Raw genomic sequence first — 116,772 nt, 5'->3', positions numbered from 1 at the left:
CTCCTAACACGGCGTGTGCTGTGGGATCAAGTAGCATTAGCATTCCCTGCAGCCACAGGTTTGAGAACTCAAAGTGTGAGGCGCTCACATGCACTGGGGAGCGTGCTTGTCCACGCTTCTGCCATAGGTTATTAGAGACCGGCGACCGGGAGACACTCTTACAGAGAGGAACTCGCTCGAGAGCCGCGTTTGTCAATGCGCAAGCACACGCGAACACGCACTTATCTCTATCACCTCTCCCTCCCGCTGGAATTTTCCTGTCCCAAGTCATTTAGATTTTCATTTATCATTGTAAGGTAAGACTGTGGCAGCTGTTATTAAAATAGATTGCCTCTGCTAAAACGCCATAATGCGGGTTGCGTTGAGAGACGCATGTATGGCTGCCTGAATGTGGATACTGTAAATATGGACACATGTGCTATAAACATATGGAGCATCAGTATTCCCCGAAAGGAATTAAACGGAGAAAAATATGACAGCCGGTTAGGTGTGTTTTCTCCAGTCATAGACAGAGCCAGAAATGAAGACGACATTGTAAATTATACTGCCAGTGTGGCAGACACTACTAAGCTTGGCCTGTTTTTTTTGGTTGTGTTTTTATCTCCACTTCAGTTTCTCAGGAGACTTGCATTCAGAATTCCTTCTCTTGTTTCCATAGTGACACTTTTTCCTCCTTTGTATAAGCATGTGCACTATGCGTCGCCGCGGATAGACGTTTCGCAGCGAGGAGCGTTCGCTGGTGTTAATTACCGTGTGTACAATTAAACGCAGTTCATTAACAGGCTGTTACTATTATTTTTCATCTTGGGGCATAATTAAATCACCCTGAAAAATCTGCATGATTACAATCTGACTGAAAAAAGCCACATCAAAAAAAAGAGGGAAATACACACTTTTAAACGCCATCCACCAAACAATTTAAATGTGTAGAGCATTACAGCATGAAATACTGTAGTATAAAGAAACAAAGCACAGAGTAACTTCAACTTCCTCTCTCAGTGGAAACTGCAAACCTATTATCTGCTTCCCAGACCAGTGGGTGGTAGATGGAGGTGCTCGATCACCTCAGTCAAACAAGGAGGTCTAATGATGAGCTCTTAAATTGTTCTCACAAAAAGATCAGCTGAAAAGTGTAAAGCCTGGGGGTAAAACTCAATTCATTATTAATGTGCTGTGCTATAAAGATCTGAGCGGGGATATGCTAAACAACTTAAAAGTAAAAAAAATAAGTAAAAACCTGGGCTCATGTTACATCTGACATCCAATTAAAATGAAACGGTAGTCTGTGTTGGCTGTTACTATTTTTCACCTTAAACACCACTGACTATATCTAGAAAGCAGAATGGCCGATGACCATTGTAATGCCAACATACTGTATATAATTCAATGATGGCAAAGGAGATGTCCACAAAAATGCTAAACATTTAAAATATATCATTTTGTTTAAAGCAGCACGCTGTTTTGCACAAGTCTACCTCTTGCACAGACATAAACCTTTCCTTTTTTAAATTGGTGAATGCAGTTTGAAGTTGTGAGTCATGTCTGATGCTGCATTTAAAGGGTTAGTTCACCCAAAAATGAAAATTAGCCCATGATTTACTCCCCCTCAAGTCATCCTAGGTGTATATGACATTCTTCTTTCAGACGAATACAATCGGAGTAATATTAAAAAACAAATGTCCTGGCTCTTCCAAGCTTTATAATGGCAGTGAATGGCCGTCTCTGTTTTGAAGTCCATAAAAGTGCATCTATCCATCATAAAATAATAATTACTGTAGTTATGAAGCCATTGTCGAGTCCTGCAGTTCAAGTCCAAGTCAAGTCTCGAGTCATTGGTACCAAAGTCTTTTTCTTTATTTAGTCAATCAAGTCACAAGTCCTTTAATTCGCAACTCAAGTCGTAACCTGAGTCCCCCACCTCTGCAATCAATGCAGATCTCAGCAGAAAATGCGAACCTATTACAAACCCAAAAGTGTCTGCTATCCCGACTAGTGGGTGGTAGATGGAAGTACTCGATCACTGCAAGACAAACAAGAAGGTCTAAGGGTGTCAGGGATAAAAACACTGGGGTTTTGATGGAGACTGTATGAATGGATTTGTTCTTTCATGCCAAGCCACTAAATCAGCTCAAATGGGTTTGTTTCATGCCAATTACACGCTAAATCCAGCGAGTGACAGGTCTGGGATGATTATAAATGGCCACAAGTGATGAGTATAGTGTATCTTCTGGTGTCATTAAATGATTTGTAACAACATCTTTAGTTCAGAGTTAAATAAGGAACTCTCTAAAGCTGGGTATATTTACTTGCTGAACACTGCACAGCACATACTGTAGACATAGTATGTACTATTAATAGTATGTGAAACAGAACACATTAGGTACTGTATCATTAAATGTAACAAAAAAAAGTATTGTACAATATTGCAAGATGACTTTGTACATTGCTTAATTCAACAAGTGGTGTCCAGTTTGATCTATTTGGTGAACAAATCATCCAACAATTTCCCATTACGTGCACAGTATGCATACTACTTACCACAGAAATAAGGGCAGAATAACAGTATTCGGTTTCAAACATAGCTAGTACAGGCCGGTGGGTGATATGGACATACGAGTAATTTTATTTCCCGTATGTTTGCATTGATGACTATATATCACAATAGTTTGTTTTGCTTTAAATAATGTTTTTATATCAACATTTTTTATACCATTTCATAATTACCAATTTCAATATCACAAAAAGAAAAAGAAAAAAAAAAGTACTAGCCTACACTCTAAAATCCACTGGGTTGAAAATAAAGTAACTGCTGGGTCATATGGACAAACCTAGGGTGGGTTATTTTGACCTAGCATGCTGGGTTGTTTATTTAACCCAGCATAATGGGTTGATTAATGCTAGTGAATTTTTAAAGGAATACTAGCTTATTATTTACCTCATACTAGTAGAGCTGCATGATTCTGGATAAATTGATAATCACGTTTTTGTTTTTTGTTTTTAATAGAGATCACGATTTTGAATAGACAACTAAACAAAATAAGGTAATTTATTTGAGGTTCTGACAAAATGTTAATTGCTGCAGTCTATTTTAAAAAGCCAGTCTGAATGAATGATTCAGTGACTCATAAAGACTTCCCTTTTTTCACTACTTGAATTACAAATCTTTTGAATTAATGATTCAATGACAAATACATTTAACAGTCACTTGTCACCACCTTGTGGAGTAACGAGGAAATCGATACAATCATTATTTGAGGCGTCAAATTACTTTATCAGTGTTTTCATCTGAACTATAAAGTTTTATTCCCAGTACTTCTGTGATCATTTGAATTACTGTAACAGAAATAATGATACATATAGTTGAAATGACAAGCTGTTTCAGCAGCAGGACGAACGCATATTTGAATGTTCACGGTGACTGTACTTGTCAAAGGTTAAATAGACAGCCGAATCGTTTTCATTTAGGAATAAATGAAATGGGGTGTTTGAATTGAAATTCTCTTTTCACCAAAATGGTGCTGGTTCTCATGCTGGTGTGTTGCTGAAATCTGGTCATAGTCTTAAAGGGTTAGTTCACCCAAAAATGAAAATTCTGTCAGTAATTACTCACCCTCATGTTGTTCCAACCGCGCAAGAACTTCGGAACATAAATTAAGATATTTTTGATGAAATCTGAGTGCTGGATCACTTGTCCATAGGCTGCTAGGTGACCGAAACTTGCTGGCCCAGAAAAGTTATTAAAGAGATCGTTAATATAGTCCAAGTGACTACATCAGTGGCTCAATCTTAAGTATATCAAGCGACGAGAATACTTTTTGTGCGCACAAACAAACAAAAATAACGACTTTATTCCACTATTCATTTCCTTCTCTCTGGGCCTCGTAGTGTTTTTGCGCAGCGCGTCTGTGTTACACGTCATCACGCATCACACACATGACCAGCGTCGGCCAATAGTGAGCCTACGTGGTGACGTGTAACACAGACGCGCAGCGCAAAAACACTATGTGAACCAACTAGAGGCCCAGAGAGAAGGAAATGAATAGTGGAATAAAGTCGTTATTTTTGTTTGTTTTTGCGCACAAAAAGTATTTTCGTCGCTTGATATACTTAAGATTGAGCCACTGTAGTCACTTGGACTATATTAACGATCTCTTTAATAACTTTTCTGGGCCAGCAAGTTTCGGTCACCTAGCAGCCTATGGAGGAGTGATCAGCACTCAGATTTCATCAAAAATATCTTAATTTGTGTTCCGAAGATGAACGAAGGTCTTACGCGGTTGGAACAACATGAGGGTGAGTAATTACTGACAGAATTTTCATTTTTGGGTGAACTAACCCTTTAATTTATTAAAGTTACAAAAGTTATTGAGTCAAGAGCCTGTGATTTTCTCTTTGTCTTTTGTTGTTTAACAATGACAGACTGCAGCAGGATTATTAGGACGCTGTCGAATGCACAGATCTAATATACTGTTACACGTGTTTTCTTTCTCAACTGTTTACGTCCACTTAAGACATAAATGACTGTGTATGAGGATACTCACAGACAGGCATTTTGGCACATAAGTGTGTGTATTTCACTGTTCAAGCCCAATAAGACGCCAAAAAGAACTGTTCAGTACTCGCGGTCATTCAGTACTATGAGCAGCAGCTTTATGTGCGCGTTTCCGTAGTGTGTGCGATAGAGCCGAATAATCCAAAATCTCAAACAGTTAACAAATTTCTACTAGTTTATCATCTTTGCCAGTATATCACCCTCCCCTGGCAAGTTTAAAATGATAAAGGTTTGTATACTACAATGTTGTTACATGTCCAATCACTAAATGTAATGTTTAATTCAGTGAATAAAGTCATCTTGGTTTTGCATTTTTTATTTTGTGTAAAAATGTCTTTTAAGATGAAATAAGTAAGCTGTCATAAAGGTCAAATTAAGAGCTTTTCATTGTGAAATGCAGTACTCCACAAAATATACTCTGGCAAATGTAGCAGTAGGTGATACAGTATTAACATACTAATCATACTACACACTATTTGCTATCAGACATAGTTACACTATGGCTTATTGCCATCTGTAACGCCTGTGGATTCATTGCATTAAAGGTTCTGGAAATTAGCCATAGTGAAGTCCTTCAACTGATCATCATATCAGCTATCTGAAATGCAGATACGCCCTAAATTCCCAAACAAATTAGGACTTTTGTAGAGCACTTGATTTTCCTTAGCTGTGTGTGTCCTTGAATCAATGTCGGCATTCCTTTCTTCCCTTTCTATTCTGTCTTCAATCAATCCTTTAGGCGTAACGGTACCTATTTCTCTGTGTATAATTGGACTGGATGACAGCCATATTTGAAGCCAACAGATGAAAGCATCTTTTGACAATGTGTCTAGCCTGTGACATGACTTGAATGAGGAAGAGATTGCTGTGCACATACACGGGAACGAACACACAAAATCCCTACACACGTGAAATAAAATAAATTGCCCATAGTACAGTTGTTGAGGGAAGTCTGTGGGAATACACTTGAGAAATAAAATCCATTACCATTCCCTGCATTAAGAATGAGGCTGCACTGCATACCAAAAGACATGTGCTGTAATTTGAAGTTGGTTGGTTTGATACATTGGTATGGCTAAAAAAAAAAGATAAAATCCTCCATTTTTAAGGCATACAAAATGAGAATACAATCCCAAACACTAGGACTGTCAAATTGACAAAAAATTTAATAAATAATTGAATTACATCTGCTGAATAATCTGTCAAAGTAGTCACAAATAATTCAAATATTAGCCTAAAGGTGCATATAATATTGACAGCTAGTGGTTGAAATGGGTACTGCGGTCCAAATTCTACATATTGGAGTTGTTTCCCCCGCCACTTCATCCTCAGACTCGACTAAGATTGAGAATAAAGTTATAATTACAAGAATAAAAGAAAGTGAAAAAAGAAACACTGTCCAACACTGACCGCCCCAAAGAGATTTCAGTGCTTCCCATTCATTAACTAGACTGTGGCGGCCTGAAAATATATTTAAACTTCTCATAATAACATAAAGCTCTTTAATGTCATGTTTTGCACTATTGCTGTCAAACAAACTAAAATCGAAAGCGCGATAAGGCTTTGTGTCCTTCTCAAAAGACTGTCTGTTTGCGCTGCAAAGAGAAGTGCGCACTTCTCTCACGCCATCAGCACATGATCAGCTCCGCGTCTCAGTTCACAGTGAATAAATGCAGTGAACTCCATCTGTGCATGTGCTGAGTTTAGTGTGCATTTGGAAACGCAGTTACGCATTATTTTCACATTTGCATAGTTGGCGATTACAGCATTTCACTAGATTTGTAATGAGATGCGTTTGTAAACTTGTTTTCCACCAAAATAAAAGCTTGACTGCATTTTTCGTCAAAATAAAAGTAAACTTTTGACAAATAAATTAAACTTTCATAATTCGTTATTAGACCCTTATGTACAGAAATAACAAATTATGAAAGTTTAATTTATTTTTCAGTGGATTTGTTTTACAATACATGGCTATTATGGTCATATGAATTAATAATATTATATTAGTAGTAGTAGTTACGGAAGAGGATTAGGGCCAAGCAATAATAAAAAAATAAAACCATCTTGAGATTAAAGTCATTATAATGCGAGATTAAACTCGTTAAATTTCGAGAAAAAAAGTCGAAATACAATCTTGAGAATAAACTCATTAAATATTGAGAATAAAGTTGTTGTTTCGAGAAAAAAACTCGTTAAATTTCGAGAAAAAAAACTCGAAATACAATCTTGAGAATAAACTCATTAAATTTCGAGAATAAAGTCGTTGTGTTTCGAGAAAAAAACTCAGGATACCATAAGACGCATTATTAAACTTTTTGATCCTCAAGGTGTGGAATTTCGACGGAGGAGATGCTTGAGAAGACGCCAGTAGCCTACACTTGCGCTGGCCCAAATGCACTCTGGCATATGGACAGCTATGATAAATTAAAACCGTACGGCATTGCCATTAATGGCTATATAGATGGTTACAGTCGTTACATTCTGTGGATGGAGGCGTACACAACCAACAACGATTAATAATGCGTCTTATGGTATCCTGGGAAACCACAAAACCTCGATGAGGTTGATATCAGTAGGCAATGAACACTGATCGAATGCGTTATTCTCTACATTTCATTTCGACTTTTTTTCTCGAAACACAACGCAAATTTAATGTTTATTCTCAAGATTGTATTTCGAGGTTTTTCTAGAAATTTAACGAGTTTTTTCTAGAAATTTAACGAGTTTTTTCTCGAAACACAACGACTTTATTCTCGAAATTTAATGAGTTTATTGTCAAGATTGTATTTAGATTTTTTTCTCGAAATTTAACGACTTTAATCTTGCATTATAATGACTTTAATCTCGAGATGGTTTTATTATTGCTTGGCCCTAATCCTCTTCCGTAAGTAGTAGTAGTAGTAGGTAGTTTAATGTAGGCTGAGACACTATATCACAACTAAAAAGATGTTTGAGTCCCCATTAAAGTTCAGGTACAAGTCAATGCACTGGCTTTGTTCAAGTTGCACACTGAATATGGGTTGGAGATTCCCCAAGAGGGACAGAGGACCACCCACCACAGTTTAACAAAAATCCTGTGGGAAACACTGTATTCTATGCTAGATTGACGTTTTGCATTTTTTCAAGCATCTTGCATAATGGGCACAGCAGCATTAAGACGCGTGTCTTTATAAAACAGTCCAACTGTTAAAACCGATCTTGTGTGTACAGCTCTACTCATTATGTGATGCCTGATCTCGGTATGTGTGCTTTGGTGAGTCGAACTACCTGTAATAGTGTACAGGTCATGGTTAAATGTGTTCATTTAGCCTGCTTTTTAAATAGAAAATTAATTGCACTAAATGAACACTAAATTGATAGCTCTTCCAAAAACAACCTTTTAGACCACAGTTGAGCAATATTCTATACGTGTGTTTGCAGTCAGTGTTGTCGCTAAGGTAACCACCAGTACCCACAAATACACTCTCCTCTCGCTGTCACTTGTTTTAAAAGCATATTTTTTCCTCATGAGGGAACATTGGCGGATACACACTCTGGCTCTGCCCCCACTAGCCTTTCAGTTGAGTAAACATGATGCAGCTACTAATTTATACATTCAGTCTAGTGCGCTGCTACACAGTGGTCTCCATGGATAGATCCCCTTATGAACAATTAGTGGCAAAACTGTGGCAGAATCCATCCTTTTATAGGAGCTTATGAATTACAAATTCAGAAGCTAATGATTGAAACTTTAGGTCCCGTGATTTGTATCCTCACTTTACCTCTTTAATTTGTGTTCACTTGAGTTAATCAGTTGAGAGCAATAGAAACGAATGTGAATTTTAAGTAGCCTGTTGGCATTTTACAGGACAACAAACAAAATGGCGAAACAAAAACAAAATCAGCTTACTTGCTGAATTTTTTTCTGAAATGAATGCCTGCAGTGAGCTTTATCTGGTGAGATTGGCTCAATGTTCAAATCCAGACTTGTTTTCAAAGTCATTGATACATTGTTGGTGACAATTTTATCTGGATTTATGCAGTAGTCAGCAGCACCATCCACAATTTACACATTAAAATAAATGTTTATATTTCCAATAACCTTTTTTGAGGCTGAACCTTTAGTGGGAACTCATTACCATATCCTGCATTGGGAAAAAAAAATTGCATTGCAATAACGTAACATTGTGGCTATGCAATTTATGATAATGTGCATATTGTTTTGAGAAAACCAGAACTTCTTAAAAAAGAAAAGTATGTTGGATTCTCTAACACAGAACATGTTTTATAGAAACAATATTTGCATTATTCCAGTCACTTAGCTCAGGTCACAAGAATGTCACAAGATGATGGAAATGTTTGTGAAGAACTAATTTGTCTCAAGGATTTGGTGTCCTTCAGGTATTTACCTCAGTAACTGCAGCTGATTCATCTCATTAGCTCTTGTCTTACCAAATGCATAATTAGGTGCATCAGTGGTTTCAGAAACTGGCTGATGAAAATATATCTGAAATCATGAATTACAGTATTTGTTAGGGGTGTAAGAAAATATCGATGCACGTAAATATCGATTCTCAAAAACACTGTATCGATATTTATTTATTTGTTGACATCCAAGATTCATGCCAGTGGCTTTGTCTTCGGTTTAAACCTGACTGCTAGATGGCAGTGTTACCTCAGAACCTAAACTGTGACGTGGAGAAGCACAAGGGTGCATCTTTAGCATTAGCATGAGCAAACCCAGCTCACAAGCAGAGCCGGATTATCCATAAGGGCACTTGGGCCAGTGCCCAGGGCCACCAACCATTCACAACCACTAGGGGGGCACCACATGACACAAGCTTTAAAAATATTTTTTGTAAATTGTTGAACACTAATTTAACAATAATAATAATAATAATTTATAAATAAATAAAGATTACATGACCACTATCACTCCCCCCCTCCCTCCCCAATCTGTCAGAGTTGAGTTGGTCCACAGCACAAATGTGTCATTTTTTTTAACGGCTACAGAAAATGAATCTAAATCCAAAATGGACAGATGTCAATTGAGTGGTTTTGCAGTTGTTATATTTGTGTTAAAGGTTTTATTTTGGATGTGTTTATTGTGATTATATTGGCTGAGTTTATAAAAGTTTATAAAATTGAAAGTATCTTTGGCTGGTGCATTTGGAATCAAATCTTGTCTATTTCTAAATGTAATCGCGTGCATCGCTGATGATTATACTGTCCGTGTGTTGAAAAAAACTTCGATTAAACACACTCGCAACCAAAGCGGAGACGTTACAGCGTTGCCAGTGGCACTGAGCGGAGTTTTGCCGCACACTAATGTTACACTAACGTTACTGCTAATGTTAGCCTACTAGGCGTCGGCGATGACCGCCAGGCGAATTAGGATATTCTTCTTGGGGGAGACAGGAGCGAGGAAGACTCGGGTGAGGAAGAGGACATTAATGAAGGTTTTTTGGGCAAACGTGAATTGACGCTGTCAATTAATTGATGTACATTTTGAATTGAGACATTTGAATATAGTGCTCACTGCTCATATGCCTACATGTATGTAGTTGGACAAGTTAGTAAATTACATTTGAGAAATCACCTTGATTATGTCTGATTGGGGGGCATAGGGGGAGCTTTGAGGTATAGTGCCCAGGGGCACCACACTGTCTTAATACGGCCCTGCTCACAAGACAATAGAATTATGCTGGTGGGGTGACAAATCAGGTTCTCACTCGAAATTGGGTCTCTGTTAGGACTCAAAGCTATCCCATTGGCTCAAATTACTTTTAATAGGTACTCTTTTTACAACAAACTCTTTAATGTCTGTATTAGTTAGCTTATGTACTACAGATACCCAATTAGTCTGACAGCTCAGTTTATACATGCATTTGCACTGACCCTACATCTATTCACAATCATCTTTAATGTAATTACGTGTTAATTTAAGTCAAGTCAAGTCACCATTTATATAGCGCTTTTAACAATACAGATTGTTTCAAAGCAGCTTTACAGTGATAATAGGTTATTAAAGTAACTGAGATTGTTTTGGCTTTACAGCAGCTCTAGAATAAAGTTATTGTCCAGCTAAAGTTATTTTTGATTGATTGATTTACTTCCGTTGCAAAGATCATTAGGTATTAACTTAGGGCCGCTACACGCCACCATTCTAACGGAAAACACTCAACGCGCTCCGGCCCGCTCATCCGCACAAAACAGTTCCTGGTGGCACGAGAACGCAAACCCTGAAATAGATTCCAAGGTGCAAGCCTTGAAAAATGTTGAAAAAAAGGTTATCTCTGCGCAAACCTCAAAAAACTCAAACCCGCGAAAACGCATGCGCATCACGTGTTTAGTCTATAGGTATGCGCGTTTGAATATATATGTGCGCAGGCGTGTAGTCCTTAAGAAACCAAACTTTAAGTGTTAAAGTTAGGGTTTGTTTTACTGGTTTTTGTCATACTGCTGAAATTAATCGATGATCGATTAATTGAGGGTAATAATTGAATCGATAAAACTTTTCAAGGTCATGCGCATGCGTGCTGCTCAACCGCGAAACACGTAAAGCAGACGAGCAAAAATGAAGCGATATGTTATGTTTGGGACCATTTTACGTTAAAAGGCTAGAGTTAGCCTATGTAAGCTCGCGCTCGATCGGCCCAAAACCGGCATCCGACCAGCGCGGAAGGTCTTTACGTGTTACTGTCCTTTTCTCGAGGCAAAGTATTTTCTGATTAAATGCAATACATTTGAATATGTATTCTCTCGTTATTTCATCTGACTCCATAAATGAAAAGGTTTTAATGATATCTCTGCATCATTAAATGTGAGCGAATGTTAAAAGAAATTTGCATTCAGAGGTTGCACCTTTTGGGGGTGTGTGACCATTTGCCAGGAGATCACCTTTCTTTGTATGTCAGTTATCTTTAAACTTTTAAAACCTTATTACCTTTTGTTTTACTTATTTGGAAATGAGACATTTGTACCAGTCGCACTGTGACATTTTAAATGATACCAAACATGAAAAATACTCTGTGATAATCATTCACCTTAAACTATACATTTTCTTGGGTGTTTTACATGTGGTCTCAGCATGAGAGAGGGGGAGTGGGGAAGAGGGGGAGAGATGTAGATTAGGATGTTTCGGAGGTGAGGCTTTGCCTCACAGATGGTGAGTTTAAATGCTAATTTCCAGAGAGGTCCTTTGTTCTCTCAGGGTCTGGTCGCTCATCAACCAGACTGTCCGGCATTTCCTAATTTCTCAATTCTTACACCTACATCTTCATGACTATAAGTTTGCGTGTGCATTCGTAGAATTTTGTTTTGTGCAAATTTAAGTTGTAATATGGTGTTTGTTTTTTGTAGGCCTATATATCTCAGATAGGATGCATTTGGTTAAGAATTAACACTGTATAAAGCATGCCGGCGATCATCTTCAGCGCACGCACCTCAAACAGCAATGCACAACTAATAATAATAATGATTGGGACTGTCATATTACATAACATTATAAAGAGAACTGTATTGTAATAAAACGTTGTTAAATCTTTGGGTTTAAGCGTGTTGCTCCAGGAAGAGAGCGTCCACTAGACATTCTGACTAGCAGATAACTAGTTCAAGTTCACTTGTGCAGTCGCCTCATTTTGTGTAGATATAATTTGTATATATCTGATTAATCTTATATAGGATGCTTTCCAGTGAGTTAAGTAACGTACTAGCAAAGGGCTTCAGTTTACCGTGGTGTTCATTCAGTGCGCTGCTCATACAGCATGATTGATATATACAGACTATGATTGGGACTGTCATATTACATAACATTATAAAGAGAACACTATAGTAATAAATTGTTGTGAATAGATTTTGGTTTAGTTGCCAGGTTTTAGCACGTTGCTGCACGTCCAGGAGTCACGCATCTGAGGCGGCACTGGTGACACGTTGTATTAGTCGTTATATTTGATTATTAAATAATTAATTTCATTAAATGATCAATCACATTGACTCAGTTTACAATCCTACTAGCCCTTTATTTAGACTAAAAACCCTTTTCATTCATTTGGTGAGGAACATGCGTTTTGAGCAGCATTTACACACCGTCGTGCTGTTGTCTATATGCCACTGCAGTGGACACATATTGCAGTATTAAGGCTAATGATTAATCAATTAATTGATTGTTCATTTAAACGATGATCTATCATGGGAATTTGTGTTAATTGACATCCCGATTGAAACTCTTCACATTCTGATAGCAATCAATATTAGAAGTGGTCTAAATATTAAAACATAATAAAATCATAATTGGACCCCTTTAAATAGCACACCCATCTGTCTAAGCACGACAGTGCAAGATGCAGTAATGCTAATGCTTTTGTTTGAAGCGCCTATAAATATAAAGCACTCTCATGTTTAGGTATACCTAAAGAATCCTGCAAGCACCATATTCCCTTTACTTGGATTGCACAAAATAGTGATAAGTGATTTAAATGCAAATGCAGATCCCATATGCATATGGTGGTGCATTTGACAGTTTTTCTAAAATTAGATTCTCTTCCTAAAGAAAAAGCAATATATCGCCTTTCTTACAGTATCACAATGTATAGTATCATAACCCCTGTATTGTGATACGTATCAGGGTTTTTCCTGGCTCAAAACAAGGCGGAGGTGGTAAAACTGCGATAAGAGTGTTTTCCAACAGTGATGTAATGAAACAGTGACAACTTAAGTTTGAAGGGAGTAAAGTCTCTGTTTAGGCTATTAAGGATATGTAATTTTGCCAAAAGAACCTTTATTTTAAATAAATTTTCATTTTAAAGCAGCTTACCATATCATCATGCTCAACACTGAGAATTTGAATAATTGTAATGTGATGATCAGGTGCAGATATCTAAATCAGAGAATATCATGTTTGAGCGGTTGGCATGCGACGCCCTGGTGAGGAGTACCAAGAAAACTGTGTCTTGCCTACAGTCGAGCATGGTGGTGGTAGCATCAAGGTCTGGGGCTGCATGAGTGCTGCTGATACTGGGGAGCTGCGCTTCATTCAGGGAAACATGGATTCCAGCATGTACTGTGACATTCTGAAGCAGAACATGATGCCCTCTCTTCAGAAAATGGGCCGAACAGCATGACGACCCCAAACACACCACCAAGATGACAACTGCCTTGCTGAGGAAGCTGAAGATGAAGGTGATGGAGTGGCCAAGTACGTCTCCAGACCTGAACCCTATTGAGCACCTGTGGTGATCCTCAAGCAGAAGGTGGAGAACCGCCATGTGTCTAACATCCAGCAGCTCCGTGATGTCATTATGGAGGAGTGGAAGAGGATCCCAGCAACAACCTGTGCATCTCTGGTGAACTCCATGCCTAGGAGGATTAAGGCAGTGCTAGATAACAATGGTGCTCACACAGAATATTGACACTTTGGACACAGTTTTGACATGTTCACTTAGGGTGTACTCACTTTTGTTGCCAGCTATTTTGACACTAATGGCTGTATGTTGAGTTATTTTCAGAGGACAGTAACTATATACTGCTATACAAGCAGCACATTGACTACTCTAAAATATATCCAAGTTTCATTTCTATAGTATTGTCCCTTGAGTAGATATACTAAATGTTTGCTGAAATGTGAGGGGTGTACTCACTTTTGTGAGATACTGTAGTTCGATTTTTAATTTTGGAAGACTATCATATATTGTCTTTCCCACATTATTTGCGTTGGTGGACCATGATACCTCTAGGGGGGTGGGGGTGGTCATGCCCCCCTAGAAGAAAATTTTGTACATTTTAAAGATAAATTAATTCATCTAGAGCACTTTGAGAGTTCAAAATTAAAAGCTTCAACCCATGTTCAGTGCGCAAATTGAACAAAGGAAGTCTGTTTATTGACTTGTACCTGAACTTTAATGGGTAATTTTAATTTAATTTAAAATTTAATTTTACCTTTAACTTTAATTTAATTCTGAACTTGTGCGCTAGAGATGTGCAGATCAGATGTAACTTCACCTGAATCCACTGTTAAAAATGTATCATCCACACACCAACCGCTCAAACATGATATTCTCTGATTTAGATATCTGCTTCTGATCATCACATTACAATTATTCAAATTCTCAGTGTTAAGCATGATGATATGGTAACACATCACACTGAAGTAGGCTGCTTTAAAATAAAAATGTATTTAAAATAAAGCTTCTTTTGGCAAAATTGCATATCCTTAATAGCCTAAACAGAGGCTTTACTCCCTTCAAACTTAAATTGTCACTGTTTCATTACATCACTGTTGGAAAACACTCTTATCGGATTTTTTTTTTTTTTTTTTTTTACCTTTATAAAGGGCATTTCCCCCCTAATTTTATTAAATGTATGCTTCATCTTTCATTTCAAATTCTTAAATCTGAAATTCAATTAGAATAATAAGGCACTATATGGCTGTAACCAATCAAATTAAATCATATACACTGAAAAAATAAACAGTATTAAATGAGATTATGAGATTGTTTGGAAAATAATAATAATATACAAATAAGAATTTTTGGAAAGAATGATACTTTTCATGTAGGCCTACATGATACATACTGATGAGGCGGTTGTTTAGGAATAGGCAATTGAATCTTTGACTCAACCGATTCATTCAAAACGCTGAATCATGAAGTAATGAAAACGCGGTTAGTGTTCCTGTGAGATGTTTGGAACTATTTTCGCTGCTGAAACAGAACAAAAACAGTCAATATTGCGTCAAAAATGTAAGTGTATTAATATTAACTATTTGTTTACTGAACGGTAACTTTGTTACCGTCAGTACATTAGGTAGGCCTAGGCTATATTATTATGATCAACCATCAATCGCTACTTACATTAATTGAAATGATAGATAGATAGATAGATAAACTATTTCAGAGGCTCCTGGGGCATATGGCATCCGCAGCTGCAGTCACGCCACTCGGGTTGCTTCATATGAGACCACTTCAGCTTTGGCTTCACGATCGAGTCCCGAGGTGGGCATGGCATCACGGCACGCTCCGAGTCCCAGTGACTCCGACCTGCCGTCAGACCTTCACCCCGTGGTCGAACCTCAGTTTTCTTCGGGCCGGAGTGCCCTTGGAACGAATGTCCAGGCATGTTGTTGTGTCAACAGATGCCTCCACCACGGGCTGGGGCGCCATGTGCAATGGACATGCTGCCGCGGGATCCTGGACAGGACCCCAGCGCCTTTGGCATGTCAATTGCCTCGAGTTGTTGGCTGTACGTCTTGCCCTGCACCGCTTCCGGGCGTTGCTCAGGGGTCAACACGTACTAGTCCGGTCAGACAATACCGCGACTGTAGCGTACATCAACCGTCAAGGTGGTCTGCGCTCTCGCCGTATGTCACAACTCGCCCGCCACCTCCTTATATGGAGTCAGAAGCATCTGAGGTCGCTTCGAGCCATTTATATCCCGGGAGACCTGAACCAGGCGGCCGACGAGCTGTCTCGGCTTCGGCCTCTCGCTGGAGATTGGCGACTCCATCCCCAGACGGTTCAGCTGATTTGGGATCAGTTCGGGGACGCACAGGTAGACCTGTTTGCCTCCCACGACTCGTCCCACTGCGGCCTGTTTTATTCCCTGACCGAGGGCACGCTCGGCACGGATGCACTGGCGCACAGCTGGCCGCGGGGCCTCCGCAAGTATGCGTTTCCCCCAGTGAGCCTTCTTGCGCAGACTTTGCGCAAGATCAGGGAGGACGAGGAGCAGGTAGTTTTGGTTGCCCCGTATTGGCCCAACCGCACCTGGTTCTCAGAACTAGTACTCCTCGCGACAGCACCTCCCTGGCCAATTCCTCTGAGGAAGGACCTGCTTTCTCAGGGACGGGGCACCTTATGGCACCCTCGTCCCGATCTTTGGAACCTCCACGTGTGGCTCCTGGACGGGACGAGGCAGGTTTGAGTACCCTACCACCAGCGGTGGTGGCTACCATCACTTCCGCTAGAGCATCGTCCACGAGACATGCCTATGCGTTGAAGTGGAACCTCTTCGTCAACTGGTGTTCTTCTAAAAATCTAGAACCCACGAAATGCCCCATCAGTGTCGTGCTTTCCTTCCTGCAAGAAGGGTTGGAGCGAAGGCTGTCTCCCTCCACCCTGAAAGTGTATGTTGCCGCCATTGCCGCACATCACGACGCAGTTGATGGTAAGTCCTTGGGAAAGCACGACCTGATCGTCAGGTTCCTGAGGGGAGCCAGGAGACTGAATCCTCCTCGTCCTCCCCTCGTACCCTCTTGGGACCTCTCAGTGGTTCTAACTGCCCTGCAGAGTGCTCCCTTTGAGCCTCTGCAATCAGTGGAGCTTAAGTTCCTGTCAATGAAGACAGCGCTCCTGGTTGCATTGGCCTCCATCAAGAGGGTAGGGGACCTGCAGGCATTTTCGGTTGACGAAGCGTGCCTGGAATTCGGACCGGCTAACTCTCACGTGATCCTGAGACCCCGGCCTGGATATGTGCCCAAGGTTCCCACCACTCCCTTTCGGGATCAGGTGGTGAACCTGCAAGCGCTGCCCTTGGAGGAGGCAGAACCAGCCTTGGCACTGCTCTGTCCAGTACGCGCCCTCCGTGCTTACGTAGACAGAACGCAGTGTTTCAGGACCTCAGACCAGCACTTTGTCTGTCATGGTGGGAAGCTGAAGGGAAAGGCTCTCTCCAAGCAAAGGTTGTCTCACTGGATAGTGGACGCCATTGCTTTGGCATACCAGCAGCAAGGTCGACCATGCCCCCTTGGTGTGACGGCCCACTCCACTCGGAGTGTGGCATCCTCTTGGGCTCTAGCGCATGGCGCCTCGCTAACAGACATCTGCAGAGCTGCAGGCTGGGCGACACCTAACACGTTCGCGAGATTTTACAATCTCCGAGTAGAGCCAGTTTCTTCTCATGTACTCGCTTCAACTAGCCGGTAAGAGATTCTGCTCAGGTGTCATCGCTTGCTCGCCATTCCTCTCCACGGACGGGATACGTGCGATATTCTCCTCAGGTGAGCCTAATAAGCCCTGAGTCTCCTCCAGCACTGACGACGTCAATGCCAGAGTTATGCCACCGGCAGCTTTCGCGCTTGGCTAGGTGCCTCCATGTGCATGGTTCCCCCTCTGGGTGACCCCCACATGTGTATTCCACTGTAAGCCTCTCTGAGCATGTGTCTTTCCCTTGGCAAGCCACCTTGCCACCCCTGGGGTTGAAATATTCCACCTGCGGCTGGACACCCCAGTGATACTCCATATGCAGCCCCCCGGGGTCATATGTGTATTTCAAGTCCCCCCCTTCGGGCTGGGCATTATTGCATATTTCCACTGAGATATGCTTCCCAGTGTACCTTGGTATCCCTGTGTTAAGTAGGACTCCTTCGTCCGTGCTAGTCTCACGACAGGGAGCTCAGACTTACGCAGGGCACTGGAAGACAGTCGAGAGGTGGCGTGATTACACTGGGAACCCCATTCGTCGTCATCCGACGTAACTCGGAGTGACTACGAAAGGGAACGTCTCAGTTACGTATGTAACCCTCGTTCCCTGAGTAGGGAACGGAGACGTTACGTCTCCCTGCCACTTCCACTGTACCGCTGGAACGCCTGAGTTCAGTCTCGGCTCCTCAGCGAAGACATATCTGCATGTTGCCAGCGCACTTCCTTATATACCCCCACGGGGGGGCGGAGATACGCTATGCAAATTCCGCAGACCCATGGCATTTCTTTGCCATTGGCTCGTTTTATATACTCGAAGATGATAGGCTTTCTAAGCGAAACCCCATTCGTCGTCATCCGACGTAACGTCTCCGTTCCCTACTCAGGGAACGAGGGTTACATACGTAACCGAGACGTTTTTTCCAATATCATGCAGCCCATGCATCACAATATGGAAGTAAAATGGTGTTTTTTTAAAAAAAACAACAACTGCATATAGCATTCAAGTTTCAGATCAGTTTTATTTGTTTTATTAAAGTTTTTAAAAGCAACATCATTACTCCAATCTTCAGTGTCACATGATCCTTCAGAAATCATTCTAATATGATGATTTGCTGCTCAACAAAACATTTCTTATTATTATCAATATGTTTGTGAAATTTATTTTATTTCAATATTCTAGGATGAATAGAATGTTCCAAAGAACAGTATTTATTTGAAATAGAAATCTTTTGCTACATTATAAATATCTTTACTGTCACTTTTGATAAATATAAAGTATTCTTTCTAGGGGAGTGGCGAGACACTTAGCTCACAAGACGAGTCATGAGATTGGGTTCATGAGAACGAGACAAGATTTTTGCACAGTATTTTTAAGAAATCCTCAATGACAAAATTCATGACTGGAAAAATAGTCAGGTGCATTTTGAAATGTTTTAACTAATCATCTTGTAATGAATGTCATTTCAGTTCTACTTTCATATTCAAAGTGCAAACAGAGACCAGAGCTAAGAGGTGGTTACAACTACACAGCGCAGCCTAAGATAGGATTGATATTGGGAGGCTATTTGTATGTAGCCTAATTTGCGCGCATCAGGGAGAGCGCGTTTTACTCTCGAATTCGCGATTGCACGTTCTATAAGTTAAGACATTTATCAGAAACCTAGGCTATGTTGCGCAACGACATGGTCTTGTCAGTCATCTCACTTAACCCGTCACGTGATCAGTGAGCTGTGGTTCCTGCTGCACTGTGTGTGACTCTGCAGCTAGTGCTGGATGAGCAGAGCAGACAGTTACAATAGTTAATAAAACGTTATCCAACTGAAATAAATTGTTTTTATTTCTATTAAAAAAAAGCAAAACGACAGTGGATGTAAACGTAGCGGTGGCATATTCTATGCTAATTTCACCCTCAGTCATGGCGATATCGCGAGATAGCTTTTCACCTCGACGACAAATCTCGTCACATTTTAATATCGCGATTACTTTCTTTAATAAAAAACACCTTCCTAAACTTCTAAACGGTGGTGTGCAAAATGACTCAAGTTTGCAATATTTGGCAACAGTGATACTTCTAAAACTAAACCAAAAGATAACAAATTGACGTGGGAGGAAATAGGGACATTGAAAACAAGAGAGCAAGAAACAGGCAGCATCTTCACACTCAAATCTCGAGGGACCTCATCCCTGACGCAGTCTTGAGACTGACTGGTCTCTGCCTCCATGTTTGTGTGCATCTAAGGCAGCATAAATTTCCCATTCATCGCAGAAAGAGGCGACGAGGGACTGAGGACGAACAGCCACCGGTCAGAGTCGCCGGTCTTTGGATTGATGAACTGATGGTGACGGATGAGGGTAATAAAGAGCTGGATGTCCCTCCTGTTACCAGCCAGGAACCAGTATGAATCACCCATCTGAGGCTGTACGGAGCAAGAGAAAGATGCAGAGGCCAGCCCTGCCCCCCTCGGGCACACAAATACAATGAAACGCACACACAAACTTGTCATGACTTCCACAAAGCAGCAGAGCAGAACTGTCATACAAAGCAATGAGGTTTAAAAGAGAAGACACCAACAACCAGACAATCATCATTCTGGTCTGAGTGAAATGATGGTGATGGGACTTCTAGATATGTTGGTGCTGTTTTGAAGTGTTTTGACATTAGTCATGATTGACTACTCTAAACAGACGGCAAACATGGGGGAAAGCAGTGCTGTATTTTTAAGGCAATATCTGTAGGGGAGACTGGAATTGGCTGGCACAATTTTCATTCTTCTCTGGTGGAGCAAACATTACGACAACCCAACAAAGTGCAAATGAACGCATAAAGAAATGGTTCATGTCATCGTTTATTCACCCTCACAGTTTTCCAAGCAAGTGTGATTTTCTTCTTTCTTCTAAAAGGAAATGTTTGCTAGAGTGCGAACAGTGTACTTTTCCATACAATTAAAGGTAATGGTGGGTGACTAGGGCTAACTATACAAATTCTATCAAAAAAGCACAATAAAAGTGGTCCATATGACTAATATATTCACACAAAGTGTGAACAACACGACCAAAATTTAATTTCACTGTAACTCTCAAATCTGATTTGCAGGATTTAAATACACTTATATACAAATTTCAAGTGCTTACTACAGATTCATTTGATCCAATGATGTTTGACATCGCTGCCGTCAAGCCTGCTGTGACGCATCTCGACGTGTTATGTTTAAATATACATCAATGAGATACGAGTGCTGTGGCAGAGTATTAAAAAGGAATAATTGAAAATTATTCTGTTTCTCACACAAAGCTATTATCTGACTAGTGTTGCAATTGTTAAATAAAATTAAATCTATCAAAATAATTCTGTTGATTGATATAAAGCTGACATAATGAAATGAAATTTAAGTATGAGATTAAAAACTTTGGTAACACTTTACAATAAGCATTTGTTAAAATTAGATAATATACTAATTAACATAAACTAACTGTCATGAACTGCACCGGGAAACAGACAGGTGATCCAAATGCAGGCTTTTATTTGAAGGATAATCCAAAGAGCACAAACGGGGAAACAGGCAGTAATCAGAGTCCAGATAAGCAATCCAAATCAGCAGCAGTACAAACAGGGAACAGGCAGTCGGATAATCAAGACAGGCAGGCAAGAGGTCAGAAACACGGAGACTAAAATACTGGATAACTTAGAAACTAGAAACAAGGCTAGATAATGCAGTGTGACACGTACAATCCTGAGCACTGAACAAAGGAAACATACAGGTTTAAATAAGGATACTAACAAGCATAATCATCACACAGGTGCATGACATAAAGCATAATGAGTCCAGGGTAACAATACAAAATAAAAGTATAAACTAGGAAAGGACGCCCTCCAGTGGCTCACACGGGCACTCTAGGCGCTGAATGCCACATAACCCCCCCTCTAAGGAGCGGCTTCCAGACGCTCCTAAGAGCTCTGGAGGGAGGACAACGGGGGATGGGATGGAGGGCCAGGCCCGTGGAGAGGCAGTAGGCCAGGTGCATGGAGAGACCTAGGGCCTGGAGACCAGAGCAGAACATGAGTCCACAGGAAAGCACGCTCCGCAGGCAGCCAGGGCAGAGCATGCTTGGCACAAGACCAGGGCAGAGTACATTTAGCAAAGCTGGAAGGGACCAGTAACATGGGAAGCTCAGGCATAATCAACAGTGGGATAAAGGTCCATGTAGGAGCCATCTCCATGGCCCTCTCAGGTCTAGGAGATTGTGTCAATGTCCATGTAGCTGCCACCTCCATGACCCCCTCAGGAGTAGGCAGTGGTATAGTGGTCCATGTCGCCCTCGCCTCCATGGCCCTTTTCGGACCCCTACTGCCCCCCCCCAAAAAGTACTTGGGAAATTTTAAGGTTCCAGCCTCCGGGCTGGAAACAAGCTCTAAAACAACCTCACGGAGCTTAAGAGGCGGAGCTGGCAGCGCGAGGAGAAGAGGCGGGGCCGGCAGCGCGAGGAGAAGAGGCGGGGCCGGCAGCGCGAGGAGAAGAGGCGGGGCCGGCAGCGCGAGGAGAAGAGGCGGGGCCGGCAGCGCGAGGAGAAGAGGCGGGGCCGGCAGCGCGAGGAGCCTGAGAACGCCCTCTGGAGTCCGGCGAGCCGTGCGAGTCCTCCTCTTTCTCCTGCGTCGGCGAGGGGTCGCTGCAGGGCATGGTGGCTCTGGGTCAGTAGAGTTGAATACAGTCAGCTTGGCTTGGCTTGATCCAAACGATTCACTTATCTCAGGACTTGACTCACTCACGGGACTTGATTCACTACAGACGAGAAGTGACTCAATTGACTCACTCGGTTCGATGGCAGACTCGGCAGACTCACTTGACTCAGTAGACTCACTTGACTCCTTAGATTCGGCCGTGGGACTTGACTCCTTAGATTCGCTTGACTTGGCAGAACTCGACTCACTTGACTTGGCGGGACTCGACTCACTTGACTCGGCAGGACTCGACTCACTTGACTCAATGCTTTCTAGAAGCGCCGGCTCGGCGGAGCTGACTAGATGGGCGGTTACATCCTCGCCCACTGTGAGAGGGCCACACAACAGTAGGACGAAGTCAATGTATTGCGCCAGGGTCCAGCCGGGACCTCCCTCCGGCATCAACTCGGCAATGTCGTCGTCCAGCCCGCCCCAGAAACACTCAATCATCTGAGTATCATCCCAAGGAACCAGGTGGCGAAGAGCCAAAAACTCCTCCACGTAGATCTCTATGGGTCGGCCTTTCTGGAAGGTGGAACAGAGAAGAGCTATAACTTCTTGATCCAATAGTGGTTTTGGGTCAGCAAAGCTGAATTCAGTCAACTTGACAAAGTTGGATTCACTCAAACTGGCAGGGCTAGATTCACTCGACTCGGCACTTAACTCACTTGACTCGGCACTTGACTCACTTGACTCACTTGACTCGGCAAAACATGACTCACTTGACTCGGTACTTGACTCACTTGACTCGGTACTTGACTCGGCAGGACCCACGTGGATAGTAGATACAACAGGACCAGTGCGTAGAACGGGCTCGACTGGGCAGGAGCGATGAACGAATTCGGCTGTGCGGATGTGACGAGCGGGCTTCTTCGATGCTCTGTTAGGAATCCTCTTCTGTGATCTGGGCTTGAGATTACTTGATACGGTCTTGGCGGAATGTACTGATTTGGGACCACAGCCGATTTCTTCGGTGACACCCACAGTGAGTGACGAACCACACACCCACAACGCTCGGTCCAGAAACTGCACAAAAGAGAATTGCTCCGCATCTGACAGAAGCATCGCGCCGAGCGTGTCATCCATCCCACTCCAGAAATAATATTTGAGTGTGTCCTCACCCAAGTTCGACTCGTGATAAAGCTCCAAGTAAGCCTCCACGTACTCTTCAAGCGACCGTCCATTCTGGTAAAATCCGTCCTCCATACTAATACATTTTACTTCTTGGTCGATTGTTCCGGGTCCTTCTCAGCCGCTGGATCAGGAGTGGCTCAGGATTCTGTCATGAACTGCACCGGGAAACAGACAGGTGATCCAAATGCAGGCTTTTATTTGAAGGATAATCCAAAGAGCACAAACGGGGAAACAGGCAGTAATCAGAGTCCAGATAAGCAATCCAAATCAGCAGCAGTACAAACAGGGAACAGGCAGTCGGATAATCAAGACAGGCAGGCAAGAGGTCAGAAACACGGAGACTAAAATACTGGATAACTTAGAAACTAGAAACAAGGCTAGATAATGCAGTGTGACACGTACAATCCTGAGCACTGAACAAAGGAAACATACAGGTTTAAATAAGGATACTAACAAGCATAATCATCACACAGGTGCATGACATAAAGCATAATGAGTCCAGGGTAACAATACAAAATAAAAGTATAAACTAGGAAAGGACGCCCTCCAGTGGCTCACACGGGCACTCTAGGCGCTGAATGCCACACTAACCATGGGCAATACATGTGTTACTGTATTTGTTCATCTTTGTTAACAGCTGTTCATTGTTTGTTCATGTTAGTTCATAGTGCATTAACTAATGTTAACAAATACATCATTTGATTTGAATAATGTATTAGTAAGAAGTGTAAGAAGTGCAGTTCATTAGTAGTTCATGTTAACTAAAGTAGTAATGAAACCTTATTGTAAAGTGTTACCAAAACTTTAACGTAAAAATGTGACAATTAGAAATATTGCTTGGTAACTAACTGAAATTAAACATAAGTTGAAGCTGAAGTATCAAAATTAATAAAACTGAAATAAAAAAGGATTAAAGCAAAAAAGAAATATTTACACACAAAAAAACGAATAAAAATGATAAAAGAAACAAAAAACAACAATGTTACTAAAACTAAAATTCAAATGAAAACTGATAGATAAATAAATAAATAAAATGATTAATAAAAACCAAAATATAAATAATACTAAAATAAATGCATATGACTTCAGGAGACTTTTTGTCATTTCTGAAACATGACAGCCCTTGCCACCGTTCAGTTTCATTGTATGGAAAAGTTCAGCAATACTTTTCCTTTTTTCCCCACAGAAAATCATACAGAGGTTTCATACACATCACAGGTTAGGAACTTCTTGAGGATGAGTGAATAATTGTATTTAATAATTTTCATAACTATTTAATTTAAGTGAACTATTACTTTAAAACAGACATATTGAAATATAGCAAAAGCAATATATGTTAGGTAGCATAGCAAGTCATGTGCAACTGTCTAGTTGAATGACCCTTAAAACAAGGATGGATGTCACAGTTGCAGTGTTAAAATGGTTTATTATAGGAAAGCACATGGAAAAAGATTAAATGTTTAATAAATTACAGTAAAAACATTCTATAAATATATATTTTTAAAATACAATGCTAATGAATATGTATAATGTTTTAGCACTTTTTCCCATTAAATAGCCAATAGGGACACTTCAGATATTGTTTGCTCCTCCAGTTGAATTTCTCACCACATTATCCACATTATGGACCAAAAATAATATTTAAAAAAAGTGAATATTGTGCTAATGTGAATAGTCTTATATTATACATAATTTATAAATTATGTAAGACACACACTTATCACTGGTACCTATCTCCATAATTTCACACATTATCTAAGATTTTTAGCCGAGGGGGGTTCATTTTTGTTTTGACATTGCAAATTTGAAAAGTTGTCTTGAGCTTGACAGGTTTTAATCTTCTAATATCATGATAGAATCAGTAAGTGTTGATCAAGAGGGCAAAAATTCATATTTTTGTGACAGCATCCAATTATGAACATGAAATGAACCCTGTTCCAAACCAACTCCAGTCTCCCCGACTGTTCTTATATTCAATCCACACATGCACTGGTAAAGGTTATTAAATGTGTACATATTAAATATGTACATTCAATTTTTGGCTAGACAGTCGCCCCTTTCAGCTTTTGCCCAATTTGTCAATTTTATCAGATTTGCTTGCCCGGTGTCTGGTTTATTTGCTATAGGCATGTCTCAAAGCATTCAAAGCATGTCTCTTTGAAGTTCATTTTAACTTTTGTAGCAATTAGAAAAGAACATGACAAAGTGATATTGTGAATGTGATATCAACTGCAGTTACAAAAATGAATCAACATTTTTGAATGTGAATCAGTCAGAATCAAGACTTCAACGCCACAGTTTTTGCAATATTGATAATTCAGCAAATAAGTGAAAGGACTTTGAAAAGCTGAAATGTATTAATGTAGGAAGCAAAACCATAGCAATACTCAAACAATGCTGGTGATCTCTCTGCCCTCTCTCAATTAGCTAAAGCCTTGTAGAAATAGAACAAAAAAAAAAAACCAAAAAAACAATGCTTATTTGCAATCTTTTTCACAAGAGTTTTATATATGTCGAGACAAACAACAAGAGAGTTGCATAATGTGAGGATGATAAAGTCCTACCTTACCACAGGTTTTGAGATGCAGGTGTTCCAGAGCTATGAATCTTCTTTTCTCTATGTGAAGCATCGTCAGGCTTAGTTGGGTGGCTCGACATCAATAAAACATCCGTGAACTGAATAACTTCTTCTCAAAATGGATGGGGTTACCATAAAACCCGACCTGCATTCATAAGACAGAGGCTGCTCATGTCAGGATCTTACCAGGCAATAACATTAACAGAAATACTGATTATATCACACTCTCAGTACCGATTTCTCTTATATCAATGTCATTTTTATTTCTACTACATGCATTCTCTTCTTCAGAATGAAAGGCAACAACAACTTAGCTATATAGCCTACTCTCTTTTATGACCCACAACAAAATCAGCGTATTAAATTATAAACATACCATCTATAAATAATGAACAACGTAAAATGCAGCACATTTATCGAATTAAAAGTTCAAAACAGTTTATTAGCGGTTTACACCTTAGTTTGTGTTTGCGTTTCAACTTACCAAAACTAGATTATTATTTTTTTTCTCTGTCAAACTACTTTTCACGAACTTATTCGCCGTAATATACATTATTAAACCAGTTATGAACACAAAGGCACTAACAGTGCTTGTGTGTGTGTCATTTTCTCTGGCGGCTGCCTCGTGCGTTGCGTGAATGGTGATTGGCGGGAAGCGGGCGGAAATATTTTAATGCTAAAAATGTATGACAGTTTAGTTTGTATGCATTTGTTCAGGATACTGTAGGTATAGATAGAATAACGATAAAGCTTGACACAAACGCACTACTCATTTTTAGCTGTTTTATGAGGAGATGGTGCACCATTTCCGAACTACATTTCTGAATCATTCCAATCAGTCTCATTCCCCGAAATATAAAATACACAGAAATGGCATAATTATATAACAAAAGACTTTGCCTCAGTAATGATACATTAGTGCTAAAAACAACTCTGGAAATGAAAAAGAAAAATATTTAAAAAATTCAATTGAACAGGATTTTGCTCTTAAAGTGCACTTATACTAAAGACTATCATGCCTGATTTGGATGATCATTGGATTGATATTCAGCATGTTGATAATCACCATAATGCAGGTGGTTTACAGGTGGTAAAACCACATGATGGATCCAAGATCATCACAAGTAGCCTTTCTAAGCAGAGACAAATACTAATAGGCCTAAGGTGTCACACAAATTCAAAGCTTATATTTGTAGCATGCGCAGATCTATTGTATATTCTTTGTAACCGTGTTTATTGTGGCAGGGCCTGTCATCTGAGGGTACACAGAAACATTTTTGCAAAAACAATATCAAATTCAGTCCAGACTAAAAAAGTATATAGCAAATTTTAAACAAATATATATTTTATAAACTGCTTGGTGCAGAAAGTGCAAGGTGAACGTGAATTAAAAGCTAGACAAGCACGAGCAGATGTTTCAGCACAATTCAATTAACAAGAGCTCCAAGAGAGTATGGCAGACATGCATGGCACAGAACATTACAAATATACAAATGCAGCAAATAATATAATACTGGGATGGACTGGGTGCTTTCCCCTGCCTCTGGCCTAAGAAACATGGGATAGGCTATAGGGATGTGCCCAAAGCCGAAGACCAATTCGTACAAATTCGTACGAGCGATTAAAAGGTGGCTGATTCGTACGAATTTGTACGACCTCAATCTTACAAGTTCGTATGATTTGTCTAAACCCACATGATGGGTAGGTTTAGGGGCGGGGTCAGGGGTAGGTCATATACGTACAAATTCATACGAATTGGGCAACTCGTAAAATATGTACGATTTAGCAAAAATCGTACTAATTCGTACGAGTGAGGTCGTATGAATTCGTACGAATTAGCCACCTCATAAAATTTGTACGAACTGCTGTGAGATCGGTACCTTTTTCATAAAGGCACAGATAATGGCTTCAAAACGAATAACATATAATTTTGCCAAATAATAGAAAATAAATTCGGCTGACACAGCCGTGTGTCGTGTTTTCTGGTGAGCCTTTATGAATAAAACTTTATGAATAAACTGAGCTCAGATCAAATAGCCGTTGCTGTGCTGTTGCCTTTCCGTCAGTCTCTCAGAAATCAGAGCTTGTCAAGAGTAAATCATCATACACATGTTCTATACTATTTGATATATCTATTTAAATAATTTAAACATTGTACAATATGATACACGAATGAATGGAATAAGCACAGCACGATCGCAAATCAGTGGTGCAGGTCTGATGTAATTTTGAAGGCCAAAACGCAGAACCGAGTTATCATTTTAGCTCTTCCGGTTCTATCGTCCCAAAGTCAATGGGTTTTTGGTTAAATGGCTGAAATAAGGTCTCCGGTGAACACAATCTCAATATACTTTCACTTTTTATTCTACGACATAAAATACACCAAGATAAAAACTTAGAGAATTTTCATAAGCTTAATGTCTTCATTAAGCCATTGAAGTCGTGGGATCATGGTGTAGTTTGTTTAAAGCCTTTAGCTTTTTGCTTGCATTTAGGCTTCAAAATTCATGAAAGTTGCGTTTATCTGTGAAAATGATCTTGAAGGACAAAACGTGTAAGTATCATACATTTTGGTTGTTGATCACAGAGCTTATTTTTTTGTGATAATCCAAAAGCCTATGGAAAAATCCTATTGGGTTTTTGTCGAGGGAACCTGCACCCTCTAGTATGTTTTAAACTTTGAAAAGAGCTTTGTAACTTTTAAACAAGTATTTACATAAGTTCAAGGTAGTCATATGCTAGCATGTTGGATGAAGCATCACTGACTGGTTTAATCCACCATGATGGCACAGTGTGTATTCATACAACAAAACAACAATAATAAAACAATGCGTTGACATAAAAAAGGAAATTTACTCTTAATACTTAAGTACTTTTAAAAGCAAGTACTTACTTTTACTTAAGTAAAAATATTTCTTTACAACTTTCACTGAGTAATATTAGTCCCTGCTGAAAAATCCAGCATAAACCAGCACGAATTCCATGCTGGTCTGGGCTGGTTTACTGTGTGTTGGTCAGTGCTGGTCCAACATATTCATGCTGTTCTCAAGCAAAACGGAGCTGGTGAAACGTTTCAAAGGATCAAAAGATTTCTATCATGTTTCAAATGATATATACTCTAATCAGAGCTTGTGTACATTGCAAAACAAAAACATTTAGAGACATGAAAACAAAGAAAACTGCCAAATAACAGTATAATCATTAGCAGTTTGATCAATAACAGGAGCTGTGAGAAGGGCTTGTGCTAAGAAATAACTATTGATTATGAAAGCTCAAAATTAAAAGTTGCTGTTTTTAAAGACTTTAATAGTTATTTCGGAACTCCCATGTCAAAATCCAGCTGTCGGTCACTGATCACAAAAAGTGTACATAAAAAGGTATGTCATTGCAGTCAAGAGAATATTGCAGTCAATAGTAATAGCATGCACTTTCGACAATTGCTGAAAGAAAATTAATTCAACCAGAGTAAAAGGGCCAAGTGCTCAACTAAAAGTCACGCAGTGAAACACTAATCACCATAATGGTGACTTCAAACAGACTTCAACAACTGTTAACACATACACACATTTTGTTGTGGTCTTGCTGGAATCATATCAGTGCCCAAAAGACAACATATGCTGGTCCACCAGCAACCAGCAGTAATGCTGGATTCATATGAATCAGCAGGGATATCTATACATTCTCTCAAGTAATGGAGTTGTGTAATTTGTCCACCTCTGGTGTTTTTGCTGTGGATCCTGTTCTGATGACTGCCCTGTCCTGCTGCTTTATGCTCTATGATAAAATGTATGCTCTCCCTTATCCACAACTCTGCTCCTCTACTCTTCTAGTTGTTTAACAGCTAAACTAGTATATTTTTGTTCTACCTTCCATACGTCCCCTCGAGAACACCCAAAACATTGCAGTTGTTAATACTTTTTTGCCTCTGGAAATATTATCACTATACATTAAACTCAGAGACCTGTACAGACTTCAATGATGGGAACTGAATTAAAAGCCACCGATGCCAAAGAACTGGCTTTGCACTGACTATATATACTTATGCTCACTAATAATAGGCCAAAAAAAATTATGCACCTATTGATGGAAATACATGTTGTGATGATATTTCAGATATTTCAGTTGTGATAGAATGCAAGAGTCCAGCACTCTGTAAAGTCTCCTCCAGCACAACCCAAAGACGTTTAATGAATTTAAGGTCTGGACCTCCCAACCATTCTTTCACAGTTTGAGCTTGATGAATCTTGACATTGCCATGCTGGAATATGGCCATGATGTGTCTTCCTACATGGTTGTTTAAGATATGAAAAGCTACACACTCCATCAATTAGGGTTAGAAGAACTGTTGCCAAACATAACATGCTAGAAACATAAGAAAAAAATATGTCTTTAAAAAAATACTAGGTATATATATATGTGTGTGTGTGTGTGTGACAAACATAGTAGGCTAATAGCAGTCATTTTTGACCTTGTGGAGACATTTCCCCATTAAGAAAATAGCTTATGCATTTTGCAGATTGGTATTTTTTGGACATGCAAAAATGCAGAAAGTTTTCTGTAATGGGTAGGTTTAGGGTTAGGGGACAGAATATACAGTTTGTACAGTATAAAAATCATTACGTCTATATGGAAAGTCCCCATAAGACATGGAAACCCAACATGTCTGTGTGTGTTTGATTTTGCATTATTTTCGGTCCTTACTATTCTTACTATCTCCTTACTGGACTCATTACTGTCTACTCAACAATGCAAGAAGGTAACGACTTCTGAAGAGACTGTTCAAAATTCACTTTGTATCCAGGAACATTTCGCAACGTTAACAGATATCTTTGTCCCAGTTTGGGGGCGGGGTGGTTACAGATATGTGTTAGGGAGTTATGAATCTGTCAGCTTTTGAACATCCACCATTTCACTGTCCTCTCAGCCCAACAGAGGTAGTGAGAATGAGGATCGCTCAGTTTCAGCAGTTTTATCAGACACACAGGCCCCTCATTGTTGGCCAGAGATTACAGTTGTGGAGGAGGTTTGACTGACAGAAACTGGCCTAAGGTGCACCCAGGAGGAGGAATCAAGAGGAGGATTTACAGTGACTGCTTCAGCGAGTATTTTCCTCTCCATTCTCTCCTGTCAGGGCTCAAGTCTATGATGCAGTGTAGAAATAGCCGTTTCTGCATAATTTAATGGAGTCTCCCATTTTCTCTTACTATTTGTGCTCTTTGCTAGAGTGGTGGTGCCATCGTTGTTCCTATATTAAAGGTTAACAAGATGTATTCTTTCCTTAACAAACCTAAATTGGGTTTCGGAGAGAGTTTGGAACTGAATGAAAACAAAGTGGTCCTTGGTTCAAAACCGTCTCTGAGACGCTGAGAGCCAGAAGACAGTGATTGAGTATTAAGGTGACCTGTTTGTCCACTGCAAGACAAGGATGTAAAATGAACAACTGTGGTCACAGACACATTTTTCACGAGTTAGGACACGATTAGTTCAGAGTTGAAGGGGAGGGACGATCAACATTAAGCTGTGGACTGAATTATATACTTGGGCTCTGCCATTTTGGCCCCAAAACATTTGGACAAACACTAATACACTCCAAAGCCAATATAATTTGTAGCACTTTTCACTAAAAGTTTTGCTCTAAAGTTGTGAAAATTTCTATAAAGAAAAAAAGATTTCATCAGCTGTGAGTGCTTGTGTTGTCAGTCGGCAGGATGGCATCATTCCATCCATCAATGGCCTTTGTTCACAAATATTTCGAAGCCCATTTCTGCCACATAAGAAAAACATGATTATGAGATAGCAAGTCATACTTATGAGATAATGATTACAAAAGCAAGGACACACTAAGTCATAATTATAAGATTAAAAGTCAAAATTATGACAAAAGCAATTTGACATGAATCATAATTATGAGATTAAAAGTCCAAATGATGACAAAATCAATGACAAACTAAGTCATAATTATGAGATTAAAAGTCAAAATGATTACAAAAGCAATGACAAACTAAGTCATAATTATGAGATAGTCAAAATGATGACAAAATCAATGACATACTAAATCATAATTATGAGATTAAAAGTCAAAATTATGACATAATCAATGACATACTAAATCATAATTATGAGATTGAAAGTCAAAATGATGACAAAATCAATGACATACTAAATCATAATTATGAGATAAAAAGTCAAAATTATTACAAAAGAAATGACATAAGTAGTCAGTTAAAATTATGATATAAAAAGTCAGAATTATGACATTAAGTCAGAACTGAGGTAAAAGTCACAATTTCATAATGTCACAATGTCATAAAAAGTGATTACAATTTTGACCTCATAATTTAAACTTTTTATGTTGATAACTGTCTCATTTTATATTTTATATATTCAATTTTATACTCAATTTATAGCTATAACTATAACTTTGTTTTTTTCTTATATGGCAGAAATGGAATTCCATACTAATAAGTAAAATCATTAAAATATCTGAATTCAAAATAATAGTACCTGACATGCAAATGGAATCTTCCCAGAAATACCAAAAAATTCAGTAACACTTTACAATAAAGTCTCATTTACAATAAAGTCCTAAACTTTAGCTAATGCATTAGCTAACATGAACTGACAGTGAGCCATATATATTTCTAAAGCATTTATTAATATTTGTTAACATCAGAAAAAATATAATTGTTTATTGTTTGTTCATGTACAAATATACAACTTTGGATTTTAAAATGACCATTGATTTAAGATGAATAAAATGCTGTAAAAATATGTGTATTATTAGTTCAATATAATATACTAATACAGTTAACAAATGAAACCTAATAGTAAAGCGTTGCCAAAAATAATTATTTATTAATATGAAAATGAAAAAATGAATGAAAAAAAAGGTTATATAAAAACTTCATTGGTCAACCTTGACTTCAAGTGCAGTGACAGGATTAACAGGGTCAAAATAACATTTTAAAAAACAAAATTAATTTAGGGTCCATCTATGCACAGTTTTATTGAGATTTCTAAAGGTTTTCTGCACATTCATGTATAATTTGGTATTCCTTGTAAAACTGTGCCCAAGACACCAGAGATGACATCCGAACACTGCAATCACATTTAAAAATTGCATTATTAATGGCTTATCCTATGAAACGTGTCCTTTTCGCCTGCAGCTAAACTAATATGGAACAACCTATTCATCTTGGCACTAGAGACAAAGGTAGGTTTCAAATCCACAGCAAGCTCGATATTTAATTTCACGTGGTGAATGTAATTACGCCGAAGGAATGATATTGTGCCCTGGATTAAATCAGGGAGTTATTGAGAGTGCCTGTAATTTTAATTCTGTTAGGATGACATTACAGAAGAACCTTCTGTGAAACTATTATATCGTATAGCATGAGAGAATACTGCCACTTTGTGGCACAGAGGAGACATGCACACACTCAAGTTATATGAGCGAACCTCATGATGAATGCTTCAAAAAGATATATACACTACTGTTCAAAGGTTTAGCATCAGTAACATTTTTGAAAGATATGAATACTTTTACTCATCAAGCATGCAATAAATTGGTCAAAGGTGACAAAGACATCTACAATGTTAGAAAAGGTTTCGGTTTCATATAAATTATTTTCTTTTAACTTTCGATTCATCAAAGAATCCTGGGAAAACATCAAGCAGCACAATTTTTTTACGCATTAATAATAATAATAATAATAATAATAAATGTTCCTTGAGCAGCAAAGCATCATATTAGAATGATTTCTGAAGGATCATGTGACACTGAAGACTGGAGGAATGATGCTGAAAATTCAGCTTTGATCACAGGAATTAAAACGTTCAAATATTCAGAAATAAAATATTAAAATAGAAAGCGTTATTTTAAATCGTAAAAATATTTCACAATATTACTATTTTTACTGTATTTTTTTTTTTTTTTAATAAAATAAATGCCGGTTTGGAGAGCATAAGAGGCTTATTTAAAATAATAATAATAATTAAAATAATAATTAAAATAATAATAATAAAAATATTTTTTTCTGTACTGAGAATTTGGGTGGGGAAAAAAAAGTTAATTGACAAGAAAATGTTATAATGCAGAAAAAAAAATTACGGTAAGACTTTAAGGTTTACATGTACTTACTAGTAATAAAGAGTAAATTATGCATTATTACAAGTAACTAACACTAAACCAAACCCTGACCGTAACTCTATATAGTAAGTACTCAAGTTACATTGTATTTACTAAAATAGGCTTAAGTACTGTCACCTCAAGATAAAGTGTAACCAAAATTGCTAAACAAAATTTAATTTTGTGGTGAAATATTATTTGGACATGTTTAAATGAGGTTTAATGAGATTTTTTTCCCACAAAAAGAAAAAAGTTAAACAGCCAAATTAACTTTTAAATCCATTTCAGACTATTAGCATAACAGTATTCTGTATCATTTTACAAAGCATTAATTATTAACCAAAAAAACAACAAAAAAAAAAACACAGAGACTCTCTTGTGGGTTTGATGTACTTCTTTTAATTACACATTAAATAAGACTGGTAAGATTAATGGGGGAAAACAATATTGGGTTTGTATTTATAAAACTGTGCTGATCTGAGAACAGCTTTTTCCTTCCTAATAATCACATTCACTGAAACAGGAGAGCCAGAAGATGACCTTAGACCTGCACTTTCTCAACCGTTAGCACGTGACCCTTAATTACAATTAAGCGTCATTCAATTCATTAAACCGAAAAATAAGCACACTTTACAAAATATTCATCTTTATCACAACCGTACAAAGGCTGTTAAAACAAGGTCCATACAGTATATACATGAACCATTTTATCAACATTTGCAATTGGCACAGAAACAGACAGAGAACATTTCAGAAATGACTCAAAAAATATCTAATGACTTTGCTACTTGCGTTACAGACTGCTATTAAAATGAATGACTTAAAGGGAACAGAAATCACTTAAAATCCTTTGAACTTTGCATAAAAGCAGACATCCTGATTTACTGAGCATTTTGATTTCTCGGTATTAGTCATACAGTCAAATTATCAGAAAAGCAAAACTAGTGATGGTTAAGGACGCATGGTAAAAGGTTTCAAAGCAAGATTCTGCTTGTGTATTGTAAATCTCCTATAAATGACATCACAAGTATTGCCACAGAAAAGAAGTCTTTATATCACTCTCTTTGGTTTGAGTGATGGCTGAAAATATGCCCTCCTAGCTAGAACCACATTTTACCATGGTATACTGGACCACGACTGCCTCTTTGAAATGGAAAGCTTTAAATCAATTATAACTGGGCTTGTAGAACCAACAGAGTAATGATGGTTGATGGCAGCAGAAACCAACAAGGCATTTGTTTGAATCATTTTTCCACATACATTTGCATCAGAATAACTAATACGGAGTGATGTTCGCCAATCTCAAATTAGGGTACGTTTACACGACAACGCACTACAAACTGAGAAACGTTTTTCCTTACAGGCAAGAAAAGTCATCAAAACGATCCCCGTTCACAAGGATCCGCGAATTCGACTAAAAACGCTGTATTAATCATGCCAGGCCAGTAGATGGCGATGAAGAAAAAACACGCGCTTATAGACTGAACACGTAATACGCATGCGAACGACGTCACCGATTTTACAAATTTGCGTTTTCGTAGATTACACGGAGACTATAACGGTATCGTTTTCAAAAACTTGTTCCCAAAACGCCACTGTCGTTGCCCGAAACGCATAAAAAGTGTGTCGTGTAAACGGCCCCCTTAGCAAAAAAACATTTCAATGTAATGATTCATACTTCTAAGGCGCAGTTTGGCTGGGCACAAGAGGGGAAATATTCATACGTAATAAAAATCCTCCTCTGAATGCAGAAGTGAGGCTTTCACTAGTGTAGATCTTTACAGAAAATAAAGGTTCGAATCATTATTACACACTCTCTGGAATACTTGATTCTGATTGGTCAACTGCAGCTTTGCATTTCTGTAGTGATTGATAAAAAGTATAATTAACAATTTCATGTCTTATTTTGCTGCAATTTCTTTCTTCTTACATATTTTGGCATCTAGAGCCTAAATCACCATTTTTTTTTGTTACTTTACATCATCCCTTAACACAATCCTGCGCACCAAAATGAGAAATTATTGTAGATTTTAGATTGATTTGCTATCGCCACATGGTCTCTAAACCAACTGAGGTCATTTTATTTAAAGAAGATTTTAAGAATGGAAAATATCAGTAAAATTAATAATGGCCAGTTTGGACCAGCTGAGAGAATCCTCTCTACACAACAGTGGTTATTATACAGTATTCAACGCATTACCGTTCCCTGGAAGTTTAAAGAACAGAACACAGCATGCAAACAGGGAAATAAGGTTAACGTGGTTAAGATTTCACCATATATACACATTACCATGGCTTTAGAGAGAGGGCGTTAATCCGACTACAATGGAAGTTCACATGCAGGTGGTTTTTTTTTGTGGAAGTTTGGGACATCCAAAGGCAGGGTCATACACAGTGATAATGTATCAAAACACCACCCAGGAAGTGTTGGTCCTCAAAAATAATTCCTCAAAGTTTCAGTTCCTGTAAAATCAAGCGACTCACATGCAAAGTTCCTGTCTAAACCGCTACATGGCTAGTTCTTGTACAGCACACCAAAAAGAGTGCTTTGAAATCCACACCTTTATAAAACTACTCTAGAAAAACCAACTGCAAAATAAAAACCAGTTCTGACAGCCCACCCGATAAAATAAGCCATTCAAGGTGTCAAGGGACCAACACTTTGGGGCAACTGGCACCGAACGAGAAGTAAAGCTTATTTCATTTAAGAAAGCAAGTAGAATATGGATCCATTCTGTATTCAGAAGAGGCTAATAATTTAGTGTAATGTACAAAATGCAGTTGTGGAACTTGTTTTGTTTTCTTTCTTTTTGAGTCTATAATGACAGGAAAGGCTGGTTTCACATTAATACACATTTTGTTTTGGATTTCTTCTTTTTCTTCTTGCCCTCTTTGCTCATCTTCTCCTTGTGTTTCCGGATTTCTCGGACTAAAGTATAAAACGCATCGTCCACGCCCTTCAAAACAAAAGGGAAAACAAGAACGTCAGGTGATTATGTAAAGAATTACAGCAAATATATTTCACAGATCTATGCCCAACTTTTTGCAGCCATATTCCACACATTAGATACAATAACAATATTAAAACTGGTCTCATATCAGTGTTAATAAGACCATGTTCACCAAACCCTTCCTGAAAGAATAGTGAAAAAAGTAAAAGAAATTAAGTGATGGTTTTAAATAAGAGTGTGAATCTCAAAGAAACTGTCATATTTCATCCCAAATATCAAACAAAAATAATACATTATATTTTGATTAAAAAAAAAAATGTTTAGAGGATTTTCTTTTTTTTTTGCATTGTGACATTTATTATAAGCCGCGTTTCCATTACAGATTTGCGCAAATGTTTTCCGCTATTATCTAAATATCGATAAAAAACTATTGCGAAATGACGGCGTTTCCATTAACCGATGTTATGCGACTAAAACGTCCTTTTTTCTCTCGCGATAAGTCATTCCAAAAATCACGCAACGGACGTTGGTTATAATATCACAGCCACCGCATTAGACATTATTATTATTATTATTTTTATTATTATTAATGGAAGGAGACGTGGCGTGTTATCCAAGCATTAATGGCAGGGAAAGACCCCCGAACGACACATATAAGAGTTTCTGGGTGTTTCGCCCTCATTTCTGCTCCGAGGATTTGATTGTGGCATTTCTTTGAGATTTAGAATCCAGTATTCCTATAGGCTAATTATTGTTTCTTTTATGAATTTAATAAAGAATTCTGTCTCGTATTCTGTCCAAACGATCCATGTAGGCTACTTTTGTGTCCATTTGTTTTTCCTTTTTTAACCCCTAATTGAAAAATGAAAAATGAACGGTTGTCTTTTTAAAACGCAAAGTTGAACACCAAAATTTTAATTTGAACTGGCTACAGCAACTGCTGCGCAAAAAAAGTAAATATCGACGAATTTTCAGATTTTTGTTTATGACTTTTTGCCCCTTTATTAAACATTTCCAACATGCTGATTTTACTGGTTTAAGGCCAAATTAGAAACTGGAATTGATGTCTTTCCCGCAGTGCTGAATGAGAAGAGCCATTAATATTATTAATAAACTATTGTCGGCTAAAATCACATCTCCATTTCCGCTGTTAAGCAGATGCGCTTTTAGAGAGAAATGCACCTTTCATACGGATTACATAATCAGAAGGTATTAGCTTTCAATTCGAATTTGTTCGTTTTAAAGAGGACATTTCAAGCTTTAGCCTACATAGGCTATATTTTGTTTCAGTTATCGCGCTCCAGTTTACGAAGATCATGAAAGTGCGTCTGATTGTTTCTTTTATTTTACAAAAGCACAACGTTTTCTTGTTATTGTGAGTTTACACAAATAAAAGTAATTTCTGTATGACCAGAAATGATAGAGTATTTTAAGTTGTTTCCACTGTTGATTGGAAAATGCAAGTGTTCGCGCCCACGCCTCCGTGCCATGCAGTGCGCGCTCCACGCTCAGCTTTGTTCCTTTTTTGCATAAAAGCGTCTTCTAAATATAGCCTATTAAATGTTATAATAAAATAATATAAATGTATTATTATTTGCGTAGCTATACATGGACTTCAAACACACCGCGTCTTCTAAGTCAGGTGACTGTAAATGTGCAAAAACTGTTTCCATTGCAGTTTTGCGAAATATTCCTTTTTCGAATTGCCTGAAAAACCACCTCATGAGAGCGTAAAAACTTTTTTGTGATAAATGGGAGTTTTTGCGAAATTGACGTGTTTCCATTAAGCGTATTTTCAATTCGCAATTTCAATTTGCGCAATTTGAAGGGTAATGGAAACGCGGCTAGTGTCAGTAAAATTGCCTTTTTTCCCCTAATGAAATGGCATAATTTTGGGGTAAAATATGACCCGGCTATTTCTTTGACCGTTTTCGTGAGATTCACCCAAGAACAAGTGAAAAGTGTACAGCAGATGTCGAACCCAACACCTGGACTGCAGATGGGCAGCGCTTCAAACTTACCCCTCTCACATCAAAACACATTTTTTAAGCTTGATGCATTGTGTCGTCTTTTCTTCTTTACAGAGTTTTCTTAGCCGGTATTGCCTGATCTCCCGTACCAGAGTATAAAAGGCATCTTCCACTCTCTGCAGTGCAAAACACAACTCCCTTCAGTGTTAAGGAACGCACAGCCATCATTACTGAGACGGGACAACGGTCGCAACTGGATTTCAGGAATCCACTGCAACTATAAAAAGTTTTCCCACATAGTGCTGGCATAATTGATAGTGGTGTTTTTTTACCCCCATATTTCTGGAAATTTAAAGGGAATAGTGTTGTCAAAAGACCCGGTACTTCGGTACCAAGTCGGTACTAAAAAAAAAAAGTAAACGTCACGGTACCAAGTTTTCTTAAGTACCGGTGGTACCGAGGACCCGTTCAAACCCGGTTCCTTGATGCGCATGCATGCACTGAGCGCGTGCAGTTGCGCGTCCTCTTTATTAAAGCGCTGAGACATGGCGACCGGCGGTGCTGCTGATGTGGTGGCTGTAAATCCACTTGTTGATAAGAAAGGAGGAAAGAGACACTTATGGAAATATTTTGGATTAGGCTAATGTCACGTTGCCATAAGTGGCCGTTCACATAGCGCGTTTTTTGCAGATTCGTTATTCCAAATCTCTCATATTAGGAGCGACGCGGCGCGCTCGTTTTTCCCGTTTATATACTGTCTATGGTTTTTCCAGGAGCGCCTATGTTCATGTTTGCATAGCAACGACAGACGCCACGGGAGAGAAAGCGCTTGTGGAAAGGAGAAACTTGTCGATCTCCGAATGCAACGTTACGTTACTGTACACGAGGAGAGATGGAAAGCTTGTAAAGATTAGTTCCATATAAATTCACGGATAATTTGTTGTTTTGTCGTTAGTGAAAATCAATATTGACCTTGTATTTGAAAAAGGATCCTCATATAAAAACAATAGGCCTACTAAAATTCAGAGTAAGTTCGTTCGCATTCAGAGATCGACTATTTTTGAAACGGTGCGAGCTGCGCTCTCCATGATGACGAGGAAGTATCAGCAAAGAATTTATCGATTTCTAGCACTTTGGTACCGAAATTGGTACCGAGAACCGTGGATTTTCACTGGTATCGGTACCGAATACTGAAATTTTGGTACCGTGACAACACTAAAAGGGAATCTGGCATAGTTACGTTTTTAGATCAACTTGCCACAAAAAAAGCCAAGGTCCTTCGATGGCATGCAGCATCGTCGCACTATTGTAGAAGAGTTTAGAGGACGTTTACACGACAGTTTTCAACTAAGACCAGAACACAATGCGTTTTTCTGTTCAGTTATGAAAATAGCATTTTGGGGGCCTGAAAAAGCAATCTTTTGAAAACGGGTTTCAAAGCGCAAGTTTTTAAAAACAAAACCTGTATCGTCTCCATTTAAACTACAAAAATGCAAATTTGTGAAAACCGTGACATGCGTATTACATGTTCAGTCTATAGGCAGGTAGTGTTTCTTTACAAAGTGACATCGCCATCTACTGGCCTGATGTGAATAATAACGTTTAGTCGTTCTCGCGGATCCGTGTGAACTGGGATCGTTTTGACAACGTTATCGTCTGTACATAAAATTTCATGAATGCAAAAAAAAACACACAAAAAAACACTTTACGTAGTACGTTTTAAGTTCATTGTTGTCGTGTAAACGTACCCTTAGTTGTGTCCCTGAACACCACTGGATTTAAAATAAAGGAAGAATTATGCAGTATGGTACCAGTGGGTAGCATGTGTGGCTCGAAACAGAGAGAAAAATGAATTCAGAAGCCTTTATTATTCCCCAGCACCACCAGGAGTTGTGATTTGAGCACTGCAGAGGGAGGAACAGAGCGTCTGCCCTGATTTATAAACATGACAGACAGTGCAGTTTAATATCCCCAGTTGATTTATAGTGATTGAACCCTTGATCAAATCAATCCAATCTGCATTCTTAGTCATTAAAGGATTAATTTATCTTAAGGTGAAATCAAACACAGACAAATGATAATAAATGCACGAGAGAGACCAGGCACAAACCCAGAGCCAGATCAGTTGTGTTCTGTGATGTGCACCTGATCATTAATTATTCATAAAGCTAGTCAGAAACTCATGCATGAAGCCAGCGTAAAACAACAGCACGCACTCGACAACTTTCCTACAATTCTACACATTCAAACTGCAAATCTGATGTGTGAATGTAACAAAAAGTCCAGGTAATAGTTACCTCAAAAAAAAAAAAAAAAGTAGTAGTAGTACAAGTAATGCTACAATGATGTACAGTATAGGCCTACATCTACATGTTTTTGAATTAAAGTACATTAAATGTGCTAAAAATCAATAAATCTAATTTCTTCCCTTTCATTGCGGGTGAAATGGGACCCAGACATGTTCTTGAAAGGGAGACTCATTCTATATGATTTTTGTCGACTGATTATAAATGAGGTTTCAAAATCACATTTGACACCACAATATATTTGCATTGTATTAAAGACAACATGAAATAGCTTTCAAAACTCATTTAACTTCCATAATGATGCATTTATGAGCAAAATAATAATAGATGTAGGGTTGGTAATTTGATTGAATAGCATGTTGTACTGTCAAATTATAGGTTCATTTTAATTGTGGCCTTCTTGGTTGCATCAGCATAAAAGTTGTAGTAGAGGTGGAGAAAGATTTTTTTTTTAATAATGATGAATGGAGCACAATATAAATCACGGACATTTGTTGATTTTGATTACATGTTGTCTTTAAAACAGCTTTAAATCAGTCAAAAATAAAAAAAAGTCTTGCAATGGCCAGGTTTACATGCACCCTCGTAATGCGATTATGAGATTTAGGCAATATTGCGATTTAACTTTACCTCATGTAAACAATATTTCAAATCACACTAGAGCTGCACGATTATCGTTAAAAGATCATGATCTCCTAAAAGTCAACGATTCACCGGTGTCTATTAAACCTTTGACAAATCACACCAGAGCATTGTTAGCCGTGTTGCCGCTGTCGTTTACCCAGAGAGCAGTTCTCATGTGCAGGGATGAAACTGCTTCACAAACAGTCTAACCACACAGTATCATTATTTATATTACAAATATTCATATAAAAAAACAAAAAAACAGAAGTTCTGGGATAGAAGTTTATAGTCCGATAAACACTGATGTGTTTATTGAAGTGATCAAAATAGAGTAAATCATCTTTTTTAAAGTAACTTGGCGCTTCTTAAAAAAATAATAATAATGATTTTAATCAATTACATTGTGGCAACAAGTCATGTCATTAAATCACTCATTCAAGTGATTCGTTTAAAAACACAGATTCATCCAGTAACGATACAAGTGAAGTATTCAATGCGAGTCATTGAATCATTCAAACCTTTTTTCTTTTTTTTCATTCAGATTAATTAAACATTTTAAATAGTCTGCAATTAACATTTTGTCAGAACCTCTAGTAAAGTACATGTTATTTTGTTTAGTTGCCTGATCAGAATCGTGGGAGAATCGTGATCCATATGAATATTTTTTTTTGTGATTTTCATTTTATCCAGAATCGTGCAGCTCTAAATCAAACTGATGCGATCAAGCTCATAATCGTAGTAAACTGTGGCATATGCAGATTTTAAAATCGTAATAAACATGCATTGAAAACACTTTAATCGGTGATGACTTTGTCATGCGCAGCTTCGTAAACATAGCGGTAAAGCGAGCATTACATTTATGGGGTGCTGAAAAAACCCCAAAAAACTAGCAAATTGACAAGTTGCGTGACGTGAATATAATGTATATTAATGTATCAATTAGTATATTAATTGTCGAAAAAGTTGACATGAAGACATTTTTAGGTGGGTCACCCCGAAAAAATAACAAAAATAAATCCAATATGTCCATAGAAATGCATTTTGTGGCTAGTAACACCTACTGTATGCAATTTCATTATGTGTGCTGTGCACTGGCGGATGTGAATAATGGTGCTAAAAACAAAAACAAATTCTTAGCGCATATTCATAACATTGAAAAATGCATTATTTGAAATAATACATTATGTAAACAAAGTCACTGTCAAAACTTCAGTTTCATTGATTTGTCCAACACGCTTGTATTCAATACACGTCCGTCCATGTTTTCCATACCTGTCTCGTTTTTGCTGAGGTCTCTATGAATGGAATGCCGTAGCTACGTGCTAAATCCTGAGCCTGCTTGGTGTCCACACTGCGGGAAGGAAGATCACACTTATTCCCCACCAGGACCATCGGGACGTCCTCAGAGTCCTTTACTCGCTTTATCTGCTCTCTGCAAAAGCAAGTCAAGTCATGTCAAGTCATCATTTATATAGCGCTTTTAACAATGTAGATTGTTTCAAAGCAGCTTTACAGAGATAAATGTATAATTTAAGGTAAGATTGTTTCAGCTTTATAGCGGTTCTTTAATAAAGTTATTTTCCAGCTAAAGTTAGTTTTGATTGATTCGCTTCTGTCGCAACGATCATTTGTTATTAAATTAGGGTCCGCTAAGACGACACCATTCTCTCTACAGACTTTAAACGTGAACCTGTGAGAAACGCTGATGGCGTTCACATGCGCATTAAGAATTGGTTCTATAGTTATGTGCGCTTGAATATATGTGCGCAGGTTTGGAATTCCCTACAGACCAAGCCTAAACAAAGTACTGGTGTTTCCTTATGAATTTTGATACCGAATTTTATTGTCACTTTGGGGTAGGTACGCAAAACGAATTTTCCCGACTACGGTTTATCTGTAGAGGGGTAAAGGAATCCTCCATAGGGAGACTAGTTGGCACACCGAGAATATTACACATCTACAACTTTGTGAGGTGTTTTAGTGCTTTACAGACCTGAATCTGCACAGTTTTCAGTTTCTAGCTCACCTGTAGTGGTGAATGTCCTCGAAGGACTTGGTGTTATTGATGGCAAAGACACAAAGAAATCCCTCCCCTGTCCTCATGTACTGGTCCCTCATGGCACTGTACTCCTCCTGACCTGCAGTGTCCAAGATGTCCAGAAGACACGTCTCCCCGTCAATCACCACCTGCTTCCTGTAGGAGTCCTGCACAAGTGACGTGACATTGAGCATGTTGAGCAGTTTAACAGGGCCAAACTCTAATGGTCCTGTAATGTCAATTTATCACCGTATGACAATACTCTAGTCTCAGCCTCAGGCATCAAGCCCACGACCTTGAGCTGAACGTCTGATGCGTATGACACATACAATTGGAAAAATCTGAATTCTACAGGATTTCAGGTGAAATTGTGTCGCGTTCTTTAACCTGGTAAAAAAAGTCATCGTGATGCCAAACCCCCTCATGGAAGAAGAATGCTGTCGTGTTTCCAACTGCAACAAGGAGCGCTTATTAGATCAACTAAATGCTGGATTATCAAAAGTATGTGAAGTTCACAGCATAGACTGTTTAAAAAGTTTTACACACTGGTCTGTTACTGCAGGGACATTGTTACATCTTTACGCCCCTAAACATGACGCGGAACAAAACAAACTATGATTGGCCAAGGACCGCCAGGAGTCCGTCTGACAAACGCTGTATTAATTACGCCTGGCCAGTAGATGACGATGTCACTGTGTGAAGAAAAACTATGCACCTATAGACTGAACACACAATACGCATGATATCACTTCAAAAACATGCAATTTGAACTCGTTGTGATGTAATCGAACAGCCAAAAGGCTTACAGTTTTCCGTTTTTTGTTGAAAACGGTCTTGTGTAAACGGCCCCTTAAAAAGTGTTCATTAATTCTAGCAAAATGTGTGTATAGGTGAACGAAATGCATGCACCTGGTCTTATTTTGGCCAATTCATTCATTATTCCAAAGGACATGTCTCTACAAAACAAATGATCCAAAATTACAACTAAAAATAACATCTACAAACCACACAAACTACACTTTTCGAGGTTTAAAATTGACGCTATGCCAGAAAACTAAAAAGGAAGAAACACAAAGGCGTAATCCACCTGGTAACCACCTTCTTCAAAACCAGAATAACCGGATAGCACTCTTGAACATTTAACAGTACTTTTTTTTTGTGGATGCAAATTTACATAAGGGTGAGTTTCACAGCTTTGCAGTAGAAAGTGAGCGTCCTGACAGCGGTACCCATGGCTCACCTCAATGGTTGGGTCGTATTCATCCACAAAGTGGTTCTGGATGAGTTGGATGGTGAGAGCGCTCTTGCCCACGCCTCCAGCACCCACCACCACAAGCTTATATTCTGTCATTCTTCACCTGCAGCAGAAAAACAACATGGTGAAAATCAATGAGCAGTTCATTTTGCCAAAATGTCTTTCTTGGTATAGCTTGCACATATAATAACCCTGTGTTAGTCTAACAATCTTGCGCAAGGGCACAACAGTGATAGTTCGTTAATAAAGCCATTTAGGATTTGAACCTACAACCTTTCTGTTTAACCTTAAACTACAACATCATACAATTAGGCGAGACTAAAGGTTTACATCTCATTTACACTTAAAATGCCAGGTCTACTGAACTGACCCAACATAACGAGAGAATTTTAACACTATTATTAAAGCATTAGCTATACACTCCTCTTTCGGCTTTATGATGAAAAAAATAAAATAAAACTTGCCTTATCATATTAATAACTATGGGTACGTTTACACGACAACAATGTAACAGACGACAATATTGTCAAAGCAATCCCCATTCACACAGATATGCGAAAATGACTCAAAAAGGCTGTATTATGCATGCCAGGCCAGTAGTTGGCAGTGTCACTTTTACAAGAAACACCCCACGAACACATAATACGCATGTGCGATCATGTCCTGTCACCAATTTCACAAATTCACCTTTATGGCCCTGTCCCAAATGGCACACTTCATATGCACTTTCGATCTTGTGGACTTACAATGGGTGCCTCGTGTCCATTTAGTTCAGGGATGGGCAACTTCAGTCCTGGAGGGCCACTGTCCTGCAGAGTTTAGCTCCAACCCTAATTAAACACACCTGAACAAGCTAATCAATGTTTTCAGGATTACTAGAAAATAGTTTTTGCCAGGGTTGGAGCTAAACTCTGCAGGACAGTGGCCCTCCAGGACCGAAGTTGCCCATCCCTGATTTAGTTCACTAGACCGTAGGGTGTCCCACTTGTCATTTTAGGTTTCAGAAGGGTGCTAGCGAGCACCCCCTTTGTGGCCGATATGCTCCCTCGATGCGCACTTTTGCCGAGCCCGCATCCGCAGCAGACTCCTTCCCGACAGTCAAAGCGGCATTACGTCAAGAAAGTGCAGACTCGTAGGAAGACCACGAGTATTTACTTTAGGGTGCCATTTGGGACAGGGCCTATGCTGTTCACATGGAGAAGAAATCGTTTGAAACCCGTTTTTAAAGGTTTGCGTTGTCAGGCCCCCAAAACAGAGTTGTCGTGCAAATGGACGGCCCAAATGCATAGAAAATCTTCCGTTTCCAGTTGAAAGCGGTGTCGTGTAAACAACCCTAAAGCTAAAAATATAACTAAAACAGATTAATCAATAATATGTAACTGAATCAACAGATCCACAACAGAAAACCACAATTCACTACAGTTTGCAATAAATAAATAAATAAATAAATAAATAAATAAGAAGTATATATATATAATTTTTGTTAACACCTATAGAAGTTACATACATATTATTACTGGGTCTCATCTTTAATGTTACCTCATGCTGTATTATTTTTTACTATATATATATATATATATATATATATATATATATATATATATATATATATATATTTTAATCACTTTGTTAATACAACTAAAAGAAACCAATTAAATAGACTAATTCAACTAATTATAGAACACAGTTTTGAATTACTTTTCGTTACTTTAACTCATAACCGATTAATCTACAGTAAACAGAATCACTTCAACAGACATTACACTATAGCAGAGTCCACAAATGTAACAATTTGAAGTTATTTATCTATATGCTAGTACCATCTAAAATGTTACAAAGCTTTTTACATCAACTTTTTTTGTTGTCGCATTTATAAGTCATAAATTACTCTGTAACTTAAACCGATTACCTGAAACTGACTAGAATACCACTATATGGCATCATTCGAGATTGTAGCAATATCTGTAAGTTATAGCGAATAGGGGATTAGTAAATGCACAATATATTTTAACAATACACGGTCCACAAAAACAAAACTTAACGAAATATTTGTAAAAAATCGTGTTCGTTTAATTTAAGACGATTCAAAAGCAGGCTAACTTACCACAACTTAAATCCGTTAAACATTAAACGCAACATTTCAAGTTAAAAGGACTTAACGTACGCCAACAAAACAAAGTGATTTACGTTAGATTTTAAATCAAGTTAAGACAAGTTCAGTGTTAAGTATAGTTAAGCGCCATAATATCGCAGGGCCCGAATTTCACTTGGGCGTGATATGACAATAATACAATGGAATAAATAAATATACACAAAGCTCACATTAAACCAATTCGCTCACGTACTTTTGTATAATTAATCGCCACGGTAAACATAGCTACATGTTAACAGCTTCTCTATTATGTTTTACCTCTGGGTTTGCAGCAAGTTCCGCGTCTGAAAAGCCTCTATTGACTCAAGCGTTTATCATGACCTTGCAATAATGCTATTATCCATTTAAAAAACGTGTATAAAGCCTCATATGTCCATTGACAATCCCGTCAAAGTGTTTGAAGGATTGAAACCCAACAATACCACACGTAAAAACAGATAAATTATGCTTTTTCTGGGCGACATGGCCTGCGCTCGGAGGCTGTTATACACAAATATGGGCGGACACACTGTTGCTAAATCATCACTTACCACAAAATATCAACGATTTTCAGCTGTTTACGGTTATTTTCAGTAGGTGGAGGCGGTTAAAAGGACAAATATTAAGCAGTCGAGCAGCCTTTTCCGAGCACCAGCATGCATCTTGCATTATAGTAGACGAAACATCTGTAGATACAAATAATCCAGATCGGTGTCCTTTCAGTGAGATGTTGTGTAGGGCTTGATCAATAACTAGCCGATAATCAACACGGGGGAGTCCAGTCTAAATATGGTTATACGACGGATAATAAATGCACTTTAATTTTAGTGTAATAGCACACGAGAATGTGCTACCACATATTCGATACTAGGCAATGACCGGCTTTTGACAACAAGCTCTAGGGCAGTATTGGAATGGACTGGCTTGGTGCTTATATAGGCCCTAAATATAACCGGAACGTGTACGTGCGTACGTCAGCGCGTATCTGCATTCTTATTGGATGTATCACTTGTCAGTCACAATTAGGTCATTTGCATACGGTGTGCAAGAGCCAATCGTCTATGATTATCGAATAATACAAATTACCCGCCTATTTATTGTTTGACTCGATACTTCACTCTATGCATTTCTTCTTCTTCAATAACTTTAATGAAAATATAGTCCACTGATAGACAAAATTGGAAAACAAAACTCAAAGTAAGGAATATGGGGGAAAATCTAACAACAAAACACGTATTGTATTTATATAATGATTCACTTATTTTATAATGAAAAGAAAAAAGCGAAGAGCAAAATATTGGTGTATTTACAGCTTACAAAGAAATGTTTTAGTTTTAGTTTTAGGAATTTTTATTTTAGGTGGAACAATTAAAACACAAAAGACACAAGGGGTCAGTATATCTATGGGGTTGTTGGTATAAAGTTGTTTTAGCTGTATCCAAACGTTTAAATAGTTTGTGTTTCATTATTCTGTTGTAAATTATTACTACAATTATTTATTTGTTTATTTAATGAATTATTTAAATGCCAGTCACATTACAAACAATGAACATGACAATTTGAAATATTGAACAAATTCAGACAAGTAGAAAAAGAGAATATGCAGTATGATATTTAAAATAAATAATGAAAGTAAAAAAATAAATAAAAGGAATAATAATAATAATAACAACAGAAACAATTATTTCAAGCTCTATTGTTCTGTGTAATTGCGCAAGTAAAAAGGCAATTAGTGCTTATAGCATTGTAAGCAGGTATGATGTATAAAGTAGCACCCTTTTTCTTTTGTTTATAATCTTGTACTTGTCCTCTGGCACTGTTTTATTTTACTTTAGCTACTTTGTATTTTTACTTTGAATGATTATGTATCATTGTATTGTTCTGTTTCATGGCATTAATATATATATTTCTATTAAAGATAAAAAAAGAGTAAAAAAAAAAAAAGCAACTCGTTGACGTCATTGTCACGTGTTGCAAAATACTTTTCTCAACACTGCAGAATGGCCCAATCACCGCGTGATATTAAGGAATTCTTTTAAATAGAGGTTCCGTGGGTTGATTTCTATTTCTATTTCCGTTTGGAATCCTAGGAATTTAAATTATGTAAATTAGTATGCAAATAAATACAATTAAACAAAAAAACTTTAAACTTTAAATCAGATCGTCGGACGTCAGACGCCCTCTTGAGGTATTCACCAGTATTCACACAAGTCCCACCTCCTGCGACAGGATGAGCCAATAGGAGCCCCTCAACTGCTGCCTCTGATTGGACAGATAATGGGACATTCGCAAGACGCACCAATCATAGCAAACAATGATCAAATTTAGGGCGGGACTTGAGAGAATACGGCGAGTGAGATCAGATGGTCGTGTTTTCCACATACTAGCACGGATGGAGCTGAAGCACAGCGAGGAAACTTTTTCCTGTGGGGCGGCGATCCCAACGGATGAAATCCGCTCTTTTTCTCAGACTTTTGCGCTGTGAACAAAGACAAAATACAAGAGCATTTAATTTATATTTACAGACTTTATAGTAAGACTTAACACAGGACAAAAACCTGAACATTAGTGTCCTTTAAATTATTGCACAAACTTTGGTCAATGTAACATCGTCTCGGACAAAAAGTGGATAAATATTTTTCTACATTTAGGCAAAAAAAGGTAAGAAGATTTCGCATGCGGAACAATTTAATATTAATAAATGTTAATGAAAATATAGTAGTTATAGCCTAGTTTGTGGTCTGTCCATCATGCGCATTCAGCATCACAACCTTAAATATTTACAGTGTACAGCTTGAAGTCTTAACGGATTATGGCTTGTGTCGTAAATTCGTTGTTATTTAACTAAAAACAGTATTAAAATAGCACGTCTTTAGTATTCTGGATACAAAAGCATCATATCCATTAACATCAACACAAAACGCGAGTTTACATTATGAGCTCAGGTTTTAATACTGCAAGACATCCTATTTAGTACTTTTTAAGTCATTTTATATGTGGATTCAGTGGCTTGTTAACCAGTATACCTTACATGTGGCTATATTATTTATCTACTTTTGTTGTTTTCAGCTTTTTGCCACATAAATATGTCTGATTATTAATATTTGAAGAATCATTCTGCTTCAGAACATCAATATTTGTAGGACTTTTTCATCTTGTTTAGTTGACAATATTATTTCTGGACCAAATCAGCCTGTAATCTAGCTAATTAAACATGTAATATCCTTTAAATTTGTGAAAATTAATTAGTATATTGAAAGTTTAATGGTTCATTCATCATTTGGTTATTTGTCTTTTATATTGACCGCAAAATACTCATTCAGTTTCTTTAGTGCACTTTTTATGTTTCCCTCAAGTATGCAAATGCTTCACAGCATGTAACTGCTTTATTGAAAGTGGTACGATGAGAGATTATTAATAAACCACTTAGTCACGTTGACACTTCATCTAGTACCCCGTAACTCAGTTTTTGGCTGGTCCTTCAAAGCTAGCCTGCTGATCACAAGCATGGCAAAAGAACAAAGGCAGTATTATATCCAGCTAAACGTGCCATCCAGATGTTAGCGATTCTCAACGTCCTAGCTGTGGGTGCGGAGGGGGGGTCGATGGATATTCTCAAGTTTATTAAAGCACAGTCTCAGCTGAGACTCAACAAACTCTTGCTGGTTTGTAGTTAAATACCACACTAGGTGGGCTTCTCTTGCCATCTAACGTCCTTAGAGAAGCACTTTGTTTAAAACCTGGCATGGTTTATTCCCTTCGAAAGCTTTGTTTTCCTGTTACCTTCCATGAAAGCACCTCATTGTTTTTACTCTTACAGGCTAAATGTGCCAAACTACATGAAGGAATCGAGCATAGCGAAGTATACTTTACGAAACCCAAGGGATTTAGGAGTAAGATTTGGAGATTTCACTGTGAATTCTCTCACTTTCTTCTAAACCTTCAGGTTATTGTTTTACTGGGGTGGGGAAAAAAGGTTTGTTTTTCTTCCTCCGTTGTCCCAGATGGGAGATTCGGTGAAAGGACACAGTTCTCCTCTGTGTTTGGCAGATGGGAGGTCTTTCAAGGTCCAGTTTGATTGTGTTGTTTCTCTACTTTGCGTTTGTTTTGCACCTTCATTTTCCCTCGGGAAGCAACAAGATTCAAAACACGAGGTTTAAATATGTACCCATACTCTGTTGTAGCTCATATAAGAGAATACCAGAAAAAAAAAAAAACTATACCTTTAGTATCAAAATGTCTTAGCCATATAATTTATGTAAGATGAACATAACTTCATGCGTGTATTAGAGAGAGCGAGAGGGAAATAGAAACGTCTTACCTCCTTCAGTGGCCAGCTGTGTGGAATGTGTAACCTCACTCTTATCAGTTTCCATGGTGTCAAATCAAGGCCCAAGTCTTCGGATAACCACCTGCATGCCTTCAGTGCTCCACAATGGCTTAGTCACTTGCTAATCTTTGTAGTAACTTCACTATACAGTATTAGACGCTTAAAGGGATAGTTCACCCACAAATAGAAAACTCTGTCATTATTTACTCACCTCATGTCATTCCAACCCTCTATGACTTTCATTTGTCTCTGGACATAATGGAAGATATTTTGAAGAATGTTTCAGCGGTTTATGTACATATTATGAAAGTCAATTGGACCCAGAAACCTCCAAGCTTCAATAATGGCTCAAAGGTAGAAGGAAGGTAATCCGAAGGACTCGGCTGAGATATTCTTAGTTGAAAGCAGCATGATCACTTTCTATGAAGAACAGATCAAAATGTAAGGCTTAAATCACTCACACATCAAATCAAAACATTGATCAACCTCATACCTAAATGTCTTCTTTGGTCACGTACGTTGAGGTTTGACATTCAATTTTGATCTGTTCAATCATATTAAGTTATTGTGTAACTTCAGAACAATTAGAGGATCAAGTCTGGATTAATTTCATGCTACTTTTATGTCCTTTTTGGACCTTGAAAGTTTCTATCTATCTATCTATCTATCTATCTATCTATCTATCTATCTATCTATCTATCTATCTATCTATCCCTTTCCCATGCCATCCATCCATACTTTTCTCATGCATCCATCCATCCATTCCTTTCTCGTGCCATCCATTTTTCCATCCATTCAGCCATCCCTTTCTCATGCCATCCATCCATCCTTTTCTCATGCCATCCATCCTTCTCTTTCTCCATCCATCTATCCATCCATTCATCCATCCTTTTCTCATGCCATCCATTCATTCCTTTCTCATGCCATTCTTCTCTTTCTCCATCCATTCATCCATCCATCCCTTTCCCATGCCATCCATCCATCTCTTTCTCCATCCATCCAGCCATCCCTTTCCCATGCCATCCATCCAGCCATCCCTTTTTCATGCCATCCATCCTTCTCTTTCTCCATCCAGCCATCCCTTTCCCATGCCATCCATCCAGCCATCCCTTTTTCATGCCATCCATCCTTCTCTTTCTCCATCCAGCCATCCCTGTCGATATTTCTCCGAGTGTTTTCACTCTTTGAATGGTTTCAGCCGGGGCCTGCAACTAATTATGGGAGAGTGCATAAATTGCTAGTAATTACATGTAGCATGGTAGCTAATGCAAGCACAAGCAGAATAAAAGGTTAATCCAAAATAGCTCAGCAATAGTAGCGACACACTATCATTCCTCGAGAATTTAGCTCATTCTCTCTGGTTTTGGATAGACACTAATCCTGATGCTTGAATCTTGTGTCATTTGTTATTAATTTGATCCTTTCCTCAGACTTTAGGGTTTAGCTCAATTGATTCTTAACAACCAAAAGTAAGGTTTAATAACACGTATGTAAAATTAACTTTCCATATGAAGGACTATTTGGAGGGTACATTTCTATATTAGCCTTTATGCAGTTGAAGAAGAAAATTTGAGCTCCCGTACAAAATCTAATCCTAAATTTAAATTTGGATTACAAGTTTGTTCAAATCACTAACACATATGAGCTATAATAAATTCTGTGTTTATTAGCAAGCACCTCAAATTATTCTCTAAATCTTGCCCAAAATGCTTGCCAAATGCTTTTAATAAGCAGGTTGAAATGAAGTGTGTTGTTTATATTTACACACAAAACTGGACAAGGATTATAGTTAAATTGGCAGGAAAACATTGGGTATCTTACTTCAGTGATTCCCCTAGGGAAAATGTGAATGCCTGAATCATATGAACATTCCTGAAAGTATGAGCAATGATAAGAGGATATTACTCAGTTGAGTTAATTTGAGATGTGCAGTTCAATAGTTAGCCTTAGAGACCATACAAAATCACTGCCAGTAGAGTTAATTTATTTATTAACCTGTTTTCTGTCTACAAACAACAGCTTTTCCTTCAGCGTTTCCTTCACTCCATACTAATGGTCTGAAAGCAACTACAGTATAGATAAAAGAAATAGACATAAGTAGTTTATTAATGTGATATCCTGAGATGTTCACAATTCTTTGTCCTATTGAACACTATAAATATATGCTGTTTTGGCACCGTTTAGTCTTCATGTGGGATGATGTAATCATGATGAAGTCAGAGTTGGATCCAGCAGTGCAGTCACCAAATGGACAGTCGTTTACTCAAGTGCTTCATTATGACGTTCACAAATGGTGCTTGATTGACTTCTGCAGGGCTCGTTTTAGACCGACTAAGTGATCACTTGTGCTCAGCTTGATGTGCAGATGTTTGAATGGAGTGCTTGTGGTGGGGCGGCAATCAAATTTAACACAGTCTCTTCCTGATTAAGATCGGTGACCTGAACAAATCAGTTCAAAATGCCCAGTGTTGCTCCAGTACTTATCAATTTCCACACTTGATGTAGACATATGCTTGTGTTTTCATGACATCTCCTAGAATTTAGGGCAGAGGTTGTGTTATAATTTATCATAATTTGTCACTTTTAACAGACAAACTTTGTCTGTTCAGACATCTGCTTCAATGGACGACTGTGGCTCTTAGCCTTACCAAGCTCTGTGTTTCAGGTTCTTGGCTTTTTCTTTTTATTCTGATCTTGTATTGTGAAAAAGACAACAAATACTATGGTCTTGGTCTCATTTATTGTTACAGAGGTCAATTTTTAAATGACACACATTTTGATGTCACATCTTGTACTGACAACCTCGGTTCCCTTGTGATTCTGTAGTCAAACATATATGCAGCAGACGTGAAGTCATCCGTTAACTGGGCTTCCTTGCCTCAGTGATCGCTCCTGGAAAAATGTCAAAATACAGCGGGCTGCAGGCCACTTTTGCATTAGCAGGAAAAGAACACAAAATGGCCCCACAATGCATCTGACTATTGGCTGCAGGACTCCATCTGTTGTCGTGGACGCTAAAGGGTAGTAAAAATGAAGGACAAAGTACTTATCTGCTCACCGAAGGGCAAAATGGAAGGAAAGTGATATGCAGCATGCAGCAAATGTCGCATCTTTGACATTTGTTGAGTATCTCGCTCCTAAATAGTGATGAAGAAATGGCAAATGATACATGACAATTCCAAGTGGGACATTTTTGTATAAATTTATGGCCCAATTTAAAATGTGATTTGAATGTCCTCGCATTTGGCAGCCTGGATTCGGAACTATTCCAAGCCCTGTATAAATCAAAAATTAGAAATTTGGCAAGAACCCCATGGCTCCAGTTGTAATAAAACATATTTTTTCCATTTTGGCTCAGACAGAAGAGCTCTTATGGGGGTTCCACCGCACCATATGTCTCTTCACTAAACCAGAGACATTCAATGCACTGCCTCTTTTACTTGAGAAGGCACTTTGTTGTCTGTTGGGTAGTGCATGTATTTGTGCATATATAATATTGGCTTGATTATTTTAATGCAAAGTAACACAGCATGGCGATAGCAAGGTCATAGGTTTGATTCCTAGGAAACACGTAGTGATAAAATGTGTACTGATGATAAAAACTGTAAGCTGCTTTGGATAAAAGCAGTTTTGTTTTTTAATCTCAAGCTAAATTAACTATTTTTAAGATGAATTATGAATTACATGTTCAAGTTATACAAACCTTTTAAAAATAGTCTGTCATTGTCAGGTTTGGTCATAGTCAAAGCAAGACAATAGAGATTCAGAGAAACAAACAGTTCCTTGATCATAAATCCAATTGATAACACGTAGGAGAAACTCAGGAGATGCATAACAAAACTATGTTCAATATAGAAGTGACTGAACACTGAACAAAGATAACTAAGGGCTGAAATACACAAAGAAACAAGGATTGGGAACACAGGGAAACAGGAACAGAACTAAACCAAAACACAATGGCCCCATTTATCAGTTTAAATGTGCAGAAATCACCTTACGGCAAGGTTCACGTGTGATTCATGAAACATTCGTATGCTGCCAATCCCATTGATCGTATGATCGTATGTTAATAAATGTCATTTTAGGTTATGAAGCATCACCCCTAGCGTTTACGACATGGAGAATCATAACCCGGCCAAGAAGAGGAAGTAATCTCATGAAAAAGAAATGTATCTTACTCCAAAAACACCTGTTAACCTCATAATTGCAAACCATTAATTCATTTTATTTTATTATATTAACTATATTTTAATCCTTTAAAAAAAAAAAAAATCTCTTTCTCTCCATGAATATAGCTGGGGTAGCTGGCATGGCGTTAAACTATAAACAAACACAAACAAACAATTTAGATTTTTCAATTACAAAGAATCTTCAACTGAAGACTTAAGTTTGTGTGCAAAAAATAATTTTGTGTGCTTGCAGATTTTATTAGTGCAGGACGGGTGTAGTATTTCATTCAGAGAGTTGCTCTGTCTTGAAACTGTGGTTTTTGGCTACTGCAGTGCTTTACTTTCCAGTGCAGTGCCCCATAGAGCCTGTAAATCGTCCCTGTCCCTCTGGAGCCAAACTCAAAGCTCTATAAACATAATGAACAAATGAAAAAAAAACAAAAACAAACAGATTTGTATTGATTTTAGAACTTCTTCAAATAAATAGGGAGAGCGAAAGACACAATTGTTTGAAAGTAGACTGTGTAATCTTGTCATTTTGGCATGTTAACAAAAAAATTGCTTGATGTATAACAGATTTTTAAAAATATTAATAAGGGGAGTTAAAAAACAAAGCAGCAGCTTTTCAAACAAATAGACTAAATGCAAAAAAAGTATTTCTGCACCTAGTGGCACCCAATGAAACAGCTGGTGAATTTTATTAGATTTTTATATTTTTCCAATTCTAATAGCCTATATAAATCTGGTGCTGTCAATTTAACATTAATTTGATGTGTTACAGTGTTAATATATATATTTTTTAGATAAATATTTAATAATATAATAATAAATACTACTGTTTCTGTAAGTGACCTTGGGTTATAGCAAGTAGTGGTGTAGTAGTTCTTTATAGTAGTGGTGGCGATATGAAGTTCTTCAGACTGGATAAAAGATTAAAGTGGACTGAACAGAGGGCAGTGGAAGTGTTTGTGTAACACAAGAGGGAAAACCTTAATTTGTGTTTAAAAACGATATTTGTTCCACTGTCATCGGGCTGAATCGATTCCTCTTTTTTTAATATGATCTCTCCAGCTTTGACACCATGAAATAACACAGTAATTAGGCTAATGACATGACAGAGAATTCAACCTACAAACACACACCTTAGAGAACAATTAAAAAACTCCCAAACGGGTGAACACCTTCTCTTTCTAGCCATGTCTACTATAGTAACTACTGACAACCCTCGAGTTCGAGAGGGGGTTTGACACATCTTATAGTCGAAGCGTCCCAGCAAAAGTGAACCCCTTCTCAAACCACTGCACTGAAATGAGGCATCGAACGTCACCGGTGATGTTCTCAACAAAAGCTTTGAGGCTTCGGTAGGCGTAACAGCACCACTGTATTGTCTTTGATTAAATGAAGCTATGTTCATTCTTGCCTTCTTGACTGCATTTTTTGGGTTTTGTAAATCTCTTTGATTTTGATCCTCTGCTCCTCTTCCCTAGCCTGGAAATCCAGACCTAAATCTATCTAAAAGATTAATGGTCTGGCGTCGACTAATGAAAATCGGCCAGCTCGAGGGGCGGCACCAAGCATGCTTTTGAAAATCTCACTGCACGCAACTGGATAACACTACGACCAATCACAACAATAAACCCCATACGCTTAGCTACCAGCGGAGCTAACTGGTAGATTAGACTCTTACCGTATCCGGTCGACAAAACAGCAAAAACGCCTAAGTCTAACTCGTTCATTGTAGCGACCAAAGCCGTTTCAAACAACTGGTATTCGTCCATAGCCATCTTGCAATGTTTACTAATGACTTCGACGTCACAGCGCTGTCGTCATCTGTTTAGCTCGCCTCTGGCCTCTCGCCTATATCAGATAACCCGATGTGATTGGTGCAGCTCAGATCGAGGGGCATATTTAATGAGCTCCATTACTCGACACCAGAGTAACTCGCTGAGCAAATTCAACTTGTGCTCTCGCGAGAACTCTGGATTACCAGGGTACCTCTTCCCTTGCCTGCACTGAGATTGTGTGTCTCAATTTATTTTTCATTTGGAGACAAAATTGGGCTAATGTATGATATTAGCACTAAACTATATATTCTAGTTGTGTTATTGCACTATTGGTGTGTCCTCTCAATTCATTCTTTTGATTCCACTCGTCGTGTGCCTTTCTGATTTGTGAAGCTTGATTTACGTTGAACGACTTTGGATATTCCTCTAACTGTTTGCCTTGTCTCATTAACAGCACTGCTTCAATAAATCTCCAAATGGATCTTACGCCAGTCCCAGATGTGAAACGTTTTCTTTGCTAAAAAAATAAACTGAATTTTCTCTGCAAAGCTGAAGATCTGCTCAGGCGTGCATGTTTGCCAATCCATCGTCCTAAAATTGTACCTGTTCGCAGAAGTAGGAGGAACATAATGTCAGGTCCAGCTGGTCTCACTGTATCCAGCGGGACGTCCACACTGCGGCCAACTGTTTTTCATGCTATCCTCCTCCTTCTTTTCGCACCCTCGGCACACCTCCACAAAAAGCGTGGATTCATGGCCAATTCATTTCTTGGAAAATATGCTATTTTAGGAACGTGTGAGTTGTTGTTTCAAAAAGACTGAATCATTTTGTAGACAGCAGTCTCTTGTTGTTTTTTTTAAAAAAAACAAGAGCTGATGAAAACTAGTACAAAATCTGAGGAAGGAAATGTGTCCATCTGGAAGCACAGAGGTCTCCTGCTAACAGCACAGTCGTTTCCTTTTACAAAGGTTTCCTGATTAGGAAAGGCTCTCTTTATAAAACTCATCTTTGTTCCTAGCCAGATGCTTTTCAGATTTGTAAAGTTATTGGATATTATACATTTTAGTAAACAAAGAAGGTTAGAAAATTGTGAAAGTTCTTTTAATGGCTTTCTAACCACAAATGCCACTTTGATACTTCATTAAAAGTAAACATTCAGTTGAGAACAGAGAGTACTGAACTCTTGTTGGGAATCAATCGTAAAAGAAAATAAATCAGCAAAAGAATAGCGTTAAAGTGGTAGCTCACCCAAAAATTATTTTGGTGTCATCATTTACTTACCCTCATGTTGCTCCAAACCCATTTGACTTTCTTTTGCTGTTATGTTAAAAGAAATTACACTATATAAGTATATGTGTTGTGTTTTTCAAGTACTCTGGTGCCTTACAAAAGATTTCTGTGATGAACAGACTTGCTAATGAAATACCAGTCAACATGGTGTCTTTGACTTGAAGAGGCCATATTGTGCCCATTTACAAAGTCTTGATTTTGGGTTCTACTAGAATAGGTTTTCATGCTTGAATGTTAAAAAAAAACATAATTTTCCACACATTTTACATTGTTGCAGTTCCTCTCTTCCCAGTCTGTCAGTAACGCTTTGTTTAGTTCTTGTCTCTATGAAGCCCCTTCTCCCGAAAAGCACAATGCGCTCTTATTGGTCGGCTGGATCAGTGTGTTGTGATTGGCCAAGTGTTTTGAGTGTGTTTGGGAAATGTTACCCCATAACCACAAGTTTCAACACACCACTAACGCAACTCAACCAAACCTCACCTCTATTTTTGTGTATGCCTTGGGCGGGAATTATTTATGAGGAATAGGACTATTTTGATGCGTTCGTTCCCAGAAGACAACTCAAGATTACAATGGAGGCGTTTCAGGGAGTTCAGAAACAGCGCGCACTGATATAGAAAATAACTCCCTTTGGAGTGGCTTTGTAACTTTTCAGATCTTTTTGCAGACAACAACATTACACACTAAAGAAAGTTGAAAATGTAAAAAAAGCATATTAGATCCTGTTTAAAAATGAACAAATTTCATATTCACAAAGCCAGAACCATTCTCTGCAATCCCAATTTTAGAATGTCCTCCTCTGATATAAAGTCCCTTTTTACTTTCTTTAAGAAAATATCAAAACCTTTGAACTCGAAGGCTTCGAAAACATATCACATCCTTGAGTCTGTTGTAAGGAACTTTTAACTTTTTCATGACAAAATGTTATATTGTGTTGATTTGTGTAATTCTGTATACTTTCATTTGCAAAAAAGAAAAAAAAAAGCCTATAGACTAAACACGTAATAGACATGTTTTCATCGTTTTCACAGATTCACATTTTTGTAGTTTACACGATGATAAGGGTGTCATTTTCAAAAACTTGTACTTTGAAACCCATTTTCAAAGTTTTGTGTTTTCAGGCCACCAAAACGCATTAAAAAGTCTTCCGTTTTTAGTTGAAAACGGTGTCGTGTAAACGGCCCCTAAGGCAGTGAGATATGTACATATCTTACCAGGTGTTTCCTAACCCTTGTTGTACATTTGCAGAGTTGCCGTGAGGGGCTGACAACTGTAGCGCTGGACCCTTGGAGCAGAACGGAATGACCTCACAGACCAGCAGCCCCAGACCCTGCAGAGTTTGACCCGGGATGGAGCTGAAGGTGTGGGTCGATGGAGTTCAGCGCGTGGTCTGTGGGGTCACAGAGACCACAACGTGCCAGGAAGTGGTCATTGCTCTGGCTCAAGCCATTGGTAAGGAGCCTCAATTGCTCCTTTAATATAGTCTTTCATGTTTTAAGAAGTTGTATGGAACATTAAAATCATCACCTATATATATATATATATATATATATATATAGCACTTTTTACTATACAGATTGTTTCTAATTAGCTTTTACAGTGATAAACAGGAAAATTAGCATCAACGATGCAAACAAAATTCAAATCTGCTCTAATCTCAAAAAAAAAAAAAAGACAATATACAATCATTGATTGAAAACTTTCATGATTTATTCAGCCTCATTGTCGTTCCAAACTTGTATGGCTTAACAAACTGGACGTTATCAAACTTGAACACTTAAAGTTACATGAAACAAATAATAAAACTGATTTAACCTAATTGATATTCATGATTGGAAACATAAGCCTGTTTTCATTACAGATTTGCACAAAACGATTTTTTTTTTCTAAATGTCGATAAAAAACTATTGACTGAAATGACGGCATTTCCATTAACCGATGTTATGCGATTCTTTTTCTCCTCGCGATAAGTCATTCCAAAAATCATGGCACTGCACTAGCCATAATTTTTAATCGATGGAGACGTAGACGTGTTATCCAAGCATTAATGGCAAGGAAAGCCTCTTATACTTGGGAGCGGCCACGTATAAGAGTGTTTCTGGGTGTTTCTCCCTCTTATCTGCTTCAAGGTCTTGATAAATTGTGGCATTTCTTTGTTGTTTAGAATCCAATATTCCCGTAATTCTTTTTTTTTTTAATGAGTTTAATAAAGAACTCTGTCTCGTCTTCTGTCCAAACATACTGCGTCATCTTTAAAGAATGATCGACTTTTACGTATGCCAGATGACCTGTAAATGCGGAAAAACTGTTTCCATTGTAGTTCTGCGAAACATTCCTTTTTCAAATTGCTTGAAAAACCACTTCATGCGAGCATAAAAACTTTGCGTGTTTCCACTGGACGTATTTTCAATTTGCGCAATTTCAATATGCGCAATTTGAAGGGTAATGGAAATGCAGCCATAGTTATAAGTAGCAGTATTTAACTAAATATTTATTTTGCAACAAATAAGTACACTTGAAAGTCTGCACACTTCTGCTAAGCAGACGTCTACCTAACAGTCAAAAGCGGCCTTACATCACTGAAGTGTGGACTAAAGTGAGGGCTTAGAGTGCCAATTGGGACAAGCCTTCAAACGAATAGTTCAATGAAATGAATCATCTGAAAAAACTGATTCACCAAAATTAATAAGGCTTCCCAAAACACAAGAAGTAGCACAATATGACATTAAAAGAGTGATAAAGAATTCTGTCATGCTACTGCTATTTGTTGAAAAAATAGGTCGTTACTGGAAAAGAGCTTTTACTACCAAAAAAACGACTCCCCAACAGTGGAATGGAAGACTATATTGCTGACACAGATGCCATAAATTCTCAGTGATGCTGAAACCATCTGGCATCCAGGTTGATCATCATCCATTTTATAATTGAAAAGAAGATTAAGTATAGGAGAGTTTGTATTGGCTTGAGACTAGTTGAACAGCTTGTCTAAAGACATCAGACATATTTTAAGGAGTTTAAGGAGAGGCACAAATGTTGATTTCAGTTAATTACATCACCAGTGGGACCCAAAGCAATTTGTTTTTGATTTAAACCTGTCTTGTCGACGTCACCGTTACCGTTTGATTCTATTTTCAGCTGCACTCAGACTGGTGTAATCTAAGGGCCCCCTCTTGTATTAGTGTGAAACGCGCTGGCGCAACCAAAGTGCCCGCTGACATGGAAAATCTGACTCATTCTACTGAAAGAAAAAACTCTTAAGAACACCTCGACCCTCTTTCACAGTTTTGGGAATAATGCCTATGTTTTTACAGAGGGTAAATAGTACAAAAATTCATTGCTCACTATTTCAAACACAATATATCTTCAAATAAAGTGCTCTAACCATATTACGATAAATTATTTGGTTGTTTTGCCAAATAGCAAATTATATGGTAGTGGACCAGAGACGTGCAGAGAGTTCAGGGGCTCAAATATAAAAAGGGGGAATCTATCAGTATAATTATATATTTATTCCACGTCACCATTTTGTGTGTTCTTGACCTAACGGCCTACATTTCACATAATAGGCCTGTAGATGGCACTTAGATTTAATATAACCAACTAGGATAGTTTCATCAAATAGTAAATCAATATTCAGCACATAAATAAGAGTTAATGAACACTGGTTAAAATAAATGTGACTTCTAGTTCTGCGAGGTTTTGCAAAGTGCTTTGTAGTCAATTTAAATCCGATTTTTAAGCGACGCAATTCAATTATAAACCGCATATCCAGATTGCTCCACAAATGCAAATTGTTCCTTTCTTGTCTTTTTTTTCTTTTCTTTTAGCTATTTCACCTTTGTTTAAAGGTGACATATTATGCTCCTTTTCACAAGATGTAATATAAATCTATGGTGTCCCCAGAATGTGTCTGTGAAATTTCAGCTCAAAATACCCCCCAAATAATTTATTATAGCTTGTCAAAGTTGCCCCTTTTTAGGTGTGAGCAAAAACGCGCCGTTTTTGTGTGTGTCCCTTTAAATGCAAATGAGCTGCTGCTCCCCGCCCCTGTTCAGGAGACGGGCGATCCTTTACACAAGCTTCGGATACTCCGGCAATAACAAAACACACAAATTTCAAAAATAACAGTAGCGGAGTGCAGCCTTACAGAGAGACGTTTCTGAATGGTTAGTGGATATATTTATGTAGTTGTGGAGTTACATTGATTCATCTCATCGAGTCATCGACTTGCATGTCCCGTCATATAATATTATAGGTAATATTATAATAAGATCCCCTTCCTACGTCAGAATGGGAGCAAAATCTGATCGGCTTATTTTTTTACATGCTTGCAGAGAAAAGCTTACCAAAACAAAGTTACTGGGTAGTCACGTTTCACGTTTTCTGGGTTGGTAGATGCACCAGGGACCCGATTATAGCACTTAAACACAGAAAAAGTCAGATTTTCATGATATGTCCCCTTTAAAAAAAAAAACTGAAAAAAGACCATGTCTATGTAGTTTTTAACCGATCTATGAATAAGACCAAGAAATGACTCCCCTTCATATTGTCCAATTAAATTTTAGCTTGTTTTTCCACATCACGATTGGTTGGTGTATTATACATGACAAATGGGCATCAGTGAATTATGTAATATTTGTAAATATGTAAAATGTGGATTTTTAATTGAATCGACACACTAGCAAACCCTGAGAGAGCCATAAATGGTTGCACGGTTCTTGATCGCTTTTGTAAACAGACTGTGTGGTCACAGTTTTGAACATGCAACTACTGACATAAACTCCTTGTAGCCTATTTTTCTTTTACAGTGAGCCGATTAATTACAACAACAACAACAAAAAAAGAGTGAATTGTGGTTAGCAAACAAGCGTTGTCAGAATGCCCATCTGTCAGTCAAGCCTGAAGCAAGATGCAAATCTGTAGCAACGCATTATGGCAACAAAGTCTCAGTATGTCCGACAGCAGATAGATTAAAATAAAGAGGAATTTTCCGACTTTTGAGCTATACGTTACTGTTTTGTACAATTGACACCACTAGATAATAAAATAAGTCATTAGTCAGCGCAACAAATTACTGAGTGCAACTTTCACATCTATGGTTCCAATCTTAATCTTACTCAGCAATGCAAACTTTATTCTTTTTTTATAGGTCGCACAGGACGCTACACACTGATTGAAAAATGGAGGGACACCGAGCGGCATCTTGTTCCTCACGAGAGTCCCGTGGCCTCTCTGAACACGTGGGGGCAGTATGCCGGTGACGTGCAGTTTATCCTACACCGCACGGGCCCCTCTCTCAACGAGTACCCCACAACTGAAGGTCTGACTCCTCGGGGCCCAGAGCGAGGCTTGCATCGGCAGAGCCTTCCACTGATGGCCAAGCTCCGAGCTCCAGGTGACCGCTCCCTCCGTCGGCGCGAGCCACGGCGCAAATCTCTGACCTTCACCGGCGTGCCCCGCAGTCTGAGGGACATCCTAAGTGGAGGCAGGCTCGGCGACAGTAGTGCCAAACAACGAGAGGTTTTAGTGAGAAGTGCCCACAATTCGCCGTCAATGTCCCCTCGCTTATCAGGCAACCGGATGGAGGATCTTTCCCAACTGGTGAGGCTGCAAAGGGAGACTCTTTCCGTTCTAGACAGCAGGATGGATGCATACGAGGGAGAGTTTCGGATGTTGACTGAGAAAAGAGTTGGACTACAGGATGGTGAACTGTATGTGAAGATGACAGAGGAGGTTTCAAGGTTGGAAAAGCAGGTGCGAAAGAACAAGGTAGAGATCGAGGAAGAGGAATTCTGGGCAACTGAGCTCCAGATTGAGCGGGAGAGCGAGAGGCAGCTGCAGGAACGAATCCAGGAGTTGAGCAGTCGGCTGCGCAGTTGTGAGTTGGATCTGGATCAGCGGCTGGTGTCTCTGCAGGGTGTACAGGCAGGGATAGAGGCTCAAAGGCAGCGTAAGGAGACCAGAGAGACCCAGCAGGCCAGTGAAGGGGAAGTGAAGGCTAGACTTCAGAGAGTGAAAGCAGAACTCAAGGCTCAGGCTCAACACACGGCCCAGCTTGAAAACAGCTCAAGAGCTGTGGACCGCTCACTGGCTGAGTCGTGCAAGAGAATGCAGGTACGTCAAGGTTGACTCAAAAAATGTAGTAATCCATATGAAATTTTAAATATAAAGTTGAAGAGCGCAATGGTAATCAATGGTCTTGTGCTTCTGATTTCTGCTATAAAGACAAGCATTGCTTTTCATTAGTGTATGTTGCATTCTGACTGCAAGGAAGTCTACAATACCCGGATTAAACTATTTTCGATTTCCGTTCGGGTTAGTGGCAGTTGTTCAGCTGGGGCAGGATCCCCCAGAAGTACGCAATTTTAATTCAGCCATCTTTGCTCATGGGCACAAAAGCTGGAATTCACTACACAACTTTTGCCCAGAGTTTTACCTCAATTTGACCATCCAATCGGAGGATATCAAACATGTTTTTAGCCAATTTTAGAACACTTTTTGGTTGCACTTTATTTTAAGGTGTCATTGTTACAGTGTAATTATATATTTAAGTACTGAGTAATATTAATTAACTGCATGTACTTACTATAGGATTAGGGTAGGATTAGTGTTTAGTTAAGGGTTAGTTGCATGTAATTATGCATTATTTACTGTTATTACTATGGTAAGTACATGTAACATATGTAACAAGGACACTTTAAAATAAAGTGTTACCCACTTTTTTTTTTTCATTTATCATGCATATGAAGCATAGCAATTTAGTGCATTTTCTGTGTGAGTTTGTTGTGTTCGGAATGACCCGAAAGTCTGGTAGTGTGTGAATCTCATCTTGTTTAGTGTATTAGAGAGTAAGTTATTAGTGTAGTTTTTCTCTGTAACCATTTACAAAGTCAGCAAGTGTATGATGCCTTGTATTTTAAAATCTCGATTTTAAAAGTCAGGTGATGTATTGTAGCCTTAAAGGGTTAGTTCAGTGAAAATTTTTAATTCGGTCATAATTTACTCACCCTCATGTTGTTCAAACCCGTAAGACTTTCATTCATCTTCGAAACACAAATGAAGATATTTTTATGAAATCTGAGTTATTTCTGTCCCTCCATTGACAGCTACGCAACTACCACTTTGATTGCTCAAAAAGTTAATAAAGAGTTTGTAAAACTAATCCATATGAATTGAACTGCTTAGTCCAAATTTTCTGAAGAGAAACGATCGCTTTATATGATGAACAGATTAAATTGAGGCTTTTATTCCCATAAACATTCAACAACTCACACATCAGTTGTAGTAAACGGAAGCTGTGAGAACTAGTGAGGTTCATTCTCGTGTTACACAGCACGTTTGAGCTTCAGCAAGAACCAATGAGGTTCATTCTCGTTACGCAGCACGTTTGAGCTTCAGCAAGAACCAATGAGGTTCATTCTCGTTACGCAGCATGTTTGAGCTTCAGCAAGAATCAATGAGGTTCATTCTCGTTACGCAGCACGTTTGAGCTTCAGCAAGAACCAATGAGGTTCATTCTCGTTACGCAGCACATTTGAGCTTCTGCGAGATGTTTGTTCTCGCGCGTCAAGCACGTTTATATGTGAATAAAAGCCTAAAATTAATCTGTTCATCTTATAAGCGATCGGATCTCTGCTGAAAAGTTTGACTAAATCGCTCAACTCATATATATTATTTCTACGATCTTTTTATGAACTTTTTAAAGAGTCAAAGTGGTAAGTTGCGTAGCTGTCAATGGAGGGACAGAAATCGCTTAGATTTCATAAAGAATATCTTCATTTGTGTTCAGAAGATGAACGAAAGTCTTACGGGTTTGGAACGACATGAGAATAAGTAAATGATGACAGAATGTTCAATTTTGGGTGAAATAACCCTTTAAACGTGTTAACAATGGTGTTTCATAGCATTATCTGAAGGCTCCACAAGAACGTGCAAACAAAGTCTTTCATTAGCGACTAGCCTGAGCTGTGATGTCAAAGGCAGCAGGGAACATTTCTACTTAACACCTTTAAGAGCCATCCAAAAAAAAAAATAATCTGCATCTACAGTACCAGCAGGGACTAACTGGACCAGGCTAACCAGCCAAACCTTGACTTATTAGTGTCCCCCATCAGGCTTCTCAAGTAATTAAACCAGCTAAATATTCATGCCGGTTGACTGGCTTCAATAAATGGTGAACTAGACTAACACCAACCTGGCACTAACTAGCATAGAAATGCATGCTGGTCTTAGCTGCTCTTATCAGCAGGGTTCTGTCTAAAACTGTGATTGCTGTAAATACAAAAATGACGCATGTGTTTGGATTCTTGAGATAATTTTGTGGAAGTGCATTGGAGAATTGTTACTAGCCAGTTGTTATTGCATTGCTGCAGGCTGAATGCCAGTTGCAACACTACACAGACATTTCATTAGTACCCTCTCCTCCCTCTTTCCACCAGGAGAGTCACTATGAGCTGGAGCAGCTGACTAAAGAGTTGAGGCAGGTAAACCTACAGCAGTTTATTCAACAAACAGGCACCAAAGTCACGGTTCTGCCCGTGGAGCCTGGCGATGAGGACTCTAGCAACACAAGAGAAGATAAAGGTATCTGTTTTACTGACAACATATCCAAAGCCCCATATCAGAACAAAACAGTCTGTGGTTCAGAATTGCTCCATACAGAATGGATACTGTTAGATTTCAGCATGAATGACGACAATACCTCAACCATAATGAGTAATGAGTGCGTTTTACAAGTGTCATTAATAGCAAGACCACATCTGGTTTCAATTTGGTGCAGTGGCAAAACTGCAGCCCTTGTGATATCTGCTTTTTAAAAAGCAAAAAAAAAAAAAGGGTTTTGTGGGTAGGACAGCTAAATGTTGTTTTTTTCCCCTGTAAACCGTATAAGGCTGAGGGCGATTCAAAAGCACTGCTGAGAGTTGTGCCGTGACAGATTATAGTTGCAATGATTGACTCAACAGTCCTACCTCTGTTATTTACTCTGTCTAGTACAAAAAAACTGTTATTTCTTTTTAACTTTAATGACGTCAATCCTGGACGGAGGGAAAAAACATTAAAGTTGCAAGCTTTCTGTTTGTAGATGTCAGTAAGTTCAAAGTGATTCCTTTTTGTTTTGTTTATATTACTAATCCAGTGCCCCCTTGTGGTTGGAGATTGTATTGTAAGTGTTATTCCTGCAGTCATGGCCAAACAGTTTACACCAATGGTGCCCAATCCTGTTCCTGTAGAGTTACCTTTCTGCAAAGTTCAGCTCTAACACAACTGAACCAGCAAATTAAGATCTCCAGGAGCACTTGATAAATACAGTTGGATCTGAACTCTGCAGATAGGTAGATCTCCAGGAACAGGATTGGACACCATTGGTTTACACTATCCAAAGGCTTGGCTACATAGGAATGAAATATTAGCCTGAATACTACTTTTTGCTATCTGATCAAATGATGAGTCATTTGTCACAATGGAAATGCATCAAGTACATTGCATTGTGGGGTACTGTATTTCACTCAGTGTGCCCTGTTGTATTTGCATATTTCATGTACTCAGAAAAGTGGCATTCTATGCATTGTATATACTGCAGAAATAGTAGTATGATATTCATAACAAGCAACTGTTATTGTAATAAAGAAAATATGTATGCAAATGTTTTTTGTTTTTGTTTTCAGTTAGTCCATTCTTCAAATTTCCCATTTGACCTTGATTATACTTAATATTCTTAAGATCCCTGTTAGTGAAATGAGATATTAAGACAACGTTCTTTAATAATATGTAATTTATTTCATTTCCCAGACTTCGCTGCATTAACTGGCTCGCTGAAACGACCGGGTTTATCTTATCCTGTGGTTGGCAGCATCCGTGGACTACATAGTCCAATCTCCTCAGGTTTGAATCCTGAAGGCATCTACGTTTGAGCACCATAAATCACTTCAGATTTTTAAAAATGTTTTCGGCTGAATTATTTTTATTCGTAGCTACAGCAGATATTCTCAGCATAAAGGAGAACCAGTGGTAAAACCCCTTTCAAGTAGTTTTTCAATACTTGATCACAAAGAACTGTATACAAACAAAATGATTCTGATCACTGCAGTGTCTACTATTTGAAAGAGGTACATGTAGCCTTGTCACACAGAAACGATCAGATGAAGGATGAATTACTTTGGAAGCTTAAATATATTTTTGTATTATTATTTTAGCCTCTGAAAATGTTTGTATGAATGTGCAACTTTCACAATTGTGTTTACTGTTAAGTAGTAGAGATCAATCTATGATTTCAAACCTGTGATATTTACGTTTATCGTTTTGTTTTTATACATTTCATACTGTGGTTGATTTTTATGTTTATCAATCTGTAAGTGTTTTACTATGTTGAGCCAAAGAACAATCACCTATTTTAGTTGCAATATGTTACTGCAAAATTTCATACTCCTTGCTTTACTTTAACCAATGTCATTATCGTCAATATGTGCATAAAATGTTACTGATATTGAGAAATACACAAGTATTATTGCTTGAAATGTACTTTTACTCTTAAAGGGATAGTTCGCCCAAAATGAAAATGTTCACCCTAGTGTCGTTCCAAAATTGTATGACTTTCTGTCGAACACAAAAGGAGACATTTAGAAATATATGTAACAGTGTTTTGAGACTTCATTTTGAGTCAACTATATCCCTTTAATATTATTACATATGTTTTACATAATTAGTTTCAGCCAAAAAATGAAATCACAGCTATTTAGCTGACAGTAGTGCCTTACTGAAATTCAACCGAAGCCATGTTAGGATCAAGTTTAATGATGGTGCAAGCATGTTAACTCTGTGAATTAGATTTTGATATTTTCAGTGTGTGTGTGTGTGTGTGTGTATATATATATATATATATAAAAATCTGTTATGATGTTTAATGCTCAAATTTTGCTTACATGTTGTCTTGTACTTATGGCTGCATTTGATTTCAGTAGAGTTTGGGGGTATCTAAACTTGTTTTAAATTGTTTCCTACGGTATGTGGAGTTTGCTAATTGTCAACCATTTACTATATATATATTTTTTGTAAACAGTTGATATAAACCCCTGAACATCTATATATAGCGATGTGAATCACTATTAAAGCCAAATCACCTCGTATGAATGCTCCTTATTTTACAACATAATCCTTTTGAGTAATAAATACAAAGTCAAGTGTAACAGCAAGAGAACAGAATTGGCACCTGATAAAAATAAAAAGGAAAGCCACACTTGTGTGTTCAGCCTAGTGCTACTGACTCAGGAATGGGAGGAAAAGTCCCACATGTTGTGAAGCCCACCGTCCAACAGTATGTGAGGTTTAACTACAGCTAAAATGGGGCTGCAAGGAGCTCCAGCAAGACAAAACGCCTCGTCCGCATCCAGACCCCATTCACGAAGAGTTTTTAGGGCAGTGGCACAGATGTTTCGAGAGCCCCACACGGTTAAGACACAGGTGCGGAGAGGGCTGTTCTCATGCCCGAACCTCCTCCTCATATGACCAATCAGAACGGCAAACTCCTCCATACAGATCTGATAACATAAGACTAGGTTAATAAGACTAATGGTCCTTAATTTAAAGAAACAACAACATAGTATTAGAGCAAAAAATATGACATATTAAGTTGTAGAAATACAAATATTACACAATTTACCTTTGCTGCTTTGAAGGTCTCTATTTGGGTTTCACTTAATCCAAAATCTGAAAGACTATCAAGTGTATCCTCAGAGAAACCGATAACATCACCTGAGAAAATGACTTTCAGCTTATTGAGGATGAGATGATCAGCCTGATCATACAGCAAAGCAGCTGGGATTCCTAAACTCAACACAATGTGCAAACATTAATGTTAAAAATCCTGCAATAACTTTAAAAATAATGTGTTAAATGTTCATGCATCACGAGGTGATCTACCAGTATGCAGAGCATTATAGACATCATCCCTGTCAGTAGAGACGAACAGCTTTACTTTGTTTGATTGAAGGGTATTTATGAGTTCTTCCTTTTTGCAAAAGTAAAATTTGCATATTTCTAGACCTGGTGATAGAAAAAAAGCAAAGCAATATTAGCATATAGTGTAAGAAATAAGCATATATTTGAACAAAAATTGCGTAAGAATAGGGTGTAAAAATATACATTTTTAAAGTATTAACAGCACAAATCCCATGTTTTTATTATTATTATTATTATTATTATTATTATTATGAGACATCTTAGATATGCCGATAAATTACACAACATAAAAATAGCATGAAAATGTGATCATTTTAAAAATTAAATGTATATCACTTGCCGTGAAAAAGTGATTCTGGCCCGAATTACTTTTAAATGTTTCACATGTTACAAAAATATTAGACAATATCTATAAAATAACAATTAATAAAAAACTGTATAAAAATAAAACAAAATCTGTAACAGGTTTGCAAATATACGGAGCCCCTAAGGTGACAATCTTTGCGTTTGCAAGGAAAACCTTTGCGTTCCCTCACATAAAGTTGCATTCGCTCACATAACTTTTGTGTTCTTTGCAAGAGACCGCAGTTTCTCAAAGGGGAAGAACGCAAACATCTTGTGAGCGAACGCAAAGTTTCGATGGGGGAACGCAAACATTTTGCGAGCAAACGCAAAGTTTCTCGGGGGAACGGAAACATGTTGCAAGCGAATGGAAAGTGTCTCTGGAGAACGCAAACATTTTGCGAGCGAACAGTTTCTCAATTCTCAGGGGAACGCACAACATTTGCGAAAACGCAAAAGCATTGACAAATATTTTTTTTCTCCCATCTCATATTTCTTTCTTCCCAATGTCCCTTTAGGGGCTCCGTACAAATAGCAAGGCTGAGTAATATTACATATTACGCATTTTTAGTTCCACCTAAAATTAGGAAACAGGGAAAATAGATTAATTTTATATGTAAGTGCCATATTAAAATTGCATTGCCAAAGTGAACTTACCATAATGCTTTACACTCTCAACTATCTTAATTTTGAATTCTTCTGAACACTCCTTTGCAATGAGAATCACTTCAAAAAGCAAAGATTCAGTCTCGTTCTGGTCCACAAGTCTCTCATTCACTGTTTGCACAGCCTATTTACAGCAAACATTTCAAAATCATGATAAATCTCATCTGAATATGTCCATGTACAGTCTCCAATGACTGTATTATAATTAAATACCTTAATAAACGTGAATGCTCCGCCTTTGGGTAGTGCATCTGTGTTTGTGGACGTTGAGAGTTTGTTCAAGTCAAATAGGTCATTATATTGCAGCGCAATGATAAGAGGACCTGTGCAAATCTGTAGAAACAGCGTAGATTAAGCCATGAATGAGTGTAAATCAAGCGCATTGTGAAGTAACGTCGATTACTGCAGCTCTCACTAGCAGACAGTGTAGTAACTTCTGACTTTACCTTGTTATCCTCCATTCCCTTCAAAACATCCGTCCTTCGCCTACGTTAACAGATGCGGAAGTGAAGACAATCTTACGACCGTAACGTCAACAAAAACAAAACAAACCTGCACGTAATTTAGCATTACATGGACACTTATAAAAGATGTTTGAAATTACGTAATTAAAAAGTGAAATGTGAGTGTATGTGCTTCCCGCCAGCAGCACACAGCTGCATTGTTCTGTTACTGGTGGTGTTTCAACATTCAGTGTGTTACTGTCACCCGCCGCCGCCTCGCGCTGCGGAGCGGCACAACATCAGGCGGATCAGCTTTTGCTTTATTAAATAATTAAAAAGCTGCATCTTTCCACGCTGTCATATAAACAGACATGATACCGATTTTGCAAGAGCAGAAACTTGCTTTATTTCGAAAGTAGGATATATATAACTAGCCTTTCAGTAAGTGAGTCAGATGTTGATTCAGTAACCACACCTATGGATGATGCATCGGCTTACATCCTCCTGGGACCCAGGAATAGACTTTTAGACTTTTCTAGTGAATTTCTCTGACATCATACATGTCACATGTCCCAAGTTCCAAGGTTTCACCATGAAAACAACTTCTCCTTGGTCTTTAAAAATGTCTGACATTAATTTAGTGATCAAATGTAGGAAATATGATAATATATTGTAATTATAATTTAAATCGGACTACTTTTCAAATTGTATTTCATAAACCAACATCTCAGGAAAATGTTATGGGGTTTCAAATAAAAAAATAAAAAATACTTTCTGTTACAGAACAGGGCATTGATTTCATACATGTCCACTGTAGAGGACACCAGGACTTAAATCATGTTTATCAGGCATTTTGGGAGACACAACAAGAGAATATGGAAATAATACATCAATATTCCTATGAAATTTTAGATATTATTATTAAAATGTTGCCAATTATTACACTTCTTTTTTCATTAAATGTTGCTCCAAGAACACATTCATGTGTGCAAATTAGATACAGTGTATTGCATTGAATGGGAATATTAATTTATGGCCATTTTACCCACATATTGCATAAAGTAAAATGGTGTATCAATTCATTCCGTTATATCTTTAATAACATAGTTGAGAATCATCTTTATACAAATTTTGGTTAAAAAAAAATCCTGAAACCCTAAAGTTTATTGGTGATTGAAAAAAAAAAAAAAAAAAAAAAAAAAATCCCATTGTTTTTGCCTATACATATAATTTCATGTCATTTTATTTTTTAAACAACTTAGTCCTGGTGTCCACTACAGAGGACATAGCATAACGTATGAATAAAACATTATTTTTCCCAAAAGTTTTTTTTTTTTTTTTTTTTTTTTCATTTGTTTCTTATGCTCTAAACAATGTGATGACATGAAAAAAAAACTAAATTCAAAAAACTTGTTTTTCTGGGTCTCAGGAGGATATGGAAGCGGGTTTCCGCGCCACGGATTAATAAAAAAAAATTATAAGATAATTTCGACTTTAATTTCTCGCAATTCTGACTTTACAACTCGCAATTGCGACTTTATATCACGCATTGCGAATTTATCATGCAATTCTGACTTTACCTCACGCAATAATTCTGACTTTACATCACGCAATTCTGACTTTACATCACGCAATAATTATGACTTTACATCACGCAATTCTGACTTTAGGCTACATCATGCAATCCTGACTTTATATCACGCAATAATTCTGACTTTACATCACGCAATAATTCTGACTTTACATCACGCAATAATTCTGACTTTACATCACGCAATTCTGACTTTATAACACGTAATTCTGACTTTATATCACGCAATTCTGACTTTACATCACGCAATTCTGACTTTATATCACGTAATTCTGACTTTATATCACGCAATTCTGACTTTACATCACGCAATTCTGACTTTACATCACGCAATTCTGACTTTATATCACGTAATTCTGACTTTATATCACGCAATTCTGACTTTACATCACGCAATTCTGACTTTATATCACGCAATTCTGACTTTACATCACGTAATTCTGACTTTACATCACGCAATTCTGACTTTACATCACGCAATTCTGACTTTACCTCACGCAATTCTGACTTTATATCACGTAATTCTGACTTTACATCACGCAATTCTGACTTTACATCACGCAATAATTCTGACTTTACATCACGCAATTCTGACTTTACATCACGCAATAATTCTGACTTTACATCACGCAATTCTGACTTTACATCACGCAATAATTCTGACTTTACATCACGCAATCTTGTTTTTTTATCACGCAATAATTCTGACTTTACATCACGCAATTCTGACTTTAGGCTACATCACGCAATTCTGACTTTATATCACGTAATTCTGACTTTATATCACGCAATTCTGACTTTACATCGCGCAATTCTGACTTTACCTCACGCAATTCTGACTTTACATCACGCAATAATTTTGACTTTACATCACGCAATTCTGACTTTACATCACGCAATAATTCTGACTTTACATCACGCAATTCTGACTTTATATCACATAATTCTGACTTTATATCACGCAATTCTGACTTTATATCACGCAATTCTGACTTTACATCACATAATTCTGACTTTATATCACGCAATTCTGACTTTACATCACGCAATTCTGACTTTACCTCACGCAATTCTGACTTTACATCACGCAATTCTGACTTTATATCACATAATTCTGACTTTATATCACGCAATTCTGACTTTATATCACGCAATTCTGACTTTATATCACGCAATTCTGACTTTATATCACATAATTCTGACTTTATATCACGCAATTCTGACTTTACATCACGCAATTCTGACTTTACCTCACGCAATTCTGACTTTACATCACGCAATTCTGACTTTATATCACGCAATTCTGACTTTACATCACGCAATAATTCTGACTTTAGGCTACATCACGCAATTCTGACTTTATAACTCACAATTGCTTTATAGGCTATATCATGCAATTCTGACTTTAACTCGCAATTGCTTCTTTATATCACGCAATTCTGACTTTATATCACTAAATTCTAACTTTACAACTCACAATTGCGACTTTATATCACTCAATTCTGACTTTATAACTCGCAATTGCTTCTTTATATCAGCAATTCTGACTTTAACTCACAATTGCGACTTTATATCACACAATTCTGAATTTATAACATGCAATTGCGACTTTATATAATACAATTCTGAGTTTATAACTCACAATTGCGAGTTTATATCTTGCAATTCAGACTTTTTTCCTCAGAATTGCGTGATATAAATTCGCAATTCTTACTTTCTTTCTCATAATTGCATGATCTCGAAATCATGAAATCTTCAAAAAAAAAATCTCGCAATTCTGACTTTATAACACGCAATTGTGACTTTATCACATAATTATAATGACAACAAGTTATAAAATCAGAATTGTGATATAGCCTAAACTTATCTTACAATTCTGAGAAAAGAAGTCAGAATTGCAAGATCTAAACTCTCAATTGTGAGATAAAAAGTTGCAATTATCTTTTTAATTTTTGATTCCGTGGCGTAGCTACTAAACAAGTTCCCATAATGCAGCGTTTTTATTCTTTGAAAAATTCCTCAGAATGATTCAAACTGGTCGTGAGTTCGTAGGCATTTTAAACGGTTCATTAAAAAAAAAAAAACATTTCAGAAGAGTCGGTTATTCGAGAATCGAACTACACTTTGCTGTGTAGCCTACTGTTTGTTTTGATTCACACACACACGCACGCACGCACGCACGCACGCACGCACGCACGCACGCACACACACACACACACACACACACACACACACACACACACACACACACACACACACACACACTTTCTTTTCTCACCCTTATGCCATTCCAGAAGTATGACTTTCTTCATATAAACAAAGATTTTTAGAAAAATAGCCTAATAATAATTTGAATTATTTAACAATGTTAATTAAAGTTGGCATGAAATGAAATGTGGGCTATTCTTTTGGTCCAAACCCACCAAAAAACAGGTAGGCCTATAGTTGGAATATATCAAATGTTGTACATTACCGAAACAAAGATTTCAACAAATAAATGAAGTTTAAAATGATAAATAAATACACTTTCCAAAGTGTCAGGTTACCATAATATTTAAACAGCAGCGTGGCAGGACTGGTTTCAGTTGAAATTTCCAGTCATATCTGTATGTTTTCTAGCATACAGTGTATTTCAAGAGCAAGAAGGAAGCTGTTTAGCACTTAAACAACTGATATTTTGATCTTCCTTGAGATTGTATTTGAATATTTTATATTTGACTTTATGTATATTTGACTTCCTCCACCAGTCTTCATAAGGTGTGCAGCTTGTTGTGTTAGGGCATATGCAGAAACAGTTTTGTGTATTATTGAGGTGTGGCGCAGGTGCCTAACATTTCTCTCCGTACTGAAGGAACACTTCGAGGAGAGCTGTCTAAGTGGCCTGGCCTCGGTTTCCAACTATTTTTGCATTCCAGCACAAGACAATGACTTAATTGTTTAATACCACAGAACTGGAGAATTGGAACTGAGAGTCGAGGGTGAAAAAGGCAAGTTCAGTTATTGTGTATTTCATATTTTCTTGATAAGTTTCAGCTGGGTCTAAGAAGTTCTAGTTAAATGTTGAGTATAGGCCTGGGTTCAGAAGTATTAGAATATATCGGTATATTTTAGTTGTCACGTTAAGTCAGACTGAAGTCTGTAAATAAAAGAACAAATGTATTTCTTATAACACTGGATGACATTTAGCAATTCGGACAAAACTTTATGACAAAGGTAAAATGTGAATGGGAGCATATGTGATACATGCTCACCAAAAAGAGGGGACTTATAATAATATAATGTAATATAATATAATATAATATAATATAATATAATATAATATAATATAATATAATATAATATAGTTTGATAAGTTTGACTCCTGCTTTCTCCCTGTGTTGGTGTGGGTTTCCTCTATAGGTGATCTGGTGAATTGGAGACACCAAATTGTCAGTGAGTGTGAATATTTGACCCTTACAGAAAAACCACATGAATTGCACGTGTTTCACATGTGATCTCATGGGTTTCACATGGGAATTTACATGGGATTCACACAAAAATGTTCCAAAAGCACACAATTACTGGGAATTCAAGGATTCTGTGTTGGACGTCCAGGGTGTTTCCCTGGCTATGGCCTGAGACGGAATAGGCAATATATTGGTTTGGAAACTGAATCTTTCGCTAAGTCAATAGCCAAACTGATCTAATAGTGCAAAAGTGTCACTATTTTTACAATAATGTTCAATTTTATGTCGTAAATTAATGCTCTTAATGCTCACTTTGTAGCTATTGTGTGCCAATTATAGTTCCATATAGTTTTCAGACATAATAGTGAATTTTGTTATTGTTCTGCACAATTTATCCCTGTACGGGACAAGCGGTTTGGATGGATGATACAATATAATACAGCTGCACTTCTTTCCCCTTGCCTTTTTGTGAAATTTAATTTTGTACTGACTTTACCCCTATATTTTCTCCTTCTTCATCTTTTCCCCCTCCATATTTTGTAGTGTCTCTCTCTTGTTCATATTTTAATCACTGTCATAAAAAGATTAAAAATGTCATAAAAGGCATTATAGGCAGCTGCTCTTCAAAGAAAAAAGGCCCAATCAAGTTGGATATTGAATATGCTGAATCGTATGAATAGCAGAAGACTGAACTGAGATAAACAACAGGCTTTAGTTTGACCACATGATTAAAGCCTCAATAGTTGTTTCTTTTGATCAGTAAAAGTGCTCATTCTAATGGCTCTTTCCTGAGCTGGGCAGTGGGCAGTGACTTCCTTCCCCTCTCCGTGGCTGGACCGCTCATTCACACGGTTTAGGAATGTGCTCATACCATTCAGAATATTAATCTTTACGTTTTATATGACAACCGAGGAGTCAAGATCCGAACTGAACTCAGTCTGAGTGTCACTGTAAGGCTCTTTTTTTATATTGTGGTGCACGGTTTCTTTATGCTCAGTTTGTAGTAATTGTGTGCCACTATAATTATACCTGTAGATTAGTTTTGTTCATGTCATTTTCAGATGTATTTTGTTGCATCAGTATTTACTCATATTTCTTTGAGGATAAGAATCTCGAAACTGGGACTCGTAGCCTACTGCTTTATTACTTTGCTGTGGTATTGCAACAGTCTTGATTGTGAAAATGTTGAAATGTTTTGATTGTATTCTCAATGCAGTATTGTTTCATTTTTATTACTGTTTCACTGAAAAAGAATGTTATCTGTACACTTTATGTACACCCAGTTTTAATGGGCGGCTGTCAACTGGTTGTTTAACTTTGGTGGTGGCGAAATGCTCTTTTTGTCAGGCAACTGAGAGTTGAATGAGTTACTATATATATGTATATATGCACACACACACACACACACACACACACACACACACACACACACACACACACACACACACACACACACACACACACACACACGTTTACTTAGCTATTTAAATGGGGACATTCCATTGATGTTATTCCATTCCAATGGTTTTTATACTGTAGAAACTGAATATTCTATTTACAATTCTACTTAACCCTATACATAACCATCACACGAAACTTGTAATTTTTAAAATTTAATTACTTTATTACACACACACACACACACACACACACACACACACGTATACTAAAACCTTGGATATTTTCCCTCTTGTTTCAAGTTGTCTCTATTTTATTTTAAAGGAATAGTTCACTCCAAATATAAAATTCTGTCATTATTTACTCATCCTCATATTGATTCAAACCTTTAGATTTTCTTTTTCTTTTTTTGGTGGAACACAACAGGAGAATACGACAAAAGACTTACATTTTCATTTCCGATTATGCCTAATTTTATATTTCCTATGGGTTTGGAATGATATACTGACAGAATTTCTATTTCTGGGTGAACTATCCCTTTCATTTTAAGTCAACTATTCGTGAGCTTAGAATTATAAGGTTCTATCTCCACTTTTGGTCGAAATTGAGTTTTTGACATAATCTGATCCATTAGGTGTTTATTAATGCATGTGTGGTGTTATTTTTGTAGAAAAATATTTTGTTAGTCGTTATTAATAAAATAAAAAGGTTCCATCTCTCCATTGCCAGCTGGGATGTAAAAACTTTGATGCTCAATATCTCAGAACTACCCTAAACGGAGATAGAACCTTATATTTCTAAGCTCACGTATTCTTTTCAGGATGACTAAAATGTTGCAATACCATTTTAACCAGTAGGGAGCGTCACAAAACAAAGTTACTAAGGCAAGGCAAGGCAAGTTTATTTATATAGCACATTTCATACACTATGGCAATTCAAAATGCTTTACATAAAAAGGAATAAAAAATAATCACAAAATAAAAGCAAGGAAAATTAAAACAGTTATTCAAAGTGTTTTGGAAAGGAATTAAAATAATCATACTATGGCAATTCAAAGTGCTTTGCATAGAAAATAAACAAAATAAAAGCAATGGTAATTAAAACAGTTATATAAGGAATTAAAATAGATAAATGATACAGTTATAAAATGAATTAAAGTAAAATGAACTAAAGTTAAAAGATTATACATAGAATAAACTTCTCATCTGGTGTATCTTACTTTGCATATAGTTTTACTCTGACACTGTGTCTGTGGTATTTATTTGGTGCGCCTAAGAATTCCATTGGACGTCTCCGATGGACCTGATTTTTCCCTATAATTGGACAGGAGGAGCTCTAGGACTGACCTCGGGTTCACTGCCCCATCAGTCCACCCCCCCCCCCCAAAAAAACCCAACAACATTTGTTCGGAAGCTCTGGGAATGGAGTCGATCCAGTCCGCACCCCACAAAACCTCGAGTTTAATTGACACACCAAACTCAATACTCCACCACAGACCCAGGTCATCAGCATGGTTTCATCTCTCAATTTCTCCAATTTAGTGATTTATGTTTCTCTATTACCCAATTCTCAGTGCCATTTGAGTTTAGAATCAAAAGGATGCAGAAATAAAATACAGTGTAATCGGACGCACAGTGGCACAGTACTCATTCAGTAAATGCACAGCTAAACAGATGTGTTTTGAGTCTGGTTTTGAATGTGACTATTGTAGGAGCACATCTGATCTCTTCTGGAAGCTGGTTCTAGTTGGTTTAGAAACCCTTGGTTTCTAGTTGATGTGATCCTAATGATCTGAGTGATCTGTTAGGTTTATATTCAGTGAGCATATCTGCAATGTATTGAGGTCCTAGGCCATTGAGTGATTTATATACCAGTAATAATACTTTAAAATCAATCCTAAATGTAACTGGGAGCCAATTTAAAGACCCGAGGACTGGTGTGATGTGTTCATATGTTCTGGTTCTGCTCAGCGTTCTGTATGAGCTGCAACTGTCTTATGGTCTTTTTGGGAAGGCCAGTGAGGAGTCCATTACAATAATCCACCCTGCTGGTGATGAAAGCATGCACAAGTTTCTCTAAGTCTTGTCTGGAAACAAAGCATCTAATTCTTGCAATATTTTTCAGATGATAGTATGCTGATTTAGTTATTGCTTTGACATGACTACTGAAACTAAGGTCTGACTCTAGTGTCACACCAAGATTCCTGACTTGATGTTTAGTTGTTTGACCCCTAGAGTGAAGGCATGCGTTCACCTTGAGAACTTCATCTTTGTTTCCAAACGCAATGACTTCAGTTTTGTCTTTGTTTAACTGAAGAAAGTTTTGGCACATCCAGCAGTTGACTTCATCAATGCATTGGCACAGGGAGTCAATGGGGCTATTTAGCCGAATATCATTTATTATCTTTATGAGCGCTGTCTCTGTGCTGTGATGTGGTCGGATACCAGATTGAAAATTGTCAAAGTATCCATTTGAGATTAGGAAGTTGTTCAGCTGATTGAAGACAACTTTTTCAATGATCTTGCCTAGGAAAGGAAGACTTGAGATTGGTCTGTAATTGTTCAATATGTTGCTATCCAGATTGCTCTTTTTCAGGAGGGGCTTGACAACTGCAGTTTTAAGAGACTTTGGAAAAGTCCCAGAGAGAAGTGAGGAGTTTACCAAAATTTCTTCCAAAATTTTACCATTCATTTTTTGATCTGATCTGTCTTACCTCAGTGCCACACAAGGATATGCTGATCGCCTTTCTGATATTATTGATTTTCTAAGAGAAGAAGGAAACAAACTCACAGCATTTGCTGTCTGAGAGCATTTAACTGTGAATCTGGCTTGGGGGGTTTGTTAGACTCTCTACAGTAGCAAAAAGAGTGTGTGTGTTATTTATGTTTCTGTTTATAATATTTGAGAAGAAAGTCTGTCTAGCTTTGCCTAATTCCACATTGAAAGCATGAAGGCTGTCTTTATAGATGTTATAATGGACTACAAGTTTTGTCTTCCACCACATGTGCATATTTTGCACTGCTGTTGAGTTTCTCCAAGGTGCTTTTTGTCTTCCTGACTTTAACAGGAGCAATATCATCAATTACACTCTGTACTTTTGAGTTAAAGGACTCAAGGAGAGAATCAACAGAGTCCGCATATATGCTTGGGGTTAAAGATATGGCCTTCATAAATAGCACACTAGTGTTCTCATTTAAGCATCTCTTCTTGACAGACACAGATCTAGCTTCAATGGCAGGAGTGATCAATATATCAAAGAAAATACAGAAATTATCAGACAGTGCTACGTCCTTAATAACAGTCGATGAAATGTTTAGACCCTTATTGTGTGTGGGTCCGTGTATTATGATTTAAAATCAGATCAAAAGTATTATGATTTATTTTGCCAAATTGGTTTCTGCATTATCTATGTGAATATTAAAATCCCCAGCAATAGCAAAACAGTCAAAATCTGAAGAAATCGTTGATAACAGTTGTGTAAAATCCTCAGCAAAGGGTGGAGAGTATTTTGGAGGCCTGTAAATAATGATAAGTGAAATGCGTGGAGCACCTTTTAACACAATGCCCAGATATTCGAAAGACGGGTAATTCCCAAATGATACTTGCTTACATTGATAGACCCCCCACCTCTTTGACCCCCCACCTCTCCTACCCACTCTGCAGACACTCATAAAATTAAAGTTAGGAGGGGTTGTTTCATTGAGGATTGTTGCACTGCAGCTGTCTTCTAGCCAAGTTTCATTTAGAAACATAAAATCCAGGTTGTTTGTGGTTATTAAGTCGTTGACTAGAAGTGATTTATTTTTAAGTGATCGGATGTTTAAAAGTGCTAACTTGACAGTATTATTTTCCCCCCCACAGCAATCTTAGTTTGACATGTAACAGGCAGTAGATTAGATGGGTTTGCCGTACAGCTTGAGAAGACCTTAGACTTTCTATCATGTAATATAAGAGAAATAGAGAAAGATACAGGCACACTGGGTTCCCGCTTGTTCTGTAAACATTTAAGAAAGTTACTGTTATCATAGCGGGGACCCGACACATATCACTGAGAGCTGGTATCAGTTGTTTCTGGTTCACCTCAAGCTGATGGAGGAGGGTGCGGGCCCTGGCGTTGTGGCAGAGGCCGAAGAGCTCTCACAGGGGGAGGGCAAGCTGGGCTTTGGTGGTCGCCCCTTTTTGGTTGATATCTGGGGGCTTGCAGCAAAGGAGTGGGATAGTTTGGTTCCAGTATACACCAGTTCTTCCATTTTCTCTGAGAAGCACAGAAGTAGATGCTGCAGAGAGGAAAAACATGTCTGGTGAGAGGGGCTGTTGCTCTGGTGTTTCCGGCTGTGATATGTTGTCCTGGTTTTCCTGGCTGTTTTCCAGGAAGTCATCCTTGGGTGCTGAATCTTGGAGCAGGTCTAATCCGTCACAGTCTGTCTGTGGTGAGCTCTGTGGGCAGGGCTCAACTGAGATTGTGTACTAACTCAAACCATAACTTTTTTAAAAACTCTTGCCAGCAACCCACTTTCTTTTCTATGTGCATTTCCAGTGATCCACCGGTCTCATCCATTTCACCATGACATCAAGACCACCATTAAAACCAACTAAAACACTTCATGCCAACACCACAACAGCTGCTCCGGGGTTCCTGCCCTCTTTACTGGACAGGATTCCTTGTGAGTATATCATATGAATCCTCTTTTTAGCACCTGCTCCACAGGCCCCTATCTAATTCCACACCTTGTGCACATTTCTTGCTTCTCAATTTTCACTTGCTACAAGTTTAACTTGCCCTGAGTCTCCTGGCTGTGGTCTCGCCTCATCCTTCAGATGTGTTTCATGGCACTATACTGGACCACTGCTTTGCTACCGTGATGAAAGATGGAATATTGTTGTTTTTGTCACAACAGTGCCAAGATGGGCCATCTATGCTATATTTGCCGCCATCCTCCTGCTCATTCTTATCTGCATGATATGCTGCTGTGTAAAATGCTGCTGCAAAGGGAAAAAGAAGAGGAAGAAGAAGCTGGACCAGAAGATCAGTATGAAAGGGATCTCAGGAACTACAACCGCAGCACTGGTGAGAGATGGATTGTCCATGCTTGTGGATGCTGGATAATTTTTTCTTCTAGTCAGCAATAAATTTAAATGAAGAGTGAGCAAAAGTAATCTTAGAGAAGAGATATCAACAAAGTCACCATGTCACAAAGTTTTTCTAAGAAACCAAAGTTGTTTAAAGTCAAAGATAACTTAAATAGTTCTCCTCAAATACTTCCATGCTTTTAACATAATTATTTTGCTCTATAATCTCACAGTATGTCAATGTATCATTTGTGTCTGTTTTTATTTCTCCTGAGAGATTTTAAAAGGTGAGGTGTGTAATTTCTGTGGTAAGATGGCAAAGAAAACACAATTGTTGTTAAACAGGTTTCCTCAAACACTTCCATCATCTGCTATTGGTTGAAACTCCAATCTCGCGCCATTGGCTGTCACTTTTGCTATGTGAGGTTAATCAAAAGGTCAATAATAATGCAGCATAATACATTGGAACACTATCTGTTAGCATTCCCATTCATGCCAAAGGGATTACTTCACCTTTAAGTGGAAAACCAGAGACAAAGTTGATACTTAACTCTTTCCCCGCCAGTTTTTTTTTTTTTTTTTAAGTTGCCAGCCACCGCCAGCATTTTTGATAATTTTTAGAAAACTTTCTTGGCCCCCAGATTGAATATTTTGTTGTATGAATATCTGAACATGCAATATATATATAAAAAAGAAGAAGAAAGAAAAGAGCCTCTGCTTTTAAACAACAACGCTTGTTGTTGCTTTCTTTGTACTCTTTCAAAAGATGTGTAATAGCGCCCCCTACTACATAACAGTCAAAACATGGATTGCTTGAAATTTCAGTCAATGGCGGGAAAGAGTTGTGTCATAAATGACTGACAAATACCATCAATGGCGGGAAAAGAGTTAACATATCTGAGAGCTCCTTTAAGTTTGTGAAAATCAACCTCTGAGCAATAAAATATTCCTCTGGGTGGCATTCACTAAGGGGATTCTGGATGTACTGACAGGTCCAACTTGAGACAGAGGATGTGGAGTATGGATCAGACCAACAGAGGGGAAAACTGCAGTACTCACTGGAGTTCAATGCATCCATTTCAGAGGTAAATGCATCACTTTCACTGATTTTACAGTGTTGCCCTCAACTGGCAGGAAGTATGAAATAATTAACTTTCATTCACCTAGTTCAGGGGTGTCCAAACCTGTTCCTCGGGGGCCACTGTCCCGCAGAGTTTAGCTCCAAGTACCTAAACACACTTGCCTGGAAGTTTCTAGTATAACACACCTGCCTGGAAGTTTCTAGTATGTATAGTTAGACTTTGATTAGCTGGTTCAGGTGTGTTTAATTGGGGTTGGAGCTAAACTCTGCAGGACAGTGGCCCTCTGGGAGCAGGATTGGACACCCTGACCTAAGGCTCAATCCGAATTTGCCCCCTAAACCCTCAATCACTATTCCCTACATTAGTCCACTAATACAGTTTGAAGGAGTGAATGAAAACGAGTGAGCGAATTCGGACAGCTGTTGAGCGCACATCAGTTGTACACTCGTTATTGCAGTGCAATGTGGGATTGAATGAGTGCCAAAATGCAAATATCTTTTGAGGAAATAATCAGAAGTATGCACAATGCACAAACAGAAATAGCTATGTCTTGAATATTATAAAGCAGTAGTAGAAAGTATGATATTTACTTTGATATTCTGTCATAATAACCCGAACGACACTTAAATCTTCACTGAATCTATGAAAGTGAATATGTAGTGACCAAAGGTGTTAAACCAAATCAAAACTACCTTATGTTTTATATTCTTCTAAGTCACCATTATTTGTCTTAATTTTTATTGCTCTGCTTGCTCAAGACACTCTATCAATTAACCTAATGATACTTTTCCAGTCCAACTCTTAATTTAAAACTTGTTTAGAAAAGAAGACCATACATAGACAGTATATACAGTAGGCCTTGAACCGGAGGTTGCGACCAACTTTACTTCAGTATTGTGACGTATTTCTGAGTGAAACAGAAAATAGTGAATTATGAAAAATAAAGGGTGGGGCTACAGGAACACCATTCCAGTGAGGAAGAAATTCACAGATTTTGACTAAATATTACAAGACAAACATTTATTTGTGTGCGTAAATAGGGTTTTGAATTCATGTGGACTTTAAGAATAAGCATTTAGATAAAACTGTATTTAAGATCATAAACCTATATGTACTGTACCATATTTCTCATCAGCTGACCGTAGGAATAAAAGAAGCTGCCGCTTTGAAAGCGATGGATTCAGGAGGGACATCTGACCCTTATGTGAAAATCTACATCCTTCCCAACAAGTCCAAAACATTTGAGACGAAAGTCTTCAGGAAAACCCTTAACCCTGTGTTCAATGAAAATTTCAAATATCAGGTAAACCATGAAGCATATAAAATCGTTCACTATCATAAGGTCATATATTCATGTAGTGGAAAACTGTTATCAGAATTCTGTCATCAGCTCGAACAATGACCTGATGCTTGGTCAAGCTCATTAAAATGTAGTTGTTGACTCTTTCACCACCAGTTTTTTTGGAAAAACTTGCCAGGCACTTTTTGCTTGAATATCTGAATATGCAATATATCAAAAGAAAGAACAGAGCCTCTGCCTTTAAACAAAAAGCCTGTTTATTCTAGCATTCATGCTTTTTTTATATCAACATTTGAATGTGGGTAAGTTTCATGAAAAAAAAAGCAACACTTTGAGCAAAAAGCTGATAAAAATGAGTTTTATCAGTGACTTCATCCAGATCAGATTCAGAATGATGATCAAAACATAGATGGATTAGATCAAGTCCATCAACATCTCCAAAGCTTCACAGTCGTAAACTTTTCCAGGGTCGACATTTCATTCAGTAACATTAGGCAGTTTTGATTTATATGCTGTTAAATGGTGATGATCGCGTTACTTTACATATGCCATGGCTTGTTTCTGCTTCTTCTTCACCTGTGTTTTGATCAGGAGATTCTGTACTCTTTCAGAAGAAATGTCATAGCGCCCCCTACAGTATAACAGTGAAAACACCGAAAGCTGGAAATGTCCATCAATGGCGGGGAAAGAGTTACATTTACAGCCTAGTTAGAGTAACTAAACACTGATATGTTGTTTTCACCACTTTTATTTTAGATCCCTCAGAAGGAGCTGATTGAGTCGATATTGGTGATGCAAGTCTATGACTTCAACAAATTCTCCAAACATGACATCATCGGTGAGATCAGACTGAATCTGTCCACAGTGGACTGGAATCATGTGATCGAGGAGTGGCGTGATCTGAGCAAAGCTTCCAAACATGAGGTTCAGTTCAGTACTTCAATCCTCATATGTTGTCAAGTTCAGTGTAATTTTTCATGTGGCTAGTTCACATCCATTATATTCATATGAAGTGCAAAGTGTCATCCTCTACTAAAGGGAAATAAGTTGGGGGTCCCAGAGAGTTGTTTTGATCCCCTTCTCTTTCTATTGCTTTGGTATGGCTTACACTGAATATTGAAAGAACCAAATCTTTTGACAATGACTACAGCAGGTGGGTTTTGTTTCCATCATGTCACCATAGAACATCATGCAAAATTACAGCGAGTCCCCCTAGAGCAACCTTATGTTAAGTGTCCTACTCAACGGCACAATGGTGATAGCTTATGCGTCAACCCTTGTCCAGACCAGATGATTGGTTAGATCAGGACACCCCGGAAATCTACGATTTGAAATTTGTCTATGAAGTCTACGATTTGACCCCATGCACGTCAATAGGTTTAGAGCTAACAGCATTCTCTATGCATAACGTGTCTGCTAACTGCATCTTTCATCTTGTGCCCATATAATAGCAAGAGCATCTGGGAGAGATCTGCTTTTCTCTTCGTTATGTCCCGACTAGTAGTAAACTCACTGTGATCATACTGGAAGCCAAGAACCTGAAGAAGATGGACCAGGGAGGCTCTTCAGGTGAGACACTCACATACTAAAATGTCCTACATCCTCAAACGTCTTGTCTGCAATCACTCCTGACTGCATCTCAACACTATAAAACATAGACTCTTTGGAAAGCCATGCCTCTACCTACATATTTGCGTGGCTCCTCGTATGAAACTATGTTATGACCTCAAAACACTTTTACCATAGTGCATGATTTGTAAACTAATACATTTTCAGGTCTGCATCACATAATCAGCTCTACATGTATGGGTTTCTAATTTAGTAAACTTGTTTGGTAGCTCACCTGGTACAGCATTGCACTTGCATGTCACAATAAAGGAGCTCAAAGTCTTGTAGAATCAAACTAAATGTGTAAATGTAAAATTAGGCCTAGAACTTCTTTTAACGTTCTTATTTCCTTTTTATTCCATTAAATCCCCTTTAAACCATTTTTTCAAGATATGGTTAAAGCCTTGCTTTCAAGCTGCTATAGAGTAGGTTTAGCATAGAAATTGATTAATAGTTCTGTTTTTTTGTTCTGTAGACCCTTATGTGAAAGTTCAACTGGTTCTGGATAAGAAGAAGTGGAAGAAGAGGAAAACATCAGTGAAAAAGCGAACATTGAATCCATACTTTAATGAATCTTTCACTTTCGAAGTATCGTTTGAACAGATTCAGGTGAGTAATACCTAGAGACTGCTTGCTTAGATGAAAAAAGGGTCCAAAATCTGGATCCATTGTACAGATCTTCAGGACTCATTGTACGGACCCCTAAAGGGACATACAAATGGGGGGGGGGGGGGGGTGGCGTAAGTACATTACGCATTTAATTTCAATGCGTTTGCATTCGCTGGCAAACTTTTGAGTTCCACAGAGGAACTTTGTGTTTGCTCGCAAAACTTTTTCAGAGGAAGGCAAAATGTTTGCAAAAATGTTTTTTGAAAAGTTTTGAAAGTGAACGCAAAAGCATTGAAATTTTTCACATTTTTTTTTTTCACATATATTTTCCATTTTCATGTCCTTTTAGGAGCTTTGTACCATTGTGATGTTAGTCCTCAATTTTTTGGCGAGTTTCCTACTGAGATGGAAAACCCCCCAGTTTTTATTGCTTTGGTTTGATTAATTTCGGTGAATAAAAAATAAAGTCACAATATCATCCCTAAATTGTGATTTCAACCACGTCAAGCAATTTCACTTCATTTAAAGCCAATTTTACTGGCACTGGAGTAATTTTTTTCACTCATTATTCCTCATACAGAAAGTCCAGCTGGTCATCTCAGTGTGGGATCATGACAAAATGAGCAGAAATGATGCAATTGGCAAGATCTATCTGGGCTGTGATGCTACAGGAAACCAGCTGCGTCACTGGGCGGATATGCTGTCCAACCCACGCAAACCTGTGGCTCAATGGCACACATTACTCTCTGCTGAACAGGTGGACACAACGCTGGCCTTGAAGCACACGTTAAAGATCCCATTTACAAACAAAAACTTTTGAGAAACCTCTACTAACATGACACAATGTTCACAACCAGAAGTTGTTCCCATTCCTTTATGCTTTGTATGCCCAGACTAAGGACCAATAAGAAAATAATATTTTCAATTATTTATGACAGTTCATAATGTTTAAGTGGAACATTTCCACTTCATTTTCAGAATTTTGGAAGTACCAGAATAGCATGGGAAGTAACTAAAAGTAGTGATGTTATATTTTAAAATAGCAAGCTGCTAATGACAAAAAGCTGTTTTTTTTGTTGTTTTTTTTGGTTGAGTAATGTAATAATTACGCACACAGCTTTACAGTTACAGTAGCGAGCCAAGAGAATAATCACATTCTCATACATTGTCTTCTCCAACATATGTAGTTGTTTGGAAGTCCAAAACATTTAAGTCAATCTTTCATATGGATGGTTCATGTAAATCAAGCGGTTTAAAGAATGATTTGCCGATTAATTTGTGTCCCTGCACATAATTTCCTGCTATCTATGTTATATCTCCTTTTTTGTAGTTATATTGCTGCTGTATTTCAAGTCAGTCTTAACAAAAATGTATTTGTATAAATAAAACCCTAATTGAGATCAAAGCCCTGCAAAGCCCTTCTCATGTATTAAAGCTTGGGATATATATATATATTTTTTTTACAAACAATCAAGAGCATAAGTTTGATTTTGACATTGGTGATTTTATGTTCTCAACAATTTCATGATCTCAAAGCCTTTATTTGTAGATTTTGTTGCCAACCCACTCATATATCATAACAACATTTTGATTATGTAAACCAACACAATGACATTACAATTTAGCTTTCTGTACTTTACGCTGGAATATCTAAACAAGCACGCATTCATAACTAAGAGACAAACGTTATTCAGGGACTGCAATAAAAGTTTTTAGTCTACATTGACTTCAATTAATCAATTCTGTAATGTTATATAGCTGTGTATGTAGAGCACTTACAGGCTGGGTGTTTTTTCAGGTGGTTAGAGTCATTAAATCTGTCATGAAACTGAAGTTGAGAGTCTTTTCTTCCCTATTGGGACTTATATCAGAATGAAACGTCTTCTCAACAAAACAAAATGTAGGGCAGGACTTGAATTCATCAACTGGGAATTTATTAATTGGTTGGATGGTTGTGGTTTGCTATTGGTGGATCTCATGTGAGTGACAGGTTGTTCCTCCCTCACGACAGTAAACATGTCATGAGAGAAGAGATGTCACTGCAAGAAGGAGGGGAAGTCATTTTGATTAAAGATTATGAATAAAAAAAATATGATGTGCACAGATAAATTATTTCTTATTAAACACTGCATTATTCCATAAAAAATGTATATATATAGCCTATATATAATACTTTATCATTCAACTGAACTGTGCACGTATGTTTTGAACACTTATCTTATGTTCTTACTCCATCCATGCATTAAATGCACATTAGAGAGCAGTTTTTAAACATATTTACTTTGACTTCTCAGGTAATGTCAATGGAAAGACCCACAACAGTGGTTACATATAAATATATTTTAATTGTTTGATCAAACTTACTGCTAGAGACGATTCAGTAGTCGCTGGATATTGGTAGGGAAAGTCCCTAGTGTCCCTGTTAATTTCTACACCCTTGCATTCAGTGCTGAGGTTTAGAAAACCGACGCGAGACAGTTGTATCAGATTTGCCGTGTTCACACACACACACACACGCACACGCATGCTGATTTCTCTTGTGAATACAGTAAGCACAAGATAAGGGTGTGAGTATCAGGCTGTCAGCACACTTGTGGGCCAATTACAGCATTTTAATGAGGTTTCTTCCTTTGAGCAACTTTACAGAATGCTAAAGGCTGGAGAATTCATTAGTTGCTTTTGCACAGTCACGTTTTAAACACTCAGGTACATTTTGAAATGCATAATTCAGAATTCTTTGTTTTTTATCTCATCAACAAGTACACTGGAAATGGTAGGGAACATTTTTTTTTACCTTTTTCCACGTCCAAAATGTGTTGTATTTTGAAATCTCTATCTGAAAGAAACGAACAAAAAAATAAAATAAATAATAATAATACAAAAATACAAAAATCCAATATTACATGAATAAAAATTTATAAATGAATAAAACAATTCTGAAGAAAATGTGAGCCCATTATGTGTTGTTGTGCAGTTGCTGCTAAATGTATATATATATATATTCTGGTCCCTGGGTATTATATTATAAATATAAAAACTAGTTATTTTAAAATAAAAGGTTTACTGTAAATAGTTATCTATAGTATCTATAGTGACTCTGGAGACTGGGGTAATGATGCTGAAAATTCAGCTTCAGCATTCAATTAAAATATACTCAAATAGAAAACAGCTATTTTAATATACCTTTTATGCTCCCCTCCCATTATCCAGACTATTTCCGTTAACCATCACAAAGGAAACCACACAGCAGGTTTATGATCGGCAGAGATGGTAAACACTGTTGACATGACCTTTGGAGTCTTTACTTCTAGAGATCATAGTGCAGCTTTGATCTCCGATCAAAGGAATATTCCTACTACAGTTTGCCATGCTGTGCAGAATATGGCACCTGCAAATCCAGCAATTGCCATAGGATTAAAGGAATTGGGATAATGATAGAAATGTAATCAGATTATTTTTTCAAGTAATGAGTAAAGTAACGTATTACTTTTAAATCTACAACAAAATATCTGAGTTACTTTTTCAAATAAATAAAGCAAGTTACTTTGCTTTCCCATTTATTGCCTGACACCTTTCCTATAGATGAAATAAACATTTAATCTTTACAACCAGAGGTGGGCACAAATACATCAAAAACTATTTTGTTACAAACTACAAATACTGGCTCATGAAATGTAACAAAATAAAATACAAAATACTGATGTAAAAAATGTATTTAAATAAAATACAAGTAATTAGTATTTTGAAAATACAAAAATACTCCCACAATAATCTTAAAGGGTTAGTTCACCCAAAAATGAAAATTCTGTCAGTAATTACTCACCCTCATGTTGTTCCAACCCCGTAAGACCTTCGTTCATCTTCGGAACACAAATTAAGATATTTTTGATGAAATCTGAGAGCTGGATCACTCCTCCATAGGCATAAGGCATTATAACTTGCTGGCCCAGAAAATGTATTAAAGCTGCATTATGCTCTCGCTTTTTGCTTGCGGGTTTCTCTATAGAGCTCCCCCTACAGCTTCGGAATAGATATTTGACAACGCTGTCGTCAAAACTCGTTGGCTCGTCCCATCTTCTCCCGCTGGTCATGTGCATTTGTTTTCAAAGAACCCGGCGAACGCACGGAGCCATGTTCACTGAGGTATGTATAATACACAGAAGGCTAGCATATAAATGTTTAGATAGAATATGTGTGCAGTGCCGTAAAGCAGTTTGTTACATCGCGAGACCTGATATCACGCGATACTTCCTGATGCTGCGGCCGGCGTCCCGCCGGCCCAAAGTTGCAAGGGTGGTTTTTCGTCTCACAGGCGCTCGAGGGGTGCGAGAAGACCACCATTCAACCCGAAAACAGTCATATAACCATTCCAATGACTCCGAAGCTGTTCGGTTAAGATAAAAAAGTTACTTAGTTCACCTTTAAAGACATCGTTAATATAGTCCAAGTGACTACAGTGGCTCAATCTTAAGTTTATAAAGCGACGAGAATACTTTTTGTGCGCAAAAAAAAAAAGACTTTATTCCACTATTCATTTCCTTCTCTCTGGGCCTCGAGTTAGTTCACGTAGTGTTTTAGCGCAGCGCATCTGTGTTGCACGTCACACGCATCACACACATGACCAGCGTCGGCCAATAGTGAGCCTACGTGTGACGTGCAACACAGACGCGCTGCGCAGTTATACTACGTGAAAAAACTCGAGGCCCAGAGAGAAGGAAATGAAAAGTGGAATAAAGTCGTTATTTTTGTTGTTTTTTTGCGCACAAAAAGTATTCTCGTCGCTTTATAAACTTAAGATTGAGCCACTGTAGTCACTTGGACTATATTAACGATGTCTTTAATACATTTTTTGGGCCAGCAAGTTATAATGTCTTAGAAGCCTATGGAGGAGTGATCCAGCTCTCAGATTTAATCAAAAATATCTTAATTTGTGTTCCGAAGATGAGCGAAGGTCTTACGGGGTTGGAACAACATGAGGGTGAGTAATTACTGACAGAATTTTCATTTTTGGGTGAACTAACCCTTTAATGCCGTTTTTAAGAGGAGCAGCGCCACTTCTTCTCCTGTGTTCAAAACTCATTCACTTCTTGGAGGGAGCCCGGGCTACAGGGTGTCACGTGATTTTCGTGCATCTAACCTGGACATTGCCATTGCCAACATCAGACCGAAAATATGGCAAAATCGTTTACTATGGTGATAAGCATATGGTGATTTTTCTTAAGTATTTAAGTATTTGAAATACTCTAAATACACTCCCTCAAAATATTTTGTTACAAACTACATTTTATTTTTTCCACACCTGCAAAATACAAATTACAAAATACACTAAAGTAATTAAATACGTATTTAAAATACATTTAATTGAAATACTGCCCATGTCTGTTTACAACGGACCTGAATCAACACTGAACTGACTGTAAAGCTGCTTTGAAACAATCTGTATTGTATAAAGAGCTATACTGTATAAATAAATGTGACTTGACTTGACTGTCCCCATGTTAAGAGAAGTCGGGAGTGAGTGCAAAGGCGTTGTGTGTGAACATGATGTTATTGTAGTTATAGACTACATGTGAGCAGGCATTTACTCACCTCACTTGCACAAAAACAGATTCAATATTCCTCAAAATGAATAAAAAGAGTGAAATGCAAATTGCAGAAAATGCAAAATATTACCCAAACTTGCTGCAATAATTAATATTTTAAAGAATACAAATATATTTAATCTCACTTTATTAAGCAATGCACACCCATTTTGTTCACTGTATGATTTTGTTCACTGTATGATGTCACCTGTTGTTGTAAAAATTCAAAATAAAAATTCTAATAAAAAAAAGTTGGAAAAAAAATATCAGCTGATAACGAAAATGCCATGCATCTTTATAAAAATTATTTAATCAACTGTAAATGTTAAAAAATATGTTATTTGTGAGTAATCACTACTCATAAAACCTAGTTCTATAAAGAATTTTCATTTAAAGTTATACAATAAAGTTTTATGGTCAAGATCCCCTTAATCCAAAAAAAAAAAAAAAAAAGCAATGCACACCTCACACCGCAAGCTGTGGAGCTTCCGGGTGAGATTGCTGGTCCTTCTCATGGGGGACCAAGCGTTTCATTCGGGGCTCCGCCAGAGGATCAGATGTTGATCGCTGCATCGGAGGGCAAGCTAGAGTACTCCGGGGATGAAGACTCGGCTGCGTTGCCCACTTCGAGGAGAGTTGACGGCTATGCTTTCCCAGGCCACCAAAAGCGTCGGGCTCAAGTGGACCCCTCCTCCGTGTCCCAAATGCTTGAGGTTGGATGATTGGTATCTCATTGCGGCCCACGCTGAGAACCCGCTCCAGTGCCATTCTTCCCGGAGTGCATGAAGAGGTCTCTAGACCATGGGCGGCACCTTTTCCTGCCCAGAACGGTCTGGGGCCACTTCCCCTCTCACTGCCCTCGATGGCAGGGCGGCCATGTGGTACGTGGAGATCCCCTCGGTGGAGCATGTGGTTGCGATGTAATTGTGTCCAAAGAGCGCTGCCGCCTGGCGGGGTAATCCGCATCTCCCATCCAAGGCCTGTAAGTTCTCGTCCGATCTTACGGCCAAGGCTTACAGAGCCACTGGACAGGCCGCCTCCGCCCTGCATGCCATGGCTCTCCTGCAAGTGTACCAGGCCAAGGAGTTGCAGGGGGTAGTTCTGATCCAGGGGCTTTCGCCACATGTAGGGCGAGGTTCATCGCTGTGCTCCATGGGTCAGATGATGTCCCCGTTGTACTCTCTTGAGTATGTACTTATTTTGAGTAAGGAATTTATTAATGACCAGTGTGTAGTATAAATGTAATCTGGACGTACTACAAATGCCATGTTTCATTATCATGTGACCTACCAGTGTCAGTTACATCGCTTCACTGTCATTTACAAATCCTCTCCCATGTCCTCTTGGGATAGTAAAGTGTCCTTTGTATGCACACTTCAGAATCTCGCCGGAAGTAGTAGGTCATCTGGGTACTTTTGGCCTATTCACTTTGACCTTAAATTGGGACATACTTCTTTTGTCTCATACTGTTTTTTGTCTACTATATAGTAGGGAGGTATGCCATTTCAGATGTAGCCATGAGGGCACCGAATGCCTTTAATTGAACTTTCTTCTCCTGCCTCCTATTCTTCTGCAGTCTAGAATGGCAGCACAGCTGAAAGGTTTATTTGAGCTGCGCCCTCTACTGTACAGGTGTGAATTTGCATTTCCTTCAGTAAGTAACGCAATTTGTTACTTTTTTAGGGAGTGACGAAATATTGTAATGCATTACTTTTAAAAGTAACTTTCCCCTACACTGATATTTACTATATTATCAAAAATACAGTAAAACAGTAATATTGTGAAATATTATTATAAATTGAATTTTCAGCATCATTCATAACTTCAGTCTTCAGTGTGACATGATTCTTCAGAAAACATTTTAATATGCTGATTTGGTGCTCAAGAAACATGTCTTATAATTATCAATACTGTTGTGCTGCTTAATATTTTTGTAGATACTGTAATCATTTTTCACTGTCACTTTTTAACACTTTTTTGGTTTAGGCTGAAAAAAAATATATAACTGAGATAAATCCAGTTTTGCTTCAGACTCTTTTAAAGTTAAAATTGCAAAATCCATTTGTGTAGGTTTTTAAATGAAACAGTAATTAAATAATTAAAACGTTCTTAACAACGCTTTTATTTTCAATCTAATTTTATGAAATTTAATGCAATTTAATTAATTGCTCAGGATTGTTTATGTGTGCGCTTTTGATCATTACCAGATTGGGTTATGCAACAACCAACAACTGACACTGCATACTGTCCAGTGTCCACTTTAGCTACAACGCAGCCATACATGGTAATGCAAACGTCTGGACTCCAGATATGAATGATTCAAGTGTCTTTATAAAACACATCTTCTCATTTACATGTCTTACGTCTCTAATTGAAATCTTGTCTTTTGTGCTCAGGAGACCACACCTCTGAAACAGGTGAGAATAATACAGTGAGTGTTTGTGCAAGACCGGACTTGAGCAGATGAGAGAATCAGGTCATAAGTAATTCAGATCTTGTATGCAACTGAATGGAGGAGGAACACAGACCGACCTTTTGTTATGCAGATAAAGTGTTATACCACATTTGATCCTGCATTTATGAGGGTCCGTTACCAAGCTGTCTCATTGCTACGTTTGTTGAAGATTGAAAATCCATTTAGGCAGCATAGTCAATGCACTTTTTATTGACTTTGTTGACATCTATCTCTCAAATTACAAAAGGCTACTAGATCATTTCTGTTTTAAACGATGATTTGTAGTTGGAATGGACTGAACCTTGAAGGAGGTGTGAGTTACATCATGCTTTGGAGGGGTTTCCTGGATACTTGCAGCAACCTGAGCTGTTCAGTTAAACTGTGAGGCCAGAGAAAGCGTCTCACAAGTGATCGCGCTCTCTGATGATCCTGAGCACAGATAACAAGCTGTTTCTGCCTTCTCACACGAGCATCTGCTGTAGCAGCAAAACGAGGTGAGAGATTTGATTTAATGTATATTTGAATTGAAACAGATTCAAGAGATTCTGTTTCTTTTGTACAGTGCTTTGCAAATGTAATTGGACAATGAGTCAATAACAGAAAAAAACATCTTGGTACTACATGGTACTGTGGTTATAGCCTACTATTGCAAGGCCATGTTCAGACTGCCCTTCAAAAATCTTTTTTTTTCTTTTTTTTTTTGCATATACAGATTTTATCCATGTGGGTTTTTGAAAGGCGCTGGACAGCAAAAACAAAAAAACGAAATTGTTCATATCCGATTGGAATCCAATTATATTTAGAATGTCAAAAAATAACATGAAATGCATTTTTTTTTTATAAATCTGTTTTGAGCTACATTCATATGTGGTTTCAGTCTGACCACTCTAATCGGATTTCGCATGGTTTATGTACTTTCTCACATCACGTAATACGTGTCAGACATGTCAGATGTTAGGAAACATGCTGAAAGTCTCGGTAGAAATAAGGTTTTGTGGTTGCAAGTGACGGCCGAGCAGAAAATTACAATAGCATAATGAAGGCATGTTTTGTACCAACGCAACGTTATTGCCATAGAAACCAATGTAGATATTCCAGAAAACCAAAGAGCGACATGGGATACACAAATCGGAACTGAACAGTTTTGATACATGCACGGCCCTATGATCAGCAGTAAATGCTGCTACATCTGAAAGCATTGAGTTTGAGTCGCTTAGAACGTGCATTTTAAAAAGCAATAGGCATCAAACATATTTCCAAACAAGAGAAGTATTTATAAACCTCTTGTCCAACAAAATACAACATTTAACATGTTTTTTTGATACTTGATGGTATCGAGGCAATTCGGTCGGTGAAAAAGTATCGAAATCGATACCCAGCCCTACTCTCCTCCACAGTCATACGCCCCCTAATGCTGATATGGTTGTGTCGGTCCGAACAACTTTCAAATAGCAAGTTGCATGTCGGAGTAGCATCAAAATCACTATTTTTAAAACACTAAGAAGGCTCGACACAACATGAAACTTTGCTCGAAGTATCACCAGGGGCTCTACACATGAACTCCAGCATTGAGAACATTGTTTGTGTACACAGAGTTTACTAAAAAGAAAGGTTTTGAACAACTCACTGTAGCTGTGTCTGCCGGCATTTTGACAGTCAAAATTAGTCGATCTCCGAATGCAACGTAACGGAGGAGAGTAAAGCTCCTAAAGCTTAGTTCCATATAAATTCACGGATAATTTGTTGTTTTGTCGTTAGTGAAAATCAATATTGACCTTGTATTTGAAAAAGGATGCTCATATAAGAAGCAATACTAAAATTCAGAGTCAGTTCATTCACATTTGGAGATCGACTATTTTTGACTGTCAAAATGCCGGCGGACGGAAACAACAACAGTTACAGTGAGTTGTTCAAAACCTTTCTTTTTAGTAAACTCTGTGTACACAAACAATGTTCTCAATGCTCGCGTTCATGTGTAGAGCCCCTGGTGATACTTCGAGCAAAGTTTCATGTTGTGTCGAGCCTTCTTAGTGTTTTAAAAATAGCAATTTTTGATGCTATCACCACTCAAAAGGCAATTTGACCGAAAACGAAAATACGGTCAAACTTAAAAGTGGCGTTTCCATTCTAATTATGCTTTTAAACGAAAGTTTGCCTCGGGTAGATTAACAAAAAGACCCTTGGTTGCATTTTGGCGAGAGTTACGCTTTAATCTACCATCATTATGTAGTTGACTTGTAATTGATTGAGAGGCTAAAATTGAATATTGTCATGTGTCACTAGTTTCTTTTCTGGATTTTTATGTTTAATTTGATTCAGTTTCCTGCTTCTAGTTTTGTAGTTCTTTTGGTTCCCCTTGTCATGAGTTTTGAGTTGGATGTCAGTGAGAAATATGGCGGAATACCACAATACTTCATAAATTCTTCATAAATTAATTAAAAACATAATTAAACCTTGCGTTATTTTTGTGTAATTCATTAAGAGAAGGAAAACTGCCATCTTGCTCCAATGAAAGTGAATTGCACGTACCTGACGTTGAAAACATGACTTTCCAACTCATAAATACGAACTTCCCAGGAGGACTTGAATGCACCATAAGCCCTAGTGTTAGTTTGTTGTTTGTTCCCTTATCGATACTGTTTACTCGCATTGTGTGCGGGGTATGGGGTAAACTCCTTTCCTCTGAGAACACTGAAGCCTGATTGAATCACGCATGTGCCACTGCACAAACCTATGGCGCTTCAGCCTGCCAAAAAGTGCCACCACTCTGCCACTCCTATTTCCAGATCCCAGTTCAACCAACACAAGTACACAAGCGCTTAGTGAAAACAAAAAAGTAGATTAGTTTTTATTTCAGTTGGCATGAATTAAATATTTTATGTTTGTTTCTCAAAATTCTCAAAAAGGGGGTTTAGAAATAACTTTCCTTGAAAAGATAAGAAAACCAAAATAAAATGCAATATACTTCCCTAACTCCCTTACTGTCCAATAAACAGGAGAAAACAAGTATACTCACAAACAAAATTGGCATCCACCTCCCTGCCAAAGATAAACTCCATGAAAAGATATATAAAACAGGTTTCAGACTTTGAGAACACTTAATGTGAGCCTCACTTCCACTATACATTTAAAAAAACAATAAGAGTGATCAACAACTCCTCAATAACTCTCTCTGGGATCTGCAGACAGGAGATCTCTGTGTGGAGGAAATATCCTCAGTCTCTCTACAAGTGAAGATACTGCGGGTCTTTTAAACTCCAGGATCCTCAACAGAGCCAATCAGAGCAGCCACCACTGAAGAGCAGCGAATTGACTCCGGGTGGTACAAACCGGTTGAGTGATAGGAGGAGTGGCAACAAGAAATAGAGCACATAAGGAAGAAATACCTACACATACAACATGTCAACATACCAACACAAATAAACAATACGTCCTGGGACGTAACAACAGGCCTGGGGAAAGCCAATGCAGAAGCCGCACTCACCAAGACGAGCTGCTCTCACTACGATTTGCGGATTGCTTTCTTTTCAGAAAGCGGTCCCACCCCTCACACTCTCCAATTCTCTTCCTCCCAGGAACCTTGGAGGAAGAAACAGCAGAGCCAGAGGGTTGAGCAAACGGGTGTGAGTGAGCTCATGCCGACTTAGATTCAATGTGCCTCTCCCTCCCTTTGGAGAGAGGATTCCACAGTGCTCTTTTCCCACTCAGACCAGCGCCCCTCATCTGGCACGAGCAGTATGGTCTCGTTTGGGGGATCCGAGGTGGATTTTCCCGATGATAGCATGTTGCTGGCAGCTTCCGATGCAGAGGAGTGGTTGGGCTCCGTGGAGGACTCTGCCCCCTTGCCATCCAAGGATCCAGGCGAAGCCAGGACCGGACTGGAAGCTGAGCTCGTCCACGTCTTTATGAAGGCTGTCGAGAAGCTCGGGCTGGAGTGGTTGGTCCCAGAGGAGCCTGCCAGCAGCTGCCTTGATGAGTGGTTCCTGTCAGGGTGCCGCCAACGGGCCCCATGCCAGAGACCGGCTCCGTTCTTTTCGGACTTATTTCCACGAACTCGTGGTACTAAGTCGTGCTGCGCCCCCTACTTGGCTCGCATCCACTCTTTCTAACGCTTCACTGCAGCCCAGAAGTCGTTTCAGGTGGCCAGAAGGCTGAATCCGCCTCGCCCCCGTATTATTCCAACTTGGGACCTGCCAAACGCCTGCAAAGTCTGCAATGTGCCTAAGGTGCTCTCTACTTAGTTCAGAGCACAGGTCATTACCCTCTCAGCTTTTTCTTTCTCGGATCTGGGCTCTAAGAGTATATGTCGAGCACTCTGGCCAGTTTCGGCTATCAAATCAGCTTTTTGTGTGCTCGGCACTAATGGCCAGCCGGTCAAGAAGCAGAAATTATACCACTCTATAGTGGATGCAATTGTGTTAGCTTACGCCTCTGTTGGCCTTCAGTCCCACTTCACCAGGGGCATGGCCTCCTCCTGGGCCTGGTCCAGTGGTGTATCCATTGGTGACATCGGTGTGGCGGCCAGTTAGTCCTCACCATCCACCTTAACCAGATTTTATAACTTGGATGTCCCTGTTCTCCAAGCATGGGTCCTGTCTGTCTAAACCGGTCCTCGACCTCGTGGTACGTCTAACCGTTAAAATGCTTGCCCGAGGACTCCGGCCTCATGGCCTGAGCCTCGTGTTTTCGGGCGGATGTTCTCTCTTTCAGGGCCCCTTAACCTTGAGTGCCCTAGGCCAGGGCTTGTAGGACAGTTTTTCATTCTACGCTTGTGTAAAGAGGCCATTTAGTGAGAACTGTGCATGTAAACCTCACTCCCCTGATCTCAAGAGGCACACTAGCAACCAACGCTATATACTGTGGTCTTTAGCGTCCTTGTTAGCACCCACCTCCCATGCCGGAGACCAGGGTTCAAGGCCCACACAGAGTGGGGCGAGTAGGACCTGAGTTACATTGGTGCCATGACCCGGATGGGAGTGAGGTTTAGGGAGGTGAGTGTAAATGAGGCCAGCTAGTGAAAGCTGTGCATGTAAACCTCACTCTCCTGATCTCAAGAGGTGCACTAGCGACTGACACTAGAGACTGCGGTCTTTATTCGAAATGTTATTTTAACATCATAACCAACATGTCAGACCAACAGAAAAAACAAATGCATACGGTATCTAATACATATAAATAAATTTATAAGTTAATTAATGCTGCACTGTGAGAATTTATTTACTTATTTTTTTGTAAATTTCAAAGCCAAAATGTATTCTGCACTAGATTGCTCAAGATTCTGGAATTTCAAATAGGCCTACATGCTATTTTTGCGGTGTATAAAACATACAATATGCTTCAAAGGGTTATTCATATTTGTAAATATGCACTATATGCACACGACAAGACAAGTTAATGAAGAACAGGGCCTAACAGTCACAGCAGCAATACCTCAGATTGTGTGGGATTTCCAAATCAGAAACTCGGGTATCAAAATTATCTTCAAATTTCCCAGTAGTAAACACGACTTGATAGGGTGTAGACTTGATAGATGAATTTCTGATTAGGAAACTTGTATTTATGACAATTCTCCTACCTAGTACAAACATTTTTACTTGTATGAATTCACACTGTCACACTTTCTTTTACATTTCATTTCATTGTTACTGTCCAGACCGTTCATTTTACACAAACTGAGATTTTGTGAAAACATTCCCCATTTGTGTTTTTTTCTTCTTCATTTTTGCAGTTTTTTATGAGTTTATATTATTTGAGAGGCTTAAATTTGTACTATATTTGTACTAATAAGAATTCACACTGTCATGCTGCATGACTTTAAACAAACTAGTGAAGGTGAAAAAAAAGTTTATATATATATATATATATATACTGCCCTACAAAGGCAAAACGCCGTAACATCATGTTTGGTCAAAAATGAGTTAGTGTCATTTTTGTGGTATTTGAGACCTCCTTTATCATGTGAATAAATATCGTGAGTCAATTTGATTGTTTTAGCGAGAAAATAAAGGGCTATGACAACCGTAACTTCCAAAACCATACGAGAAACCACAGCAGAACGCCGTAACAGCTGTTACGGCTCTTTGCCTTTGTTCCAGCACGCTGAAGTTGAGTTAAGGTGTTCTGACTTTGTTTAGCCCGGCATCAAGAGAGATGTTACGGTGCCGCTGTGATGTTACTGTACTCTGGCTTTGTCATACTTTCAAAGTTTGCCGCTCTATAACTGTCACCAAACCACGTAACATACAGACGACACATCTTTGAAATAAAGTGTGGACTGCCGAGTGCTTGTTTGTATTATTACAGAAACAAAGCAAGGTGAACAAGCCATACATAGATGGTATGCAAGCTAATAGGTTGTCATAAATGTTGTTATTTTCGTTCAGGGCGATGGTTCAGATCTGTCAATGTCAGTGACAACCCGGAGCTAGCTAAATTTAATCTGTGTCACGTAAGTTAGCGCTAATGTTGACGCTGACACTCGCCTCACATCAGACGCCGAAAACCAATTAAATACACAGGCATCCTACCTTTCCATGCAATCCGATATAATCCATAATCCATAGCAATGCACGTCATCTGCTGTATCCACAACAATCCATTTGAGCCATATTTCCTTCTTGCAGGTGTTCATGTCAGATCTTACACAAATTCAAATAGCACTAAGCTAGTTATCGCTAACGTACAAAGTAGACTAACCTAAATGGTAAAAGTAATTCCAACTTTTTTTTCGGTTGACTCTGTCTATATTATCTCTGAATTAAAAAGCAGTAATCCAAGTCGAGTTCGTTGACTGTGCATCTTGAGCAGTTTTGTGTCTCTTAACCCTTTAACTGCCACCCCCCATCCATAATATTTTTGTTTATATAAAAAAAATCAGACTTTTTTTTTAAATAAAATTGAATTGGTGTTATTTTTTTAACTCTTGGTATGAAAACAAACTGAGTTTTCTAACAATCTTTCATGGTTTTTCATGGTTATTGCTATTTCAAAATAAAGGCCTAAACATGCCTAATGAATATGAAATATTCTTGTTGCAAATTGATAAATTACTGCTCCTCTGTAATTTATTTTAAAAACATCTGTATTTTTATTATACTTAAATTATCTTTATTGTGAAAATATTTCTTGTATTTATTCATTCTGTACTGCAAAGTAACTTATCTGTCATACTGTTTAACTTTTTTAGTGTTGCCGCACTATCCTGATCATTATAGCACTAAATAGGAACAACCAGAGGTCTTCTATATAATTTAAAACACATACCATGATGACTAGACCTTGGTTAAGTCTTCTTATAATGGATGTAAGTATGGGGGACAGCAAGCAAATATTGATTATATGTCAGTTACTGCCTTTTGCCTTTGCACGACTCCTTATTTTTGGCACATGATACAAAGGCAGAATACAGTAACTGCCAAACAAGGGTCAAAGGTCAATTTTGAGCTCAAGATTTTTTGCATACAAACATTTCTTCATTATAGCAACTAGTTGTCAAATTTTGGGAGTCCTACCTATAATACTTTTGTCTGGACAAAACAGAAACTTTAAAGTCATATTTCTCAGTTTCACACTCTAGCGAGTTAAGGTCTTTTGGCTTTGCAGGGCAGTATATATATATATATATATATATATATATATATATATATATAAAAATATATATATATATATATATATAATTTTAAGCTAAACTGAATTTAAATTAAAATCTCTTCAAGCTTGTCTGCCCATTACCTACTTTGGCCAATCGCATATCAACTACATTTCCCATGATGCGTAGCATGTCGCTTCCGTGACGTCACTGCCCACGCGAGCTTCATTCAGCTGAGCGCTGCAAAGATGAATGGCTGGGGTTTGTTTAAAACAATCTTATGTTTAATATATTTTCTGGTTTCAAACGTTATACATGTCTTGTATGTCTGTCTTATGTTTGTTACTGTCTGCTGTTTTGAGTCGATAGCATGCTCGGATACAGCACATCCATCCGGATGAAGCTGTACACACAACTGATGAGACATAAACGCTCATTTAACGCAGTGATGATTTTACCCGAGCCATTCACTGTGCGTTTATATAATAATGCCTGTGTTCGGCAGCCTTTGATCGTGAAACCACAGCATATATTTCTGTAACAGACTGTCCTGGAATGCTTGAGTGCGGGGGTGTCTGTCTGTCCCCTTCACTGCAGGCGCACATCTGACCAGCATATGCATGTCTCACACTGCAAATATCACTTATGATGAGAAATAAACGTGATTGCTCATGTTGTTTACAGGGGGTGGAAGATGGAAACGTTGGAAAAATGGAGCAGAGACATCATGGCACCTCATCAGCTGGATAAGAAAAATCATTCCAAACAAAATGGTGAGATTTGCTTCAAACCTACCTTTCTGAATTTGAGATGAATTGCCTTCCTAAAAATTCTTTACTTTTAATAAATATGGTAACATTTATTTTAAAATCCACATGTTTACATAGAATTTTATATATATATATATATATATATATATATATATATATATATATATGTATATGTATATGTGTATGTGTATGTGTGTGTGTGTTTTCTCTATGTAAATATGTGTATTTTAGCGTAAATGTAACTATTACAAGGTTTTAGGCATTACAGGAGCAACCATATATATATATATATATATTATATTACAGTTATAATTACAGTTCTTTACACTGTGTTCCAAATTATTATGCAAGTGACATATTAGTAGGATTTCAGTATAACAAACATTCAGATTTTAGTTTTTCAAAGAAAGTGTTTGCTTGTTTTATTTCTCCATATCTTTTTAGATAACTAGTATCGAAGAGAGGTGTGTTAAATAGTTCGGTCTTAGGTAAATGGAAACCCTACTTAAAGAGGTTGTTCCACATTATTAAAGCTGCATTCCGTAACTTTTTTTGGGTTAAAGATTATCCAAAATAAATGTTTGAGCAAGTACATAACCAGCCTGTGTTCAAAACTCTCTGCTTGCCTTAGCTCGATTCAAAACGGTAAGCTTGTAATAATGTTTTTAATTCCAGTGGTACTGGTGGATTTCCGCGGGAAATTCGAGCATGTCTTTGCGTCATTACGTCACATCTGTACACATAAAGAAGGAGCTAGTAGGCAGTAGGCAATGAGTGTGAGAATGTTGGAGATGGAGATTTATAGTGTTTTCTCACAGCACTTGATATAAATAAACGTATCAATTTGATGGCGGATCCAGAAAGGTTCAAACGACAATCACCAGTGACAACTGGAGATCACCCGTTGTAAAATGCAAAAGACTTCGTTCGGCTACAGAAAAAAAGAAACTGCAACCGGGATAATATCCCGAAAACAAGGATAATATCGGAAGGGCATTAAATGTAGTCACCTAATGCTGATGTTGTTAAAATTAACAATTTGAGAACAAAATATAATTTGCACGGTTTGACGTGATACGATAAGCGATCGTTAAATTTAATCAGCGCGATTTACTGCAATGCTTTTTTCCCCTTAGTTGGTCAGAACAAAAGTGGATGTTACTTACTTGTTCAGATGACATTTTCCGGTGAAAATTCTTATGTTGGTCATACTTCCAAAAAGTAGAATCTGTGATTGCGAATGACATTATCCACACCGGCGCAGCGACTGACAGCCGCACATTCTCCTCAAAACACTGGACTGATCCGAGGCACAACCCATAAAGTTGATAAATCCGCGAATAACTGCAATTGCAGATTTCGAACAGAGATGGCGACAAAGAGGAAAAACTACGGACTGCAGTCACAGTCACAGTTCTCATGCAATATGGGGAGGAAGAACGATCTTTCTGAAGATGAAAAGCATGAAATGGTGCAATGTTATGCAAAAAACAAGAAAACAACTAATATTGTGTGAAAACTAAATGTAGATTATCTAACTTTCATAAGATTTGAGTAATTTACAGCACAAGAGAACTTGCACGGATAAAAGCTGAATGATTTGCGTTAAGTTGCATTTCAGCCACCTCTAACCAAAGCTCACAAAGAGAAACGTTACAGTATTTAACAGTATTTTTACTGTATACCGTCACCTACATGTATTGTCTTGATGATATTTTTTTTCCCCACTGTAAATTATTGATAATTCCTTTTACTTCTAAAAATGTTCACAGTGCAAAGACACTGATGTGATATCAAAAACGTTTTGTCTTTGCATTTTTTGTACATACTTTTGTTATTATGGTGTCTGAATAAATACTTGAACTATGATTTTAACTGTTTGGGCCTACACATTAAGGAAATGTGAGTGAATACATCTCAGTGTTTGGTTCGGTCTTTGACATTGCTTTTTACTTATTGCTTTACTTTACTTTTACTTGTCCTGTTAAATCTACTATAATTTTTTACTGCTTATGGTAAGGTAACTTAAAATGAACAGGTTTTACTGTAGCATCTTACATTTATTTTCTATTAAAACACTTTTTACTGTGTAAGTGTGTATCTTTATCTTTCGACAATCTAAGATGTTATGCTAAGGGTTTCTCATGTCCATGAAAAACCTGAAATAACAGGGAATGGAAGAGGCCTGGATTTTATAATATGTAATTAATAACTTTATAATTAATAGAAAAGTTATGAAAATTTCAGATTTAAGTATTTAATTAACTAGTACTGTCTACAATATTCAGTGAAGATATTCATTGGTCAGAAGGTGTGGGAAACCAGTACAGCATATTTCCATGTTAATTTTATATTTTAAGACTCTGAATTATTATGTTTCAAATCATTTAAGTTTAAAGGTTTTCATTTTTGTACATTTTTGTTTGTGATTTGTTGGCCGATTCCACTTTTTAAAAATAAATAAATACGTATGTCTTTTGTTTATGCCACAGCCGTGAACCATGATTTGTTATTTTCTAGAGAACATTTGATTAGAAGAAAACCACACAACTCCAAATTTGATTTCATAGGATCTTTGCTTTTCTTCACCCTACTGGTGATTTGTTTCTGGTTCAGACAAGCTTAGTATTTTATTCTGTTTTATCCAGGCATGATTGCAAAAAATCTACTGAACTCTCTCAAGATTCGCAATCGTTTGCAGCTCCAGCCCATTTCTCGTTCAGCATGTGCCACTGGTAAGTACAACAGTTTGTGTTCATGTGTTTGGATTTTTCAGGACATAATTTCTGTATTGTCCTGCTGACATTCATATACTGGATGTCACTGTCTATCAAATATTTATTTCGGTTAAATATCTTATTGGTATGTTCTCCATAGGTATTCTGTCCATATGGCAATAAAATCTTAACAAACATGATTTAGTATAATGAGAGTAAATTGAAATTAATTTTATTGCACATAAATAAAAGAAAGCTTACGAAATAAGATGAGAATAAGATGAGAATCTGGGACACAAATTGTATATGCTTGTAAATGCCTAATTTCTTTAAAACAAGAACCCATTGCATGGAACTGTCTGAATGTCTTTCAGCACTGTTGACAGTGGTTGTTTTGCTAATGTGCAGATACTTAAAATTTTGTCGCATCTGGCTAAATTTTAAAAGCTAAACTGCTTTTTAGCATTGTGTCGTGTAAACAAACAAACACAGTCAATTGGCGGAACAATGACACTATGGAATGGCTGTCTGAAGTGAGATATGTGGGAGTATTAATGCCTGAGTCGTGTTGTCCTGGATCAAACTCTCAGCTCCATTTAATTAGTGTCCTCATTGAATCACACGCGCACTGACAGACAGGTGCCTTATAGGGAGAAACTTAAAGGGTTAGTTCACATGAAAATGAAAACCTCACTCACCCTCGTGTTGTTCCAAAACCGGAAGACTTTCGTTCATCTTTGGAACACAAATTAATTTGTGATCTCCATTGACAACTACACAGCTACCACGTTGATGCTTCAAAAAGTTCATAAAGAGATTAAAACTAATAAATATGAATTGAGTGGTTTAGTCCAAATTTTCTAAAGAGACACGATTGCTTTATATGATGAATAGATTGAATCTAGGCTTTTATTCACATATAAACATTGATCAGCAAACATAAGCTCAACTGAACCTGCTTGACGGGCGAGAACTAACCTCTTGAACAAAGCTCAAACGTGCTGCGTAACACGAGAATGAACCTCATTGGAAAATTGGACTAAACTGCTCAATTCATATGGATTAGTTTTATGACCTTTTAATGAACTTTTTGAAGCTTTAAAGTGTTAGTTGTGTAGCTGTCAATGGAGGGACAGAAATCGCTCAGATTTCATTAAAAATATCTTAAATTGTGTTCCGGAGATGAACGAAAGTCTTACGGGTTTGGAACCACATGATGGAACCATCATTTTTGGGTGAACTATCCCTTTAAGGGCAGTTTCTCAACAGCTTGTTGTGCACTTTAGGGCACGGTTGAAGTGGGACTCTGCCATTACATTAGTGGCTGGTTTCACAGACAAAGCTTAAACCTGCACATTAATTCTTTTGTTAAAGAAGTAAAAAAAAATCTCAGTTGCTGTTCAGTGATCTCAATTACTCTGTGTATCGAAGGCTCCTGTCCAGACCTGATGAATAGGAACGAGCAGCCCGACTCCCGGCCGCTAGCCATGGCCTTGACGCCCCAGCTACCGCCCAGGACCCATCGGCCCCTGTGTCTCTCAGTGTCCTCCGACAGCAATGGACGCTTTAAAGCTCTGGAGACCCAGGAATGGAAGAACAACCTCAAAGCTCAGGTAGGTGGAAGCACTTTCAAGTCAGCTGCTCGTAACTCGTTGCAAAGAAGGATGTTAAGTTTGAACCCTTTTCTTAATGGTGTGACTTTTTTTTTGTCAGATGGAGCAGGCCCATAGTGCCGGAGCAGCCAGCAGCACAGGCTCCCTGGAAAGAGCGTCTCTCTTTTGCGCTTCTGGCTCCACCACCACCTCCAGCTCTGGCCTCTCCAGCCCGGTGGAGCACCTCACCAAGAGCAAGTCCTCTAGTCGCTTTTCACTCTTCTCCCCTCCGTGGAACAGCAGCTCTGAGTCTGACTCTAACCCCCCTTCCCGCTCCGGATCCAAGAAAATGCGCAACTACAGTCGCAGAGCAGTTCCCGGCAGTGCCAAGACGGGCCCAGAGACTCCAGAACCCAAGCAGATCGTCTCTGAACACTTCCAGTACTCAGATCCGGTTATATCCAAGGTTACGGACTACATTTACGTGGGCAACCTGAACGCGGCTTATAGCGGACGTACGTTGTGCCGAAATAACATCGATAGCATCATCGACATGAGCAGCCTGCCTGGGGAGACTTGTCTGAGAGTCATTCCTTGCACTTGCTCAAGGGGTGTCAAGCATAGTTGGTCTCGGCTCAAAGTGGACATGAGCGACCTTCCGGACACCGTCCAAGAAGGCCTCGCCCTCAAGCACCGCTGCTTCGAGGACATCAACGAGTGCATTGATGCCTCCACGGAGAAGAGGAAGCGAGTGTTGGTGCATTGTCGTGATGGTTTTTCCCTCGCCCCCACTTGCATTATTCAGTACCTCATGGTCAAACAAAATATGAGGCTTATTGCCGCCTATGAGCTTCTCAGAGCCAAACACCCCATCAACATTCGCGAGTCCCATCAGAACGTTCTGGTAAGTCTCGAAAGAGCACTGCGACCGGGCGGGAACACGGACCCAGAGTGCTTTAAACAGGCCATCTCCCGCAAAGTGGCTTGGACCTGATAGAGAACCTTGGGGAACCTCAGTTTTATTTGAACTTTTTGTAGTTTGTGCTTTTACTTTGTACATTATTTCCTCTGTTAACAGTGAAAGGCAGCTTGTTGGTGTGTTAACTGAGCTGGATGTCATGGTGTGAGTGCTAATTGTGAAAATTACTTAAGTTGTTCAGTGGCCATTTTAGAGAAAATTCGAGTCATTCGTTTTACAAACACGCTTTGTGCAGCTGCTAAACAATGGGATTTGTTTGGGAATATATCTCTTATTTATTCTTCACATGGGTACATAGCCATGCTGTGCAGGTTTATGCTGAGGAAGACGTTTAGTGGGAACTCAGGAGATGAAACGATGTCATATATGACTGCAAACGCCACTACTGAGGCTGAAACGTCAAACTGGAGTACTATCAACTAAACATCTCAAACACTTTCTCAACAGATTGAGGACTAAACATGATTAGTCATCGTATCTGGCAGTAAAAAGCACAACCTTTGTTAGCCTCCTTATTCATTTGAAAATTGCTTGATATTTCTCTGCGTTTATCCAGGGTTGAAAGATACACGGTAAGAGTAGTCCTCTATGAGGAGTCATTTCATTTACTAAGCTTCTTTTATTAAATGTGTAATTTTCAACATGTTTGATCAAATACTAATTTCAGTGCTTGGAAAAAAATGTGAATTTTGCGATATGTAATTGAATCTGGCCCACTTTGTACCTTTTATGGAGTGTTGGTATTTGGAAAGTGAATTGAAGTGAGTTGTGGAGCAATGCTCAGTTGCAAAGGCTTGATATTGCACTAACCATAAGGAAATGCACAAGTTTGCTGACACATGGCTTAGTTTGATTTAATGTTACGCAGTGAATATAGATCAAAATATTTTTATGATAATGTTTATGCTTATCTATAATGATTGGTGTTCATGGTTTTTATTTTGCCATTTAGAAAAATGCAACAACCCTAGCACATGTATGTCACAGAGACACCTTGGACACGATTTCATTTACAGAATACGATTATTTTATGTTCCCTGATATAAATTAAACCCAATTTAAATTGAAAGTGAACATTCCAATGCAACAAATCTTGATATCTCTATTTATAATCATTGAAGCTAACTATGCTCGCAGTGCAACACAAGGTGCTCGACAGTTTTGTTGATCAGAATGGAAGCAATCTAGGTTTTCGCTTTGTGTGGCCGCTTGCTTCCAGTGCAGACTGGAAAGTTTTTGCAACATTTATGGTTTCAAATGTAAGTGAATCTGTTGGGTATTTAAAAAAAGATGTTTTTGTGATATATGTACACAAATGTGTGTAATGTGTCTTGATGACATACGTCTGCTTCCTGGGAAAACAGCTCTCAAATATATGACATGGCTTATGCTTGTCAGCAGTGATTATTATATTTTGATATTTAGTGCGCAATTTGGTGAAGAAAGACCCTCCTGAGTTTTGGTGCCTTTTGTTTGAACTTGTCCCAGTGTGATTATTGTGACATTCACACGCGCACACTGTATGCACTCATCAGGCATAGACAAATATGTTGTCTTTATGCTTTGAAATGTTCAGGAAATGCTCCATGTCGGTGTAATTTTGTGATGTATGGCAGAGATCAGTTCCATCTGAATAAGCTGTTGTAAAGTTTTCATAGCAGTGCTCACAGTGAATAGTGTCTGTACTTCAATCAGTGTGGTGGTGACGTCAATCAGTGTGTTCATTACCTTCTTCTACGGGCCAGCAATTAGCTTCTAACATTAGCAAAGCTGTATTTAGATTCAAATGGAACTGTTGCTTTATTCTTATTCATTAGCCTATTTAAATATTTTTTTTCTTTTGGATGGCTGATCTCAACCTGTATAAAGGTCTAACAATATGAATTCTCAGGTTAACTTTATTGGCCTAGAAGATATTCTCAATGCGTTAGAAACCAGAATAATGTGAGGCAATGTATTTTCTGTATCACGTTTTTGAAGAAAATGCATTTGTACTTGTTGATATTAAAGAGAATCTAATGCACTGACTTTCTTGTCATATGTGATTTGTTCGAGTAGGATACAAGTCATGTGAATCCTGGGATTTAATTTTATGCGATGTAATTTATTTACTAATTTTATTCAAAGTGTTGCTAATGTTATGCTACATACAAGCTATGGAATTGTAAGCTGAAGACCTAATACACACAATATGTAACTTAAGCTGTAAAGGTTTATCAATGACAGATGTAGATACAAGTGCGTAATTTCACGAGTAACTGCATCTAGTCGGCTGGAGCATTTCTGTTGGTTATGTGGCTTTATTAGCAATTTGTTAGCATTTTTTTCTTTTCTTTTTTTTTACTATACTGAAGACAATTAACCTTGGGGAGAATAGATTCAACATAACTAATATTTGTAACTGCTTCTCCTTTGGACAATTTTATTTTCAAGGGGTTTATTTTATTAAAACTGATTTAAACCTTTGTCTTTTTTTTTTTTTTTTTACAGAAGGCTGTCATTAAAACTTGGAAACCTTTTAACACCTTTAACATTTATTTTTAATACTTTGCAAATGTATTCTATAATTTGCCTTTGTTCTAGACCCAGACATTTGAGCTCCAATTATGAAAATGCATCAATATATTATACATGTATTACAAAACTATATTACATTATTAAAACTATATTTGAACAAAGAGTGATATAATCATAAACCATTTCAATATGTATTGTGTGGAAATGATTTTAGGTAAAATAAATTATGACTTATTTCACTTGTATATACATATATATCAAATCCCATATATCCTTTCCCACCACAAACCTCAACATCACCAAGTATACCAAACACCACCACACATCACAACAACCCATATCGGTACATGTATCATATATCACCACATGGTCCATTTTCCAGCAGAGTTGATCTCCACCCTTGATCAAACTTACTCGCCTATAGCTTTCTAGTAATCCTGAAGCGCTTCATTAGCTTATTCAGTTGTGTTTGATTAGGGTTGAACTTGAAAAAATCTGCAGAACGTCAAGGGCCAGAGTTGAGAACCCCTGCCCCACAATATCCCAACAGCACCATATACACCCAGTCATCTAATTTATACAATTCATCCAAATATATCAAATGTAACCACGTACAGTATACCCAATACACCAACATATTTCCAATACCACTCATGCCCAATAACACCATACCAAATACCACCACATTTACCCAATGCCAACACATATACCCCCTTATATACATGGTACCACAAATATGTATACTCATTACTGCCATATATACTTAAATATACTCAGAACACCCACATATCTTCAATAACACAAATACACCAATACCACCCTCCCTCCCCACATACACCCAATATCACATTATATACCCAATATTCTTACATATACTTAGTACACCCAAATACTGTATACGCAGTGCCACAAATATACCAATTACCACCACATACAGTATCTCACAAAAGTGAGTACACCCCTCACATTTCAGCATACATTTTAGTATATCTTTTCAAGGGACAATACTATAGAATTTAAACTTGGATATATTTTAGAGTAGTCAATGTGCTGATTGTATAGCAGTATATATTTACTGTCCTCTGAAAATAACTCAACATACAGCCATTAGTGTCAAAATAGCTGGCAACAAAAGTGAGTACACCCTAAGTGAACATGTCAAAACTGTGTCCAAAGTGTCAATATTCTGTGTGAGCACCATTGTTATCTAGCACTGCCTTAATCCTCCTAGGCATGGAGTTCACCAGAGATGCACAGGTTGTTGCTGGGATCCTCTTCCACTCCTCCATAATGACATCACGGAGCTGCTGGATGTTAGACACATGGCGGTTCTCCACCTTCTGCTTGAGGATCACCACAGGTGCTTAATAGGGTTCAGGTCTGGAGACGTACTTGGCCACTCCATCACCTTCATCTTCATCTTCCTCAGCAAGGCAGTTGTCATTTTGGCTGTGTTTTTGGGGTCGTTATCATGCTGTTCGGCCCAGTTTCTGAAGAGAGGGCATCATGTTCTGCTTCAGAATGTCACAGTACATGTTAGAATCCATGTTTCCCTGAATGAAGCGCAGCTCCCCAGTATCAGCAGCACTCATGCAGCCCCAGACCATGATGCTACCACCACCATGCTCGACTGTAGGCAAGACATAGTTTTCTTGGTACTCCTCACCAAGTTTATCTTAGTCTCATCAGGCCACAGGACATGGTTCCAGTAATTCATGCTCTTGGACAGGTTGCTTTCAGCAAACTGTTTGCGGGCTTTCTTGTGAGCCAGCTTCAGAAGAGGCTTCTTTCTGGGACGACGGCCATGCAAACCAACTTGTTGCAGTGTGTGGTGTATGGTCTGAGCACTGACAAGCTGACCTTCTGCTTCTGCAACCTCTAAAGCAATGCTGGCACGATCATGCGTCTGTTTTTTGAAGCCAGCTTCTGCACCTGACGCACAGCATGAGGACTCAAGTTCTTTGATTGACCCTTACGAGGCTTGTTCCAAGTGGAATTCGTCTTGGAAAACCTCTGTGTGACCCTGGCCTGTACTGTAACTTACTTTCAGGGTGTTACCAATCTTCTTATAGCCTAGGCCATCTTTGTGGAGAGCAACAATTCTAATTCTCAAATCCTTAGAGAGTTCTTTGCCATGAGGTGCCATGTGTAACATCCAGTGGTCAGTATGAGAGAATTGTACTCAAAGCACAAATTTTAACTGCTCTAATACAAGATACACAAATTTGTATGGTCCTGTCAAGCAGGCAAAAACATGAAAATGATGAATAGGACATATGGCTTTGCATGGTTAAACGACATACAGCTATTATCACTTAGGGTGTACTTACTTTTGTTGCCAGCTATTTTGACAATAATGGCTGTATGTTGAGTTATTTTCAGAGGACAGTAAATATATACTATACAAGCAGCACATTGACTACTCTAAAATATATGCAAGTTTCATTTCTATAGTATTGTCCCTTAAGTAGATATACTAAAATGTTTGCTGAAATGTGAGGGGTGTACTCACTTTTGTGAGATACTGTATATCCACATATACCCCAAACCCCCACATATACCCAATACCATCACACACAGTGGGCTCCACAAATATTGGCACCCTTGGTAAATATGAGCAAAACTTACTGTGGAAATTCATTTTTGCCATTTCTCCTCTTAATGTTTTATTCAAAATATTCACAAAAATCCAACCTTTAAAAAAAACCTAACCTTTATTTGAAGTTAATGTAAATTGATTGAAGTTAATTTACACAAAATATAAATGTGGAATAAATAAAATAAATAAAGTTTTCTCCAAAATATATGTGCCAAAATTATTGGCACCCCTAAACATTCTAATGAGTAAAAATCTGACTGAACTATATTCCCATTCATATGGTATGATTTTAAGTTCACCTTATTGATCAGGAACACAAGTGATAAGTCCTGACTTCCTGTTCCACTGGGCTCTAAATATGATGTGAAATTCCTATAGTCTTCCATCACTATGGGAAAGACCTAAGAATACAGTGATGTAATGATGTGTGAAAAAGGTTGTTGAGCTGCACAAATAACAAAAGGGCTATAAGATAAGTTTAATTTTTGGAATACTTATTTCCATTATCTGGGCAATAATTACGAAGTTGAAATTAACAATCTACCTGGAAGAAGATGTGTGTCTACATTGGTCACACACACTAGGGGTCAGAAAGTCTCAAAAACTATGATTAGACCTCACCTATATAACCACAGCGTGTTTGGGAAGGTTGCTATAAAAAAGCCTCACACAGCAATACACAACTAAAGTTTGCCTGGCATTACTGAAACTTTCAGTGAGACTGGATTTTTGTGGTCAGATGAGATCAAAATAAAACTTTTTGGAAAAACACTAGAGGTGAATTTGGCATAGACCGAAACATTGCCATGTAGAAAAGTACCTCATCCCCACTGTGAAGTATGGTTGTGGATCTTTAACACTGTGAGGCTAATTTTCTTCCGAAGTCCCTGGACAACTAGTTATGATATACAGTCTCATAAACTCCATCAAGTACCAGCAGATATTAAATCAACACCAGACTGACCCTGTCAGGAAGCTTAAACTGGGCTGTGGTTGGATTTTCCAGCATGACAATGATCCAAAGCAAAACAACAGAATAGTTCACTGACCACAGAATGAAGGATTTGCCATGGACACAGCAGTCCCCTGAACCAAACCCCATAAAAAAAAATAAAATAAAAAAAAACCTTGGGATGAGCTGAAACAACCAGTCCACAAGCATGGACCTCTAAATCTGAAGAATCTGGAGATATTCTGTATGGAGGAATGGTTTCAGATCTTGCCATAAGTTCATCAACCTTATTACTTGTGTCAATAATTGTGGAATACACAGAACAATATTGTCATGCCAGAAAAAATATTATTTTATCATTTTAATATTATTTTTAAATGATTTGACTTTAATTAAAGTTTAGATTTTTGTGAATATTTTAAATGACAGGCTAAGAGGTGAAATTGAAAACAAATGTTCACAGTCAGTTTTGCTCATATTTACCAAGGGTGCCAATACTTGTGGAGCCCACTCTATACCCAGTGCAACCTCATATACAGTGCTGGTCAGAATTATTTGCCCCCTTGGTAAATATGATCAAAGATGGCTGTAAAAAAATAAATCTGCATTGTTAATCCTTTTGATATTTTATTAAAAAAAATTGCAAAAATCGAACCTT

The 116,772-nt window shown here is 38.0% G+C and overlaps 5 protein-coding genes across 8 annotated transcripts; 3 read left to right on the top strand and 2 right to left on the bottom strand.

Moving 5' to 3' along the window:
* Positions 1–34,381: 34,381 nt before the first annotated feature.
* kras (v-Ki-ras2 Kirsten rat sarcoma viral oncogene homolog) lies at positions 34,382–48,224 on the bottom strand. 2 transcript variants are annotated; one of them, XM_084094708.1, is made up of 5 exons: positions 47,832–48,224; positions 45,135–45,252; positions 43,883–44,061; positions 43,129–43,288; positions 34,382–36,962 (listed from the first exon to the last, which is right to left on the bottom strand). In XM_084094708.1, the coding sequence occupies exons 2-5, from the start codon at positions 45,243–45,245 to the stop codon at positions 36,846–36,848; spliced, it is 567 nt and encodes a 188-aa protein (XP_083950834.1). In that variant the 5' UTR covers positions 45,246–45,252; positions 47,832–48,224; the 3' UTR covers positions 34,382–36,845. The 2 variants fall into 2 exon arrangements, with proteins under 2 accessions (XP_083950834.1, XP_083950835.1); XM_084094709.1 differs by lacking the exon at positions 34,382–36,962 and adding an exon at positions 38,896–39,102 and having other exon boundaries at positions 47,832–48,201.
* A 1,394-nt stretch (positions 48,225–49,618) lies between these two features.
* Positions 49,619–69,974, top strand: rassf8a (Ras association domain family member 8a). Its single transcript, XM_084094478.1, has 5 exons — positions 49,619–49,941; positions 60,102–60,305; positions 64,003–64,967; positions 67,292–67,436; positions 68,643–69,974. Exons 2-5 carry the CDS (start codon positions 60,203–60,205, stop codon positions 68,762–68,764), a joined length of 1,335 nt encoding a protein of 444 aa, XP_083950604.1. The 5' UTR covers positions 49,619–49,941; positions 60,102–60,202; the 3' UTR covers positions 68,765–69,974.
* On the bottom strand, positions 68,795–72,522 carry LOC311070563 (cytosolic 5'-nucleotidase 1B). Its single transcript, XM_084094479.1, has 6 exons — positions 72,263–72,522; positions 72,030–72,149; positions 71,808–71,940; positions 70,770–70,892; positions 70,510–70,673; positions 68,795–70,387 (listed from the first exon to the last, which is right to left on the bottom strand). Exons 1-6 carry the CDS (start codon positions 72,275–72,277, stop codon positions 70,115–70,117), a joined length of 828 nt encoding a protein of 275 aa, XP_083950605.1. The 5' UTR covers positions 72,278–72,522; the 3' UTR covers positions 68,795–70,114.
* A 4,073-nt stretch (positions 72,523–76,595) lies between these two features.
* On the top strand, positions 76,596–90,194 carry syt8 (synaptotagmin VIII). Of its 3 annotated transcripts, none has more exons than XM_084095259.1 (9): positions 76,596–76,837; positions 83,232–83,358; positions 83,593–83,762; positions 84,757–84,849; positions 85,982–86,149; positions 86,903–87,070; positions 87,598–87,715; positions 88,230–88,363; positions 88,944–90,194. In XM_084095259.1, exons 2-9 carry the CDS (start codon positions 83,259–83,261, stop codon positions 89,181–89,183), a joined length of 1,191 nt encoding a protein of 396 aa, XP_083951385.1. In that variant the 5' UTR covers positions 76,596–76,837; positions 83,232–83,258; the 3' UTR covers positions 89,184–90,194. The 3 variants fall into 3 exon arrangements, with proteins under 3 accessions (XP_083951385.1, XP_083951386.1, XP_083951387.1); XM_084095260.1 differs by lacking the exon at positions 76,596–76,837 and adding an exon at positions 78,173–78,246; XM_084095261.1 differs by lacking the exon at positions 76,596–76,837 and adding an exon at positions 83,063–83,124.
* Positions 90,195–104,194: 14,000 nt separating this feature from the next.
* On the top strand, positions 104,195–112,073 carry LOC311070792 (uncharacterized protein). The gene is made up of 5 exons (XM_084094848.1): positions 104,195–104,249; positions 104,673–104,761; positions 107,407–107,493; positions 108,907–109,088; positions 109,189–112,073. The coding sequence occupies exons 2-5, from the start codon at positions 104,683–104,685 to the stop codon at positions 110,059–110,061; spliced, it is 1,221 nt and encodes a 406-aa protein (XP_083950974.1). The 5' UTR covers positions 104,195–104,249; positions 104,673–104,682; the 3' UTR covers positions 110,062–112,073.
* The last annotated feature ends 4,699 nt before the right edge of the window (positions 112,074–116,772 follow it).

This window comes from Abramis brama (genome assembly GCF_963993115.1).
Source record: "Abramis brama genome assembly, chromosome: 20".
NCBI lineage: Eukaryota > Metazoa > Chordata > Actinopteri > Cypriniformes > Leuciscidae > Abramis > Abramis brama.
Note: the sequence above shows the minus strand (reverse complement) of the source record. Positions and strands in the feature narration are given on the sequence as shown.

Excerpts from the sequence above, each read along its gene's own strand:
- kras (XM_084094709.1), bottom strand. The coding sequence starts at position 45,245 with ATGACAGAATATAAGCTTGTGGTGGTGGGTGCTGGAGGCGTGGGCAAG. Across the intron at positions 44,062-45,134 it reads AATACGACCCAACCATTGAG|GACTCCTACAGGAAGCAGGT; the intron begins GTGAGCCATGGG and ends TCACTTGTGCAG. Across the intron at positions 43,289-43,882 it reads GAGGACATTCACCACTACAG|AGAGCAGATAAAGCGAGTAA; the intron begins GTGAGCTAGAAA and ends TTGCTTTTGCAG.
- rassf8a (XM_084094478.1), top strand. The coding sequence starts at position 60,203 with ATGGAGCTGAAGGTGTGGGTCGATGGAGTTCAGCGCGTGGTCTGTGGG. Across the intron at positions 64,968-67,291 it reads AGTCGTGCAAGAGAATGCAG|GAGAGTCACTATGAGCTGGA; the intron begins GTACGTCAAGGT and ends TCTTTCCACCAG. Across the intron at positions 67,437-68,642 it reads CAACACAAGAGAAGATAAAG|ACTTCGCTGCATTAACTGGC; the intron begins GTATCTGTTTTA and ends TTCATTTCCCAG.
- LOC311070563 (XM_084094479.1), bottom strand. Across the intron at positions 71,941-72,029 it reads GAGCATTCACGTTTATTAAG|GCTGTGCAAACAGTGAATGA; the intron begins GTATTTAATTAT and ends TGCTGTAAATAG. Across the intron at positions 70,674-70,769 it reads CTATAATGCTCTGCATACTG|GAATCCCAGCTGCTTTGCTG; the intron begins GTAGATCACCTC and ends TGTTGAGTTTAG.
- syt8 (XM_084095259.1), top strand. The coding sequence starts at position 83,259 with ATGACATCAAGACCACCATTAAAACCAACTAAAACACTTCATGCCAAC. Across the intron at positions 86,150-86,902 it reads ATGAAAATTTCAAATATCAG|ATCCCTCAGAAGGAGCTGAT; the intron begins GTAAACCATGAA and ends CTTTTATTTTAG. Across the intron at positions 87,716-88,229 it reads GGACCAGGGAGGCTCTTCAG|ACCCTTATGTGAAAGTTCAA; the intron begins GTGAGACACTCA and ends TTTGTTCTGTAG.
- LOC311070792 (XM_084094848.1), top strand. The coding sequence starts at position 104,683 with ATGGAAACGTTGGAAAAATGGAGCAGAGACATCATGGCACCTCATCAG. Across the intron at positions 104,762-107,406 it reads AAATCATTCCAAACAAAATG|GCATGATTGCAAAAAATCTA; the intron begins GTGAGATTTGCT and ends TGTTTTATCCAG. Across the intron at positions 107,494-108,906 it reads TCGTTCAGCATGTGCCACTG|GCTCCTGTCCAGACCTGATG; the intron begins GTAAGTACAACA and ends TGTGTATCGAAG.